General features: G+C 40.1%; 17 protein-coding genes across 24 annotated transcripts in view; 8 read left to right on the top strand and 9 right to left on the bottom strand.

The window, feature by feature from the left end:
* Positions 1 to 9,880, bottom strand: part of LOC115814485 (S-adenosylhomocysteine hydrolase-like protein 1) — a 19,977-nt gene extending 10,097 nt beyond the window's left edge. The window contains exons 1-3 of the mRNA XM_030777344.1: positions 9,467 to 9,880; positions 608 to 719; positions 307 to 450 (exon numbers count right to left, since the gene is read on the bottom strand). Coding sequence (XP_030633204.1) covers positions 307 to 450; positions 608 to 719; positions 9,467 to 9,643 — 433 coding nt within the window. The 5' untranslated portion in view covers positions 9,644 to 9,880. The remainder of the gene's footprint in view (positions 1 to 306; positions 451 to 607; positions 720 to 9,466) is intronic.
* A 3,981-nt stretch (positions 9,881 to 13,861) lies between these two features.
* nfya (nuclear transcription factor Y, alpha) lies at positions 13,862 to 17,412 on the bottom strand. Its single transcript, XM_030777343.1, has 8 exons — positions 17,332 to 17,412; positions 17,044 to 17,124; positions 16,323 to 16,469; positions 16,002 to 16,133; positions 15,593 to 15,698; positions 14,678 to 14,826; positions 14,292 to 14,465; positions 13,862 to 14,068 (listed from the first exon to the last, which is right to left on the bottom strand). The coding sequence occupies exons 1-8, from the start codon at positions 17,410 to 17,412 to the stop codon at positions 13,862 to 13,864; spliced, it is 1,077 nt and encodes a 358-aa protein (XP_030633203.1).
* Positions 17,413 to 19,542: 2,130 nt separating this feature from the next.
* On the bottom strand, positions 19,543 to 37,977 carry sort1a (sortilin 1a). Its single transcript, XM_030777342.1, has 20 exons — positions 37,625 to 37,977; positions 31,414 to 31,473; positions 30,223 to 30,296; positions 29,819 to 29,921; positions 28,830 to 28,991; positions 28,534 to 28,607; positions 27,900 to 27,949; positions 27,670 to 27,797; positions 27,357 to 27,501; positions 26,610 to 26,765; positions 26,173 to 26,279; positions 25,720 to 25,822; positions 25,197 to 25,368; positions 24,383 to 24,573; positions 24,117 to 24,306; positions 23,595 to 23,711; positions 23,243 to 23,351; positions 22,851 to 22,963; positions 22,588 to 22,714; positions 19,543 to 22,457 (listed from the first exon to the last, which is right to left on the bottom strand). Exons 1-20 carry the CDS (start codon positions 37,871 to 37,873, stop codon positions 22,443 to 22,445), a joined length of 2,445 nt encoding a protein of 814 aa, XP_030633202.1. The 5' UTR covers positions 37,874 to 37,977; the 3' UTR covers positions 19,543 to 22,442.
* Positions 37,978 to 39,119: 1,142 nt separating this feature from the next.
* On the bottom strand, positions 39,120 to 43,703 carry psma5 (proteasome 20S subunit alpha 5). Its single transcript, XM_030776959.1, has 10 exons — positions 43,643 to 43,703; positions 42,958 to 43,002; positions 42,538 to 42,604; positions 42,195 to 42,321; positions 41,834 to 41,901; positions 41,395 to 41,502; positions 41,133 to 41,191; positions 40,897 to 40,999; positions 39,761 to 39,847; positions 39,120 to 39,459 (listed from the first exon to the last, which is right to left on the bottom strand). Exons 2-10 carry the CDS (start codon positions 42,984 to 42,986, stop codon positions 39,382 to 39,384), a joined length of 726 nt encoding a protein of 241 aa, XP_030632819.1. The 5' UTR covers positions 42,987 to 43,002; positions 43,643 to 43,703; the 3' UTR covers positions 39,120 to 39,381.
* A 1,823-nt stretch (positions 43,704 to 45,526) lies between these two features.
* Positions 45,527 to 52,557, top strand: sypl2a (synaptophysin-like 2a). The gene is made up of 6 exons (XM_030777704.1): positions 45,527 to 45,654; positions 45,920 to 45,994; positions 49,468 to 49,583; positions 49,737 to 49,932; positions 50,206 to 50,382; positions 50,579 to 52,557. The coding sequence occupies exons 1-6, from the start codon at positions 45,640 to 45,642 to the stop codon at positions 50,693 to 50,695; spliced, it is 696 nt and encodes a 231-aa protein (XP_030633564.1). The 5' UTR covers positions 45,527 to 45,639; the 3' UTR covers positions 50,696 to 52,557.
* A 1,418-nt stretch (positions 52,558 to 53,975) lies between these two features.
* On the top strand, positions 53,976 to 61,074 carry atxn7l2a (ataxin 7-like 2a). Its single transcript, XM_030777887.1, has 10 exons — positions 53,976 to 54,105; positions 55,390 to 55,458; positions 56,105 to 56,426; positions 56,596 to 56,840; positions 57,008 to 57,090; positions 58,232 to 58,443; positions 58,578 to 58,755; positions 58,986 to 59,107; positions 59,911 to 60,754; positions 60,984 to 61,074. The coding sequence occupies exons 1-10, from the start codon at positions 53,976 to 53,978 to the stop codon at positions 60,999 to 61,001; spliced, it is 2,223 nt and encodes a 740-aa protein (XP_030633747.1). The 3' UTR covers positions 61,002 to 61,074.
* A 929-nt stretch (positions 61,075 to 62,003) lies between these two features.
* cyb561d1 (cytochrome b561 family, member D1) lies at positions 62,004 to 64,005 on the top strand. Its single transcript, XM_030778687.1, has 3 exons — positions 62,004 to 62,239; positions 62,559 to 62,596; positions 63,502 to 64,005. The coding sequence occupies exons 1-3, from the start codon at positions 62,080 to 62,082 to the stop codon at positions 64,003 to 64,005; spliced, it is 702 nt and encodes a 233-aa protein (XP_030634547.1). The 5' UTR covers positions 62,004 to 62,079.
* A 1,711-nt stretch (positions 64,006 to 65,716) lies between these two features.
* On the bottom strand, positions 65,717 to 73,184 carry zbtb40 (zinc finger and BTB domain containing 40). The gene is made up of 18 exons (XM_030777330.1): positions 73,129 to 73,184; positions 72,053 to 72,675; positions 71,685 to 71,800; positions 71,287 to 71,479; positions 70,834 to 70,976; positions 70,484 to 70,655; positions 70,099 to 70,235; positions 69,773 to 69,971; positions 69,541 to 69,659; positions 69,030 to 69,201; positions 68,396 to 68,743; positions 68,045 to 68,251; positions 67,650 to 67,814; positions 67,323 to 67,537; positions 67,037 to 67,196; positions 66,841 to 66,894; positions 66,462 to 66,682; positions 65,717 to 66,179 (listed from the first exon to the last, which is right to left on the bottom strand). The coding sequence occupies exons 2-18, from the start codon at positions 72,666 to 72,668 to the stop codon at positions 65,979 to 65,981; spliced, it is 3,438 nt and encodes a 1,145-aa protein (XP_030633190.1). The 5' UTR covers positions 72,669 to 72,675; positions 73,129 to 73,184; the 3' UTR covers positions 65,717 to 65,978.
* An 878-nt stretch (positions 73,185 to 74,062) lies between these two features.
* On the bottom strand, positions 74,063 to 86,724 carry usp48 (ubiquitin specific peptidase 48). 2 transcript variants are annotated; one of them, XM_030776516.1, is made up of 28 exons: positions 86,632 to 86,724; positions 86,189 to 86,323; positions 85,681 to 85,801; positions 85,268 to 85,409; positions 84,895 to 85,022; positions 84,677 to 84,801; positions 84,041 to 84,149; positions 83,790 to 83,923; positions 83,361 to 83,443; positions 82,981 to 83,160; positions 82,537 to 82,671; positions 82,069 to 82,218; positions 81,586 to 81,786; positions 80,983 to 81,097; positions 80,737 to 80,879; positions 80,450 to 80,527; positions 80,215 to 80,339; positions 79,744 to 79,866; positions 79,546 to 79,607; positions 79,317 to 79,427; positions 77,453 to 77,577; positions 76,450 to 76,556; positions 76,233 to 76,337; positions 75,880 to 76,062; positions 75,609 to 75,734; positions 75,425 to 75,473; positions 74,841 to 74,867; positions 74,063 to 74,711 (listed from the first exon to the last, which is right to left on the bottom strand). In XM_030776516.1, exons 2-28 carry the CDS (start codon positions 86,320 to 86,322, stop codon positions 74,689 to 74,691), a joined length of 3,144 nt encoding a protein of 1,047 aa, XP_030632376.1. In that variant the 5' UTR covers position 86,323; positions 86,632 to 86,724; the 3' UTR covers positions 74,063 to 74,688. The 2 variants fall into 2 exon arrangements, with proteins under 2 accessions (XP_030632376.1, XP_030632377.1); XM_030776517.1 differs by lacking the exons at positions 74,063 to 74,711; positions 74,841 to 74,867; positions 75,425 to 75,473; ... (2 more) ...; positions 76,233 to 76,337; positions 76,450 to 76,556 and having other exon boundaries at positions 77,459 to 77,572.
* A 2,220-nt stretch (positions 86,725 to 88,944) lies between these two features.
* Positions 88,945 to 93,389, top strand: ldlrad2 (low density lipoprotein receptor class A domain containing 2). Its single transcript, XM_030778335.1, has 5 exons — positions 88,945 to 89,041; positions 90,951 to 91,451; positions 91,591 to 91,737; positions 92,049 to 92,183; positions 93,121 to 93,389. Exons 1-5 carry the CDS (start codon positions 88,945 to 88,947, stop codon positions 93,387 to 93,389), a joined length of 1,149 nt encoding a protein of 382 aa, XP_030634195.1.
* A 7,634-nt stretch (positions 93,390 to 101,023) lies between these two features.
* dnajc16l (DnaJ (Hsp40) homolog, subfamily C, member 16 like) lies at positions 101,024 to 105,892 on the top strand. The gene is made up of 14 exons (XM_030777022.1): positions 101,024 to 101,203; positions 101,476 to 101,542; positions 101,676 to 101,997; positions 102,161 to 102,345; positions 102,756 to 102,860; positions 102,975 to 103,133; positions 103,243 to 103,373; positions 103,476 to 103,653; positions 103,785 to 103,967; positions 104,269 to 104,345; positions 104,552 to 104,632; positions 104,731 to 104,820; positions 104,917 to 105,087; positions 105,198 to 105,892. Exons 1-14 carry the CDS (start codon positions 101,037 to 101,039, stop codon positions 105,628 to 105,630), a joined length of 2,349 nt encoding a protein of 782 aa, XP_030632882.1. The 5' UTR covers positions 101,024 to 101,036; the 3' UTR covers positions 105,631 to 105,892.
* Positions 105,893 to 106,409: 517 nt separating this feature from the next.
* cdab (cytidine deaminase b) lies at positions 106,410 to 109,311 on the bottom strand. Its single transcript, XM_030776256.1, has 4 exons — positions 109,062 to 109,311; positions 107,533 to 107,644; positions 107,268 to 107,325; positions 106,410 to 107,173 (listed from the first exon to the last, which is right to left on the bottom strand). Exons 1-4 carry the CDS (start codon positions 109,255 to 109,257, stop codon positions 106,994 to 106,996), a joined length of 546 nt encoding a protein of 181 aa, XP_030632116.1. The 5' UTR covers positions 109,258 to 109,311; the 3' UTR covers positions 106,410 to 106,993.
* Positions 109,312 to 110,405: 1,094 nt separating this feature from the next.
* LOC115815379 (trypsin-3) lies at positions 110,406 to 112,470 on the bottom strand. The gene is made up of 4 exons (XM_030778334.1): positions 112,274 to 112,470; positions 111,743 to 111,884; positions 111,109 to 111,366; positions 110,406 to 110,570 (listed from the first exon to the last, which is right to left on the bottom strand). Exons 1-4 carry the CDS (start codon positions 112,468 to 112,470, stop codon positions 110,412 to 110,414), a joined length of 756 nt encoding a protein of 251 aa, XP_030634194.1. The 3' UTR covers positions 110,406 to 110,411.
* Positions 112,471 to 115,742: 3,272 nt separating this feature from the next.
* Positions 115,743 to 118,778, top strand: LOC115813673 (trypsin). The gene is made up of 5 exons (XM_030776210.1): positions 115,743 to 115,797; positions 116,658 to 116,817; positions 117,419 to 117,560; positions 117,966 to 118,232; positions 118,608 to 118,778. Exons 1-5 carry the CDS (start codon positions 115,743 to 115,745, stop codon positions 118,776 to 118,778), a joined length of 795 nt encoding a protein of 264 aa, XP_030632070.1.
* A 2,900-nt stretch (positions 118,779 to 121,678) lies between these two features.
* Positions 121,679 to 122,493, top strand: camk2n1a (calcium/calmodulin dependent protein kinase II inhibitor 1a). Its single transcript, XM_030776212.1, has 2 exons — positions 121,679 to 121,844; positions 122,420 to 122,493. The coding sequence occupies exons 1-2, from the start codon at positions 121,679 to 121,681 to the stop codon at positions 122,491 to 122,493; spliced, it is 240 nt and encodes a 79-aa protein (XP_030632072.1).
* Positions 122,494 to 128,031: 5,538 nt separating this feature from the next.
* ddx19b (DEAD-box helicase 19b) lies at positions 128,032 to 135,607 on the top strand. Of its 7 annotated transcripts, none has more exons than XM_030776200.1 (12): positions 128,032 to 128,226; positions 129,109 to 129,163; positions 129,321 to 129,374; positions 129,674 to 129,809; positions 129,983 to 130,075; positions 130,403 to 130,505; positions 130,713 to 130,827; positions 131,056 to 131,233; positions 131,909 to 132,146; positions 132,881 to 133,043; positions 133,233 to 133,424; positions 133,619 to 135,607. In XM_030776200.1, exons 1-12 carry the CDS (start codon positions 128,170 to 128,172, stop codon positions 133,678 to 133,680), a joined length of 1,446 nt encoding a protein of 481 aa, XP_030632060.1. In that variant the 5' UTR covers positions 128,032 to 128,169; the 3' UTR covers positions 133,681 to 135,607. The 7 variants fall into 7 exon arrangements, with proteins under 7 accessions (XP_030632060.1, XP_030632058.1, XP_030632061.1 ...); XM_030776198.1 differs by having other exon boundaries at positions 129,315 to 129,374; XM_030776201.1 differs by having other exon boundaries at positions 129,109 to 129,171; positions 129,332 to 129,374.
* An 886-nt stretch (positions 135,608 to 136,493) lies between these two features.
* The window catches only part of pusl1 (pseudouridine synthase like 1), an 11,415-nt gene continuing 10,408 nt past the window's right edge, over positions 136,494 to 137,500 (bottom strand). Inside the window, exons 6-8 of the mRNA XM_030778333.1 lie at positions 137,022 to 137,076; positions 136,632 to 136,818; positions 136,494 to 136,519 (exon numbers count right to left, since the gene is read on the bottom strand). Coding sequence (XP_030634193.1) covers positions 136,494 to 136,519; positions 136,632 to 136,818; positions 137,022 to 137,076 — 268 coding nt within the window. The remainder of the gene's footprint in view (positions 136,520 to 136,631; positions 136,819 to 137,021; positions 137,077 to 137,500) is intronic.

Here is a 137,500-nt window from a genome sequence, read left to right as displayed (position 1 = left end):
TTACAAATATGAGGCTCACCCAATGTACACCTCACAGCTATGTTAACCCTTCTCTGGGCAATATAAAAAGCTAGCCAAGGTTATAGAGAAAGACCTCACCTAGTTTCCAAGGTCTGTTGCATATGACAACATATTCACTAAGCAAAATTAATAGCTTACCAAGCTTTGCTTGAATGTACTGTGACCTTGAATGCAGAGTTTCATGTGAAATGATAAAACCAAAAATGAATGAATGAATGGAAGAGAGAACTCAGCACTCTGACCCTGAGAGAGACAGGAGAACAACGTCAGAGGCAGGGCACACACCTTGTTCAGCTATCTCGATCTCACGGCGGCCAAACTCAGCCTGTTTGATGTTCTTCACACAGAAATCACTGTTACCCTTGGAGTTGGCCTGTGTCTTGTCACGAGGAGAAGTCTCATCATCAGAGCTGTCTGTGTAGGACGCAGCTGCGTAAGGGGGAGAGAGGGTGAAAGGTACGTGACAGAGTTTTCAGAACCTCCCACAGTTATGTACCAAAGTACATTATTGTGAGTAAAGTGTATTTTTAAATTATGTTTTGTGTGTGTGTGTGTGTGTGTGTGTGTGTATGTGTGTACTACATACCTGAGCTGTAGCTGTCAGTGGAGGACTGGGAGATGGATCTGGACAGGGAGCGACGGCCAGTCTTGGTGGGGAACCTGCTGAACTCCTGTTTGTCCTCCACAAACTGGATTTGCTATTGGGGGGATCCAGAAAATAAATATGTAAACTAAACTGATAAAAAATACCACACAGAGAGCATGCGTTTAACATGAGGTTTTCTTTAACAAGAGTAGAGCCCTCTCCTCAAATTGTAACAATGCCACGAACACCAAGCACTTATGCCAGGAATGAAGAAGATCTAGAATACAAACCACTGCATGTTTTTCTCTCGGTAAGTGTTTTAGCACTTAAACAGTGAGTACCGCCCTGAGAGAATTTGGCTGGTGATAATGCATCCTGAGGGATGCCTTTGTGTCCTTGTTTGTTTACGTGTGTGTAAGAGTAAGGAAGGATCACGTGTTGAGGGGTATAAATATAGCAACTGACATGATAATCTGTATCCCAAAGAGCGGGAGCCTCTTTTTTGTAAAGTCTCTCAAATAGATGGCATTACCCAACAGACATCTGTTCATTGAAGACTGGCCTCACAGTAAGGTCAAAGGCCCCTGTAGTGGTGTCTCACTGGACAGAGAGCACGCAGCGCTAGACTAAGGGAAGGCTACTCTGCCCAAAAATAGAAACTAGGCTCTCTTAACACAGCAGAAACGATCACTTTTTTAGAGTCTATTTCCAGCGCTCATACCAAAAGCAAAAATGTCAAAACTATTTCCTCTTCAAAGATCGCTCTCTCCAGTCCCAGGCTCACACGACTCATAACCATGAGCTAATGGCAAGCATTTTTTTGCATGACAATTACAGTCTTGTGTTAGGATTTTTATTTGGCCACTCGCTTGATAATAATCACGTAAGAAATAAAAAGGCTTTTACATGCAATATTCATAGTGCCTTAAAAGCCTGGGGGAAGCACACACTACTGCGGAACACTGGTAATGTAGCAGAGAAGCAACAGAACAGTTCTCTGCAGCTTGTCTCTGAATAACATGAGCCACGGTGCTTTAATCTGTAAATCACAGATACAGACAGCTTGCGTGCATAAAATTATTCAAAGCCCCAATCTAAAGGCCGATGCAAAGTTCAATAACCATTAATATAACATGTGACTTTCCCAATACAATAACATGTTCGTATATTACGTCACTAATTGGGCGGAGGTAACAAGTAATGTGTAATGTATTACTGTTTTCCAGTAGCGTACCCGACATTTGACTTTGGACATTCATCAACAGAATAAATCACTTCAGCCTCTCTGACAAGAACAGGATTTGGGAAGGCTCAATCAGACAAATGATGGTGCTAGAAACACACTTTTAACCGGCAGGAGGAATTGAAGGATGCAATTTAATATCTTAGTGAGAGATATGTTTAATATCTTAGTGAGAGATTTGCACCTAGATTATGACATTACTTTAAAAACCATACACATGCTAACCTCAGACATTTAGGTCACCGAACAGAACATGCCAGTGACTTTAGTCTAAATAATTTTACGCATCAAATTTCCAATACTGTTAGGAACAAATATTAAATGGTGTTTTTTTTTTTCTTTGCCCAGCCGATTCATTTAAAGAAAACAGCCCCCAAAAGAAAAGCCATCCTAATTCTGGAGTTCAATGAACTCAGACAGGAGCTATGATGCATTAACTTCTAGACTAATCTATTCTGATCTGTTTCTGTTGTACACAAATTCTTTAGCAGTTACATGGTCAGGGTTTGGAACCTTGAAAATACCAACCAATTTGAAATAAGCTGATTAAATTTCCAGGAGTATTACACAATTTCAGCTGCAAGATTCTCCTGAACACTTGATCGGTGTCGGCACCTGTTTGTGGGTCCTGGTGCGCTGGGCTCACAAAAGTCTGTGGCCAAGATGGACAGTGTAGGGGGAAAAGTTGGATAAAAAGACTAATCCAGAGAGTATGTCAAGAATCCACTGAGAACAGAGTAAGTATCAAGAATATTCCAAGGGGCACCACGGCTAATCAAACATGCTAGCATGTCTGTAGGTCTTTGGATGAACTTAAGATACAGTAGAAACTCAGACACAGGCGGAAGGATCAATTACAACCATCCCCGATCAATATCAATTTAGCAGTTCTCAATGTTTCAAAAGACTGCTCTGACAAGTAGATACAGATTTGGTTATGAAAGGATTCCTGAACCCTTATTGATTTGCATATGATGTCTCATGACACATCGTTCTGTTGAGCACTTTACTTGTAATTACACATTATCAATGATGCAGCAAATCCATACTGATGTTTCCTGATGCACAGTTCCTGAGTGACACCTTGTGCTAAGGCCATCGGAGAAAAGTGTGATTAAAAGCACTGAGCGACTCCAGTGGAGCTGGCCCTGGAGTTCAAAGGCCAGGTGATTTAATCAGAGTACAGTCTGTCAGCTTCAAATGACATGATAGGTTTTAGCATCCAGATGGTTCATAAAGCCATTTTAAACTTACTAAATACATGCACCCAAGCACACACAAAACAGACATCTACACTGAAGACAAACACAGGTATCCTCCATTTAGATGAAAAGATCATTTAGTTGAAAGGTACCTGCTGTGAATGCATTACCTATGCTTTTGTATTAACTACTGTTTAGCCCTCAGAGGCAATATAGGTACCATGCTGGTACAGGGTAGACACCGCCTCTATTTCTCCTGTGTCTTGCTCCAGCGACCATGACTGTTCCTTATGTAGTTGTATAGAATCTGTTTTTTGTTTTGTTTTGTTTTTTTCTTTTTTTTTTAACTGAAGAATGGCCTGGTACTACTACAACGAGTCAGAAACCTGAAGGTATATAGACACAAGTAAGGTAAATGCAAATGCGTGAGCGGTATGAGTACTCAGACATCCGACATACTCTGAGCGAAAGACCATAACCTTTTTCTCCTTGAGAAAAAGTATTAGCATAATACCGAAAGGAGTTTTTTTCCACCTAAATCAGAGCTTAGCTTCAATCCAACAAGGCAAAGCTCTTAATGCACAGTTACTTTTCTTACTTTGCCTCTCCTCCCTGTGACACTTGCTCTCTCTCTCTCTCTCTTTCTCTCTCTCTTTCTTCAGCAATGAGTTGGCTGTTGGTTTGCTCATTCGCTTCTCCTTCATGCTGTGCATAAGAATGAGCTCTCCCATGACAGCCCATAACAACCACACTTTAGACACCCATTCCCCAAGTCTTGTTTCCCCTACTAACTGCCAAAAATTCCCTGCCTGTTTACTCCCGTGGTAACCACTGGATAACATATGACACTACGGACAGCAATCACACAGTTGTTGAGTCTACGCTGCCTCCTTTCCAAAACTCTGTCTAGCTTGATATTTTTGGTTGAAAATTTACAAAGCTTAAGAGTAAAGTAGTCACTTCCCTCAGTAACATGTCACATACATAGGAGTTATATACGATGAGCCTCACCTGTCATGAAAGGGCTAAAGATGGTTTTAAAAAATACTGCCATTCAACATTAACCTTTCAAGGAATCACAGTACAAAGACTCTTATCAGCTGTCAAGTTAAAGCACCTGAATGCTTTAATGGCGAGAGCTCCAGCAGCCAGCACCTCAGAGACAGGAGACTGAAGAGCTTTGTCCAAAAGGGCATCTCACCAGGGAATAGCCCCCAAAGGCACAATCCATTCACTCACCCTGCCGTGTCTCTGCGCCATGGCTCCCTGTTGCAGGTCTGTACCTCAACAGCACTGCCTCTCCTTCTCCTGAGTGTTTTTACATCCAGTGTGCGTTATCATGGCAATCTCCACGCCCGGGGGGTGAGAGAGGGCTGTGCCATAGCCGCCACCACCAACCACCTGACCAACCCCCCCCACCTTTTTTTTCGTCTATGTTTTCCTCCTCTCTTTCACTCTCTCTTTTCTCTATCACTGTCTGTCTGTCTGTGTGCGCGTGTGTGTGTGTGTGTGTGTGTGTGCTTCTAGTCCTACTTAATCTGGCTGTAGTTGCATGTTGGTGGTCAGCCTGAGGTCGACGTGCTAATAAAAAAGGATTCAACGGGAATTAAAGCCTGTTTTCATAAGCCTAAAAGCGCTGCAGCACTTCTGCTGAAAGCTCGTGGCTCAGGTTGTGTCTAAAAATATAAACGACTATAAACCATCCGACAGAAACACAAACACGCGGACGCACCCTTTATCTTTACCCCCCACCAACCCGTCAGGGTGCAGAAGTCACGATAAATGAAAAGAGGCTACGATGGAGTGTAAACTGTGCGTGGTCATTAGCCACTTAATCCCACGCAACTTAAACTAATCGCACCTGATTGCCCAGCCAAAACACCATCAGTAAATCACTGGACTATGTTAGGCCAATGGTGCAGATTATAGAACAGGCGAACCCAGTGACCTCATTATATTTCTCTGACACTGCACACTCTGGGAGCCACTGGGTTTCAGCCTCATAAATATGCCATCAGTTGTAAAGCAGTAGAGTCACACAAAAATACATTACACTGGATTAAAGCAAAAACATATAGCTTTCACAGTTACTTATGCCAATTAGTAAGATGTGATTTTATGCACAACAGATACTCTGATCCTCAGAAACACGTAATGCCAAACATTTAATGATCTGAGATTTACAAATACTCTATTTTAAATAAGCCCATGGACTCTACTAATAATTTACAGTGTAACAACAAGGGAGATGTTGTTGTCACTACTGTAGTCGTGGCTGAATGTCAAATCCAGACTGCATAACCAGCGTTAGTAAGGGGCGTTTCCAAGGTTGTCCCTCATGATGGGGGCTGTTCCAACATGACTGACAGGTGTCAGCTTCCACAGAGCCAAGAGGTCATCGGCATGTCTCTGAATGTTTCCATGACGCTGGGGTAATCCTTAAATCAGACAATCCGTCTCCAAAGTGTTGTGGGAAACATGCTGATCCCTCTGTCACACACTAGCCAGGTGCACAGCACTGGGACAAACCCACACAAATAAACACACTTTACCTCTCCATTCTTATGTAACGCCAAGAAGGATCCTGCTCATGCCAAATGAAAGACAGATTATTCAGAATTCCATTCAGAATTATAATCTCTCATTTTGAGGGAACATATGGGAAGGACCAAGGAATCTGGACTGATATAATGCTTTGATTCCAAAGCAACTTTTCACAATAAACGTGCATCATGAAAATCTTTGGTTCTTAGGCCTTCCACGTATTTTGCAAATCCAAGGACTGAGATTAATTTCAGGGATTAATTTCATCCAAAGAACACGCAACTATATCAAGGAAATAGAAACTCCCAGTGCTTCTGTAACTGTACTGGACGAGAAAGATAAAACTCTTTTAGTCAGATATGTGAACGCACAGCCTCGAGCGCCTTCTAGCATTTCTAGCCTTCAGTATTTCAGTTGCTTTTAATCTCACTTCTTCGACAAAACATTAATTATATCAGAATAACATGTCCTTGTAACAGATAACAGCCTAATTCAAGCATAAAAGTGAATTATTTTCAGACATGCCGCAGTTCAGTGACATTTGAACTAATTGGAATATTAACTCTAATGTATAATCCTAAACAGACATTGCGCAGTATTGTGTAACTGCCTAATGGTCACTTAACAGACTGTGGGTGGACTGGAGAACCAAGTGAACCACCCACACATATCTCAGTGTTTGATTCCCAGCATCCCATAGTATGTGTTTTAACCCTCAGTGAGGCAAACACGCTCGCTTCTCTCCCTCTGTCTCTCTCTCACTCTCTCTCTCTCTCTCTCTCTCTCTCTCTCTCGCTCTCTGTTGACACCAGTGAGTGAGCAGCTAAGAGCTATCTCTCCTCTCTGTTAGATCAATACCACTGTTGCATAATGGTTGTACACTGAGAAACATTACACCTCAGGCTTGCGTAACATGCCAGGCTGTTCCGGCTGCTTCTGCAGGAGAGGCCTTGAGCCAGCTTTTAATCAGATGATACAGTGTTAGCCTCCAGATTCGAGATAATGTTACTGAGTAGCTAAATCTTTCCAATAACGGAGCTAAACTCACTTTAGATTGTCATAACAGACTCTCAACACAAAGAACCATCACAGTTATTCGTTTTATAATAATGAGAATTAAACAGCCCACAACACTCATTATTTGTTATTCTCAAGCAGGACTCCAACCCCGCCCTGGCTCCGCATCCTTCTCTTTCCCTCATGATCTCAGTCTGGGAAAAAAAAAAAAATAGGTCTAGTGTTTCAGAAAGCTTACCTGTATATCACTGACACCCCACTTTCATTCTCAGGCAGAGAATGAGGGCCAAACAAAACCCCTCTCAGACAGGCCTAAATTACATCCCTGCACTTTATTGCAAGGCTTTTGAAACCTCAATTAATGAAAGCAGCGGAATGAAAGAGGGGGCTCCCAGAGTGAGCCTGTCCCGTCTCAGTGAAACTAGAGAAACAAGTATCAGCTCTAAAAGTTCACGAAGGGGAAGCGACTGATCTCAGTCCCTGAATTCTCTGGGCTCCAAATATGATTTTCCCAGCAGTCCCAGACAAGTTCTATGTGTATAAGCACAGAGCAGGAGACCAAAAAATCAAAGTCCCTCTTCCTAGTACCGCCTCAGTCAAAAGTTTTCAAAGTAAGAGATCTGATGTAATCATTTAAGTCATTTTTTCCTCATAAAGTAAACCATAAAGAACATGCACACTGCCCACTTACTCTGCTCTACGAGGCTACCAAGAAAAGAGGAATGTTTGGACTTGTACAACGAAAGCGTCCCTGGTCAAAACAAAGAGCTATAAAACATTAAATAGTTCCACTATCCTCACACCATCATTTGCATGTTTGGCCAGATAACGAAATGCAGCAGTGTCACAATGCTTTAATACAGAGAGTTGATTGAGATTGTGAGCAGAGCTTCCTGAGACTTGCATGCCTCTTTAAAATCATTCTTTCACTTCCTCCTTCCTTCTCTTCGCGATGGAAACAATAACCAGGAAGGCTATGCGTTTTATATCTTACACAAGAAAAAAGAATGTCACGGTTGAACAGATGACAGGCTTCAGGCTTCGCTCACCTGTTGGTTTACATTGTTGCAGAGATCCTTCAGCTCCTCTGACACGAATGTACAGGTATCAGACATTAACTGGAAAAGTTACTTGGAAGCTCAAAGTGGCGTTATCTGTGCCTCTAAACGAGGGAGTAAATGAATTATTGAATCACACTCAGTGTTGAAGTATTGATGAACAACATGGGACCTGACTTAGGCTAGCTCATATGTACTTTGTAACTGTATCTACAACAGCGTGCATTAAACCATCGGTATAGAGTAGGCCAAGGTTTTCACCAAACACTGCAGCACACAGACAGGCCTAATGCAAGCTATGAAGCCCTGCATTACGCATAGTAGTCCATTTCTGCGAATTCCTCTACTGCACCGCTAAGCCCAAAACAAACAAACCAACCAACCAAAAACAGCCTGTTAAAAAGAACTGTTCAGGGCAAGGTGGCTGAAGCCACTTAAAACTGCAGAACATATTCATTTCTGTGTTCAGTGTAAAACAGTGTTTAGTTTAAGTATTCTTGCGATTCTGTCAAACACCATGTGTGACAACAACAAAACAACATCTGTAGTGGTAGAGAGTAAATACATTAGGGAGTCCAGAAGGGCTTCAGTTCCATGTTAACTGGGATGAACCAGTCATTTGTATTTTCTATCAGTTATATAATCCTCCTGCAGATTCTGCAGTCCTTCTGAGAAGGTAAGTGAAATCTTGTTCTACAACAACTGCTCTCCTACAGAGAACAGCATCTAAATTTCAGTCTTATAAAAAAAAAAGCAATTAATAGTGCTCTAACTTCCACCAGCAACAGTTTAGAACCCTCAAAACAGAGGACTAAGTAAATATATTTTATGTTCTCACAGGGTATGAAAATGGCTGACTATTATCACAATTCAGGTTGCCTTAGAAATCTGTAGCACCAATCTGGAAAGACTGCCTTGGTTACCACTCCTGCAGTACCGGCCTGATCTGATCCATTCTCTTTAAGAGGAAATGTTTTTCATCAGCCATAGGACACAGTTCAGTCACATAAACTGATAGAGTGACAACTACATGACTGAAAGTACTATCTCGAAGCACACATGGACAAAGACAGAGAGAAAGAGAGGACAGGGCATGTGAGAAGGGACAGAGACTTCAAGAGTTGAAATGAGATATCCTATCTCCATGGAGCACAGGGCAAGAATTACATGAAAAAAAAAATGTCATAGCGTAATACAAGGCTTAAGGATACATGTCGGACTGAGAATTGGAAAATTAAGACTGTGTGACATTACACAATTATAAAACTGAACTACAGTTGTATCTAACGCACAGTTGTAACATTCCATGCAACCATACCATATCTAAGCCCATACGTGCATAACTAACTTTGTCTAATGTACAGTTCCAATGCGAATACCGATAAAACACACCCTGATGCAGCATAGAACCGTTACCGGCGCCTGATGATTTACTTACCAAGGTACCAGCCTGTTTAGGTCTTCTGACATGTTAAACATTGTGCAAAAATAAGGTTGTTGACATATTCAAATCGGGATAACAAACGTGAATAAAGTCACACTGCTTTCTAAGCAGAGCAAGTAACTTACTTGGGAAAAACTATTTGGTAAACAAGTGCTAACTTAATTTGTTCCTTTATAGACCTGAAATATACTGAAATAATGCGATACCCAACAATGCTGACAAAATTTTTAAATGCCTGTCAGCTGGAGCATCAAGTATAAATGTGGCAGTTCCGTGTGTGACATAGTAATTAATTGCGTTAGTAGAGCGTTTGTGGTTCGTTATTAGTTAACGGCTGCGCTGTGATCTTACCTTTTTGACAGGTTTATGTGCTGTGACAGCGCTGAAGGCAGATGACAAATCCCCCATGTTTGCTTCGGTATTCTTGCTAACTGTCATCGCTGAGTATTTTTCCGCCACATTTTCACTCTCCTTCACCTCTTTACTAGCCTGCTTCACTTCTAACTTTCCGTCCCCCGTGTCCGACATTGTAATCAATGTACTAGGTTACTTGGTTTGCTAGCTCGACGGTCGACTTCGATACTATCACTTCCTCCTATGAACTAGGCTGGATGTCGCCAGATGTTTCCCTGATCGCTCCAACAACCTCACAACAGTCGAAATAAATGTTGCTAACAGCTGAAATAAAAATGGAAGTGTTTCTCTCCACAACTGGCAATTAATACAATTAATTTTGCAGCAGATGCTGTAGAGTCGAGCACCCCTTCGCTATCAAACCATTTCTCTGTGCGTCGCTTCTGTCGTGAGGCTGCAGCAAGCGGTTTGTTTGTAAAGCTGTCACCTGAAAATGTGGGCGGGGAGAGAGTATGTAAGTTCCTCCCCTTTTCGTTTCTCGACATTTTGAAATGTCAGTAAATGTAAGTAACATTGACAGGAAATGTGTACTGAAATTCACCGGCAAGACATGTTTAACAATCTGATTAAACCTCTCTCGTACTTGTAAGTAGAAAGGAAACGCATGACGTGTTTTAGGTCAATGCACAATACTCAATAATAAATTAGCGTGCTGGCGGCCTCTACGGGATGTCATCAGAAGTCAGTGGTTACAGAAAATCAAACCTGGGCTCGACTAACTGTCCCCATGTGCTGGTGTCTGTTTCGTGTTATGACGAAGTGTCAAATATTTTAATGTCACCTTAATACTGTAAAAGTAAATCCCAATGATAGTGAATTTAATTAGGAGTACTCAAGAAACATGCATTTTAGGTAAATAGCCTGATTTCACAGAATGCTTCCTAAAATTGCTGTCTGAAGGTAAAACAGTTCACCTACGTCATGAAGCCCAATCAGTAGATCTTTTGTGTTGTGCCTATATTGGGCCATTTTCAATACCACTGTGGGTGCAAATGTAAAACCTTAAACTACCTTAGCATTTGGATTAACAGTTGTCATATCATTCTAGGTTCTAACGAACTGGCATATTAACATACCGAAAATTAAATACTGGTGTGAGAAAAACGAGACATCTTGTTGTGATACAGTTTATTAATGAATACAGTCCATTCAGTGTTTCAAGTACAAAACAGACAATGATGCCATTCTATCCTAATCAAGTCTTAAAAACTGAAATGGAAATTGTTAAATCTGCAGACCTTACCCAAATGAGTCATAACGACAAAGTGTAAAAATGGAAATTAATATTATTATAATTCTGGAAAATAAGAGCCCTTTAATTGTTGCATAAAAGTACAACAGTTCAAATAACTTCTTAAATTATTTTGAATAAGAGCCTGCAGATAGATAAGTATGACCACGAAAAAAAAAAATCAAATTGGCATGCATATATTACAGAGAACATGTCCCTTCCTAGAGCCTAACAATTCTCCTTTTTTAAGCACTTGATAAAACTTGTTAACTTTCCAAACCTGTTTAAAAAATTAAACAAAATGTGTTCATGTTATATTACAATGTCATTGAGGATTCTGATGATTTTGATTGACTCAATGGAAAGTCAAAGAAGTGCTAACAAACTTATACTAATAAGTAAACATGAAAAGATATGTAACATTAAACAAACACACACCACAAAAATGTAGCAGTGGCAGCTTTGTTCACCACATTGTTGTTTAAGATGAGGTTCAACAATCCCATGATGCCCTCCTATGTTTCCATGGTTTCCTAGAAGGTGTTTGAGGACATCTGCTGTGTAATTGGTGCCAGTCAGTCTAGAGGAGTGTTTGGCAGAACAAGAGGCTAATATTCTGAGAGCACTGGTGTGTACTTTCACCAGTCTGTTAAAAAAAAAAGTCATATTCTCTAAAAAGCACTGTTTCGAAAGGCAGGATGGCCCCCTTCTCATACACACAAAATATTTAAATTTGTACACACTTTCTCTCTCTTATACACTCACATTCATACACGTACATACAAATAGACAGAATTATGAAACACGGATCATTTGACCAACCGCATCCTCTGTGCCTTGGGACTGCTCAGGCTGTACCTGTGGGAAGTGAGGGGGAGGAGAAGTAAGAGTGTTGCCATAACCTGAGCTAAGGAAAGGTGAACTTCATAAATACATTTAATCTAAGTTTTACTGCTACGTATTAAATCTCAACATGACCGGTCTAAAGCATTGTTTTGTATTTTCCAACTCATTATTGTCTGGCAATGACACGCGAGTTAACCAACCTACTGGTGACCTTTAGTCAGTTTGGTGATTAGCCAACTGATCATCAAACTTTCAGAGAGCTGAATCATTTAACATAGAAAAAGTGGTCAAATTGTCTAAAATTATTGTGTTGTTTTTGGTTTTTTCACATTGCTTGGTGTTAAAGTGTACTTCAATGTACGCTTTTTCATTACAGCTGAGTCTCTAAAGAAGAGAGATACTTTGTCCCTTCAGTTGGCAAACATGACACTGGACTGATTCCCATACCAGGGAGCTGGTTTCTGTTTTTAGTTCTGTATACTCAGCGTGGAAACTGATTTACACTCCAACCAAAAAGATCCCATATTTGGTTTCTTTCAAATGTGTGCCATTTCATCTTGCACAGTGTGAACAGTGTACTTTAGTATGATATCCTAAATGTACTGCTTTCCTGTTTATGAAATCATGAAATCACTTCAATATCAGGAACCTGAAATTTCACTTTTATATTGTGTCTGCTGTTGAAACTACGGCTAAAACTGATATCCACAAACAGTGTGAACTGAACAAAGAGACATTTGACATCTTTGTTTTTGTTCTTAGCTCAGCACTGACACCCGATGGACATGACTTAAGGCAGAGAGTTAGGACAAATATAAGATATATGGATCCACGATTCTGTCAGAAATACCGCAGTAAGACATCATATAAAGATAAAAATAAAAATCACAGTCTTTATTCATGTAAAAAAAAATCAGTCATGTGTGGAGACTTTTACATGCAACAAATATGACAAACTTCTGTGGTGAGACACACACGGCAGAACAGCAGACATGAAAAAAATCATATAATGGCAGAAAAAAAATGATAAAGCAACACAGAGCAGAAAATGACGTATTATGAGAAACAGTTAAACATCCTACAATGAAAGTATGTTGAACTAAGGTTAATTAGTTAATAGTTGGCACACTAGTAATGTAGGGGAAAAAACACCCATTTTTTTTTAGCTCTGTATTAACCCCGTAGCTAGCTGTTAAAGGGGTACTCCACATCAACAAATATTTGATTATTTCTTCAAATGTTAGGAAACAGTTCATGGTGTTATGTCAAAATGTATTTGTCATAAAAATATACATAAAATATTAAAATGATCTTACATCACACCTTGTGGTGGTTCAACTTTAATTCTGAGATCTGTATTTTTTTCAAGTTGAATAAGTATGTCACCTGAGTGATTATTCAACCATTCAAAGCTCAACTATATGTTTGTTTTGTAATTAAACATGGCTGTAAGGCATAATAACCAATTTGGAAAGTGGAGTACACCTTTCAGTGATTATAGAACTTTACAGCAAAGCATTAAACCAGCATAACGTATATCCCAGCACAGCACAGCACAGCAGAGAACAAAAGAGATAAACACAGACGAGAGGATAAAGCCTTTAGGTAAGCATAACACAAAGCACAATACATATGACTTTTCTACAAAGAAAGATGGATTTTTCTTTTAAAAAAAAAAAATTAATAAAAAAATATATATATTAACGGCTGCATCACTTTTTTTTTTTTTCAACAAAGACGTTTGTGAAATGACTTGAAGTGCGTCCAGTGTAACAGAAAAATCCATCAAGACTGACACCCAATGGCCAGACTAAATCAACTAACTGCATATCACACTTATGCTCAAGTGTAATTAAAAATTATATTAAAAAAAATATTCAGACTGTCACCATAAAAAGTGCTTTGTCTGTGTAGAAACGATAATCTGATGTGATATGAAAGAGTAAGGAGTTATAGTCTTTCATATGACATTTCTTCATACTTTGGTTATTAGATGTATTATAGCCCTATGAGCAAAACTATTTATTACCAGTCCCCTCAAAAAAAAAACAGCACAAACCTTTTAAACAAAGTGACAATGAAAATCAAAGCAACGGTTATGTGAGGTAGCAGCAACGTAAGCCCACAGAAATGATAAGATCTCAGCAGAATTGAACACAAGCAAAGCATCAAGCACAGTGTTTCAGTCTCTTGGCCAGTTGCAGAGGATGGAAGGGGGATTTTTGTAGCTACTGGATATAAAGGATGTTGCTAGGTTAGCCAAGGGGCGGAGCAGAGGTGGACGGCCAATTAGAGCTGAGCTCCAGCCCCCTAAACATGTCATCCTGTTTAGGCAGACCCTGCCCCCTGCTCACCTGCATGGGTTGTGCCCCCTCCTCCTTTTCCTTCGGTGAGAAGAAGCGCCCGCCATCGCCCCGCTTCCTCGCCATGGCATGACGGTGGCGAGACTCGTGAAGGTATTTCTGGAATGAACCAACAAAAGAAGCCTGGGGTTGATAATATTTAGGGAGGCTTTAGCACAACTTCACGACCATATTTAGGGAGGCTTTTGTAAAGATTTCACAATGGTAGTAGTTCGGAAATGGAAAAAAAAAAATATCCCAGTATAAAAATATGCTTGACGTTGCTTCTGTTCAGTAGTCGAATAGAAACTCCAGCCCAATTCAAACCCTCATTCACACTCACCCTCCTTTCCTTAGGGATCTTGCCCTCAGCCTCTAGTTTGGCACGTGCTTGCCTCCTTTTGAGAATACGATGGTACTGTTTGGCATTGACGTAAAGAGGCTCTTCCTCCAGCATTTCTGCCCCGGGAAGGGGAATCCGCTGCATTGTGGGAACAGAACCGCTGCCTGGAACCATCTGATCCACGCGGAGAGTGAGAAAGAAACGGGAACATTAAGGTCGTTTACCGCTGCTCAGTCAATACAGCCAGACGTGATTCCTGACTAAGGATTTCATTTAAACCTGAAGCCAAATCTGCTTGTTTCTCGACAGTTCTGGCCGAGAGAACAATGTTGGCACTGATCGGTGGCTCTATGCTATGATTAAGGTAACTAATAATGAAGACTTACCATGACCATGCCTCCTGCATTCACAATGTTGCCAGTCACAGGCAGTGTGACAGTCACTGTTCCTTGTCCACTGTTGGTTGTGTTTGTGTTGGATCCAGCCTGTACAATCTGGGCTCCTGCCAGACTGGCAGCAGGTATGGTGATCATTCCTGATCAGAGAATGAAAATATAATCATAACAATCATTACCTTTCATCATCTCTAATAAGGATCTATTTTCAATGGCGCACAGAAAACATGCATAATAAGATCAGCATACACTTTTTTTCTTGACAATGCACTTATGTCTACTGTCAGTTCAAATTAATCATTGCTTTCTTTCTCATTTTCTGTGCCTGAGCATAAAATTTCTAACTTGCCATACACTTGCAACAAACTGAATGAAGTGAAGTGTGTATAAAGAAGAGAGACAGGGGCAGTATGGATGAATGAAGTGAAGTGTGTATAAAGAGGAGAGACAGGGGCAGTATGGATGAATAAGGGAAGTGTGTATAAAGAGGAGAGACAGGGGCAGTATGGATGAATGAAGTGAAGTGTGTATAAAGAAGAGAGACAGGGGCAGTATGGATGGATCTGGGAAGTGTGTATAAAGAAGAGAGACAGGGGCAGTATGGATGGATAAGGGAAGTGTGTATAAAGAAGAGAGACAGGGGCAGTATGGATGGATAAGGGAAGTGTGTATAAAGAAGAGAGACAGGGGCAGTATGGATGGATAAGGGAAGTGTGTATAAAGAGGAGAGACAGGGGCAGTATGGATGAATAAGGGAAGTGTGTATAAAGAAGAGAGACAGGGGCAGTATGGATGGATAAGGGAAGTGTGTATAAAGAAGAGAGACAGGGGCAGTATGGATGGATAAGGGAAGTGTGTATAAAGAAGAGAGACAGGGGCAGTATGGATGGATAAGGGAAGTGTTACCCTGCTGTAGAATAGTGCCATCAGCATTAACTGGCTGGTAAACGATGGTCTGTCCCTCAGCAGTTTGAGCCACCTGCTGTCCCTGTACTGTGATCTGCTGCTGGCCCTGAAAGACAATCACACACACACATGCACGCATGCACACGCATATACACACACACACACACACACACACACACACACATGCAAACACACTTATTAGGAGCCAGCATCTTCATTTATCAAACAGTAAAAGGACAAAAGTAAAACAAAATCACCAGGTTGAGCACAGACCGATGAAATTATTAAAAAAAACCAAACTGAAATCACATGAGCTTGTATGTAGCCTCATGTTCTCTGGATGTTCACGAACACTCACAAGGAAACTGAAAGTGAATGGATTTGACTGTGACGGATGTGTGTGTCTGACCTGGTTCTGTCCTGCAGTAACTGCAGTCTGGGGCTGCTGGATGATAATTTGCTGGGTCTGCCCCTGCTGACCCTGAACCTGTAGAGTCTGTCCACTAGGGAGCTGGATCTGACCTGGCTGCACCAACTGGATCTGAGCAATAACCAAAAGTCAACTGAGTCACATGGCATACATACCACACATATTCCTCCTTTAAAATAAATCATTTCTCTAGTTGTTTTATTTTATGCCATTTAAAAACAACATCACTACCTGCAAGTACTTAACAGCTGCTGTTCAGGATGACAAAAATAAAGAATATGTAACTACAGTTTCACAGACCTGCTGAAGTCCCTGTGTACCAGACACTGGGACCTGCATGATAGTCTGGCCCTGGCCCGCTGGCATTGCCTGGACCATTATGGGTTGGCCAGAGGATGTGATGAGTTGGCCCCCGCTAACCTGCACCATCAACGGCTGGCCTTGGACCTGTAAAAGAGAGAGAAGGGTCATCTTTAAGGCACACAAAGTCTTTATCAAAGCCTTCCAGAGATTCAAACCTTTAATGCTAGGCACCATCATCTTCACCACGGAGCCTGAGCGAACAAGCGTCACTGCACAGCATTAGAAAATGGAGTACAGCACCACACAACATACACACAGACATTGAATTATGAAGTCCAGTCTGGGGGAAAAGTCATGCTCTCTGAAACATGCACTGATGACCAATTCCTTGCCTCATCTACTCTGGACAGGTCTGTGGATGGATCTCAGTGATACATCAATGAAAGTACGCACTGGAGAGTGAGGAATTGCATGTGTCGGTATAAGACATCCATCAAACTCGCGTCGTTCCGAATCACACACACACACACACACAAGGTGGGTGACATATCAAATGGCATGCAAACAATGTGGCAGCCAGAAAGACATCCATTCATAATGCAAATAAACATACACTAGACCCAAGTTAAGTAAGGACACTGGTTGTCATTCAAAACACTACGAGGGCACTGAGTATGAGAAACAGTTGGCATGCAAAACGGCTCAGAGGTCCCACCACTACCTGGAGTGTCTGCACCTGCTGACCTGCAGCCTGGACAACCTGGGGCTCAGTCTGCAGCTGGACTGCAGTCACAGCGCCCTGAGCCAGACACAAGGGACTGTTACCACCTCATGGAGTAACCGTCACTCAGACATCATCTCACGCTACGGCCACATACACGCTCACACACTGGCACACATAAATAGCTTAGCACTGATAAAAGATAGGGGTACCTAACCTAGTCCTCAATGACACCCAACCAACCCGCAAAACTGCTCAGTTTCAACTTCGACAAATTAACTTTACCTGCTGTTGAATCTGTCCACTAGCTGCCTGTACCACTATCTGTTCCCCACTCGTCGTTGTGGTGGTGGTATACTGCTCCATGGTTAGAGTGCGAAGAGCGTCTGTTCAATAAACTGTAGCACCTGAGAACAGTTCAGTAACAGATATTACTACAGAAATCTACAAGACAGAATAAAATACAGCTTATTTCTACTGATGTTTTTACATCTAAAGAAAAATAACCAGTGAGAACATCCCATCTGAAAAGTTGCTGAGAATATCATGTAGAAACGAATTTCTTCAAAAACGAACATGATATACTGATTACGTTACAGCCTTCAAATTCCGTTATTAGTCTATAAACTAAATTGATTCCCCTGTGTTACAGGGAATTACGGGGTAGACAGATAGATAGACAGATAGATAGATAGATAGATAGATAGATGTGAATAAACATGCCATTGTCCCCAGTTGTATTTATTTGTATGTGCATCGTGACAGAGAGCCTCATGTCTATCTTTTACCTGTTATGTAATTATATATACGTTAAGCAGGTTTTGTTTTAGGGACATTTACAAACATGTTAGCTTTACCGCCAAAAGAAAAGCTTTAGTTGATGAATGAGTAATCATCCTGGTCAAACATAGAACGGACACTGCATATACAGTCCTTTAAAAAAAAAACTAAACTGATAAATTACACACAATCTTGTAATATTTATCAACTTTGTCACAAACTTAGCGTTGTGTTGAGTTTGCAAGACTTAGAAAGAACGTGAAACACTGAAAGTCGAATAATTAATACATATTCGGGATTATTAATTAATGCAATATCAGATTCACTCAAGGGTTTCTCGGGGAAGCACGAGAAACAAAATAATGTAGCACGGTAACTGCCGTATAGCTATTTGCGGGATTACTTTGGGCTGAGAATTTTTTTAGCGTTTCTCAGGTAGCTCACTCTCCTTTCTAATCGCGTCAACCACTTCCTTTGTCCCGGTGTATTTGGTACTCTAGCTGGGTTACCCACTTTAGCGACAACATATGCTAGCTTAAAAGCTAGCCAGGGCGATAATTTAGTTTAGATTCACCTCATTTGTACAGTAGCCGCCAAAATCCGTATGCTTAGTTATAACCAACCAACAAATTAAGCAAACAGACAATGGATCCCTACAAGCTAACATGACACAAAACGGTTGATTTCTAGTGGTTATGCCTTAATGCTAGAAGCTAGCCGATTAAGTAGGCCTCTTGAACGCCGTGATAACAATGAACGACATTATTTCACGTGCAATATATTTTTTAGATGATGGTTGTGGAGTTGTGTTATTTGATATTCAAGCCATCACTGCCTGTGCAGTCTTCCACAATGACTGAAATAGGTTAATTCCTGTTTATGTTCTGGTTTTAGTCATTTGGTTGGTCAGTGAGACACCAATCCCCAGCTACCGAATCCCGTCCCCTTCGAGCCGCGCTCACTCACCGTTCCTTAGGCCGCCCGTTACCCCTCTGATTGGCTCCAATACCGACACTCAAACCCAATCACAAAGCTCTCGGAGTACGGACAAAATGGCGAATGTAAAAACAACCACCAACAAATAAGAGCACGCTATTTTGCCCCTCCCGTTTGATCTGGCCAGAAAACGCATGCGCTTTTCATAGCAGTTCAGGCACGTCTCCAGGGAGAAACACTACGTAGCACCCCCTTCTTTTGAACAGTATTTACCCAAAGAATTAACAGCACGCAGACAAGTAACCAAAGGAGTTGAAAAGTATAATATATTTTGTATGTATGAACATGTTGATAAGTGCTTAGTCTTAAATATGAAGCTTTTGACTTTGCTAAGCAAATGCTTTACTTATAACTTTTAATGGTATAACAATTACCCAGTGTTATCCATATAAAACACGAATCTCATTTGCTTAAATGTAACCAATAAATGCACTAAATGCAAGAGATTTACCTACTAGGTTCACAAAAAGATACCTTGGCTTTTGTAGTGTATGTATGTGTTACTGCTTAATAACTGCATAATTACTCTTTTTGCAGAGCCATCTCTTCTTGATATGAATGTGCATTTGCTTTTATTGCTTGAATGGCACGGATTCCATCTCATTTTTTTAGGGTGCTCCATGCATGCTCCAGCATATATTGGGTTTAATCTGCATTGTGTAATTTGATACATTTGAAATATAAATAAATTAAAAAAAAAAATCAAGAGTTCTATTTTTCACTTTTATTTATAGATGAGAATGGTGGAGTACCAATAAGTCATTTGCAAACAAAATTGTTTCAAAAGACAAAAATAGTCCAAAATAAAGTTTGAAATCAATCTTATTTACAGCCTTTCAAACAGCATGAGAAATTACCACACTGTGTCAAGTCCTTCACTGCAAAGTAATAAATGACCAATTCTACTATTTACAATAGCTAAGATTTGCCCCCTCTGTTTGACTTTGAAATTTTACTATGAAGCAGGATTTCTCATGTAGTAAGATTAGCTGACATTATGCCAACGGGTGTTGAGATAGGAGCATTCCTATTGGACAGCATTGCCCAGCTAACTGAGAAATACAATTCATACTATAGCACCCTCCCAGGTGCATTTCATGGTGAAAAAAGGAAGACATTCTCAAACTCATTCATTCTCCATATCACTGACTTAGTTATTAATTGTATTATGTTGGATCAATAAACTTGCATATATCTCAGCATCTGTCTACATGTATTGTTGTCCATGTCTTTCATCTGAACATCGTCTACACTTTCTAAACAGAAAAGCTTTTCACAACACTGAAAATGATTACATGTCTTTATTTAAGACGCTTTGCAAACTCTCACAACAGAAGTTGAAACATCTTTTTCATCATATGCTGGAATGTCTGACCCCTGAGTAATGTATTTTTGTAGGTGTACATAACATGAACTGTATTCACATCTTCATCAGTCTCTTAATTTTGAATTAGCTTATCTTTGATGGCAACTTTTCAGTAATCAAGCACTATTAACCCAAGAAGATTCCATGAGTGACAATGTTCAATCTCCAGGTAAAGACTAAAACTACACTGTCTTGTTAAATAAGCCACATCTGCAGTTGTACTTGGTTTGAGTAGAAGCAACATTGGTACTATTGGTACATTGGTACTATGTTGCATGTCATATAAGGTTTTCGAGTTGAAGAGCTATTAATATACATTTTGTAATGGAAGCAATTCAGTGCTAAATCTTAAGAACATAATGACACAGACATGTGCTTCAACATCTGTTTCCAAAGAGTACAACAAATTGGATAGTCACTGTTGCTTGTGAACCAGGAACTGTTTTTATAAACTACTTCTGTTACATAGACTGCAGGCTATTGCACTGAGCTGTGGCTATTATCATTGTAAATACTGCAATGCATAGTAACATTAAGAAAAATGTAGATTTCCATCCAATCATGTATTTTCTTTGATCCAGGATACATTCAAAGTAATGCAAACTACTTCTACTAAAAACAACACTTTGTTTCACTGTCGAAGAAAATTAACCCCAAAAGTAATCTGCCAGCTTAATGAAAAAGAGAACCAAAATTCTTTTCATCCTTTCAAAAAATGAATGCTTGTAGTATGTCTACAGTGCCTGAGTGAGCTTTATGGTAACATTTGAGGGGAAATAAATAAATATGTAATTGCTGAAAAATTGAACTGGACCTTCGCTTAGAACTGTTTCCAAAGTAAATTAAATTCAAGAACTCAAACATAGCAACATGAAGGTGGTCTCAAATTTTCATTATTTACATCTCATGTTAAGATCATGTGACTTCAAAAAGTTTCTTCGACCAAGCCACATTCAAATTTACTATGGCGGAAAAAGTTGTTTGGTAAATGAATGATTAAAAGCTGATTTTGAGAAGTCATTCCAGTCCAGTCCAGTCTAGTCGATAAGCAACCATCCAGATCAGCCCACATATGTGCCATAAGTAGCCTAAATAGTACCTCTGGTATTGAACAAAACAAGCTTATATCACTGTATTAGTATATTATCAGATCTATTAGATTGTCTGGTCTTTCAACACAAAAGGATATGGAGCTATTAGCTATCTGCCAGATAAACAGGATACTCAGGAACAACCAACCTGAGGAGTTACGTCTTGGTCTAAAGAACCTAGACTTGTACGTAATATCTAATATTACGATATTACCGTGGTAGGTAAAGGGTTCAGTATTATTAGATTATTGACCATTCAAAGAAAAATGTCCTATCATCACTCAATTATATGAAACTGCAAGTCAACTCACTTAGAACTGTATTACAAATGGACTGCTTTGATTTCAGTAACCCTTAATCTGGAATTGCTCTGAGTGGACAATCCTCTTAATCAAAAATGCAAAGTGTCACGAAAAACAGAAAAAAGTGCTTTGGTGAAGCCAGATGTACACCCCAAGTTATAACTGTTTAAAATCTGATAGTAATGGCTAAATTTAAGAGCATTTTCATCTAGTGTTATGTACATTGAAATTAAGACAATTGCTAGTTTGTTTGCCACCTAAAAAGCCAACATAACTTTCATTAAGGGTCAGTTTTGGTGCTGTCAATTTGACCTTCCTCTCATCAGGAGAGTGGTGCCTTTTACACTGTGGTATGACACTATAGTTGTGTAGACTATATACTGATGTGCTAAGCCCTTCTGGTGATATCACTCTGTTTACACTACTTGAGCTGTGTTAACATGATAAAGCCACCAATCAGAATGTGCATTAAATCACCAGCTGTGTAACAAATGAAATAATACTAACGGAAAATTAGAAAAAATAACCCTATCATAATTACAAACAGCCAAAGACAGAAAAGAGGTGTTCCAACACGTTAGGTTTAGATTAGATGCGAAAACGCCGTCATTCCTTAATGCTCCCGTCCTGTTGAAAACCGGTCATGTCATTCGTGTCCCAGAGATTCGGTGAAGTTATGTAGGCATGAGAATCCGTCCGTGAGCTGTCAGGGCTGAGGTGGCTGGGGAGGGGAAGACCTGCAGGTGGTAGCAGTAGCACTGCGGTGAGGGTGAACAAGCATACACAGCGCCGAAGAAGCCACGTCTGCATGGGGGAGGCGTCCTACAGTGAAACCTCTGGTCTCCCATGACTCCTTCTCTCTCACTCCAGGAGGTCCTGCATTTACAAGCCAAAATACAAAAGAAAGAGGGTAAGGAAAAATTTCGCAAAAGTACTGGAACTGCCGACGAACTCCAGAGAGCATGAAAAGCTTGTGCTATGTTTTTATTTATTTATTTCATTTTACCTCATCTGAATCATCGTGGTATTGTATCTTGCTACATTCGGTGGCATGTTGGTCCAGCTCGTCCACTCCCTCTATACCGTTAGCCTCTGCATGCTGCTGCAGCACAGAGTATCTGTGTACCAAGAATCTGCCACAGGGAGCCAGAGAATCAACTTACGCAGCAAACGCAAATCCTGTGTCAGTACTAAACGCTTATTCAAATACATCATGAAGACACTTGTAATTAATTGTTATGAATCTCAGTTAAAGAGGGATGTGCTCACCTCCCTCCACACACATATTTCTTGATGAGTAGAACCCCTGTGACAGCACTGACCAGGAGCACAGTGATAACCACAGCTATTATCGATGCTGAACTCATAGAATTGGCTTCTGTCTGTGAAATGAATGGTGGGAGACAGAAAAGAGAAAGAAGAGTGGGAGAGTGACTACAAAAAACACACACACACACACAGTGAGAAACAACAGATAAGACAGTGCTAAGAATAAACACACAGAGAATTTTTGGGAGAGCTTTACAGCAGAATTATGACACTTGGATGTGTCAACAGTTGTTTCATACCGATACACTAAATCTTGGTGAAATACAGAACAGACAGCAATAATAGCCGACACTGAGAAGCGGAAAAAGAGTTAATGTTTTGCTTGTACTTACGAGCAGTTCAGGTCTCATCAAGTTACTAACGCAGTTCCTGCTCAGGTCTATCTCCTTCCTCTCTGGCATAGTTCCTCCCTCACAACGGTCACCTGGAATCTTCCGGTAACTAAGATCAAACACAGAAAGGCCCACAGCATAACAAACGGCAGTGGGTGTCACTGACACACGACACACACTGATACACCTCCTATATTAAGTCGTACATGCTAGTAGTGAGAGCAGCAGGCCTATAAACTAATAATTACGTGTGAGAATCGATGACCTGAAACGCGAGAAAACTTCTTTAAGCAAAAAAAACTTTCACGGAATAGAAGCATTATGGTGAAGGAAAAAAGGAGTGTCGCTTTACCCGCTTGTTTGAAGCTGTTCTTTCCGCCCATGCAAACAAAACTCAAGAACATGACCCTTCAGGTCTGGCTCCTCCACACACTCTGAGCTGTTCTCTGCACGGTAATATCCAAAGTCACTGTGTGTGAAACCAGAGGTTGGGTTATACCTTGGGTTATACCGCGTTTAGAGGCTAACTGACCTGTAAGTTGTTCAGCACTTACATAAAAAGAAAATATGCACAAATTATTACTGACTTTTCTCAATGGAAGGTTTTATGCTCAGGGGAGACAGTGTTAGTTCTTTTTACTGAACATGAATGCACTTCTTGTAAATTAGTCTGGATAAAAGCAGTAAATAAATTCACAAAATTGTAAACTATAACCGAGGCATGATTAAGAGTATAGGTCAGAGTTGCATTCCAACTTTTCTGGGTTAATGGGTAAAGTGCAACAATGAACAATTCCAGCTGTGTTTCTAATTAACGAAATATAAGTAACCTGTACAGAAAGTTAGTCAGAATAGATTGGGGAGGTGTTCACACCATTGAAAGTCGTCAAGAGTACACGGACAGGGTGTTGGCTGCTTGGTGACAATGTAATCCCGACCGTTCCAACACACAGAGTCCTTGCGCAGTCTCAAGAACTTCTCCTTGTACCCCAGGATGCACCCGTCAGTGGGTTTGCTGATGTCATCGGAGTGAGCCAGCCACTGAACATAGTCACTCTCTTCACCTGTGGACACATTTGATATTGAGCAGCGATATAAAACAAACATTACAACACTGTGGTATATACGCCATTCACTCACAGTCTCTGGAGAGCAGCTGGCGGAAGTCAATGGTAACAGAGACCCAATACTGGCCGAGCATGGATTCGGTGTAGCCCCACAGACTGACATTCATAGAGCGGGCTCCTGGTTCAGACGCCAGGCCAGTGAAGTACAGTGGCTCTTTGGTGAAGTTAAAAACGTGCCAACACTGCCCTTCATCTGTCGAGAACCTGTTCATGTTGAAACATCAAACACAAATATTACTGCAGTTTTAACACCAACTAAGGACTACATCTGAAAATACACACAGATTATGGAAATGTCAATGAGGTCAGTAAGTACACTTCAAACTGCAACAACCAAATCCAGAAAAAGCATTAATCTGATGATTGGATTTATTGATTATGTCAATAATCATGATCTATACCTGAGATAGCTCATCCAGGAGAACAAAGTGCTCCTTTAAAGTAATTCAACCACCAAAAACCTTTTAGAGAAGATGGATTGTGCTTTCACATTCACATAACAACTGCCAAGCTATGTGTTTATCACTTTTAAAAATCAATGTTTTGCACTTACTTATTACATCCTCCATTACACTGTAACATACTTCAAACTAAAACAGCACATCCAGGAGACACTGCTCCTCCTCCCCTCACATTAATTCCAATAATGAAGATATAACTAAAAAAATATATAAACATAAACAAATATGATAGATAGATAGATAGATAGATAGATAGATAGATAGATAGATAGATAGATAGATAGATAGATAGATAGATAGATAGATAGATAGATAGATGAACAGACAGACAGACAGACAGATAGATAGTGAATACTAATATCTCACTTGATCTGAGAGATGGGCTGGGTGGGGTTATGCTCTACAGCAACTAGCAGGCCTCCTGAGTCCAGGATAGCGTAATGATGGGGTCCCTTCAGTGCCCGTGACCACGAGTAGCCCCCATCGTCCGACACGTAGACGTCCGGTGACATGACCGACACGGCATCCCCCACGCTGCCTGCCGACGGAACGCAAGGACAGAGCGGAGGATGACACGGAAGCGGGCAGACATGGACCCACTACACAGAAACTGACAACTGACACTTTCATTCAGAGTTCTGTGTGGCCCTGGGTTCGTTACACGCTTGCATCGCTTTAAAACCACACAAATCCATTAACATTTTCAAAAGAGGATTTGGAGAGCCTAAATTGAGTTTCGTGATCTGAAAGAATCAAATTTGCTAAGCTGTCGGTGCCACTGAAGAACAAATGGCAGATTAAAACACAAAGGATATGAGAGTGCAAAAAATCTCAAATCTTTTAGGAGAGTGTTCAGCAAACCCTACTTTAAACCAGATTAGATTCTCACCATGTGCCAGGATGAGTCCAACAGCATTGGGCTCAGAGAGAGGCAGCATGGGAACATTGAGTTTCATAGAGGTACTGTAGGAGGCATGAATGTGCAGATTACACTGTGGAAACACATAAACAACTCTTCTCAGTATGCAAAAAGGCAAGAGAAAAAAACACCCACAAAGAAACTGTCTGATAACATCACATTGAAGGCCGTCGGTCTTACACAAGGATACTTTGTATTAAAATCAAGGCCTTAAAAGCAGTCAAAATAATTGTTCTATAAAAAACCTTGACAATATTTATTTTTCTATTGCTATAGCAGACACGGTGTGAGCGCCAAATGCCAATTAAAAGAAAAAGTCGAGTGCATATGCCATAACAAACTGCACTGAAGGATCTGACTCGCAGATAAACAAACCCAGAGACAATCAATATTTAAACGTTTTTGGACGCTGGGGCCTCTTACCGAGTTGGGGTTTGCTGCTGTGGAGTCACACGCCCCATTCCACGGTTTCTGCAGGGCCCTCCATTTCCCACCCTGGTCAAAGGTCACCACTGTTTGCACAGAACCATCTACACAAGCAGATATTTGACATGAAAATTAGACACGGTGTCACGGAAATGCTTTTGCTTACCTAGGGTTCTAGACACAAACAGACCTAATCCAGAACTACATGAGTCTGAGTCTGAACGAGACATTACCTCACCAGTGCATTTCCTTTTACCTCTGAATTACCAGAGCGTGCCAACATCCGTAGGTTTACAGTACTGAGTGGGTTCGGAATGCGATTTGCTCTGTCTATGTCTCCCCGTGTGACTATGACAACGGGAGTCGATGCTGTTACTCTTATTGCTGCCGTTATTGTCGTCTTATTGTTACTCGCTGACCTCATGCGGACTTACCCTCAGAAATAACGCTGGTCATGTAGACACCTCTGAGTGATGTCACATTGGTGAAATCCGTCTCGCCTCCAGTCGTGGTGTAAAGGTGCCGTTCCAACGATTTCGAGAAAACTATGCCTCGATCGTCCGAAACGTAGATCGTGCCAATGCCAGAATCTGCAAAGTACAGAACGAGACATGAGGCATGAGAAGAGCAGTGCAGAGGTCATCAGTTCCATGCAAGCCTACCCTGCAATTTCTCTCAAATCTGTGGTGCTCCTCAAATAACTATGGAGGCTTACGAACAAACAGCTAAGCATATTTCAGACATTCAAGGACAAGCTGCCCAGACCACTGAGCACTTTTTTGTCACTGATGCATATCGTGCATTTTCCTTACAATTTGTTTATGTATATGAATGGTAAAATATTTCATTTCTTCTTGAATTAAGTATGTGAGCGGTATACAGGAGCTATGGCAGCCAGTTTAGAGAGAATACTTGAGGTATGATGAGGTCAAACTCGGTCGATGCCTTTCAGTGACACCCAAGAAAGAACGATTACCGAACTGAAAACATTGCAAGGACGAAATGACCATTGACTCATGATAGCTGCACAATATGATAAATGTAGCTAGAGAACTACATCACAGCTCCAGAACCATGACGACGCGAGACTGCTGCTGTCCAAATACACAGTTTCTATCCCAAGCCATGGCTATGTTATCACGCAGATTTAAAAAGTAAAAAGAACCAGAGAAAGGACTGACCTCCGGGTTCGTCTACGTGCATGAACACCATGTCATCATTGGCTGCTAAAATAGAGTAGAACTGCTCGTGTCCAACTTTGGGGAGCTGAGCCATGTTCCAGACTTCACCCTGATCCACTGACACATGAATCATCCTCATTGAGCCCTGGAAAAAATTCAGACCAATTATATGTAAGACACAAACACATCTGCTCAAAATAAAGACGCGGATCATCCGTTTTTCTGAGACGTTTACTAACTTTTATATAATTACACCCTCAGACACACAGAGACACCCCTGGACACACACAGACATAGTGTATACTATTCCCACCTTGCCTGTCATGACTGAGGCAAAAACAAAGCGTCCACTGAGTCCAAACGAATAGATTCGGGTTCCAATAGTCTTAAATGTTTTGCCATAGTCCGAAGTCTTCTTTAAGTCCAGCGCTCCCCGGTTACCTGCAAGAGAAAAAAAGTATTTAAAATATTTCAACATTTCATTTTTTTAGCAACATTTCAAGGGCTTGACAATTTTAGAAACACTGTTGACATGTCACTCACTGCAGGATCCATTGGAGTTTGTGGTGAAGAAAAGCGTGTTATCAATGCCCCTGCATTGAGACAGAAAGACACAAGAGATTTTAAAATTATGGTGCCATAAATGAAATCTTAGATTTAATTTGAAGCTGAAACACAACATATTCCCATTCGATTTTACCAGACTTATCTGACTTCATACCAAGATACTGTTTTCTGTCGGTTAATAAAACGAAATGTAGCCACATAATGTCTTACAAGTCATTTAAAATAGTTAAATCAAAACTAAACCTCAGTTTAGCAGAACATATCTTTGGCCTGAACTGAACTTTTATTTCTGGATTCAAACTGGACTCCGGTATATTTACAGTGACGGCAAGCCAGCTGAAATAACAACGGTAAAAATGTTGAAACTTAAGAACATGCAGTCTTTCAAGGCCCTGCACTCATCTGACAGACAGAATGTGATAGAAAGACTTCAGACTCACCAATTCTCAACCTCCTCACCCACCCACTTCCACTTAAACACACCTGTTACATTTACATCACCCTCCAACCATTTATTCTTAAAATAAATTGACAGCTTGCCCTAAGCCAAATATCTGAGCCGATACTAGCTCTCAGCTAACCAGCCTGTAAAGATGAAAATGCCCCATACCATCTCACCAGGCAAACATTCTCGTGAATCTTCTTCCAACCGGCCCCAAAGTCCTCTGATAGCCACAAGTCATACTACGATAGAGAGAAGAGAAGTCATACTACGAAAGAGACACAAGATTTCATACTACGAAAAAAGATACAAGATGTCATACTACGACAGAGGTAAAAGAAGTTCAGCACTCCGAAACCATCGCTCTGCATGTTACAGTGTGTCGTTTAAAACCAGTATTGAAAAGCAAAGTTCACATACAGGTTCCAATCCCATGATATTGTGGGTGGAAACCACTGGCTCACCGTGACACTGATAACCATGAGGATGTTGCTGTCTCTGGGATTGTATGTGATCTGCATGTACGGGTGAAAAGGCAGGTCAGTTACGGTAAAGCTTTTCCCAAAATCCTGTGAGCGAAATATTCGGGACCCCCTCCCGTCGGACAAATCTCCCGTGAGGATGACCTGCGAGGCAGATGTAGTGTAAATGTCACACTCAGCACGTGCTCACAATACAATGAACACTATAAGCGTCAGTACTTCTGCCAGGACGGCGGATTTTGGCCGCCCTACTGGCCATCCTGTGTATTTCATGCCTTGTGCTTTTGTTTGTGTTTTGGTTTTGCCATGTGCTTCTGTTTGTCCCTGTGTACTCCTGTCCCCGCCCCCCACCTGATCCCTATTATTACCTGGTTTGTTTCCTCTGATAGTCTGTCTCTGCTGTTAACTGTTCTGTGCATTTATGTCCTGTGTTTGTAGCTGTTCTTTCTCAGATTGCGACTGTTCTTTCTGCCTGTCTGTGTGAGTGTTGCCCTCTGTGATTTGAAAGTTTGACCGTGTTTACCTCGACCTGTTTTTTTGCCTAATGTTTTGGATTTGGCTGCCCTGTGGACCACTGGCTTTGATCTTGTTTGTACCTTGTTTTTGACCTATCTTTTGCCTAACGATATGGATTGGTTTGCTCTCTGGATTTCTGGATTAGACTTTGGACTGGACACTGTTTTTGAGATTGCCTTCTGATTTTTTGAATAAATCTAATTTTACGCAGTAGGTCTGCGATTGGGTCTTGGTCTGTCAAATCTTCACAATAAGAGTCTAATGCAATTCACAACTCATGACTGTCTCATGACCACTTCATATTACTAAGACTGACTAATTAACATTTAATTTATTTAGTATATTACAAGAAATATTTGAACTGTATTTGAATGTATTATGAATCCATCTGCTGAACAATCAAAATTAGCCTGAGAAAGTCAGTACAACAAACTTGTATTTTATTTCACACCCACCTTTCCAGAATTCTCTGGGCCAATAGCAATGCCAAACTCACTCTGGATGAAGGTGTTGTTGATAAGATCTGTAATGTCCTGAAATGACTTCCCATAGTCTTCACTGACCATAAGGGTGAGAGGGAGAAAAATGAATTAAAATTCAGGAGTAGTACTGCAATAATTGCCATACAAATGTCTTGCGCTTTGTATTCAATACAGCACATTATCTGCTAGAAATTAACTGACCAAAAATGAATGGACGAAACCCACTGATCTGGAACTCCAAAGCATAACAATTCCTTTCAAACAACCATGTAATAACCGCCTATGTATTGATGGAATGAAAGCTATTAAAATACTGTGGAAAGCTACCATCACATTTTTATCCATAAACAGGCATACATTTTCAGAGATGTTCTTACCTTCTGTAGAGTTTGGACTGGCCAAGGCGAATCATAAAGAATGGCACCTGAAAGGTGGTCAGGACAAGCAAGACCTGTGCAGAGCACTGTGTCTTAATAACAAGGCATCTGGTAGAGTGTAAATTTTAACTAGCTCCTCACTCTCTGAACAAATGTTTTCTATCAAGGATAATCACAATTTGTGTTGTGAGGAAAGTTATCCATTTTTACCACAGAAATGACAGTACTTCTTAAATGAGAAAATCATGAAGGCATTCATAATATTTTTAATAACTTGGCAAAGTGCCTAATACAGGCAAATAAATTCTTCAGCAGAAAAAAAGGCTGTTAGGAAATCTGACAAAGATACATCTAATGAAATCCTGTCATACTGGACTTTGGATATAGAGTTATATACTGGAGTTCACTGGATTTAAAAGTGAGTGTGTGTACATGAGAGAAAGAGAGAACGACATGGAGAGAGAGAGAAAGACAGAGAGAGAGAGAGAGATAGAGAGACTATGTCAAAATAAGGGACAGGGTGGGCAATGAGGCATATAAAGAGATTCAGACTGACAGACACTTGCCCATGCAACTCGGTGCAACCAGCCTCTCAGATCTAACACTTCTTTTCAGTCCCTCTACACACAAGCTTACAAAACAAACAAAGGGATGGCAAAAAGAGATTTAAAGCTTCAAACAAATGCAGGCAGCGGTGCTAAAACTTGCTCTCTCTCCGGTTTGTCATTGATACATTATTCTGAAGGGTCACATACCTCAGCTTCGGAGCATGGAGTTAAACACATTGACAGAGAGGCCCTAAGGTCTAATGGAGCCACAGAGGCAGAAAAGCTGTCAGCTCCAGTGGCACTAACCAGGGAAGCTGAGCAAGATATAAAATCATCTCTCTTAGATGGCAACGACTGAAGCCAAAGACAAGCTTTCGAACCTCGACGGCTTCGACAGGATAATAGACGTGTAATGGACAAGTGATTTAAAAAAAAATCCTGCACGGTAGACTCCCATGAGGACTTTGAAATTTGAAGAATTTGAAATTTTTTGTCTATCCCTACACTTGTTGTGTATTTAATAGATAACTGTAAAATAACATTTTTTAACCAGGACGTTTCAGGCAGTCAAACCATTATCACACCACATAACAGAACCCAGAGGGTAAAACACAGCGTTGAAAAGAAGCATAGTGATACTTACCCCTGTGCCATCACCAACCCAGGCCAGAGACACCGAACCACTCAGGTCATTAAAGGCATACTGTAAACAAAGGGTTAAAAAAACAAAAAACCAAAAACAGACTGCTGTTTAACGCCACTCACACGCATGTATTCAATTCAGTGTAGCCTGTATTCATTCCTGATTAAGCACAGAATGAATGTGACTGTTGCCATATTATAACTGAATATTAAACATATCAGTCAACGAATTTCCAAAACCAAATTTGTATGACCAAAGGCACTCATAAAACTAAACAATGTGAACCAAACCTTGAGAGCGCTGTGGTAAACACATGTGGAATGTGGTAAATCTCATTTCTCCTCCTTATCTGACTTAACTACTCTCCAGAGAGGCATCTTCATTCCTGTCTCTGTGTGGAGTGTGTGATGGGGGGTTTGTTTTCAGAATACTTCTGCGGTAAAACTAGAAGCTCTGACATGGTGTGTTATTGGAGCCCCATGGGGGAAAAATACAGGAAAGAATCTCTGTTGGAAAAGGAAAAAAAAAAGAAGAAGAAGAAGACTGGAAACAGTTTCCAGGGGGGGTTCCAGTCCAGAATGTTCCAGTAGCAAAGGTACAACATTCAACACCCAAGCTCAAGGAGAGTGAACGCGATTGTCTGAGAGAAAAAAAAAAAGCTTAACATTTCCGCTAAACAGGCCAAGGATGTCCTTATCTCAACTTGCTGAGTGATAATGAGCAGCTGTTAGCATGGCCATAGAAGATAAACTATATTTTTAGCATATGTCACAGATTGAGGAATGAGAAATTACTTCAGTAAAAAATTACACCTGTTTTAGTTTCCATGGACAAACTGAAACTGTAATAAAAAAAAAAAATAGATATCCATTTCTTCACTAATTGTTTAGAAAAGCTCAAGCAAATGTGCTTTTTAATATGTGTAAGAAAAGTCCTGCTCCATTTCTTCTGTCTAGGGCTTGGTCTCAGGGTAGTGCCACTTGTATCAGTAGGTTACAAATCCTCTCTCAGTGGAGGATTTTTCAGGTTGTCTGGAGCACACTTCCTGTGCTCTCATATGAAGCGTAAATAACTCGGTGCTTGGAAAGAAGTCTAGCCGAGGCTAGTTCTCTGAAAGGGGTGGGGTCTTCCACAGAACTTCTTTCCAAATTCTGGGCCATGCAGCTTTAGATAATAAAAAGCCTATTTCCTGTATACAACAGTGAAAACTATGCATATATAAACATTTAGCATTTTCTGAGGGGGATAAAAAAAAAAAACTATAGATACAGATACTGCCAAACTGGCAGATGGCTATCTGTTTGCCAGTGCTAAGGATCCTGTAGGAGAGTCAAAAGACAGAGAGGTTGAACTGGAAGTGGCAACGGTGTGTGTGTGTGTGTGTGTGTGTGTGTTGGGGGGGGGGGTTATGAGGAGGCATATTTGATGTAGGAGCAGAGAATTTTTTCACTTTCCATCTCCTCCCTTTAACATACTAAATCACTTATGCTTTGTGTGTGTGTGTGCGCGCTCATATTTAAAGCTGAATGCTTGTGATTATCGGAGTGAAGAAATTGGGAAATGCATTATTGGGTGAGAGTTGAAATGTGTGTGTGTGTGTGTGTGTGTGTGTGTATCTCTGTCCCACATTTTTGTTTCTACAACTTATAGAGGAAAAGAAAGGGGCCAAAATCCAGATGGAAAATGCAAAAAAAAAAAAAACCCCACAAAACCAGAGAGTGTCTTCTCTAATACATTTGTGGCTGCCATAGTATATTTGTCCTCCTCCGTATTTCAGCTTACAACAGAGAGACGACAAAAGATACATTCAGTCAGAAAATTAGTTGGGGGGGGGGGGGTGCTGGAACTCTAGAGAGGCTTTGCTCACAGACATAGACACAGACAGACATGTCCTGAGTGCTTCACCTGCCATTTTACTGCACATATGGAGCTGTGTGCCTGAGGGGACATCTGCCTCACTGCTGTCTTTAGATCTAGGCTACGGTACACGGCTGTGATTCTACTACATTTCACGGGGATCAATGATTCACTTATAACCAATGCTGTTTATAATCTGTAAATCACCAATTCAAGTTTTACAATGTTCACATGTTTCTCTTTCCCATATTCTGTACACTACCCCCCAAAAAAGCACTGTTAGGCCCATTAAACAAGGAAACCTCTCTATATCTGAAAAACATGAACATTCAGATCCATGGAAATCTGGACATGCATAATACAAATATGAACTAAAGTTTCCATGTTTCCAGAATGTAACCATTCATCTCATGCCGCCCAGCCAGACAGGGCCCGTTCCGACAAAACAAATGCCTTCCAGGATGTTGCAAGCAACTTGGTCAGAGCACCTGCAATAAATCTTAAGCAAATTTTAGTCTTTCAGAATGTTCCTTGAGCAACTGCCTCTCTCTCTCCCTCTCGCTCATCCTCCCAACCCTGAAACAACAACTAGAAAGAAAGTAAGGATTAACTGACATTTCAGTTCTGGCCAACCACTCGGGTTTGCCAAGCATGGTCATAAAGCAGCCAACCAGCTTTTTATAACACAGCATCATAAGGCGAAAGAGGAGGAGATTTGAACGAACAAGCGCTCTCCTTCAAACGCTCACTAGGAGACTAAAAGAAAAAAAAAAAAAAAGCACCAAGCAAGACTAAAAACACAGGGTCTATAAAAGACTGTCCACAATGCTCAGTGCTAAAGAAAGTCATACAATGGGGGGAGGGGGGGAAGGGGGTGGGAAAGAGCGACTGGGGGCAATTAGAAAAGTCTATTTTGCTTGACAGTCAGCTGAACATCAGACCTCGGGTGTTAGAAACGGGAACTGCTGCGCACTGCTGCACAGGGCGGGCTTGGAGACACACACACAGGCCTTTGAAAGTCCCCTACTAATGGACAATAAGCAAAATATCACATGACTGACAAACTGTTCCAAATCATCTGAATAGACTCACTGCTGCTCATCCCTGAGCCTCATGAAAGAGAAGTGACGAAAAACAGAGGCTAAAGCTGAGACCTAAACATCTCTCCCACACCCTCTCCCCCCCTCTCTCTCTCTGCCTTTCCTCACTTCTTTCCTTAAGTGAACACACAAACACCAGAAGGAATATCACTCCCCTGCTTTTCTTGGGTCTCCATTCCTGGCCACAGACCAGGGCTGTGCTTGTTGGGAAGAACGAAAAAATGTTTTCTCTGTACATTCGAACCCAGGCCAGGGAAAACTTTGAACCTTTGCCTCATGTTTGGGCTGTTAAGGTAGAACTTGGTTAAGCACAGCAGTGATTTCAGAGGGAACAAATCGGAAATAACACACTACTTCATATATTTTCATATACAAGCACACGCAATAAAAAAAAAAAAAAAACTGTTGGATGTGAATTAGGGTGCTCGATTGTCAGTTGTTAAAATGATGTCTTAAGCGTATACCCCAACACAGATCCGGTTGAAACTGACAATCCAAAACTAAGCCAAAGTGTTTGGACAGGTGTGTGACTAGCAAATTAATTAAAAAAGGATTCAGAATAAAAAAAAAAAAAGAGAAAACTCAAAATATAATTTTCACTTTGGAGCAAAGCAGTGAAGTATGTAAAAGACCAGTTGTTTGTCAGATGAAGCTGTGTTTATGTTTTAGTTGGACCCACATAAAGGACTCCTTGCTGGCTAGGTTCAGATTCAAGAACTCAAGTGTCCAATTCAGACATAGAAGAACTTACAAATTTAGATTTTTTTTTCTCTATAAAAACACATACAAACATGTATATATTAAAGACACATCGAGGCCATGTTTAGAAAGTTAGCCCGTTCAGCTCTTTACTCTTTATTCCAAAATCCATTAATTCACAAGTTTGTATGTTTGACTAAGTGTAATCATTTTTTAATAGTAAGTCAGTCGGTGAAAGACTTTATTGTAAGTCAGTAAAGCTGCAAGTTTGACTCACAAATTGTAAATTCCATGTGGTAAAATAAAAGCAGGAGCCATTTTTATATTACCCAACCTACTGCTCTGTTGCACAAGTCTGGAGCCCATAGCTATCCTTTCTCTGCTATTTTTGTATTCATTACCACTTTGCATGGATAACAACACATTCTGCTGCCATAAATTCAGAGAGCCAAAGTAAATCAAACACGACCCAAGACAAGTCTATATTTAACTGTATTAGAAAATGTTGATGGAGAGATTCGGTTATTGCCCACACTATTGATAAATGCTGTGACTTTCAAATAGACTTCTCTCTCAGCAGAACAGTATCACTTGACTATGACAGATAATTGGAACTCTGCACCTTGATGGAGGACTAGTAAGTCCTTTGGGAGACACAACTAAAGAATTTACCAACTTTGAAGAACAGATAATTATCTAGATAATATAGAAGCATCAGGCAAAAGAGATTATCTTGCCTCTGGGCACAGAATCCATACAGGGATAGAACACTCTTTTTCTTATACCCCTGAGTATTTTTCCACCTAAATATTTTACATTCTGTTCCTTCAAAGAATTTGTTGTGTTACTACAGATCCTCTCTCCCAGAGAGAGAGAGAGAGAGAGAGAGAGAGAGAGAGAGGGAGAGAGAGAGAAAGAGAAAGAGAGGGAGAGAGAGAGCAGGGGAGTGTGAGCCAAAGAACTGGCAGAAAAAGAATTTTCACAGTATTCTCAGTTCTAACACACACACACACTATTGCTGTTAAATGAATAGTCATGAATGAATGTGCCTCACTTCTTCGTAATGATGGGGTTGCACTCAATAACGTGTTCAGATGAGCAAGTACACTGCTCTAAACAGGACTGACATCTCAAAGTGTTTCACTGGCATAGGCTCAGTTCATCGTCTACTCCAATAATGCCTGTGTTCTGGAAACCCCTCTGTAAAAAGAGGTCAAGCAGAATGTTGAACTAATATAATTACATTAACGCAAGGCAGGGGGGAGGAGAGCATAAGAGCACAGTTCAGAAGAGATAAACTGATTTCAGTGACTTCTTACAGCATTGCATTCAACTGCGTTGGCTGTGGGTCAAAACTATTGAATGACCTCAGACTACAGCTTGCTAAGCAATGTCACCTGATTCCTGTATCAATGCCTCATACATTATGCACACATAATTGGTAGGCCAAAAATTATTAGCTAGGCCAACCTAAGAACTCCGAGGATGTAGGGAGATAATGCAACTTCTGACCAACACATGTAATAATAAAAGCTAGGTGAATTGTTTGTATGGGTCTAAATGTTCAATACTGATATCTGGATTGTGGCTTCTGTTACGACTTTTTGTCTGCAGTTTTTCGTTGTGCTGAATGGAACATTTGTATGTGATCTGCAGTACATGTTCCTTCCAGCTGAGAGGTACTAAATCTTGGATATGTTTTGATATACTGCCAAGACGGGTTCTTGCGGAAAAGTCGAATATTGTAGGTATTTGCGTTATTTTACAGATATAAAGTGACTTAGTACCTTCCTCTCAGAAGTTTGTAGATGAGTCATTTATTATTTGCCGTTTGTCTGTGGGTCATGTGTCGAAACAACAAGTTACGAAGCAAGAAATCTTGAACACTAGTGCCAACTTTTATTGCCAGTTTGGGGCTTAGTTGAGAAATACTGGATAAAGAGCTGATTGGGTTTAATCCTTTGAGTATATGAACCTGGAGCATTTGTCTTTTCATCTGTTAAATTCATAATGACATGTAATGTCTTCATTTCTCGTGAATATAACTCTGTGAGACAGATGCGATTACAGGTTATTGTGAACAGCAAAGTGGACTTCAAGTTAGCGACTGCAGCCTTTTTTGTGGCATAAATATGACCTACTACGGCGTGGAGTTGAGTTACTCCACCAAATGCAAACACAAAGTTCCAGGAATGAACACCAGCCGATATTTTCGGATGTTTTCCCTCTTTCACCCTATGTCCATCCACCAATCATACGTTCCGTACATGTTGCACGTTTGACCTACTTTTAAAATGAACTCACATAGTAAAAAGTGTAATTTTACTGACAAGACATAAACACTAAATGTGTCCGTCACTGAAAAGCAAAACACTAAAATACCTTACTGGGAAATTAAAAGCGGGAGGACAAATTAAGTAAGAATTAATGCACCACCAGACACTGTTTATTCCCTTAGGTGATGCTAAAATTTTCTGATACTTCTGCCATTCCGTAATCAACACACAGCTGGATCGATCCAAATTTAAAAAGCAAAGCTCAAGTAAAGCACTTACCGTATGAGTGTTATTCTTTAACGTGGATTCATGTCCCTGCAGTGATTTACATCCATCTTGCCCGGACCCCGCACTTCTTTTCACTCTGTCACGTACTAGAGAGTTCGATAAATCCTTCAAAATATTATTTCTATATTTATTGTCCTTCAAAGACGCAGAGTGGACACTCAACGCCAGACTCTCTTTAAACTCTGCAAACAATGCCACCGAAAATATTAAGATCACTGCACAGTTATATATGGTGTTCATACTTGCTCTGTAGTCTAATATTTAAGAGAAAACATATCCTATACATCCGTGCATGGAAGTTCTTGTGTCATCATAACAACGTACTCTATAACGGTGTTGACACAGCGGAGCATGTCTTCGGGTGAAACCCTTGTGTACAACAGAGTGCAAAATGTTGAGTACTGAGGGGGCCGCCCTTCAAAACATGAACTCCTATATGATTGGCCGATGAATGTCGCCCCTTGTTTCAATCCGGGGAAGTGGTATTGGGCACGCTATCTGCTGGTGCCATTTTCATTTGACGCTATACATGCTTTTCAAATGTCAGCGGAGGTGGGCGGGCTTGCTGCTCAGTCAACCACGCCTTCTGATGTCCAGTCTACGAACCAGATTAACTAATAAACATAGCAATGTTGAAAAAGTACATGTGGAAGGTCGTGACTCGGGAGAAGTAAGCGGTCTCATTTCTTTATCTCACCCTCGAAGGTTTTCTTTTTCCTCAAAAAACCTAAGATGCAGAGGCATGTTTTTCCAAATCTTTTTCCTAATTATTAACAAAGGAGTCCAATATGACTGTTGAGAGATTCCTGGGATGTAAACATTTGAAAACTCAAATGAATTCACACGTCAGAAATCAGTATTACAGACTCCATGCACATTTCAGGATCAATTACACCAACACTTAGAACATAAACGGGGTATCTACCATCGAAATCTACTCCAGAAGGAAATATAATCAGGAAAAAATAAAGTGAATGGGGCAGAACAACCAGTCTGTCAGGATGATACAATGATCAGGTCACCATGGTCTTCATACAGGACAAAGTCAAAGGAACGAATCAGTGTTGCTCCACAAATTCTGAACACAATGTCATTGATTCAGAGATCTTAAAATGACCCTCTGTTCTGCCTTGCTCCCTGCTGTGTTATTATATAATTGGAGATTAAATGTACTTAATGACTGTTTGTGCTGCTACTCAACTCAAAAGACAATATGAGTTAGGGTTAGGGTTAGTGAAGTGCACAATTTTCTGTTTTTCCAGATATATGTTTTATGTTTAACTGAAAATCTGGTAAATAAATCTTTGATTAATGACCCATTAACAACCATAAATATCAGCCATCTTATGATCCAATTCTTGCAGAACATATTTTAGAATAGTGTCTGTCAGACAATAATGCAAAGTAGTGGATGGATGCATGATTAGATGGATTCAGTAAAAAGAAGAAAATATTGTGTTCTCTTTTAGAATACAAGTTTATTAACTCAATGATTTGTAACAAAAGTCCCCCCATTAATTTTATTTTCTCTACAAGTACTGATGTTCTGTGGTCCATACAGAACTGTAGAAATATTCTGGATTGACAAAGAAAATATATTTATAAAGAAGAGTTTCTTGTTTGAACCGGCAAAACGTGGATCACAGGAAGAGTGCCATAAGGTTTTTAACTGACGCGAGGATTTGTGCAAAGTTGCACCAGAATCCTTTTATCAAACATCAGATGGGCTAGATGAGCTCAGTGCATCATTAGATGTCTTTGATAACATCCTCAAGTTCTTCTTTAGTGTACATGTGAAAGGTCTTCCCCGGTTCTACTGTGGCAAGCTAAGGGTGGGGAAAAAAAACAAAAAAACAGGTTATACAGTCTGAAACTTCAGAAGACACACTGACAATGTCTTTACTCTTGCCATGAAGAGAGCACATAAGTCATAGATAACTGAAGGAGAAGACCCGTCAAGCTTAAAGAGTAATCTCCGATAGATGTGACGCATTGAACATACTTTCACATTCTAATAATCAACTTTTTTCAACTGTGTCAGCTGTTATTACCCAAAAGCTGAATTCTTTCTCAAAACGGGAGTACACTAAGGTTATAAGAAGGCATAATTAAGACAGAGGAATTTACCTCAATGTTGGTTGCATTCAGCTTCTCCTCCATAACCTGTTTCAGAATGGTGAGGGAGGACTTGATGGCGTCTTTTAACGTCATGGACTAGAGGACAGAGAAAAACAAGAACATGAGGATTTCACGTGATTTATAGCCACCGAGCTGAACTAAAGTGGGGTGTTAAACGCTGCAGTTCTTTGTTTTACAGTTGACTAAAAATGACTACATATTTGTCCTCTGCTGTTTACCAAATCACAACGTCACATGTCTGTTGAGTCTGGTGACCGAAGTTATACTGGGAAAAGGATAATGTAGTAGAGGCAGATGGAGTGTGCTTAAAAAAAAAAAAAAAAAACCTCCTTTACATACTGTAGCCTGATCCAACAGTCAACACTGCTGCCAAGAGATTCACTTGGCAACTAGTCTAACTCTACCCTGCCTGTGCTAAATTCTTCCTCTAAAATAACCCTGTCATAACAGCCTTTAGATAAAATACTTACTGCCAAACACACAAGCAATGTGAGGAAATTCTGCAAGACAAAAACTACCCTCTGAATACTGCTGGGAAAACATACTGATGGTATCGATACGTAAGACTTTGTGAGAAGCTGCATGCTCAAAATAAAAAAAAATAATAATAAAAAAAAAGCTCCCTGCTGTATTTCCCTGTTTAGCACCCTGTCAAAAATGTTGCATGTATACTAGGCTGCATAATCAGAAACACATGTATCCATAATAATAAATTCCTCATATCTTGTCGGCTCTTCCCAGATTATATTGTTTCGACCCAGCCTGCAACAGGAGACTAAAAACAATGCTGAAAAAAAGAAACAGTCGGGAATCCAAAGCTTCATTATAGTCCTACACAAAATCTTTGCATGGAAAGAGACTATCTGAATGCTCCCATTGTGTTAAAGTAAATAAGCTGGCTCAATGGTCCTGAAATAATAGGAGGGAAAAACTATTTTTTCACCGAAATGGCTTATGATATGGGACTTCATATCACAAACGATGACCAATCCTGAAATAAGTACTAAAACATGACTGTTTAAAATGTCATACTTTTGCTGAAGGTGACACACAGAAGTGGTGAGTAAAGAAAGTTAAATGGAGGATGAATGGATAGTTCCAGAATAGAGTGTGAATGGATGTACCTTGTGGTAAACTTCCTGAAGAGAGCTTTGTGCGCCCTCCGACGCTGAGCCAATAGCCCGGGCATCACACTGTACAAAGGTGCCGGATGGATCCATATGGTACCTGCGCAATGTGATTTTGCATCATATTAACTGCACGTCTGTTTGATCGATTCTCCTGAATCTGATATTCAAAGTGAAAGATCAATGCAAAATCCATATGGATAGAGAGAAACAGAGTGACACTGTATACTTACAGTTGTGGTCCTTTCTCATCCACACCTCCAAACAGTAGCGCGACACCAAAGGGACGGCTCTACAGAAAGGGGACGGAACCCAGATGTACTTCATCATTACTTCTTACACATGTACTCAAGGGGACATGTGACCATTAAGGAATTCCAAGTGATGCATTTTTCCACAGATTCTAAATCTGACAGCTTTTCATTCGACTTCGTGTCGATACTTAACCGAATCAATTTTATCAGTGTAGACCTCAAACAGTATCATGAGACCTACCATTGCCCCTGGGTCAGCATCCTCCTCCCCAAACTGCAGGGCCAGGTTAGACACAGCCTGAGTCACACTCTCTACAGTCATAGTCTCATTGTAGGTGAACCAGTGGTTCTGAATTAGAAAAGAGAAGAACACAAAAAAAATATATAAGCAGACTTGCCAACACTGTTTCAATGCACAATATGACTAGACTTTTTATTTCATACACAACTTTGGTTTTCTAACACATGGGAATAAGGTTTATGAAGACGGCTCTTCAAAATGTAGACTGAACTGGCTGTCTCAGTCTGCTTTTGGGAAAAAAAATCTAAGAGTAATTTTGGAATGACGTATGCTTAGGGAAAGGCAAAAAAAAACAAAAAAACACCTGGACTATATTCAGGGCGGCTAATCTAATGCTAGCTAAATTTATGGCATGAAACAAGAAATTGATTTCACCAACCTGTGTTTCCACTCTAGCTTTGTCAATAAGCGTTTTTGCATCAGCTATTAAGCCGCTCATAGCACAGCCTGAAGGTAGGAGGTAAGAAAAAAAAACAGTCAGGGTTCAGGCCAATGCTACTTGGGAAGGACAAGGCAAAGACAGTTGAGGATCACAGCAGGCAACAAGTCGGTCGCTAATACACCTTAGCAAAATTACAATCACAGTAAACAGTTAGCATGTTTCAAATGAAATAGTTAGTGTTTTTTGTTTAAAAATGATGCTGTGTTAAAAGGAGGCTACTGTGAGAAGTATGACTTGGAATTGGTTTATGAGAGACAGTGCAGAGCACAGCATGGTAGTGCCAATGTGAGTGACTTACCAATGTGAGAGTCAATTTCTACAATCTTTTCAATACTGCTTGGCTCCATCAACGGAGATGTTATCCTCTTCTCCACAGCAAGACATACCCCCTCTGATGTCTGGATACCAATAGCCGTTGATCCCAACTTAAGTGAACAGGGGTAACATGTAAGTCACTTTTTAAACGTTTTGCAAATATCAGTGACACTGTAACAAAAATACATCTAGGCAAACATACACAATTGACACTTTACAGTATAATTCAATTTATTCAAATTCAAGACAGTGTTGCAGATACAGTTATTTGTAGTTGGGAAACACATGCTTAAACATCAATGTAAATCCACACTGTTATTGTTTACCTTGATGGCTTCAATCGCATACTCGACTTGAAAAAGCCTTCCTTCTGGTGAGAAAGTGTTCACCCCTCTGATGATGGAGACATTATCATTATCATAACATCCTAACTGGCATCAGAAAGTTCTACTGTGGGGCTAGAAACAATATTCCCCACTGTTTCAGCAAGTGACGTAAACGTGTACTACCAATATGTAAGCTGCAAGCTACACGCATACAATACTGAAAGTGAAAGTAGTCAAAATTGAGGTGCATTTCAACATTTTTCATGGACGCAAAATGCCAATATAATCGCCACATACACCTACAGTTAGCATCACTTTAGTCACTACACAGAATTTTAACATGCCAAAGCTGCATGAATTATCGTCACCTTCATTAAATAATATACCAAAATCAAGCAGCAGTCGAACGTGGCTCCTTACCTGTCATACTCCGATCTTGTCAAGAACATCTTGAATGGATCAAATCTACAAGTAAAGAATTATCAGATATTAAAAAACAACTGCAGCGATTTTGAGATTACCGTTACGGTCCAGAGGTGCCATTGTGTATTTTGCTAGCATTTGCTGCGAAAACTCAGTTTAACGTATGAAGATATTCTGTCGGTAATTGGATGCTTCCCGAAGCTAAAGGCGGGTCAATCCAAAGAAATGAGTGATGTGTTCTTTCAATTGGCTAAATCAAGCATCAATGATACAGCAAGTTTCCAGCTAAGCTAACTGGGCCCTCCATTCATCACAAATGCTAGCATGCCAAGTTTGGGAACTTCAAAGTAAATAGATGTTTTCCGACACGATTTATCCAGCTAGAAAATATTTAAACGATTATATTACCTACATGTCCTTATAGCTTTGTAACTTAGCTGACCATAAATAATAAAAAAATATCATCCGAGCTAACTACCTAGCAATCCTAATAATAAAGTAACTGGTCCCCCACGTTAGCTGTGCGGCTTCCCTGAGGCTGCATGGACTAAGTTAACAAGTCAATAAAAGCAAGAAAACTCAAAGTATCTACTAATGTTCAAGACGACCTACAAATGCAATCATTCTTAGTTTTACTGAGCAAAACTGTGAAAGAAACAAAAGGGAGACTGAAGTGTCTTACCACCCGCAGTAATAGAGTGAGTTAGCTCGTTTCAGTAATTCAGGAAGTGAGCAGAAATTGATGCTCCGTGTAAGAAAAGTGCTCTGTGAGAGCATATTTTAGGTTCCGCTTTGATCTGACGACGTTCGCCTTACTCTTTGCGTGATTACTACTCTACTTCGCTCCAACTTAAATGACAAAAACCAATAATTATATCGCACGATTTTATGATTCACTTAGTACAGCATTGTTAGGGCACGGTGTCTAAGTACGATACATCAATGAAACATTCTTTTAATTAGAACCCAAGATATACAGGACCAAAATTTGTTAAATTTGTTAAATTTGTTAAATTATTATTTCTCTGCTTTGTAAATTCAGATGGCTTTCGTGGATTTTCACAGCAGACCCCTTTGAAAATTACTCACTTTTCAATGATTATGCAAATAATTAATAAATAAATGAATAAATAAATGGTGACCAATGATGTAAAAAATTAAAAATGCATTGACTAATACTTTAATTCATCATAATATGGAAATTATTATATGTTTATAATGATTTGCGGGATATATCAAATAACGCTTCCACATCAACAGATGCAAATGTATTCGGAAGCAGTTATAAAGATTTGCACTCTTTTTCAGCGTGCATAATCGCCGACAGTTTTGAACAAAATGTTTTGATAGTTGTTAGAGCAGATAATGCTGCTGGACTTTTTAAGAACCCGAGGACCATTTAGAAACAAAGCCATACCATCAGTGCTTCACCGTTCCATGTCAAGAATGTGATGCCCGTTCATATTTCTCCTGATTCCAAGCCCACGACTATTATGTGTCATGAAAATCGCGTAGACCTGATATTATCCACAAGCCTTTTGCTTTTTAGTCAATCACAGACAATTCACTTTGTATGTATGTTTTCTGGTTTCCTTTATTTTTGGCAACGAACATGATGGCTTCATGCAAATACATTTTGTTGAAGACCACCTCACGAAAATATTTGCTTGACTGTACATAGGCAAAATTAATATGTGTCTCTAACAGTTAATTATTGACCAGCTGTGGTGAACAGTATCTTCACCTGTTTACTCTTTTCCGCCATTTCCCGACATGAAAACTAAAGCTGAACACCCATAGATCTTTTTACTGTGCTTTATTATCCCTTCAATTACAAACGGTTTTTAACGTGTGTTACTTCTTTTATTTTTTCCGTGTTCGCCCCCCAGTTTTCCATGGGTGACAAACGGTTTTTACGTTTGTGTTACTTCTTTTTTACACCCCAGTGAAACAGGAAGTTAAGGGGATCACAAATCAGGTCTTCAAAAGTTTAGGTGAATGTGAAAAAGTAGAATGTAAATGTAGGACTTTGAATCATACTCAGAAGAATTATGAGGATGCGGGTGATTGTGTCTCATATAATTTTCTGAGAGAAAAAGTTTATTAAAATGTTTTTTAGACATATAGATTAATATCATTTTGCTTAATATAGCATCTTAATACGTATAGTCAAATCATCTACATAGATATATTTCTGTCTATCCAAAAATATCTGCAAATGCATTTTTAATTGACTGAATTACATCTAGAAGAATTATTAGCATATGAGTAGTTGTGGCACATTTTCGGAGAGGGAGAGTAAAGTCTTCCGCAAATTTGCAAAACAGGAGTAGTTTTAGCTTAAATATACCTCGCAATCTATGTAGCTCATTTAATAAGCCTTTCTGTACATCCTCAAACTGGGAATAAGTTTAGAGTCTGTGTCCTATTATTTCATCCTAAAAGGTATTGATAAATTAACCTCACCCAAGCTCTAGTCAGTGTCACTTTAAGACAAAGTTGAAAATCACGTGTGTTGCAGGTCAGAAAGTTTGACAAGTTCACCTACACAAATTTCTTCTGTTTTCAGGCTGCGACCACGCGAATTTAAACTGGGACCTGAAACCCGCCGCAAAGCCCAAACGTGTTCGACCCAGGGAGGAACATCTCTCTTATAAAAACTGACAGAACTTCAACACCATGGACATAGTGCAGGTAATGGTAGCTGAATTCGTTGGCTAGTTTGGCAAGTTAGTTGTTTAGCCACTTCACTTTTGCATCAGTTAGCTACCTGGCTGAGCTAGTGAAAGTTTCCATGATTTTAATAGTTAAATAGCTATTAAAAACGTTTTATGTGAGGTAATAGTGCTTAATTAAACATGTTTTGAGAAATGCAATGTGGCACAACATAGCTGAGCGTCTGTAAGAGCCTATAGAACACTTGAAAGTTGAGCGCCAAACATTTTTTTTCTCATTTCAGAAGCTCATGTCGGGTTTCACTCTCGACCTGGGACCTGTAAAAGAACCTTTGGGATTTATTCGAGTTCTGGAATGGGTAAGTTGTGCGAGTGAGCAGTGTTATTCTAATCTTTTAAATTCTACTACTTAAGTTGTTCAGCTGTCTGATGGCGCCCAATATCTATTTCGTTTTGATGAAAACACGCAGAGATGATAGAACGCAGTAGGCTAGATACTTATTTCAAAGATCCAGTGGTGCAGAGTACTATTTGAAGATCAATTCAGTTGTTCAGTCAAGTTTAACTACGTGAAACAGCTATCATTACATTGCAACGTTACTTGGACAATACGGGCAACACCCTAAAGCTAAGCTATTGTAATTTAACCAGCAAACGTTTATCAGAATTGCTAAACACCAACTACTCTTCTACTGGAAAGTAGTTCATTTACTGTGTAGCATATGAGTGTATGAATTTCTCATGTCTGTTTAAACTGTCTTTGTCAAACATGCAAACATTTTAACTTCATGCAAATATTCACAAAACGTACGCCTTACCATGCATTGAAAAATTCGCTAATGATTAGCCAAGTGACACACATACTCAAGTAAAAATCGTAAAGACGGTAAGGATAGGCTATATGGAAACGGTTTGATTCCAAGTAAAGGGCTGCTGGTGCACACCCAAAAATAAATAAATAAATAAAGTAGTTGGTTTAAACCTGTAAACCCAGAGTCCTTGGCAACGTATTTAAAGACATATTTCAGGTGTTAGTATTATCAAGTCGTGCAATTTTTCATATGAGAAGCCAGCGATCCCAGGATAGATGAACTGTAGATTAATTAATATGCATGGCTACATAAACCTTCTCATATAAACTGTCTCTTGAATGGTTTACTTTAATGTCTATTTGTTGGAGAATCAAAACTAAGATTTGGTAGCGTGACCAACAATATATAATAGAATAGCACTGGAATTTGAACCTTACGCGTCGATTTGGACTTCACTGTGTACGTGAAAATTTAAATAAATTGAAACTGGTTCGGTATGTTGGCCCCCTTAATTCGTTTGATTGGGCGGGGTAGGGGAAGGTGGTGTAAAATATCATTCAACGAGGAAAAGTGGCCAAGAAACATTTTTAGAAATGCTACTGTGTTGTCATAGTAAAGTATGTCAGCTGCTGTAACACAAATAGCATGCGGTAGATGTAGTATAACAGTCACAGTAGAAGTGAGTCATGGGATCTGAGAGAGAGGTTCTGGAACACACAACCTCACTTTCACCTCGACTGTTAAAAAGGAAAGGGCTGACTCCATAATTTCAGCTGGCGTTATTTGCCAAAGGTGTAAATAATGAGTCAGGGCCTTATGCTGTTTCTCAAGGCTTATCTCCCAGGCCTGAGTTTTAAACCAATTCGACCCTTATTGGTCTGGTGCTCCTGTGTCAACCTTGGATCAAAGGGAGTGGCCTGTTACCAGGAAATGTGCAGTGAATCCCTGTGAATGTTGCAGCATGGCCTTATTCAAGCATCAGTCAAGGGTGAAAGCAATTGCTGTGGTTATCATATAACCAGTTAGTGTATATTATGTAAGGCCGCATACCAGAATGTAAGCTTATCAGGACAGAAACTTGAGAAAATATGCGGTTTTCTCTCCCTCATTATGTGTCTCATAAACGTTGATCAAGAATGTTTAATCAGCATGTTTCTGCATGTGGCTGGTTTGGCTTTGTAAATACTGGACTTGTATATATCTGTTTGCATAATATCTATTTGATGTCTGTTTGGTGAATCACAACCAAAACGTGGGCTAGACCTGTACAGTTCATTTAGATAAAAATATTGTACTCTTGCCACTCACTGTGAATGTGTACACTTAGCTGCATTTGGAGAAAGATGGCATATAAGTATCCTCTCTAGCCATTGCCAGACTGCTTTGGCTGATTGGTTCCTTCTTCATACGGTGCACATTGCCTCCTGTGGCTAAGAACTGGGAGCCTTGACAGTCTCCTTTGGCTAAGACTGCAACCATAAGCTCTTTACATCAGACCTGCTGATTTTTCACATTTCTGCTACTCTGCTGTGTTATGTAGGAAGCAGGATTCTGACAGTTTCTAGGTGAAGACTGGAACCTGTAAACTAGGAGACTCATTTCTGGAGATCTTGGCATTTGAGTTGTAGGACTGAATTTTTAGAGGTGTTTTTGTTAATGCTAAACCTTTGAGTGTTGATTTTAGGTTTCTGCTGAGGATCAGCTTTAGAATTAACTATTTGAATGAGACCTGTCTCACTGATTAGCTACTCTTTTATATAGGTATTTCAGTACATTACACATCAAAATATAACAGTTTTGATGTTTAATGAAGTTTGTACTTGTAAACCTACTGACATAAATGTACCTGTTTATGTCAGCAGGTTTACAGTGTGTTTACTTATGACTCATGTAACAAACTGAATGTTTATATACCAACAGGCGCCCCTCTAGTGAGTTTCAGTGTTTTTGCAAAAGCATGTCCATGTACATGTCCATTGCTAAACATCATACATTTCCAATTAAGAGTCTTGTGACTCCTTTTGTGTAAACAATATCCTAGTTTAATGTTCAAGCAGTGCTGCGAGGCATCTCAGGATTTTGTTGTAGAAAAAAAACATAGCCCCACCAGGACTGTAATGAAATCATTACCTGGTGTGTATTCAGAAAATACATGAGGTAGATCCTTACTCAGCCTCAGAGCAGTCAGAATAAAGACACCAGTGACAACACTTAAGTGGGTTGTGACAGAACTGTATGACTGACTTTTCTCAACACGGTTACGGAAAGAATATGTACCATGGATTACCTTAACAGCTTTAATGAAACAAAGGAAGTACAAAGATGTTGTAACGCTCAGTCATTTTCTGAAGGATTACAGCAACAGCTTGGAAATCAGGGCTATTGCTCTAGCTCCTCTAGCTACTGTCCATAGAGCCTATTTCCTGCACGGAAGTAGGTTGTTTGGAAGGGGAAACTGTGGAAAGCAAGCCAGGATGTTTGCATGGGTACAAAAAAAGTAGCCCAGCTTAGCAGGAAAATCATTTACAGTTTACCAGCAGTAAAGGTGAAAGCTGAAGTCTTTATGTCATCAAGTTTAATTCATGCCTTTTTTCTCTCAGTGCTTTTTTTTTTTTTTCTTTTTTCTTTTGTTCCTTCCTCAATCAGCAAGAAGTCCTGATGAACTAGAGTTCCCCCCTAGAACTGCAAAAGCTAACAGCTTCCCATTATTGATATTGGACCTAGGCCTTGTTTGGTTTAGTTCATTTAGTTGAGCTCAACAGGTGGTTTCCTGCAGCAAGTAAACCACCACTTATTCTGCATACCTTTAACATTTCTATAAAGGCTGTTGAATCGCTCAGACCTAGCAAAATCCACATTGACCGCCGAAAAGCTTTGGATATGCAAACTTGAAATGCTGTATCTTGCTGAAGATAAAAATTGGTCAAGCCAAAATAGCTGAGCATAACTTTATAAATAGTTGGACTTTGCAGTATATGACTGAAATTGTGTTGCTCTTGTGTCGTTCTCACATCATGCAGATCTTCACCATCTTCGCCTTCGCCACAACTGGTGGCTACACAGGAGTAAGCGAAATCACGGCAAACTGTAACGGCACCGTGACCAACGTATCAGCTCAGTTTTACTACCCTTTCAGGTAAATGTCTGAACAAAAGATGTGAAACTTTCTTTAATTACATATTTGCATTGATTTTTGCCTATGTTTACTTGACATACTAAAACAAATGTACTCATGTACATACTCAGCATTGAAATTTAGTGTTGCATGAGGTCACCTTGTTCTTTTTAGGCTCCAGAGTCATAAATATAGTATCCCCAACTGCAATGGCACCAACTCCACACTTGTCCTGACGGGAGACTTTTCATCTTCACCTGAGTTCTTTGTCTGCGTTGGCGTTTTTGGCTTCCTCTACTGCACTGCCACCTTAATTCTCTATATAGGCTATCAACATGTGTACCGTGAGACTAGCCGTGGTCCTGTCATTGTAAGTATTCTATATCTCTAGTACTAACGTCAGTATTGAACAGAGTTTAATGATTGGTTGTTTATCAATGTTGCTTACTCGCGCCAACAGAGTCTGTCAAAATTATCTTGAAAACGGCGCAGATTTCTGGTGCATAAGTGAAACCCTTCGACTATAAGCAAACTGATTTGGGTTTTTGATGTTTGTGATTTGTGTCGCATGATGTCATTTCATGATCCTAGAAAGAATCTGAGTTCCTGCCATGTGATTCATCCTTCATGTTCTGTTCTTTAGGATTTTTTTATCACCGCAATCTTTGCATTTCTCTGGCTGGCTGCCTCCTCTGCATGGGCTAAAGGTCTGTCTGACGTGAAAAATGCCACCAATCCCAGCACTTTGATTAATGAATGTAAGAAGGCAGTCTGTAAGATAAAGGAATATCCAGCCATGGGTCGTCTCAATGCCTCAGTAGTAAGCCCCTCTCTACCACATCACTGCAGGGCGATTTCACACATCCATTTAGCATGGTTTTAGATGATTTGTTGTGGTTCCAAAGAAGGATATGTAAACTAATGCAGAATGAGTTTCTACCACATGACTTACACATGTTGAAGTTTATCATTGAACTTCTTCTTCTTGTTTCCTTCCTCTTCAATGAATTTTACAGATTTTTGGATTCCTCAACCTTATCTTGTGGGCAGGTAACTGTTGGTTCATTTATAAGGAGACTCCATTCCATAGGCCAGCCAATCCACCTCCTGCTGGAGGAGCCCCAGGCCCTTAATTGGATCAAGCAAACAGCCTCCTCTTCTTTCAAGTCAATCTAAAAGTAGAGGACAACTAATATTTGATATGTTGATAAATTGTCTGTCATCAGCAAACTGTCTAATTTTATGTAGTGCTGCCGGCTACATATGTGTAGATGTAAGTGAATACTTCTCTGGTGAATGTTTTAATATCTGATTTGATTGTCTGGAGGAAGCTTTAATGAGGTAACCAGACCAAGTCCATGGAAGAGAAACTGATTTTGGATAACGTAATATTGTGAACCTTTTTCAAGTGTTAAAACTCTTTTCGGTGAACTACCACTCTTGAATCATTTTACTTGTAGATATGTTTTCATTCCAATTCGGCTGGTTATTACTTCAAACCTTTGGTTCATTTTCTCAGTTAATGCCAAATTTCACAGATAATGTGGCTCGAAGCCAGTGCATTAGGCAGCATACATTTTTTGTGCATTCATCTTTATGCAACGAAAAAGTATCATTTGTATTTCTGTTGTTTCTATATTTTATAATATTTTCATAAAGCAGAACTCACAAGGCACAAACGTATCATTTTAGTATTTCATGCAAGATGTTTGTTTCTGAGCACTTAACTCACCAGCACTTCAGCAACTTTACAATTGTTCAGGTGTTAATACCTTATTTTTACTTGGAGATAATATGTTTTTGAACTGTTTATTCAAAGTGCCTTAATATGTCACATATATGATGACATAATTAGTCAAAGTAGATCTCCTGTTTTTTTCCTGTTTTCAGTGCCAAGATATTTCAGATCAATCAGGTAGCAATAAACCAATGATTTTTTTTTTTCTAAACTGGCAGCATTGTTTTGTAGGTTTGTCAGCAAATCCAGTGATTAAGCATTTGACTTGTATGTGTTTTCTACCAAACATCTTGTCTGTTACTGAATTGCCTGGAAATACACAAACCATTGATCACTGAGGCCAAGGTTATCATTGTTTTGTTCACAAAAGGTAAAAGATATCGTTATGTATCTTTTTTACTTAAAAGCTATGAAAAAAAAATTAGCACACTTTCAAAAAATTCTTACTTGTCCATCTTTTATGTTTTTCATGTAAAGGGGCATTTCACATGTAGCCCTTTGTCACATTTTTTTTTAAATAGCTACATTTTCTGTGTGCAGAATCATTTCTAGTGCACTAGAGTGAATGATCCATGTTTAATGAATTCTGCTGTATCGCTTGAGTTTTACTGTGTTCGATTTTTAATCATTTTTTGATTTCCGTATTTTATTTTCCATAAAAACAAAAAAATCTTCTTTTATACTTAACAGTTAAGAAGACCCTGCCATGAACAGGAGCATTTCCTTAGCTTTTTGACCAGCTGTGTCATAAAACTTTTCCCAGATTATGTGTGCTAAAATGAGATTTGTCCAGACTGAAGTGAAATTGCTGCAGGGCTTCAGATGGGTGGCAAGGATGCTGATTTACTAGTACTCAAAGGGATAATGAACAGTGTAAGGTACTGTTCAGTGTTATTGTATCTCTCAAGCTTAACTGTTGTGGTTTTCGCTAGGCTGTGGGTATACCCAGATATCTTTCTTGAAATAGATGTGCCTTTTGGATATACCTTGTTGTTTTTGGTTTCTGTACCTATTTTGATGGTCAGAGTGGTGTTAACAAGTTTGTGCATATTCTGTATTGTGAAATATTAAAAGGATTGCTTCATAATTTATGAATTGCACTCCATTTTTGTTCAATTCCAGAAGAATAGTGCTTAAGGTCTAAACATCTGGTGATAATATTGTCAACACGGTATAAGTCAAATATTCATAATAATTGGCTTGTACTGCACAGATATGGAGGAGAAAGTCATGAGAGTTCCAGTTTGTCAAGGTTTAGTTTTAGGTCAGTGATTCTGTTATGCTTGTTCAATGGTTACAGTTTGAGAGAATCAGTTGGATAACTATGGATTCTAGACCCTTTCTATTATTAATACACCAGCACAACTATAAGTGTACCTGGCATTTCCTGTTGTATTCATCTGATAAGACACACACATGAATTTGTTTACTTTTTTCAACTAAGATGGAGTGAGAAATCAGTCTGTTGTTTTTCCCTTAAAATTCAACATGGCATTGTTTTCTAGTTTCAATTTTGAGAACTTAAATGTAACGTGTAACACTCCTTGTTTAAACAGTTTTGTGTATATACTTTTTTCATAGGTGATCTCCCAATAAAGATGTTTGACTGAGATTACAAATCATCAGATAGCTGAGTTTTCTTGATGCTCTGTATTTGGTAAAATGGTATATTGTTAAAACAACAACAACAAAACAGTGACAACTAATTTGGTAAAAAAAAAAAAAATTGGTATATGGTTAAAAAAAACACTCTAGTGACACTTACACCATAAAATGAACCAGTTTCATATATTTTCTTGCTATACTATACTGTAACAACTATGGCTTACTTAACATAATCCTCATCGCCACCCCCCTTTGTCCTGCTTTTGTTGTCATTGTTTTGTCTTTTTGCTAGTGTATTTTCTTTTGCAATATTATTATATTATTATATCTGGTCCTTCTCAAGATTTCTTCTATTTATGTCAGGGGGGTGCTGTCCTGTTTTGTTTGTTGTGGGCATGTAAAGCCCTTTGAGACTTTAAATAGTGATACTGAGCTCTAAATAAACTTGAAACATAATTGAGAACTTCAGTCATTATCAGTTGGTGAGTATGGTAAGTATTGGTATGGTGTAACATACTCACAGTTTCTTGTTCTGGTATAGCTTTCTCTTTCGCTACAAAAAAACTGATTTTGACTTTTAAACCTTTTTTTTATAGATATGGTATGTCCCCTGTTAATTTGTGCTGTTTGAAAAAGAGCAGGATGAGTAATGGTTGACTCACCTAGATGCAACGCCTTAACTGGCTCATCAGGAGAAAACTGCACTTTCATGACGACTTGCATTTCAGGGTATAGAAACAGGTCTTTACTGTCGTGACACTTAGTTTAAAGTCTGTGTGTTTCGTACACTTTATTTAAAATAGTAGGCCTATCTGTTAGAGGTTCTGCAGCCCTCCATCATCTCCACATTTTTTTTTAATTTTACCGTTCGTGCTACTGTGTTATATTGCGTGTTCCGTGCCGAAATACATGTATTAAATTGCCACAAGTGATAAGAAAATTTCCGTAATTATCTTCTTTACAAGAAAAATGCAAACACTGGAGAGAATCATAACCGGGGCGCGCGCCCGAACGTACAGCCCTTAGTAGCGGGAACGCGAGATATGACGTAAGTTGCTTGCCGCGCCGTGATGATGGCGGTGCGTGAACGCGCAGTAAAAGTAATGGCTGCTCTGGAACGGCGGGTGCCTTGTCTCGATGATTTCGTTGGCCAAAGCTGGAGCGTTTGGGCGGAAAGAGCCAATGTGACTTTATCGGAGGGTGAGTGATTACCCGTTTACTAACATTTCTCGATTTGAACACGAACATCGGTCTGGTTGTGGTATATTTTCGTGAAAACCCACGGCATCCTCAACCATGTTACCCAAACAAAGAACCTGCTGGGTCCTAGTGCTGGCTGGGTACCATGATTCTCTCCCAGGTCCTAGTGCATACATCATCTTTGAAGTACGGGTTTTTGAAATATTTTCTAGTCTCTCTTTAGTGTATGTTACAACTTTGCAGATGTTCAGTCTAGCACTCTCCAAATAGCAGATTTCCCACGATAAAACAACACAGCTTAGTTAAACTGATGAAGGAATACTGCGCACAGTCCGAGAACTTCTCACTGGTTAGCAAGCTAACGTTAGCTGCCGAACTAGCTTGCTAGCTAGCATTGCTAGCTAATAATGTGTTAGTGGCGACAGACGCCGGTGATGAAGGAGGAGTTTGATGCTGTTGCCATCATGTAGCTTTCTGATGGCTCGTTAAGAGTGAAACAGATAGCATTTAAAAAATCTTCATGTCTTAATGATATAATTTCCTCTAAGTTACCCAAACACTTGTGTCACCACATTAACAGAATTATTTGGATCTCGACTTTAATGGAGCTTGTCACGACAGTCGGATGTCAGTGTCGTAATATAAGTGTGTTCCGTGTTCGTATTGTCTGGCTCCTCTCCAAAATTAGCAAACGCTGTAAATGCCCGTCGAGTGTAAATCTCTTGGTTGGATGGTTTGTGGAGTCACATTCAAATTATTGTAGTTAACCAAGATTGCTGTAGCGAAGCACCACAGGTACGAGTTAGCCCCACCCTAACAAAGGAAGTGAAAGATCATTTAAAAATTAAGTTTCTTTATCTTGGACATTTAGTCATAACCTCTATTTTGATGGCTTTGTTTTCAACGAGTATTCTTGCAGTTAGAGCAAATGTTCTCCAAAGCTGTTGATTAGACTGGTCCAAAACAATGTCTCCACTATCAGAGTTGTCAAATTTGCCATCATGAGTGCACATTGTGGAGGGTGCTCTGTGCTTGTCATTGAGAATAACTGAAGCGTGTAGCCTACACTGTGAATATTTATAAATTCTCAACAATGTTTTTTTTTTTTTCAATCTGTGGCTCTTCTACCATACAGTATGTAGTAATAGAGGTCCTATGCAATAATGTCATTTTTTATCATTATATATGTGGGCTGGCAAAGTTCAAAATTAGAATGGTGCTAAGAAATGCACTTCTAGGTCAACAATCATAAGCTCAATTTAACATAAATTGTTTGAACTCCAGGATCTGATGCTGATGATTGTGGCAAGAATGGAAAGAAAACGACAGAAACGATGACACTGAGGAAAGAGGGTATGTCATATATTGTATTAATGAGTTATTGGATTAATGGGGCTCCTACATGGTGATCCAACCAGTTGCAACACAATCACTGTTATCATATTGCACTTCACAATGGGGCTTCTAGACAGAGAACAGATGTGTCTTTAATGGAATATAGGCTTATCTGCTGCTGTGTTTACCCTCTGATCAATTCTTGTTCACTTCTTCACTAAATTAATTACCTTTTTTTGCCATATGTACACCTGTATATCAGTTTTGTATGCCACACATACACCTACATATAGGCCTGGCGTGTGATCTTTTTGTAGACAAGGACTGACATTTTCAAGGACGGTAAGGATTTTTTTTTTCCATTTCCACGTTGCGACTGTTTATATAGGCAGAGTATGTCTTTATCTGTACGACCGTGCTCTTGGCAAAGTCTGGGGCTGAATCACAGGGTTTCAGGATGGCAGGGCAGGAGAGTCGCATGGTCTGCATCTATTCCCGTAGCAGCCAGCGAGAAAAGACTTGGGAGTCAGCTGGAATAGCTCACCACAGACAGCCAGTGGTTTTGTATGTGTGTTTGAGTGTCTGTCTGTGTCGGGGTCCCATAGTTCTGTACACATATATATATATATATGTTTTGTTTCTACATTTCTGTATGTCTCTATAGATATGTCCATCTTTGGTCACTATCCTGGGCATGATGAGTTCTACCTGGTGGTGTGTAGCCACTGCAGTCAGGTGGTTAAGCCTCAGGCTTTTGAGAAGCACTGTGAGAGAAGACACGGTCCCCTAGCCAAGCTCTTTGCACATCTCCGCTCAAATCCACCGGCTTCTCAGCAGCGCCCCCGCCCTCCTCACACCGCGTCCTCCCATGGAACAGCTTCATGGACCGGAAGGAACCAAGGTGTTGGGCCTCCTCGGACAGCGCCACAGTCCCCCTCCACACCTCCTCAGTACAGACACTCCAAGGCTCCCAAAGAGGGTGTTCGGTATGTCACGTGCCTTGTTTGCAAGTGTTGGTGAATTCTGATCTGTGTCAGTCTTGGTTAATACTTGCTGTATTGTCGGACTGTATCCACATATAAGGGTGGTCTGTTTGTGCAACGTTTGCCGTAACGTGAAGTGTTTATTTGATTGTTTCCCCGTGACCTCTCACAGCCTCTCGCCTCTTGAAAAGACCTCCAGCTCCGGTCACTCCGAATCATCTGTCTTCAAGCAGCCGCCACCCTTGGAGCCTCCTCGGAGCTCCCCGCCACCGAGCCTCCGAGACCCCCCCTGGCCCCACGGAAGCCCCTCGCCCAGCCGAGCGTCACCTTCTGAGAGGCCTCTGGCCCAAAGGGAGGGGTTGAGTTCTGCGCCTGTTCCCGCTCACCTGCGTGGACCCAGGACCTACAAGATCTCCAGTGAGTTTTCACTGAGATGACTTCATACTGCATAATGTTGACTTATTCTGCATGCTATTCTGCAGACACAGCTCTCGCACATGCTAAATGCATCTGTCTTCTCGGAAACATTATTGTGTATCTTGGTTCACATTCTTTGTCATTCTTGCTGTCATTGTTTCCCTTAGGGAAAGAATTGGATTTGGACAAGCATTGTGGGGTGTTGGATCCAGAGAGAAAGAAAGTTTGTACTCGGCTCTTAACCTGCAATGTAAGTAGGAAATGTACCAACAATTCTGCTCCATTTGAACAACTTCCATTTAAAAGGGCAGATGAAGTAATTAATCAGTGGGAAAAAAAAATTAACAGGAAATTTGAGTCTTATTGCAATGTCTGCTTATGAGGTATTAGGAATCCGACCGATGCACTGATTGTAAGTCGCTTTGGCTAAAAGCGTCTGCCAAATGCTGAATTGTAAATTAAAGAATGAGTAATCAGTGCCTAGGTTTTGAGGGGCTATAATTAATAATAATAATAATAATAATAGTAATAATGATGATGATGATAATGAACATATAGTCTTGCAACAAACATTTAGAATGAGGGCATATGGATGATGTGGTCACACAAAGCTGATGCAATGCAACACATCCATGTAGTTTGCAGTACATCATACACAACTGACAGAACCATATTCACAGCAACCTGCCTGTTGTTCCTGGGTTACTGGTTAACAATTTGTGAGAACAGTAATAAAACATTTCATCTGCAGTGTTTTATATCTGTCCCACACCTTTGTTATCTCTATTCCATATGCACAATAAGCCCTAGTTATTTATCTGTTGCCTTGCTACCTTAGACTTCTGAGATAGAGACAAGACTCTTCACTGCCGAATGACAATCTGGGTTTTAAGGGACCTCTAAAAGCCAGTAAGCTTGAGGGGTTTTTATTGCAGTGGTCTTGGTTGAAGGGATCTTGTAAGTTCACAGTACATACATGCCATGCCAACAGATTTCTGTGTGCTGAGTAGACAGGCAGGAAGTCAGACGGACATGACTTACAGGAAATGGAGAGAGGGAGGGGAATCTGTGCTAAAACTCCTCTTTTGTAATGGTTGCTTGTTTTTCCCGTGGTCCTAAAGCTTTATGTTTCAATAGTACACTTTACAAGTGTAAAACCATGAAATGCACTCGTTTTTTTTTAAGGTCCTTATTTACAGTGTAACATTTTGCCACAACATTCCCATCATTATGGTTTTTTTTTTTTATGTATGATATGAGTGTCGTGGATCACTCCTAAAAACAGCTTTCCATTCCCAATGTGGTTGTAAGATGGATGGCTTTCAGAGTGTCTCGTTTTGGTTTGGAAGTTGTCTCTAATTCATCTTTTTTTTGTTTCGTTTGTCCCCAAGATTCACTCTATTCACCAGCGCCGGAAGGTTCTGGGAAGAAGTAAAAACTTTGACCAGCTGGTGGCAGAGCTTAAGATGAGTTCAAAAAGCCGTGAGCGCGTGGCTCAGGTACCGGAGGGCTCTGCCAGTCAGTCTCCAAGCCCAGAGCCCCCCAGGGACTCCACGGGCTCCCCGCACTGCAGGAGACCTCTAACTAATTCACCTGCCTTCAGGTGAGTCTCTCCATCCACGATTGCCACATGGGGATGATTTTAAGAAAGACAGTAGAATCTGTGCAAGCAGGATATGTTTGAATAGAGCTTTAAATAAGGTTGTCAAATACCGGATCCGTGTTTGTGTGAAGCAGGACCAGAGCGTTGTCTGAGAGCGGTCAAGACGAGGAGAAATCGCTTCAGGACGAGAGCACCGCACGTCCACCCTCCCCTCTCCCACCAGGTCGCATCTCCAGCGAAGAGAGTGAGGGCGAGGGTGTGGATGAAGCCATCGAATGGCATTCGTCGCCATGGCATCCCAAACCACTTGCGGTATGACAGAATGGCATTGTTTTCGGTAGTGCAAAATCTTTGGTTTGTGTTACTTACAGTAATACGCAGGGAGTGGCTCGTTTCAAATACTTTTAATAGTAGTAGATTGATCTAACGGTTGAAAACCATTCATTTGTCGCTGGAGAAATGTCTTGTGTCCAGCTTTGCCTGTCTTTGTGCCATTAGACTGACTTTCATTTGTGCTTCCTGTTGGCCCTGCTCTCTTCCAGCTCTGTTCATTTGGCAGTCATGCGGTGGGCCATGGCATCTTCACTTTCGATCGGCGGCTGCACCATCTGCGGTCAGCCATGAGTGCAATGTTGGAAAACCATCTCAATGCATATCTGTGGAAGTAAGAGCCTCCTTCATCCCTAAGTGGCTAGACACCAACCGTTCATTCATAATTCTTATGTTGCAGCATGTATTCAGTGGTTACAGGCCACAAGAGAGGTTTGGAGCAGTCACTGTTCTGGTTCTTTTATCTCTATAATCTTATTCAGGCCTATTTGATCGGCGGCCCGCAGGCCAAATCAGACCTAAGAGTGACCTTCGGTGGCCCAGAGGCAATCAAAGTCAAGTAGTACAAGAGTTAATTCTGGTTGAATAATTTAATTGGACAAGAGGCTTTCCATGAGAGGTGATATATACAATATAACAGCAGTGGGATGTATTACCATATATATATAACTCCACTTTATAGCATCATAGACATCTTGCTAGCCACACAAAGTCAATATCTGCCTGTCAGCAAGCTAGGAGTTGTAATTAAGCAAAGAAAATGTCTTTGTCAACACTTGAACAAAAAAACAGACGATGAAAACCAAAAATTTGTGACCCATGAATAAGGCCTGGTTTTGAAATCTGGCCCTTTTGACATTGTAATTGAACAGCCCTGATCTAATTTTTCACAGATTTTTGAGTGTTGAATTGTTTCTCATTGTAAGCTACACATGCTCTACGTGTCTTCTTTCCATCCCAAAGATAAATCTAACATTCAGCTCATTTATAGAGCTGTTCTTGAGCCAACCTGTGTCCTTACTGAGTAAAACTTATTCACCTTGATAAAACATTACTAACAAAGAAACGTTCACCGTCAGAAAAAGAAAACATTCTCTCGCTAATCTCTAATAAAATGTCCCTCTCTCTCCACCGCAGGAAAATACCTCAAGCAACAGACCTTCAATCCCAGATTTCCCCACCCAAACCTGCAGCCATCACCATCTCCCCTTCCTCTATCTCCCAGCATTCCAAAATGAGGGCAGGAAGTCAAAATTCGACCTCCCTCAGGACCTCTTACTCTTCCCATAACCCAGGGAAGGAGCTACATGCACATAGTTCCTCTACCAGCAAGGCTTATGGTCAATCAGAGAACTCGGGGGGCAGCCAGTCTGTGGCTCCTCCCAAGCCTGCACGCACCCCAACTCAGTCAGGACCAGGTAGGCCCAGGAACCCTGTAGGGAGACCCAGCAAGCAGCAGCTTCGCGTCAGGGAAGCAGAGCGAGCTGCCGCCAGTGCGGCAGCCGCCGCCGCCGCCGCCCTGCGCAAGCGGAAAGCCTCGTTCAGCGAAGAGGAGGGCGTCAGCCCAGATAGGAACTGCGTGTCCCAGGATCGTGGAAGACCAATCATCTCTGGTAAAACACCGTCGGCCCCTCACGGACAGACAAACGGATCCCTTTCACCCGGGAGCAAGCCGCGCCCCCAGCTGTCCCCTTCAGAGCCCCATACCCCTTCTTCCTGGGCGTTCAAGCGGACCCACCTCCCCTCCCACCATTCTCCCCCTGAACCTGCGCCCCACAGTCGAGGGGGGGACTCAGGACTCCACAGCAGGGCTGCTAGTTATGATCACAGAGGACTGGGTAAGAAACGTAAGAGCAGTGCCTCCCCTCCTTCCAAGCCCCACCGGCTGCCTACCTCTTCCCACACAGGCTTCTATCCCTGGAAAGATAGCAAAGTGGGAGGGCTTTCTGTAGGGGTGGAGAAGAAACTCAGCACACCGAAGGTAAGCGAGCGAAGCATCTCGTAGATCCAAGCATCATTCATGTTGAAATGTATCGTTGTCATTGTTTTAAGTGCATCTGCGTTTTAGAACATCAGTATTTAATTCACGTCCTGTTTATTAATTTGTTATGTTTGATCTTGAAGTGTCGTGACGCTGCTGTGGTGTATATGTTGGTATGACGTGTTGAATGTAACTCATTGTATTTACAAGTTCTCCTTTGTCTTTGCAGCCAAAACTGCACCACTGAGAGTGCCAGCCTTACAAGCCACTAAGAGAGGGAGCCCTACGAAGTGTACTGTCTCAGACTGTGGGCACAGGACTCCAGATGTATGTGTGTGTGTGTGTGTGTGTGTGTGTGTGTGCGCGCGCGTGGGAGAGTGTGTTTGTGTGAGTGAGGATGCTGAATGTCTATACCTGTGTATCTGAATGGTGAGATAAGAATGTCTGTATGTATGCTCAGCAAAAATGTATGACAGTCTGTGTGGGAGAGTGTATGAGAAGATGAGAGGGAGTGAATTTCTTTGTGAATTCAGAAATACCTCAGAATCTACTGGACATGCTGCTACATAAATGTCAATTTATAAAATGGATTAAAATATTCTTTATACTTGAGACTCGGCTCTTTTTTTAACAGTTAATTAAAATGATGCACATTACCTACATTTTTTTTGAGTTTCTAAGGATTATCATATCATCATGTCAGCCTCTGGTTTAAACTAAAACCGTGCTGCCAGTATTGTATACCGGTATCGCCATTAGATGTCTCCCTGCTTGTTGGACAGGCGATGACGTAGTTTTCTTTTTCCAAGGGCTTAAAATGTCTCGTTCATCCATGATGGTCTACCAGGAAATGAGTTTCAAAGAGTGATTGAACAGTAGTATATGAAATTATTTCAGCCTAGCCTAACTTTCACACGCCGAAACGTATACGCTATATGAACTTAGGAGACATAGCGAAGGAGATCAAGAAGTCGAAATTCCTTGATGAGTTCAGGATTTAAAATGGATACATTTTATGAGTTAACACGGTTCCGGATTAGCCGATATCGGTGTAATTCGCATCTCTTGAAAATTTAGATCAACATTTCGAACTTGACTTTATTTTTCTTGCTCTAGTTTGAAAGCCACTGGCAGGCAGTTGCCGTCGAACTCTTGACTACCACGCTATAAATTAATTATCCCGAACAGAATTAAGTTGCTAGAGTTAAGGATCTTCATCTGCGGATCAGAGGAATATAGATAACAAAATGACACCTCGGTATATCTAAAACACTGTTCCACAATGGATCACACACCGGCCCACCTCAGGTAGCTAAGGAATAAAGATGATGCGGTTAGACGTGGAGTACAGCCCAGTCGGCGAGGGACTGGGAATGCGCGAATATTGGCTGTATGTCTGGATGCGAAGGATAGCAGTGATAGCTGCACATGTTGTTGCCGTAGGCATTACAGTTCTAATGTCTATATTGTCCCGACCAGGATCAAGTAAGTCATTTTTGTTTGCCTCTTTAGTAGTTTACTACAGAAAGTTCCAAATAATTCAGTTTGCATTTTTTATGAGACGTTAGAGGGAAATGAGTGTATTCTAAAATCGTGAATGAATACTTATCGGCGCAGTTACGGTGGGTTAAATAACTCGAAATGTTCAAGTTTATCTGAATGTAGTTACCTTGACCTAAGAAGTCAGTTTCTGTGTCATAAGAAAATTCTGGCAAATTTCGATAGTGTTCACAAATGCCTACAAAAACCTGAATTTCAGCTCTTGCACCTCTGGAAATTATTCATGTAATTGTGTTTGTTACAGGTCTCTTCTCATGGCATCCTCTATGCATGTCTGTTGGAGTAAGTTTACGTTTACTCAACACGTCCTTCCTTGATTACCCCTACACAATCTAAACTTTATTTGGTGTAGTATAGAAGACACTTTCGCGAAGTACACTAACGTATTTCTATCTTTTTTTCTGCTGCAGTTTTTTTTTTTACTTTAACAATACAGCCTTTTATCTTTGTTTCATGTAAGAGAATGCTGCTGATCTTCCTCTCATTGCCGCACTACTTTAGAGCTTTAGATAAATTATACATTCACTTCTGAATAATACATTTGTTGGCTATAGGGATGGTTAGTTCAGCAGTTTCCCCTTGTAGGAGGTATTCCATTACTACTAACCCAGAATTCCAAGGATACAGTTCACATAAGACAGTGATGCCCTTTGTGGTGATACTGATCTTGTTATCACAAAGATTGCCAGAGCTTTTAGGACTATGGTAAATCAACCTCATTACTGGAATATACATACATGTCCAATAACATGGTATCATGAAAGCCCACTTATCAGGTTGTCTCATTGCTCTGGCAGTCACCCATTGTGCATGCATTATAGATTATGAAGTAAAGCTATATGTGTATGACAGCCTTAGCTATGCAATGCCTAAAAACAAACAGCTACAAGCTTGTATACAAGCATGTTTGTGTTCTGTTACACTGAGACTTCTTGTTTTCAGGAAGATCAGGTATATTTGTCTCTGTTGTTAAAATGCTCTATCACTTTCTGTTTAAGTTGGAGTAGGTGATTGGTGATATGGGGTGTCTGGTCTGATCAAGGCATCGCACAAGGTTTTAGAGGGTGCCGCTATGTCCTGTAACATTTACAAAACGTGATCCAGTTCAGCTGAAGTTGAATTTTTGAATTTGTGTTACCTCTCCCCTCTCTTTCTTTTTTTCTCCCTGTCTTTTTTTCTTTTCCCAGTTCTGCCTGTGTATGACCGAGGGGATCCTGCTTTTCTCTACCGAATGCTCTCCGTTCTGCTGCAAGGCCCGGAAGAACAAGGTTCGTCTCCACTGGTTCTTCCAGGCCATACTGTTGGTAGCTGGAGGTACAGGCCTGGCCTTCATGGTGGCGAGTAAGAATGTGTCCCAGCTCCCACACCTGACGAGCTGGCACAGCCTTCTGGGTGTGGGTACACTGGTTGCCACAGTGCTACAGGCGATCTGTGGTTTGTGTCTGCTCTTCCATAAGTTTCTGGGCAATTTCTCATTACCTCGCCTCAGGCTTTACCACACCACCTGTGGACTCGTGGCCTACTTGCTCGCTACAGTCACCATCATAGCTGCCATGTTCACGCACTGGTTCCAAACCATTGTACAGGGTGTTGTCTGGTATGCCTTTGTGCTGCTCCCACTTTTCCCCGCCCTAGTGGTGATGAACCAAATTACTAATGCTTACCTGCCCAGGAAAAAGATAACTACCTGAGTGATTTCTAATGAAGACATTTTGTGAAACAATGCAAAAACAGAACTTAGACTTTGGATAGCTTTGGTCAACCATGGAGGAGCATGTGGAACTGGATGTTTCTGTGGGAGACGTCGAGCGGTTTTGAAATGATCTGTAGTGCTTTCTGTACATTCAGTATTTACAGGCGTTACATATTTCTGTACAGAGTTTTAGAGTATGCAGTGCAGTCTGTGCGCTGTGTGTTAAGCGGTATAGGCTTAACTATTCTTTCTTTTTTAGGTACTGTTTTTTTTCTTTTCTTTTTTTTTATTTTCTAGTCATTCTTTTCTTTGTGTTTCGGCCGTTCTGTTACATGTTTATTTTTGGACTTGGGTTGATTTGGAGAAAGGGCTTTGTGACACTGAAGTGTTTTAAAAAGGAAATGAACAGAGTTTGGGTGTTTTCTAAGAGGAATACGTGTCTTGTGGCACGTTTTTTTTAAGATGTCGCTATTTTCTATTGCGAGTTATTCTGGGTGTTCTCCTTATGTGTACTTCTTATGGATAAGTTCATGCAAGTTTAACATTGTACTCTACAAGGGGACACTGTGACTGAGTGGTTCGATATCACAAAAGGACTCGGATATGTGCCTTTGTCCTAACGTACTCATTTCCCTTAGTAGTAGACAAGACATAAAGGAAACCTATTTTTAAAACAATTAATCTAGGGCTTACTGGACAAACCTGATCTCTAAACCAGAAGCAGTTTTTCACTGAATATATAACATATAATGGCGGAGCAAAGTTGTAGACAATGTTAACAGCAACATCCTGTTCAGAGAGAACCAGCACCTACTGTTATTATTGTAGCTTTCCACTCACTTCAGGCTCCTAATTGGCCCTTATTACCTACCCAAGCCATGGTAGTATCCATTTGGTTTAAACTGCCTAGGTCATGTGATGCTTTTCTGTTCTGTATGGTCTGAGAACATAGTTTGTCTATGTCAGTATGCATCATAAAGTCACGGGAAGTAGGGGGGGGGGGGTTGTCTATGTAGCAGTGTGAGGGGTCATTTGTGTCTAGTGAGCAAGAGTGACAGTGTTTCTTTGTACGTCTCAGGGTATTATAATGGGAGAGAATGCCTAGGCCCCGACAGATGATAACTACTGATCAAATGTACTGCACTGATAAAAATATAATATTTATCGCACAGTGTCCAGACAGGTAATAATATTTGGACATTGAGCAGCTTATGAATGTCAACAGTAAGACTCAGGGTTGTGATTTGTGAACTGATGATCTTGGTGGACTTGGTGGTCAATTATGTATTTATGAAATCAATGTGCACTGACAACAATACTGTATGACAGTCTGGTCATTGTGATCTCAATAAAATTTGATTATACCCATGTGGTCTGGAGTCTTTTTCTTCAAAGGGTCCTAATGCTACATTAGATAGATCACTCCTTAAGGTGTGAGGCATTTCATAACACTCAGGAAGATCTCATTGTAGTTCTCACTTTAGTTTACTGTCAGAAAGCTTACTACTGTACCACTAGGGGGTGACACAAGGACACGTGGACAGGCCTCAGGGCTCAGGATTGCTTATCATAAAATGTGAAATTTAGGGGGGGGGGGGGGGGGGAGTAATACATTTTTTGAGACTGAAACAATATACACATTTCTTGAATCAGTTCTTCAGATGCCTTTAGTGACTTCATAGATTACATAAAAAAAAAAAAACACCTGCCAAATTTTTTTTGTTTATTTTTAGACACAAACCAGACATCCAGGTTCTTCGGTGTTGTGTAAAATTCATCCAAATGTCTATTTCAGTGACGCAGGTATGGTCCACCACTTAAAATTACACACTTCTTTAATCTGAGGTAGAGACGGTTCTTAGCTGAAAAACTTCAGTTTATTTTAGCAGACGGCTCTGAGCCTGTCAGCGTCTCTGAAGTAAGTTGCTTTTTGGAACGTAATCGGACGAGTCTCACTGCAGAGTTTTGGGTTCAGCGTCTCTCCTCACAGATGAGAGTAACTGTGCCGTTCAACAGATCTTCCATGTTTACAGCTACAATCCCTGATCCGGAAGATGCGCCTTCTCCGTCACCTAAAGCCACAAACACCCGCTGTGATCCATCCAGCTGGGACTGATCCAGGGCAATGATCTGCTCTGTCCCTTTGCCTAAGGAATCCTCCGTTTGGATCACCTGAAAAGAGGAAAAAAACCACGACAATAAAACTCAACTCTAAAAGTTTACCTTAAAGAAAGACTAAAGAATGTCAAAAAGACATCAGAATCAAAACTGTGTTCTGTCATGGTAAATGCATGAATAAGCGGCTTAATACATGGTCTTAAACAGGAACAGCGTGTAATGCATCCAGAGCTTGGAGTGCGACATATACAAAACGGCCTTCACGTATTCACAGGCCATTCAGACAAAAGCTGGTCTGCGTGTGGGAGATAGGGTTTGTCCTCTCTGGCCTGTTACCATTTGAGAGGTAGAGGCCTGAGATTCCTCATCAAGGGCTGCCAGGTGATTAGAGAGGAAGTGTTCCTGAAGCTCCAGCTGAGTGGGAAAAGTGAGTGAGCAGACAGTGCAGCCAAAGACGGCCGTGTCCTGGCTGAAATGCTCCACGCTCACGTGCTGCTGCAGTTCCTCCTCACTCTGGAGAGAGCTGGAACAGTACAGGCATTTCCACACAGTGACATCTGAGAGAGGGAAAGGCACACACAGGCAGACACCAAAAACTGTAAATATGTTGGAAACATCAAATACACACACAGTAGAGCAAAGTACTGAGCGAACAGTTACGGTATTGAATTCAAACAGGATAAACCAGATTGAGACTTAGATTATATCAGTTTACCTGATGCCCTCTCAGTCCCTTGTGCGTCCAGTTCATCGACATCAGGGTGAATTTCTACAGTGACAGAGAAGGGGGGGGGCATATAGACTTTAAGAAACTACTTAAAAGCTAAGGGCAATAAGAAACGGGAAAAGAAAAGAACGAAATACCTAACAGGTAATAACCGATCTCCCCAAATGCAGTGACCATGTCTTACCAGGGTGTTTGGATTTCCGATGTTTTAGGAGGTTAACTTTACTAGTGAAGGCTTTGGAGCAGGTTTTACACTGGAGCACGGGCCTGAGCGGTCTACTGCCTTGTCCTGTAAAAACCTCAGGGTGCGTGGTACGGTTGTGATACCACAGACCAGACAGTTGCTGTGGTAAAAAAAAAAAACCCCAAAGACACAAACACCAAATGTCAGAATTTTGAGCTTTTCAGTAATCATTAGTTGTTCTCTGAACCTGAAAACTGATCTGTGTAAACCTGAATGACTCTTTCACCTGGTAGGATTTGTGACAGATCTTGCAGCTGTGGGGTTTGCCACCAGCGTGCACTGCTTTGTGCTTCTCCAGCTGAGACTGCGTACTGAGGAGCTTGTTACACTCAGAACACTGATGTAACTCTTTAGGATGCACCTCCTGAATGTGTCTCCGATGTTCCTCCAAGGAGGAGAAACTCATCTGGCACTTCTGACAGTCATGAGGCTCCGCAATGTCTGAGAGAGACGACAAAAGACACTCTTACTGCTCTTATATCGGCAAAATCAGAACCATTAAATTAAAAGTGTTTTTGCGCATGTATAATGGTACGTCTGTATGTTTACTTACTGTGGTATGTCTGAAGGTGGACAGACAGGCCGTTGGCCTGACTAAAACCCTTCCCACACTCCCGACACACGTAAGGCTTGTCCCCAGTGTGTGTGCGGACGTGACGTGTCAGTTCAATGGACTGGGCAAACACGGCCTCACAGTACTGGCAAGCATACATTTTACCTGAGAATCCCACCCAAAAAACAAAAAAAAAATCCCCATAAACATGGTTCAGTAAAATCACCAATTTTTCTCGACTTGACAACCTCATCTCAGTTTACTCAGTGCAATCTAGTTTAAGAGCGCTATGAACCGGAGAAGATCATCTCGTAACTGCAGAGCGTAAATAATAACTGCTGTTTTTGTTTTTTTTTTTATGAAATGAAAAACATAATGTACATAAGGTGGAGCACCTTCTGAGTGTTTCTTTTTGGTGTGGTAGGACAGAGCCGCAGCCACAGAGAAGCTCATGTCGCAGTGTTTGCAGCGGAAGGGTTTCTCTCCCGTATGCAGACGCATGTGGTTCTTTAAGGAGGAGTTGGCTGCAAACGTGGCCCCACACTCTTCACACGCGTATGGCCTCTCTTCAAAATGCTCTGTGCGTTTATGGTACAGCATACCTGAAAGAAAGTCGACGCTATTTGTCAGCACTACAAGCAGTAGGACGAAGCCGCTTTTTTGGATAAGGAACTAAGGGCGCAGTTCCCTCTGCTGTAGGCTGCTATACATTATGACCGGCTAACAATTCTTCGACAAGAACTAACCTGAGGAGTGCGCAAATGTTTTGTCACACAGATCACACGCCACAGGGGCTTGCTTCCTCTTCTTGCGCGCAGGTCCGCTGTGGTCCTGGCTCACGTGTTCCTGCAGCGCCCGCGGCGTGGGAAACTCCTTGGAACACTCCGAACACTTCTGCTTCACCTCCGTGGACAGGCAACAGCGTTTCTTATGCATCAGGAGACGACACTTGAAGTCGAAGCTTTTGTTGCACCACTGGCAGGCGTACGACCTGGGGCCGCCTCTGGTCCCCTTCACCTTTGTGTCGTTCTCCTCCACCGAATCAGCCGCCTCGGGCTCGGAGACGAACTGAGGCTGTCGCTCGAGTTCAGCGTCTGTCACAGAGAAAGTGCATAAAAAGACAGAGTGACGGTTCGCTCACCACTCAACAATGATCCGCTTGATCCTTCAGACATTAAGTGTCAGTAGCAAGCTGGGAACGCATTACACCATACAAAACACACTTTCATATGTAATAACTCAATAAGGCGAAAAGGTTTGTTTTTCCAGAAATAAACATCGAGCAAAAAAAAAAAAAAAAAGAACATGCAGTATGCATAAGCAACTCTGCATAATGTAATCTAACTGTTGGACAGTTCCTGTGACAGGTTTTCCTCTCACCAGCCTGTGTGAGGTCCTCTGTGAAGGGCTGGAGCTGAGGCAGGTACGGCTGGTTCATGGACAGAAGTTGGCAAAGTGGTGTGACGTAATCTGAGTCCCTGCTCAACACACGGTCCATGATATGCGACACTGGCTCCCTCTCGCCCTCAGGCTTCCTGCAGCTCTGCAGAAACTGAAACAACAACGTGTCATCAAAGGTCAGAGCTCACGAGCTCTATCTAAGGTATAAATAGCCAACCTGCAGTTCACTGAAGCTCTTTAATTCAGATACTCTTAAAGAATGACAATGTTATTTGACAGCTGACAACAACAACAACAACAACACCAAAAAACACACAACCTCTGCTTCAAACTAGTCTTCAATCAGTTGTTTGAGCATCATTTAAAAAGATCTAGACAATTTACTTTCATTTCACATAAGAATTTGCTCTGAAACACTTACAGCAATGTATCACAAAAGAAACAGCGGTGACCGTTTTTTGTTTGTTTGTTTTCTATCTCCATTTCTTACCTCTGTAACTTTCTCAGAGTCTTTATCCATGCACTCTACTGCCCTCTCTAGGATGTTTATGTCACTGACAGAGTCCAGGATCAGAGCTTTGTGCTTCAATAGGAGGTCTGCATACGCAGCTAAAAGTAGAAATGAGAAAGATACAAATTAAACAGATATAAATTAAACAGATATAAAACGGACACAAACGGACACATACGGTATCGCTTTATCTCACAAACCATTAGCTTACCAGTCTGGAGGAGTTTTAGAAACCCTGGTTCCTTCTTAATCTCTTGAATTAGCAGCAGCAAATCTTGATCCCGAGTGCTGGCCCTAATGAGCAATCTCCATACGGACAAAATCTGCACAGCACTCTCCTCCAAAGAAGCACATATCAGCCTCTCAATACCCTGAGCACCGTCATCATTCTCCAGCAAGGCCTGCATGTACTGAGAAAGAACAAAAGCAGTATTAACACAGTCTAGCCTCTGCAAACTGTCGCAAACTCTCCTTGATCATAACTTATTTTCAGTTGCTGCAGAGCAATGAAGAAGACACAGTGAACGGGTGAGATACCTCTCTCTCCTTTGTAGGGATGTCAGCGAGGGACTCCAGGCTCTGTCTGAGAGACTGGGCATCTACGTTCACTTCTGAGAATCTCGTACAGTACATTCTCAAAAGGCTCTCTCCACTGTGATCTTCCTTTGCGTCACCTAACAAAGTCACATTCGTTAGAACTGTTCACAAGTGGAGAACAGGCCAGAGGACCGCAAAGCAAATGCATGGTCATGTTTTCCATTCGTGGGCGAATAATAAAAGCGCTTCACCAAGGAAACAAAACAAAACTAAAAAAACAAAAAAAAACCCAAACAAACAAACAAACAAAAAAAAAGAGTGCATCATTTCGAAATGTTTTTTGTGTATGCAGCCAACACATGCAGTCTGAGACACACAGAAATACCTCCAGTATGGTTCAGGCCCTCTAGAAGCGGACTGAGGTCTGGACAGCTCTTCTTCAACTGATGGAGCAACAGTAGTAGTCCAGTTTCACTCAGGCTCCCTTGTCTGACCCTGTCAAACAAACACTCCATGACTGACCTGGGGTCAGTACTCTGGCAGCACTCTAACACCACCTGAAAGAAAAGACAATAACACTGAAAAGCCTGTTCTTAAAATCAAGGCAATCTCAGGATCACCCTTTTTACTTTATGCACGAAATAGTATTTTCATTTTCCTTGTATTACATCAAATTTACAGTGTTTTGCTGTTGCCATTGGAGTCTCTAAAAAATGTGAAAAGCAAATACTGTACCTCCTTTTCTCCTTCATTTTGACAGTTATTGGCCGCCTGGGTCAAGAGTTCTCTGACTTCGTTCACAGTGGCAAGGCAGTCAGTGAGTTTTGATGCTTGGTCCATCAGTCCACTGGAACTGGTAATGTCAGGTACAGATGAATCTGGCACAGAGCGAGAAATCAATACATATAACCCCCATGACTACAAAAACATGAATCCTAACACTGGTAAGGTTATCATACGACTAAAAACCACTTATCCTGACAGCCATTGCCTCCTTTTTTGGCAAATAATGTCCATATGTGAAAGAATATTTTGTCATTTTATTCTAGTGTCATGTGTCAGAGCTTAAGACCAAATATCTCTCCTTAAAAACTACTGTAGCAGGTGACGCTACGTACATTCAGTTTCACTGTATTGTTTCAGAATATTTAGTCAGGTTTAGTTTCCACTGTGTTGAAATCACATTACCTTTATGTTTCACATCTCTGTCTTCTCCCTGAGCTTTCAGCTGTGCAGTCAGAGGAGGATTAAGCTGCTTAAACAGATCCAACAGCAGGAGGAGGGTCTGGGCAGACAGGCCTCTGTCATTCTGCACACAATCCAGCAGTCGCTGGAAGACCACATCTCCTCCTGGATTACCCTTAAAACAGTCTAATAATACCTAAGATACAATGAACAGTAATGAGAAACAAAACTTTTAACCCTGGACTATGGTTTAGTGATATTATATGTTTCAGATATATGGGGGAAATAATAACCATATTATTAACTGTATTCAATAAGTGAATAAGTGAATTTATCAAATTGCGTTATTAAAACAGCATTACATAAAGTAATGCAGATAGTCACAGGCTCCACGGTCTCACCTGTCTCTCCCCCGAAGGAAACTGATCCCATGTCTGTAAGAGCGTCATCCAGGTCTGGCCTTTCTGTAAAGTTTCAGTGATCTCATCCTTTTGTTGAGAGAGGAGCTCCACAACATCTTAAAAAAGTGAAACCAAATAAACTCAGTAACACGACATGACAAGTCCTGCTCAACAAGTTAATACAAATTTTTGTCACAACTAATTTTTAACCTAAAAATATTTCTAAGCTTGCACCTGACATGCATTTGATTATGGACAAAAGGTCTGTTCGCACATTTATTAGGAGAGTATCAAGGAAAGGACGACTTTAAAGGAAACAGCGGTTAGGCAACAGCGCCGTCATACAGTATCAAACATGACTTGAATACCTGCATGTTGTGATGACCCTTCATTGTTTCTCTCAATTTCTTTTTGCCTTGATGGCACATCCTGATTCTCCAGGTTTGTTGCTTTCTCTGCAGCATCATTTTTGACATCCTGGGCCCCTAACTGTGATGTATTTATCTCTTGCTGTCCTTCAAATAACCCTTCACCTTGACAAGTGTCAGCTATGACAGAGTCACCTGTAGTGTCTTGGGGCTCTATGGATTCATGAAGATGAGGAGCATGCTCTGTAGACACTGAGGACTGTTTAAGAAGGCTTGTGAGAATGTTCTTGCAGCCAACTGCCACGTCAAACATCTGCAGACTGTCTGCAGCAGCAATGATACGAGAGAAGTTGTGCTTCCCGGGTGGTAGTCTGCCTGTGTAAACCATGTCCAGTAGGCATGAAAACTCTTGAGAGGAGACCACTGCTTCATCTATTGAAATACTGTCAGAACCCTCCAGAAGAGACCTGAAGAGTAAACTAGAAGCAGCCAGCACCAATTTGTGAGCAGAGTGAGGTGTGTTTCCAACCAAGATAGTACAGTCACAAAACTGACGCTCCTTTCTCAAGGTGCGTAGTTGCTGCATTAGCTGCCGGCTGTAGTTGGGGAGTTCCATCTTATACCTATACATGTATTAGATAACACAACAGTAATTGTCATCAGCAGGGGTCCTGGTAAATGGTAAGGGGGGAAATAAATGCATATTTATTGATGCCTAGATGTGTAACATCAACGTGAGAAGGTTTTGTGGATAAGTATAATCTCACAGAGTGGGCCCGAAAGCAATTTTCTCGTTGACAATAAGTGACCACTTCCAACATTTTCAACAGTCTGCCAAGTTACATCTTTCATGCTAGCCAATAAGCTAGCAAGTTACCACTGAGTTACCGACAGTTTGTAAATAAACTGCGAAAGAATTCTAGTTTTCTAGCCTAACCGGAGCTATAGAGGCAAATTACGTCGTATTAATATATTAATTCAAACAGGTCGGCAGAAGACACAGGATAACATCTGAAACTTGTCCACATGTGTCTAGCTCACGCTCAAGCACATTTGACATATCCACCTCTTTTTACCTTGACTCTTATTCAAATATTCCGGGTCTTTATTTAAACTCCAGCGAAGGACAACATTTTGATGTGCAATAAAGATTCTCGATTTTGAAAATGGCGTCGACTTCACCACGGAATCACTGCGCAAACTCAGAGATCCTAAACCGGATGTGAAAGATATATCATTTGACCACATTTAGCTAGGTTATGTAGTTCGTTCACCAAACAGCGCCGCTAACGGCTCCGGGCTTGCGTCGGGCAGAATGAGTTGCTTACCTCCAAGTTAGTCTATGTTCACATGTGATGTCAAACATGCGAATTACCGAATGTTTAACAAATTCCAGTAACCTTCTCAGTCGTATCGGATCTCTGCGCTTCGTTCCATACCCCGCTGCATATGGAACGAGAGATTGAATTGGTATGCAGCCGAACACTGCACATAGGCACAAATATGTGAACATTGGACTCGCGGATATTGAAAAGAACCCTTGATGTAACATCGATGTGAAGGAATGCATTTTCCTGCTATGACAGAGTGGGCCCAACAAAATGAAAATAAAAGGAAAAGAACAGTGCCCAAGAAAAAGCAACGGCAAACAATTGCATATTTATTACATTTCAGTCGAGTGACTCCGCATTCAGTAAAGTCAGTTAATAAATCTGCATATTAAATCCTAAAATATTCCGTTTCTGCACTGTACCTCTTACATCTAGTGAAAATGAAAACTTGACTGCAGGTCACAGTGAAAGCTGTGCACTGCATTTTATTTTTATGTATTCAATTGATTTATTTGTAATTGTACTATTAGGGAGCACACAGATCAGGGTTTCTGATAATTTAGTACTGGGATTTCTAGTAGTTTCCTTTGGCCCTCAGACTTATACATCTAAAAATGCTTAATTATTGAAAACCAGAACACATAAAAAGAAAAAGGAACTTTATTGCCCATTTGAAAGAACTTACAGAAAAGAAGTCGCTAACACAACTGCTGTTGCCATCAAATTTCAAGTTGCACAGCATATCTAAACTATGCGATTTTTTAATCCTTTTCTCTTTTTTTGAAAACTTCTATACATTTTCCATGTCTCTCAAAATGTCACTTTACTACATGTTTTTTTTGGTGGGGTCCTGTCTTAGACAACCGTACATTTACATTTCCAATATATACGTTGTTTGTGCATTCTTAAATATATCTGAATGATACTGCAGAGTGACCACAAACTTCTGTTGAAAGAAAAATTTCTCTGATAATTTACAGAAATTTATCATCCAACACACTTAATATGATGGGCACCTAAAATTAGACTCTTCTCTCAGGAAAGCTTGGCATCCAAAGAGCAATAGGATTTCCAACTGAAAAATCCTACATTTCAACCCGTATCTTTTCACAGTCAGACAAAAACCACATAAATGTACAGGATGCATAAATGTCTTTAAATATTAAAAGCCAGCACACATGTTCAAAGCAAAGACAGACACTTCTAAAGGAAATGGAACATTATAAAAAAAAAATCTGTAAGTGACCGCTTCAGACGACACACTTTCTCTTTGCTCCGATAAATCAACATCCCTCAGTGCATCTCTCAGTGTCCCAGCAGCCCAGTGCCTGTAAAATAGTATCAATTACAATTATAAATCAGGATTTCCACATGAAGAAGAGGTGCTCTGTCAGGAATATAAAATATATCAGTAAAAGTCATGAATAGAGAACTTGAAGGTCCCATTGCATTCTTACCTTTGAATCCTTCTTCAGGCATGCAAACTATAAAAAAAAAAAAGACATTCACTAAATGAACACAAATGACAATCAAGGCTATACAGAATACAGGAGTGCACTGGACTGACTTACAAATACGAATACCTTTATTGTCATTGTACGTGTACAACGGGGTTCAGTGTGCAGTACCAAGCTACATAGAAGGAATTAAAATGTAAATATAAAATATAAATATAAAGAAGATATAGAAATATAAAAATATGAATGTAAAGTAAAAAAAAAGAGGATGAATGGGCATGTGAAAAGAAGTAAGTCATTGTGAATATTGTGTGCCTGGGTCACGGTCTTAGATGTCTCTGGATGTAAAAGTAAGCAGAGATCCTTGTATGTGTCTGGAGCAGTGATTTTAAAGTGGCAGTGCAGGCAGTGGGCAGTTTTGTGTAAGCAGCAATGCAGTATAAAGTATGCAAATTAGTGCAGACATGTCAGTACAGTGCTATAATCTGAGGTGTCTTGGTGGGTTGGTTCAGCCAGAATTTTAACAAAGTTCAACATCTAATCTATGAGATTAAAATAACAACAACAACAACAACCCAACTTACCCTGATACACATCATCCATTGCTGCATAATCTGCAATAGGCTCATCTGCCTGTGTGAAGATGTTATGAAATAAATTTCAACAGAATATTTAATACACACACACACACACACATATATATATATATATATATATATATTTTTTTTTACTTTAATCCAGTGATATCTGATGGAGTGGAGGTTATACCTTGAGACAGATAATGCTTTCTGGAATAACGCCCAGGCTTCCTAACGTAGCTGAATCATCATTTAGACAACGGCCATCTATAGACAGGTTTTGGTCAAAAGGGGCAACGGAGAACGCATGCATGATCTGTGAAAATAAAATGAGTCATCAGACGACATACCTTCACATGCCAGTGACCGCACACACACCCACGCAGAGAGACACAGGCGCTGCTATGATGTCTAACATTTACTGTCAGTTGTCAATCATAAAACGATCAAACGCCAATCACCTGTATCTTAAGCTCCTTGAGCGTCTGATTGGCAGAGACAATGAGCGCTTTCTCGCCGCGCAGCTTCCTGTGCCGGGTGCTCCTGCGGATGCCTGACTTGGCAGGGGTAGCTGTTGGTGCAGAGGGAAGGGCCAGGCCAACACTGCCTTCATTCAGCTTCTGCCGCTTGGCTCCATCCTCTGTCTGCACAGCAAAATCAAAGAGGAAGGACAGCCAGAGAGCAGTCTGTTACTTATCTGATACTGCATTTAGGAGAACTGAGTGAGGGAAAACCAAACACTTGAGGATATTAAGATTAGTTTAAAAAAAAAAAAAAAAAAAAGGGTTATCATTGTACGCAGCATCCATCCTACCTGGTTGAAATCTGGATCTTTCTCCCCTTCCATTTTCAGTTCTTCTCGTTCATCTTCTGCCTCTGATCCACTGACTCCGAGCTCAGGAGCAGCCTCCCTGATCATCTGCGGTGAAGGTTGCCCAGATTGAGGAGAGACAGTGAGACACACTATTGCATCAGCACGGATAGGTGCTGCCTTTATTCTGGAGCTAAGGACAAAGGAGACAAAGGCTCACCTTCTTGTTGTCGATGACCTTGCGAACATACACAGTGGCCTGTGCGTATTCCCGCATGTCTCTTTGCTGCTGGAATATGAAGCCCTCCCTACATTCTCGACACAGCTCTAAAAACGAAGAAAATCGTAACTGAGCCATTCTCCACTCTCCTGTTCTTCAATGGTCAGATGTACAGTGTTAAATAAGCCTGCTCTCACCCTCTTTAATCAATGTTCTTAGTCTCAGCCAACACAGCGTCACTTTACAGGCTCAGAGCAATATGTAGAAAATTATAGTTAACTGAGTTTGCAAGCACTTTCTCCATAAAGTTCAGCTTCCTCAATAAAACTCCATAATCGCAAATGCAGAGTGCAGAACATCTACATGTAAAGTTCTGGAGTAAATCAGCTGTACTGTTTGAGTGACAACAATAAGTACAGAACATTAAAATCAATTACAACATCATTTTGGCAAGTTTTTAAAATGTCATGAAACTTGAATTAAACTCATGCTTTCACTTGTGTTCAGAAACGGCAAAGTAAAACAAGCCCTGGGACCAATATAAATCTGTCATAGTTAAATGATTTCTACGCCCCAGTGACTCTGGACTGCTAATCTTAACTGGGTGGGTATGTGAAACCCACTGTGAAGTCTCTATAAAAAGCGCTTCTGTAATTTTGTTGGGTGTTGTTCAACACATTCAATGTTACTCAAGCTCTGGAACATTTAGAAGAGAAAGACAAAAAGAAAAAAAAAAAAGCATGATGCAACAAGCAAGAGTGTTAGGACAGGCCCAGTAATTCAAATCTCCCAAATACATTTTCATCTAGTTCAAACCAGAAATTATCCACTGGTTTTAAACTGTACTTCAATTAGCCCCGTGCGATTAACTATGAAAGTCCTCAGTCAGATCGTTTTAACTGTAAACGAACTTAACAAGTGACCCTTGGCACAGGTGAGCTCTGCATTACCACTCGATTTGGCTGTAAGAAAACAAAGACTGTGATGGAGAACAGGTGTTTACCTGGTTGAGTTTGATACTCTACGCTGTCTCGTGATTTGTCATAAATCCTACATATTGAGATTGACTGGTCCACTAGAAACAGTCTGCTAATCACCTCCCATTCACTTGGCCAGAGAAGAGCTATACTGTGCAAAGAAAATATAGACACAGAAAAAGACAGACTCAGACATACAAAAAACTACAAGCGACCTTAGCTCCAATTCAAATGTAAATATTCCCATTTACCAGTGCACTGGAGTGATAATACAATTAACATAGTAAAGCAAATGCACAGTGGATCTAGGCATTGTACTTTGACCTAGAAATGAATACAATGTCTTAAGGGCGTATAACAGAAGTTCTTATCGGACACGGTTACAGACGAGGTCGTCTTTGGGTGTGTAACGGTAAGAGTGAAGCTGCGGTTCTTATCGGACACGGTTACAGATGACGGTGTCTTTGGGTGTGTAACGGTAAGAGTGAAGCTGCGGTTCTTATCAGACACGGTTACAGACGACGTCGTCTTTGGGTGTGTAACGGTAAGAGTGAAGCTGCGGTTCTTATCGGACACGGTTACAGACGACGTCGTCTTTGGGTGTGTAACGGTAAGAGTGAAGCTGCGGTTCTTATCGGACACGGTTACAGACGACGTCGTCTTTGGGTGTGTAACGGTAAGAGTGAAGCTGCGGTTCTTATCGGACACGGTTACAGACGACGTCGTCTTTGGGTGTGTAACGGTAAGAGTGAAGCTGCGGTTCTTATCAGACACGGTTACAGACGATGTCGTCTTTGGGTGTGTAACGGTAAGAGTGAAGCTGCGGTTCTTATCGGACACGGTCACAGACGAGGTCGTCTTTGGGTGTGTAACGGTAAGAGTGAAGCTGCGGTTCTTAACGGACACGGTTACAGACGACGGCGTCTTTGGGTGTGTAACGGTAAGAGTGAAGCTGCGGTTCTTATCGGACACGGTTACAGACGACGTCGTCTTTGGGTGTGTAACGGTAAGAGTGAAGCTGCGGTTCTTATCGGACACGGTCACAGACGACATCGTCTTTGGGTGTGTAACGGTAAGAGTGAAGCTGCGGTTCTTATCGGACACGGTTACAGACGACACCGTCTTTGGGTGTGTAACGGTAAGAGTGAAGCTGCGGTTCTTATCGGACACGGTTACAGACGACGTCGTCTTTGGGTGTGTAACGGTAAGAGTGAAGCTGCGGTTCTTATCGGACACGGTTACAGACGTCGTCGTCTTTGGGTGTGTAACGGTAAGAGTGAAGCTGCGGTTCTTAACGGACACGGTCACAGACGAGGTCGTCTTTGGGTGTGTAACGGTAAGAGTGAAGCTGCGGTTCTTAACGGACACGGTTACAGACGACGGCGCCTTTGGGTGTGTAACGGTAAGAGTGAAGCTGCGGTTCTTATCGGACACGGTCACAGACGACATCGTCTTTGGGTGTGTAACGGTAAGAGTGAAGCTGCAGTTCTTATCGGACACAGTTACAGACGACGCCGTCTTTGGGTGTGTAACGGTAAGAGTGAAGCTGCGGTTCTTATCGGACACGGTTACAGATGACGGTGTCTTTGGGTGTGTAACGGTAAGAGTGAAGCTGCGGTTCTTATCAGACACGGTTACAGACGACGTCGTCTTTGGGTGTGTAACGGTAAGAGTGAAGCTGCGGTTCTTATCGGACACGGTTACAGACGACGTCGTCTTTGGGTGTGTAACGGTAAGGGTGAAGCTGCGGTTCTTAACGGACACGGTTACAGACGACGTCGTCTTTGGGTGTGTAACGGTAAGAGTGAAGCTGCGGTTCTTAACGGACACGGTCACAGACGACGTCGTCTTTGGGTGAAGAGACTGGGAAAGATTGAGAGGGATGCTCACTGCTGGGCGTCACCATTGACCATAGAGTCATAGGTGAACATAAAGCCTCCATGGGGGCAAAGGAGAATGCTGTTCCCCACGCTGGACACAGGGTTCGTCTTAGCAGGTCTCCTGTAAGATCAGAGGTCAACACTACTGTTATTCATCACCGGCATATGAGGCTCTTCTGACATCATCCAATCATTCTTTGAATGGTTTGTTAATAATAAAAATAATCTTTTTCCATCACCTGATAAATTTTCTCCATTCATCCACAAAAAACAGTGGGACAATATACAGAACATCCGTGTCCTAGGAAACAAACATACATAAGGAATATATGTACATGGAATAAAAATGTAGATATCTGGTCATTTATGTGTGTATCTGATCTTTAGTAATCTGACCTTTAACTGAAAGAAGGGGGGGGGGGGGGGGGGGGGTGTACCTGTGGCCATTTTTGGAGGGTAGGCCGGTTCTTCTCCTGGAAAAGGTTGAGTAGGGAGCTCTTCTGCTCAGTGGCCATCATCCTGTTCAGTGCCTCATTCTCTTTGCCTTCCCTGTCCAGTCTCTAATGTGGATTACACATACAACAGCATTCATGGTCTCTCCATCACTGTTTAGTTTACTGAGAGCTCACGACCAAGCTTTAGAGAACTGACAAAATCCCCTGACAACAAACATCTACCAATTTCTAGAGCAATAACGGTTCAAATCAAAGATCATAACGGAACAGCAGGTTCCTGAACATTGCTCTCTGTGACTGAACTCTGTTAAAATGGGGAAAGACACATTGGCACTACTGCTATGGACTAACCGTAACTGTCATATAGAAACATACAGAGAAATGTATGTATATATGAAGATACAGAGTAAAGTTTGCTGAAAGCAACGTTTCTATTGAACTGCTCCTCGTTACCAAGCACTGTTGACATGGCTCCTGTTGCTGGGTGAATTCAGGCGCCTTAGGGAAGTAAACTTTCAGTTTGTTCCACACCTCCACTGAGACCAGCCTCCTTTCACTCTCCAGTATACTCAAACCTCCTAAGAGAGAGAAAGGAAGGTAACCAGTAAGCTGTAGTTGCACTAAAAAAAAATAAATAAAAGTCATTTTTTTTAAATTGTATGGCAGCCAAGACAGAAGGAGAACCCACCGTGATAGCACAGAATGTCTTCATTGAAAGTCTTCATCTCCTCCTCCTCTCCTTCATCCTTCTCCTCTTTTCCATCATCTATTTCACACACACACACACAACTCGTGGTCAACAACCACACATCCAATGCAGTCTAACAACATCAAGCCAAGTTTGCTGAACAAAACCTTCTTTGCAACATAAAACCCCCCCCCAGCTTTCAGTCAACGAAAAACATTTTGCAAACACAGATGAGGTCTTATGAGCGTAACTAATTGTCATAGAGACTCATCGGTACGCCAATCTACCTGTCGACTCCGTGCTGCTGTTTTTTTCTCCGTTGGTTTTGTTGGTGGTGTGTTTCGTCTCCTCCTCATCCTCCTCCAGCTGTTCCAGCGCCAGCTGTCTCCACCTCCTCAGGGAGGCCTTTCCGATCCAGAATCCCTGCTCACTTCAAAAAAAAAAAACACACATCCATCGCAGCGATCAGAAAGGTATACCATGGTCGCACACGTTCCCAAAAAAGACGTCCCTTCACCGATCGCGCGCCGTACCTTTTCGGCGGGAGTTTGGCGAGGTTGGACACTTCTTTGTAGTCTTCATTGAGCTGGTTTTTCAGTCGCAACACCCTGCATCGCTGAGTAACACAATCTCTGCAGAGAGAGGATTCTGAAAACCCCATGGCCAAGAGACACAGATGTCATGTTTTATACTACCACTAATGCTTTATGAAGGTGCACATTTAAAAAAAAAAAAAAAAAAAATTGTCATCTGCAATATATTTTAACGTACAGCGCGGGAAGCACTTCAACAGAATGTGTACACTCCTTCCAGATTCACTTCCAAGTCTTTTTTTACGAAATAACTTAAGGGGAAGGAATGCATGGTGGGTTAGTGATTTAAGTCTGAGGGGACTGTAGTCTTCCTTTCAAGATAAACCATCTGTCATGCTGCACTGCTTCATTTTCCTCTCTGAAACATACATAAAGGAATTCATTCATACAGTCCTATGTTCCAGACAGGTGATCAAAATTAAAACCCAAAACCCCTGTTTTAAGGGTAGAGGTTTTGAAGAAAACAAACCCCTTGTTAGCTTAATACGGCCTCCCTTTTGAACTCATTCACAACAACGAATGGAGGAGCAAGGGAGTCCTTACGGTCTAGTCTGGGGCCTCCTCCGTAACGGCTGAAGAGAAGTTCGGCGGCCTTGTGGGATATCCGTTTAGCTTCGCCGATTTTGTCTGGATGTAGTTTGCCGTGGGAACACAGAAAAGGAGTGTTGTCAATCTCTTTGATGGCGGTGGAGTCGTCCAACCACTTTTTCAGCCAATCCAAAGGCATGAACTCGTAAGGATAGCCTAAAACACACACAAAAAAAAGGAACCCACCTTTATACACAAGTTTAAGCCTTAAAGAACATCTGAATTCTTAAACGGTTCTGCGCCAGTTATACGAAAAATGATTACATGGCATTCGATTCTGACTAGATTTTTAAAAACAGCGACTTGGACAACACGTGAATCGGGAGACTTAACGTTACTGTCACATGACACTACATTTCAACGTGCGTTTAAGGAAACATAGCGCTGTTCAAGAAGCTCATTTTTGTGAAATTGCGGTATGAGATTGTTTTTACCGACCGTCTTCTGCAGGTAACAATTCGTAGAGCTCCTTCACCTCCTCGTGTTTGGCTTTGCCTTTGTCTACACTCTGTTTCCTCATGTCTGCCATCTCTGTACACCATTCTTCAAACTTCTTATTGTCCCTGTCCACCAGTCTCTGCAGAAAAGCTTCAGACAAAAAAAAAAAACAGGCAGAAACTGATAACATCGCAGCCACAGTCAGTTTGACCGCCATTGTAACAACAGCCGTATTGTGTAAAAGAGTTAAAACTGCTTCTAAACGGCGAATTGTTTCTGAAGATGAGAGCATATCGCAAATTTTGTTTTACAGTTTACTCTGTTCAAGTACCATTAGATGCTTTCAATAGCATCAAGAATATTTTTTCACCACAATAGAAAATGAACTAATCTAACATTTCATTCAAAGGTGAAATTGTGAACTTCCAAGTGCTCTAATTAAAGGCAGTACCCCTGAGGCAACCTTACCTGGTATCTCAACATTTGTTTCTGTCTGAGTGCCCTCCTCTACCTGGCGCTTATATACCAGCATATAGGCGTTTCTGGAACAGTGGTAGCCTTTGCTACACTTAGGTTTCCGAGTCTGGGATTTAACAGTTTCAGCTGGCAAAATATAAAAAAGGCAAGCATGTGACACCAGTAAATACTCAAGAAGAATGAAGAATGAAGAATGCGAGAATGTGACGACAGGACTGGATCCTAACGCCAAATGTCAATATCAGTAGAAATAAAAATGATTCTATATCAAATGCATTCATGTGCCAAAATGTGCATATTCAGTTAAAATGTATTTCTTCTACCTCTCTAGCAAAATGCACAAGATACACAAGATTTTAGCAAGACACATAATGAGCTTAATGACAACAGGACTGAATGGTTATGTGACGGGACAGAACGAGAGACATTCTATACCTATGTCTTCCTCAACGCCCAGTTGTAGTTTCTTGCCCTCCATCTTTTCGATCTCCTCGTCATTAAATTTGTACCAGTCACTGGTGCGGGCGTCTCTTACGTGTGCAATATAGTGGCCAGAGTAGGCGCTAATACCCCGGTGTATAAGTACGGCGCTCAGCTCATAAACGCAATTGTCCCCTGGAAACAAACGCTAGCGTTAATTATCAAGGCATGTTACCATATGTCTATGGTAGCATCACTTTCACACTTAAGGTCTGTGTCACTGTGTATGGCCACGTTCTTATAGCAAAATACACATCTTATAGTAAAATACACAGTCTGCATACAAAGTACTGTTGTGTCTGTAAAAAGTACAGATGTAACATGGGAGAAATTACCATTTCCCTCCAAAAATGGACCCATGTCAAGAAGTTCAGGGAAACTAATGAAAGTGTTCAACTTCTTTTTGTGACCAGTTTGTCTGCAAAGAAGAGGAAGCATTAAGAACCACTTAAAATTCATATCAGTAATAATACTACAACTATAAATTTCATGTTACACTAAAACGCTAAGACGCTAAGTATCGTCATATTTCACTGATCATGCCCTGCACTATCACTGTCCCAGCCAAATAATTCATACCAACACACGAAAAGAAAGCTTCAGCAAATTATTCTGCAAATTTCATGAAATGCAAGTGACATAACACATGAAGAAAGTTACTGCAAAAAAATGACATTCTGTCTATTTGCATTTTAGTAAACATGTCTGCTCTGTGACAGACTTCCGAACTACAGTGCATTATTAATGAGAGAAGAGATGTTAACCTGTCAAAGACAAATCGCATAAGCTGAAGGTTGAGTGTTCGTGGGAGGCTGTGTAGTTTGATCCGCCGTGTGGCGCTCTGTTTGCTCTGACAGCTTTCACAAAAGTAGCGATTATCTCCATCTAGTTTCTCCTCCTGGTGAGAGGAAACAAAATACAGAGTACTCACATCATTAGCTTAGAAACAGACTTTTTTTTTTTTTTTTTGTTACTGGTGAATTGTGGCGTTCTTGAAAATGAAGAGACAGGTTACCTTCAAGAACTCTGTGATGCACTCTGTAAGGCTCTTATGTCCTTGAATGTTGAGCTCAAGCTCATAGAATCGCGATGGGTGAGCAGATGAACGACCACATTGGTTACATCTGTCTCATGAAAGAGAGAAAAAAATTCCACTGTATATCAACAGTAAATACAGATTAATTAGGTCAATATTCTAGAAGCCCAGGGGGAAAATTCTTCTGCCCACTTTTCACCTGACAAAGTGAAATCTCTTAAAAATAAATGTCATTTTGGAATTGCTGTTAAACTCACAAATGCCTCTCTCATTAAAATAAGTCGTCAATAAAAAATCCCGCTCTGCTTCTGCCTGGCACCAGTGCTCATATCAAAGCACAAAAAACTCAGACATTTGACTTTATAAAACTCACCAATAAAGACGTGACAAAGACCTTGCCCTAACAAACCTGCACATTCCAAATTCTTTCTTACAAAAGAACAACCAGTTTTTCTGCCCTAGTTACTCAAGATGGTCAACATTATACAATATTTATTTATGTTATAAAAACCCATATTTCTTTTGGAGAGCATATCTGCATTTGACCTTATTTTACTGTTTTCTTCCCCCCCCCCCCCCCCCCCCCCCCCCCTTTTTCTTTTTTGAGGTTCTTACATAGTAACATATGAGAACTGCCCACAGAACTGCTGCTGGATGACATTTTGAAGATTTGGGTTTTTTTGCTTGGAAAGGGTGTCTTCAAGAAGTGAGAGGAAGAGCTTGGAAAACTCCTGAGCATCCTAAAAGCAACGGGAAAAATAAAATGGTTGGTGAGTGGTCTCACTTAAAACCGTTTTAAAATTCTCTTTAGCCATATATGGTCATTCTGATACCTGCTGTTGTCCCGTATCCAGTCCCAGAGCCTTAACGAGGCCCGAGGGGTCGATGTACCTTCGATTGCTGTTCTGCAGCAGCGCAAACAGGTACTGTAGGTGTTCACATATCGTTCTTGGCTCATAGTCTGCAAGTCGGGTTTCAAAGAAGACGTACATTGTTGAGACCCTTACAAAGTGAATGCAATGTTCAAAGTTAAGGTAAGAGTAGCATTTAAATGCATTCAAACCAAATGTGCATAGTAACCATCACATAAACATATTGCATCCAGAGGAACATCCATGTGAAGTTGTACAATGTCTATTTTTTTTTAAAACTGAATTGGCTGTAAAGAGTTAAGCACACACAGAGGTTGGATGGTAGCATTCTGACCTGAGTCCATGTTGTGTCCTTCTGCTCTAGAGTTCTGACACAGGTATAAGGTTCTACGAAGCTCCAGGTTGTGGAACCACACCTGCAGGAAAGTGTTTACATAACATGTGGCACCTAAATTTGTAAGGCCCACAAATGTGTTCTGCAAAAGAGACGCAAACAATTAATTTTCTGTCATGTGCAAACAGATGATTAATACTTTCTTTAAAAAAAAATCTACCAGATTGCACCATGGAAAGTAGCAGTCCTCCACAAGTAAGTTATAAATATAATCTCTCACAACACGATTACATTGACCCCTAAATAAATGTCATCTACCTTTTAAAACAGTAGGAGAAATCATAGGAGAAACCTTCATTTTATGGGGAAGAATCTATGATTTAACAGGTTGATATAATTGTGCATGAGGATACCTTGTCTCGTCGCTCTGAGTTTGGGTCATCAATATTGTGGAAGGTATTCTCATCAATTTCTCCAAGCCATACATGCTCTCCAATACCAACCAGGCAATTGGGGTTCCCTTTACAGTTCCTCCTGTGTAAAATGGGTATAATTTGACTGTGTTTCATTTTCTTTACTTCTGTAGGAAAAACGTATCTTAAACACTCATACAACACTTCAGTTTCGGTAGGCCTTATGACTGTGCAAAAATGTCAGAGTTTAGCTAAAAATAAAAATGTCACATGAGCATGTAAAAAAAAAAAAAAAAAAAAACAGTGTCGTAGACACAAATCTGACAAGAAGAGCATCCGTGGGTTTCTCTGAAACGAAACGCAGCCTGAGAGCTTGACCTAATACAAAACGTAAAAACTGATAAACGAGTAACATCAATACCAGCAGAAGTTTGCAGAGGACAGGATTTTTGAGTAACTTACCCTAAGAGCAGCAAATAAAAAAACAATCTCACCATCAATAATTTACCTGCATGTTCCTCTCTTGCAAGCCGGTACTGCGATTCGGTATGCTAGTTCAATATGTTCTCGTCGGATTTCCTCTGGTTTAACTGTCTCTACCCATCGCCAAGCGGCTTTTTCGAGCTGCAAGCGAGGAGCCATCCTACAAAGAAAAATGAAACCAATTCCGGACTTTTAACTGTGCAGCAAGGTCGAGGATGCATAGGCCTAGCGTCTCAGGTCAATCGTGCCTAGCGTAGCAGGTTAAACTGCAATGGTTGGAAACAAACGCAATTCCTCAAAAAACTAACTACAGTCAACTAGTTTTGTGTTCGCCCTAGTTTGGATAATGAGACATTCCAGACATAGCCAAGGACCTACCCTAGTGTAGAAACATTACTGCGTATTGCATGTAACCTGTGTATTATTGCAACCTAGAGTGTAGCTGAGGTAATTTCAACTGAAACTTACCTCCCAAATAAATAGCACACAGCGTTGATGCTTTACAATGTTAGCTGCTAAATTAGCATAGCCACCTAGGTGGCTGAAGCCATTCGATTGTTTTTGAATGACAAGCTAACTCGCAAATTAGCTAAACTGCTAAGGTACTGCTAACTAACCTACGTAGGATATGATGCTAACTTACGCTAGCTATCTGACAAGGTATATCACTTTAAAAAATGTGCACTCGAACCAAATATGAATATATCACACTCTTCTGATAACACAACCGAATTGATAACGAGATTTTTTTCACATTTTAATCAGGGTGTATTTGGATTTAACGCGCTCGCGTCAGTTTTAAATAAATATTTTCCTCCCTCAGTTTCAAACTTGTTAAAGGCGTATATACTTACGCATGACGTATCGCTGCATCTGACGTACGTCACCGAGCGGTCCATTCTCTGCTCGGTTGCGACACGCATGTGTCTGTGATTGGTTTGTTTACTGCAGTAGACAGCATTTAAAAATGTCTACAAATGTTTTGAGTATTGAATTCCTCTGTGTTTGCTCTGATATTATTTTCATTCGTTTTAACTTGATTAGTAGACCAAAAATTGATAAAAAAAAAAATTGTATCTCAAGTGTAAATGTATTACATTAAATTTGAGAATTACCAGTGCATGAAGTCAAGAAGTCCCATGGATTTCTTAGGTGCAGTTAGGAATATTCTTTGCCTGTTAAAAATTCAAAATGAGGGGTTTTTTTCCTTTTCTCTCCCTTCCTTTTCTTTTAGAATGAAAAGTATCGTTATGTTGCTCTTGTATGTATTCACTGTGTAAGTCACTCTGGAAATAAGCATGTGCCAAATAAAGGTAAATGTAAATATAAATGTAAATGTACCAGCTGTATCAAAATCTTCCCCTCAATACGTGTTTCCATTAATTGTTTCCATACTTTTTTCTGTCATTTGTATGCCTTCCATTGGTAAATCTTGGTTATTCTATGGTAGTGAGAAAGTGAATATGAGATATCTGGCGACGACTTCCCAGCCTCTGAGATTAAAATGTAGGATGCCAGAGGACTGAGTCAAACACATGCTGTAAATTTGACCTTCATGTACTTTGTATCTCTAAGTTCCAAATCATGAAAATTAATATTATTCCCAGAAACCTACCACTAAACCTGAGTCTAAGAACATTATAGTGCTTCAAATTAAGTAAATTTGCCATAGTCCTCTGTCATATCAGCCAGATGGGAGATTCAGTCACAAGATGAATTAAGACTTGAACATTCCAACAAATCAGCTACATATAACTTTTGGCCCAATTTGTGGACTGTTATTCAGACTTCACATAAGAGAACCTTAAAGACCTTGGTCCATTTTACCCTTGTCTGTGCTACCAACTCTTGCAGGTTTTTATTTTGCAACAATGCTTTGAATCTGTAACATCACTGGTAGAAATGGCAAACTTTAATATCTCACCATAGGTCAAAAATAGTCTGAAACATAAAAGTAACTTCCTGCTCTTACCTTCTTTGTCTTTTTAGTGGCTTTTTTTTGTTAACAAAAGATCCCAAGATACACAGTGATAATTAAGGCCTCTGGTCTGTAGAGTTTAACTGAACTATTTTATGGGCTATTTAACTTCACCTTTGAACTTGACTTAAGAGGTCTCACTGACTGGTTTACAAGTCACAAGTAGTTCATAAGGATATAATAGTGCACTGGATATGACATGAATTTCTATGTTAAAAGTTTTATTGTGCATGTTTACAGTTGATTATCAGTTGTTCAAAAGTGATTGTGTGTCAGAACTCAAACCTATTTGATTTTCTTACAGTTCTTCAAAGAGAGTCTCTCTTTTTTGCCAGTCAAGGTCAAACTAAGGAGACAAGTTTAATCAAGACCTGTGTGACAGATGGTGAACACTTTCTGATTCACTTTAAAGGACTGCTTTGGGGGCTGAAAGGGGGTTGTTTTAGGGGGCAAGGCCTCCTTCTTTAGATCCGCTACTCTGGGGCTGTTGTCATGGAAATAGCTTAGACGCAGAGATGTGACAAAGGGGTTTAAAAAGCACAAAAGCCACGATGATGAAGAACGAGTCACCACAAGGCTTTGGAAACAGCTTGGGAAATTACTAGAGCGTAGTGGGGAAAGCCCCCTTTTTCTGCAAGGACCGCTAAAACTCCCAACTGTATATTCAAGAAATGTTTACATTATGTCTTAGGCATGGTTTTATGATTACATCGATACAAATGCGACTAACCTAAAGACTCTCGATTGTGGAGACGTACTATCAAGAGGTCTTCACTGCACACAAGAGTCAGGACACTTCGAAAATGGTCAAACTGAGAAGCAAAACATCTGTCCAGCGCCTGTCGAAATGGTTCGTGCTACTCAACTTAATGACGCTCCAAACGGACGCCATGGAGACAGGTATGGAGATGGACGATCAATTCCTGTGATTTATTTAACTTTTGATTCATCAGTTTGCCACTTGTTGCAATTACTCTCGCGGGGCGGTCTCGCTTGTGTATGTTATATATTACAGGGGCATTATTTTTGTTGCTTGACGTCCTAGTTTGTCTGGAACATGTACCTGTGTGATCACCAAATGGTTTTATCATCAGATGCGCGGTCCACGAGAGACATTGAATTAAATCTCAAAAAGTTGCTGAGACGGTTAAACTGAATTGATAGATGACCTGAGAGTGGTACTTAAATTCATACACTACATTGGAGAGAACAGTTTACACATCCATATATCTCACGAGACCACAGTTTACAGATCCATTCACAGACCTACAGCTTCAATTACCAGTTTTATTTCCGATTGAACCAGAGGAAATTACTGCCTTTGAAACAGTGCTTTCAGTACGATAATATAATATGTTAATCACTAAGTACAGGTTAATCACACGTTTACTTTGAGACTGAATGTCCCAAATTTACAAATTTCATTGGCCAGGCATTACAATAAATTATATATTTACTTATGTGTAACTAGTATTGATTAAAGTGTCAGCTTTCCTGCGTTCAGCAGAAGAAGTCATACATAATGTAGAATTGTATATAACCATATTAATATTAGTTAGTTAGTTAGTCCATTTAATTATAGAGCAGCTATCATAGATTCTATTATAATAGAGCAGGTATCGCAGATCATATTATACATAGGGGAATTGTACCTTAATGTGGGAGAACTGATGTATACATGTTCTAGACTTCTGTTTTAACTCGTAAACCTTTTATTTTCATAATTCTTTGCAGACCTAAGCTATCAGCAGTCACTTGTTTTGATTTGGTAAATTAAAGCGATTTCATTCTTGGTCTACAAATACTTGGTCTACAAATATTTCAAAGATTGATGCATGTAAAAATTGCTATTCCAAATTTATTTGTGACTCATGAATTTCTCATAAACCCAGAACAAACAGCACTTAAATTAAACCCACATCCTTGAATGAAATCTCTTTGGCTGTAATAGCCAATAGTTATACTTTGGGGGAAAGAGAGAAAAAGAAATTCACAGTAAGTCTGTGATTGTTGACTGTAGCTATACAGTTAATAGAGGAATTCATGTTTTCTTTTTATTATTTTCTAATCTACTTTTTTCAAAAGTAAAGACTTTTTAAAAAGCAAGTGAGAGAGAAAAAATCTGTAGATTCATGCTCTCTTAAAGGTTATTCTTTTCAGTGATGAATATGTGCTCAGTCAACATCAAAGCATTGAAGAGCTATCCCTAAATGCCCCTGTAAGAGACATTTTTACTGTACTAATACTGTCGGCGCATTCAGAATTGGCTTCCGTCGTAGTTATGTTTCACTCTGACCCAATTACAGTGAGAACTTAGAATCGCTTCAATGTCTTCATTGTTTAATTTGACCAATAAAAACATTTAGTGGGAGCTCAGTGTTCAGCTGTTGTACAATTTTAAGAAAACTTTGTTGAAGAACGTGGTTACGGAATATTGTGAGGTATTGGTAGTTTCCCACCCATAGAGAGTTTCTTTAGAAATTCTTGGCTGTCACGTCTGAAGGGTCCGCTAGTTGCCTATGGCAACAAAGCTAATAAACCAGGGTGCAGTTGTAAATCTTCCTATTATTTGGTTCCCGGCCTAGATGGGGGATGAGGAGCCAGCTCCGACTTTCTATCACTCTAAATAAACGATTCTATGTCATTTCTACCGTGATTAAAATTTTATAGAATACTTTAAAAGGATTGGATATTATCCCACTAAGGGAGTTGATCGGATTGTTTGGTAAAATAACAGGAATGGGAGGTATTAATCTGTGTACATGTGAAACTTTTCTTTTTCCCATCTCTTCTTCTCTTGCTCCGACAGTGAATGTTGTTGACTTCTGTGGCCAGACCATTCGGGGGGATGGAATGATCGTCAACTCTCACCAGGAGTCCAGGAAGTACTATTTTGTAACTATGGGAACTGACTGTCACCTCACTATGCAAGCTGCCACGCCACGCGACAAGGTGCAGTTCCACTTTCGTTTCTTCCTAGTCTACAGCCTGCTGAGAGTATCACCACTCAGCCCTGCTCCCCTTTTCCCAGAGTCCCCCAGGGGTCCAGCTATGATGGGCCCAGCCCGTCCGGACGTTCGTATGGAGCCCACTCCTGGGGATGGAGCAGCGGACCCTTGTCACGCAGGCTCATACATCCAGTTTTATGATGGGCGAGATAAAACATCACCCCCCATAGGCCCACCACTCTGTGGAAAAAGCCCTCCCCGCCCGGTCCTATCGACTGGGAACTATCTGACCCTTCGTTTGGTGACCAGGGGGACACAACCAAGGGTTGACTTTGTCGGGGACTTCACATCTTTCAGGCTGGGTAATGTTAGTCGCAATACTAATTGTATCTAGAGGCACATCGCGATGCCTTTATGCTATAACTTTTCTGTGAAGGCACAAAATTGATTTTTCCTGCAGCAGCTCTTAACTGAGTTACTTTGCATGTCTTGACAATTCAGGATTTAACCAGTCGGCATGCAGCACAGAGCCGTACTTCAGCTGTCGGAACGGAAAGTGCATTCCCATGAGCCTTGTGTGTGATGATGATAAGAACATTGACAACTGTGGTGATGGAAGTGACCTGGCAGACTACCCAGGGTGCACTGGTTAGTTATTTTCTTCTTCTGCAATCATACAACATTAAAAACAGCAATACCTAACAATACTGACCAAAGGTACATGCAAAATATTATCAATACAATCTGTACAGAATCTGTGCAGAACATATCCGTATAATTTTCAGTTACTCTCCCATTACATTCTCCATAATGAAACCAGTCTTTTTCAACTCAAAATAGACAGGAGGGGGGTTTTTTGTCCTCACTTGGTTGATATTGAAGTCATAACATAGCAGATGCCTTTTTTGATGGATGCTCCCTCTGAATCTTCACTGCCTTTTCTTTGCTCTGTCTTGTAGGTCAGTTGTCTACTGTTCAGACCATCCAGCCCCACATTAGCCCGCCAGTGCCTATTAATCTGCCCACTGCATCAGTGTTTACCCGTAACAGCTGTGGAACACCCAATGCTATCTCAAACCCAGATTCTGTGTCAGGTCAGTCCCTAACCGAGCAAGTGTGTTTACAGTAACAGAGTTGTTTTATGCCTGATCACGGCTACTTATCTGAAATATAAAATTTAAGACTGGCTTTGGTGAACTCTCCAAAGAATAAAAAAAGAATGTGATTAAAATTTTATGGATTGTAAAATTTCTCTTTTTACTGGATAGAGCCCAAAAAGTGGCGGTACATTAAAAGTTTGTGTCATACAGAAATTTTGATAGCGGATTATCCAGGAGGTCACATAAATTTCAAGTGTCAACTTTATTCAGGTCATGATTCAGCAGTGGTAGCGAATGACATTGGTGTAAGTTTTAAAGTTACTTGTTTCTATTATGTGCCACACTTAAGTTGTAATGTGATTATTTCAGCAGTGAGAGGCATAAAAACAAACCGGGGAGCACACAGGGGCAATAAATCAGCTGGAAGTGAGGGCCACTTGAGAATATTACCCTCTAAGTACCCCATAAAATGTGGTTGTTAAACCTAAATTACCTCTTTGTCAGGGACAAATCTACAGGTGCTTAAATAACACTACTATAATTCCTCTCAAAAGTTTGTAATCTGACAGTTTCTACACATTGCCCTTTTGTTTCAAATTAAATTTTTTATTTCACACAAAAGCAATTTACCTCTTAATTCAGCATGCATGATACTCTTAATATTGTGAGATAATTAGTTATAAGATGGCCCTTGAATAAGTGTTGCATAATGTCACACATAAATGATGTAGTGTGTTGTGTATGCTCTGAGAGACATAGGACATACATTTTGGTTTTTGTGTTCTATGTCCCTCAGAACATGTACCACAAAAAGGTGGCCAGGCCTGGTGCTCTCTATGATCCTGTCTTAATTTCATAATCTCTGCTACCCTGCCCTTAATATCGCCCTTGGTCATGCTTTATTGTAATTTCGTGTCTGGCGATCTTTCAGACTCTCCGCCGTCCGTGTCCCTGCTGGCCTTGTACATCATACTGGGCTTAGTGGCCGGAGTTGTGTTACTGTGCTGGTGCTGTTGGTCACCAGGCTGGTTCTTGTGGAGGGTGAGCGTTTGTCGCTTCCTGCCGTGCTGTAACTCCTGCTGCGCCTCCTGTCAGCTCTGTGGACGTAGCTGTACCCAAAACAAAGAGCACCGTCTGGCTAAGGTTACACCCGATGGTGCAACAACACCACCTGCTACCACTACCACTGTGGCAGTGTAGCTGCTCCAGCAACTGGCCAAACAGTGGGCTTTGATCCTTCAGTGAGCTTCAGTAGAACCTCACATATGACAAAGTGTTACAGGCTGATTATTATCATCATTAATGTAAATACAATACAAAAAAGGAAAAGTTTTCTTAAGGCATTTTGAAATTATAGTTTTTCTTTGTTTGTTTGTTTGTTTTTTGACTGCCTGTTTGAAGTGTTTTCATGTTGTCTTTTTAGGACATTAATTCTTTTTCAGGTCATTTTAAAACTTCTGCAATCTTTTTTATACTTTGCAAAAAAGTGACAGATGGAGATTATATCCATTGAATTAACCAGTCACCTTTCAGCTGTTCATTAGTACCATACACATATTGTACATAAAATGTTTTAAGTGACTGTGCTGTTATGTTTTGGCCAAAAATCCCCCCCAGGAGAAATTCCATTTCCACTCTTTCTATCAATTGGTTATGTTAGTTTATCACCTTGTTGGATTATCTAATGTCAAGAAACAGTAAAAGCAATGTTGTTCCAAATGTAATGGATAAGACAAACACAGTTTAAAAACATTCTATCCTTTCTATGTTCATGTTTTAAATTGTTTAATTTGATTACATAATTAATCTCTGTACCAATGTAGTGTATATGTGTGAAGGCCCCTCAGGGGCTGAACATTAGTAAAGGCTACATTTCTACTCTTATTGTTGCTAAGATACCAAACACAATTCACTCTCCATGGCAGATTAAGTCTGATCTGAAGGTCCCTGTAAAGTTCCAGGAATGAGTGTATCTTTGCTCTAATGAACAGTTCCTCGGTCAAAAAGCAGTCATTGAATACAAGCACTGTTTTGTGCCCTCTTTCCAAAGTTAGTATTCCTAACTGTGTCTCTTGAACAGCTGCTAGGGCATATGACTTTGTCTGCAGGAATGAGTTTGAACAGTGAAACCAAACTTACTTAATCATTGTTTATTAAGCCAGGGATTTTTTTTACAAAGTAACACACATTAAACCAAAAGCAGATGAGCTGCCAGTTACATGCAAGATGTCGGACTGCTTTGCTCCACTGGAGTTCATTTTATCCTGGAACATTACTAACAGGGTCAAAGAAGGGTGAATGCAAGTTTGTTGAGGATCACCATTAAAGTCAAAATAGTTTAAGACTGAGAATAACCTATTTTTGTGGGACCAGAACAATTAGTTAAAAATGTGAATTAGCAAAATTAGAAACACAATGAACAAAAAAGTGTTCCAAAATGTGTTTCTAAATAACTGATTGTATTTCATAATTTCAAAACTTTTCTGAAAGGGAAGCTGATTACAATTACAGCTTTCTGGACAGTAACGTCCTGTGAAAAACAAATGTTGGTAATATAGAATTTTTTTAACATTTTACATTTTCATTGTCAGTAACACTAGGATGTTACAGTGCATTTCATGTGTTGATTATCCTATGCTGAATTAAACCATACATTAAACATAAACCTCACAAGCTCTAAAAGTTAAAAAATTATGAACCTACAGCAATAAACCAATATTATTATGAACAGGCGATTGGGCTGCAGAAATTGTTCATAGCTCAAACAGTTGGTTATACAATGTAAAGTATTAGGTCTGAGTGGGAAGCCAAATTCAAACCAATTTGGCGGCAGTGTGGTGCAATGGTTAGCGATGTCACCTCATAAGAAAGAATTTGGGGATTTGGGTTCTCTTTGAGTGAAGTTTGAATGTTTTCCCTGTCTTTGTATGGGTTTCCTCCCACAGCTAAAGATGTGTGTCTTGGGATATTTCAGATGCTCATACCATTGTTTCTGACTGAGGCACTGGCTCAGAACTGGAGCTGGTCTCTGGGTGCTACATGGTGGTTGCCCACTGCTCCTCAATAGTTAGGGTGAGATCAGTGCGGAGGACAAATTTACTTACAGGGACCAATAAAATGTACTTCCTTACTTAAAATAATCTGTAGCTGCTGTGGCAATATATACTTAGTGTGTTGTAAAAATGTGTAGAAAAATCATATCAACATTCAGTCATGTCACATTATGAAAATGATAATGTGCATTTTCCTCCTCTATAGTGGTTATTTAGTTGGACGATGGTGGTTCTTCAGTCATTGGCTGAAAACTTGATATTTTGTGATTTGTTTCATATCACATGCAAAATGCTACACTGCTCCTAACCTTCAAAAGTACAGCATGAAATATTTCACCATGAATCAAAATTACAGTACTTGGTACATGTAATGATAATATTTCTAGGTTTATGGAGTGCTGTCATGAAAATATCACTGCAAGATCTATCTCTGTCTGTCTGAATATATGAAATGGAATTCACCAACACGTGAATATTTGTACATAAACAATAAAAGTATTAGTTGTCAAACAGTTGTTTCAGTGAAGCAAGGGTTTGATTTTGATTCTTAGACTTTCTTTCCTAAAAATCAAGAAACCAAGGGTTTGGCAAGAGCTTCAGTTTCAAACTGTGTCTGTTGCCTCTGTAACTCGTGGCAACCTTTCAGAATAAATCCTCTTTGCACTAAGGGGTCTCGCCCTTTTCTCTCTTTTACAATATCTGATTTTCCCATTACCTCTTTGTAAAAGTCACTTTTGACATTTTATATGTGAAATCATTGTTCGATCATAAGCAAAGGACAATTGTAAATTAATGGTAAAGAATACCATTTAAATATATTATTCTTTTCTGTATCAGCCTGATGCACTGACACTTGTTAAGCTTTTGAATTATGTAGGTGGGAATGGATTTCCTATGTTGACCCCATTAAAATCATGCTTACGTTCTCAGAATAAATGGCTTTGCATTGTTCCTCTGGTATCTCAGCTCCACAAGCTGCTTCACACGTCATCTCTGACACATTTACACAGAGCTGCTAGATTGTCCTTGGTTCAGTGAGGTGTAGTTAACAAGGCAAATGTAAATATACCTCGGACCGAGACGCGCTATACTATTCAATGCTATACAATGTTGGGGCTAAAAATACCATTTTACGCCTTTACTAATACCTAAAAAATTGTTTTCCCACTGGCCTTTGTTGATAATTGGTTTTGAATAGAAACCTTGAACAACATTCACATCCTGTTTGACAATCATGACTTCAGAAGAAACCAATGCAATATCACAGTTTACATCAAAATTCTACCAAAAAAAAGAATCATCCTGGCGGACATGAGAGCTAAGAGGTATCTAAAGACTTCATGTATTTTGATGTCACACCAAGAGCCAAGCCATTCCAAAACTGTGATCAACATTACCTCAACCTTTCCATGATATGATAGCCCTCTCTACTGGCTAATGTTGTTTGGTACACCCTTGTCCTGCAAAAATAGGTCTTTCACCAAAAAAAGTCTTTATATCACTAATCATGACAGAAATGGCTGAGACCATATCCATGGCCCTATTAGATAGTGGAACTGTCGACGCTTAAACTCACACTTTGCAAAATGACAGTTTAGCAAATTTAGCACAGGAAATGACAGACTTTGATAAGCTCAAAATAAAATCACACCAATCTCAAGTTGTTTTGTTATTAATCTCAAGTTATATCTGCCAAAATCTTTTCTTTCTCATCACTTACACATACATTACCATTAATGACAGACAACACATCACATTACTAGGAGTTTAATTCAACAACAAGGCCTACTGAGTCACATAAGGTCTTCCAATCCATAGAAAGTTTATGTAGCATTTACCAGGTTATTCCGTGTTCTGGAAAATGATGGATGGCTTTATATCACTTTCAGACTACTGTGGCACTCACACTCAGATTTGCTTTATTTACCTGTATACAGTGTATGAGCTCAAAAGTTACACAAAGAGACAACATGCTGGTACAACTTCTTCTTCACTCTCCACCTCCTGATCTTCAAATTTATTCCTGTATATTGAATAGTCATTGTTTTGAAATACAATATTTCTTAACAAACAAGTTTCCTTCGAGGTTGCACACGGCCTAAAATCTTGCATTTATCTAAATAACTCAATTACTCGACACACACACACACTATGAGCACACAAGTTTTTTTTTCTTTTTAATCCATGACAAAATAGATAGTTTTATGTTGACATTCACCTGACAAGTAATAAAAACTACTCAGATAATTAGCAGGAAAAAATGCTGTAGCCTCATAAGCAAAATCTGAGAATGGTGTTATTTGTAAAACAGTGAAAAATTATTTGAAGTGAGAATAGTGTAGGATAGTAGAAAAAATGAACTTCATGTTTAGTTTTTTCTAATTTATCATTGCAGAGATTCTTAAAAATAAAGTTGAGAAGGTTTTTCAAAGCATCTGCTATATGTTTTATGTCATAATATTATATGCTATATTATATGGCACTATGTCTGGAATGATTGGAAGCTGTCACACAAATTAGAGAAGATCTTGAAGAAAATATTTATTCAAAACACCACAATCACACTTATACACATGTACATACCATACTCATACTAAATACTAGGCTTACAACTACTACTGCTTCAAACTACAACTACTTTAAATAATACACTGCTAATAAAACACTACAACTACACTACAGTACTACTACCACTATTACTACACTACTACTTCCAACTACTACTTAAACTCTACAACTACACACAACAACAACAACAACAACAACAAAAACAAAAACAACAACAACCACTACTAAGTGCAACTACTACTATTACCACTGTGCTGCTACTACTACTACTAAGAGCTACTGACAATAACATTGATTGATGGATATAATTTAGATTATTCTTTCTAATGATATTCTATTTTCTTTTGTGTTGCAGGTCTGAGAAGAGATCTAAAAATGCTTGAGGGTATGATACTCTTGAAAACAGGGGAACACACACAATGGTGTGTTGCAGGGAACACACATGTACTTTGTCAGCCTCCTCTGCTGTGGACGTCTCTTGGTATTCTGACACACTTTGCACCTCCGCCTCGTTCTACTGCCTTGTCGTTCAGTGGTCATCACTGGCGTGGGGAAGTGACGGGCAGTGAGGCGGAGGGGATTGTCCAACGAAGGCCGTCCCGATGACCGCCGAGGAGTTTGAAATTCTTCCAACAGCTGGTGGATCATGTTCACTTGAAATTGGTAATAGGTGAGCACCTGTCCTGTGAGCCTGCGATGGACTACATAACTATTGAAAGTGGCCACATCCACAAGGTGGAAAAAAAGTTTTTTGTACCACTTTAGGGTTTTCCTGGTGCACTCAACAAAGCTGTTTTGCTTGTCAAAATTGTCAACAGAGCCCATCTTTTGATTATACTCAATTATACAGGCTGGTTTTGACACTCTGTTTCCTGTGGCATGGTCTATTTTGCCCGTCACATGCATTTCTGCCTTGTGGACTGTTGACAGTACATGGACATCCCTTTTGTCGTGCCATTTTGTTACCAGCATGGTGCCATTATTGTAAAAGGCCACCTCACCCCTGCCCATTTTTTTTCCTTCAAATTCTGGCATCCCCTTTCTTGTCGGCCTTACAGTGCCACAGGCCCCAGTTTGGTTGTACAGTAGGCACTGGAAGAGGGCAGGACTTGAATACCAATTGTCCATGAAGACAGTATGCCCTTTGTTTAGATAGGGCTGCAAAAGGGTGAGGACAACCGCTCCAGACATCCCAACACCATCAAAGTCTTGGACATAACCGGTCAGGACATCACACAGCACAAACAGCTTCACCCCAAATCTATGCCGCTTTGAAGGAATATACTGTTTAAAAGACAGTCGTCCTTTCCATTTCAAGATGGATTCGTCGATGCAGAGGTCCTTGTGGGGGTAGAAAACTTGACTGAATGACTTTAAAATTTAATTCAGAATGTTTCGAATTTCGTGAAGGGGGTCTGAGGAGGGGCTGGAGTCGCTGAAGTGGAGTGCGTGGAGGAGGAGGAAGAAACGGTCCTGAGAAAAGACTACAGGGAAGAAAGGGGCGGACAGCATGGGGTCTGCAGTCCAGTAGTCCCTCATATTATTTTTCTTGACAAGACCCATAATCATGACTGTGGCGAGGAAGGTGTAGATCTCAGCCACTGAGGTGTCCACCCATCTCCCAATCTTTCCCGCACCCCCGGACTTCTTTCTCAGGATTCTGGAATATTTGTTTGTGTTATTTGCAATAACATCCGCTGTGGATGTACTGACAAATAATTTAAAACACTCTGCCTCCGTAACTTGATCTGGATGGGTCCTCACCCCAGACTGTGAATCATCAAATGCCACTTGTTTGGGTGTAAACTCTCCTGTCCTCCGATGCCACCTCAAAATTGTCAGGGTCATCCAAGGCGGGAAAATTTTCAGGTGATTCTTCATCAGACGAAGCATCACTCTCCTCAGCACTCAGATCAGTGTCAGAGTCATAATTGTCCTGAAAAATCAGCCTAATCTCCTCATCTGGGAGTTGTATTCTTGTCTTTGATGTTGTTTTTTTAAGTTTATCCATTTTTTTTAACCCTTCAGCGGGGGAGGTTTTTTAACAGTTATACACGTTGCTCCGTAGAGTTTTTTTGTTTGTTTGTTTGTTTGTTTTTGCGCCAGCGTTCCACACTGAGTTTAGAAAATTTGTTTGTTCCGATGGATCCCGGGCAGTAAACAGAAGTACCAGATTGTATTTCCACGCTAAGGTTAGAGTTTTTATTTTCACCTCATCGTAACCCGGAAATAGATGTCTGTGATCCCATTCTCTGTGTCTACCTTTACAGAACGGCAACAAACTGGACACACTTTTTTCAAGCGTTATTATCGGACTGAAAATGTTATAGCATTCAAGCTTTTGGAGTGTGATTACTTTTCGTGATGATAAGAAGCCAACAAAGGTATTGTCAGTTTTATCAAGGCGTTGTATGGGCTGTACTCTTCTACCTCGTCGTCAGTTGTTAGCAGTGTAGCATTGCCTCTGCCAGTCTGATAAGCTAGTGTCATACGGTTAAATAAGAAAAAGTAAAATTTGTTGACTTTCCTATGAGAATTATCCAATAAAGATTTACAGGAAGAAGGCATACAGTAACATTTTGTCGTGTAATTAGTCCCCGAACTGACAGCCTAATACGGGAAGCATACAATGAAAGTGTCTCACCAGCTATATGAGGCATGCATCGTGAAGCCGGAATAGCATGCCAGAGTTTTGTAGGGTCTGTAGTTGTATACAGAATACAAGGTATTCAGACAAGCTTGTAGAAGAGAATTGTACGTGGGAAATTTCGACCACAGCGGCTCTTTACGTGACATTTGAGATGTGTTTGAAGAGCGAGCCTAATTATACATAAAATGGAAAATGAAGTGGAACTCCTATTTTCCTTCGTTTGTTCATTGCGCTACAAGATAGAAACTGTACTCTAGATATATCAGTATCGAACTGTTCAGTCAGCAGTCATCCCTTTCACTTCCCTCGCTTTGCTTTCTCTCAAAAACCTGTCGTTATTTAGCATTCCTGCAATTTCATGCGCCTCGAGATGGACTGTGCACACAAAATCTGATTCCACTTTCATTTCATTTAGAGAACTGGGGAGATTGGTCAAATAGTCCAATTATGCCACCAGAAAATATAATATATGTATATATTCAAATCAGACACAACTGAGCATGAAAAATAGTTTGTAGAAAGAACACCTAATTACAAACTATTATGTCTCTAGCTAGCATATTCGAATGAGAGGAGATGGAACAACTGCAGAGGCTGTTCTTGACTTGTCTTGTTGTCCTACTGCTGTTGGGATTTACTACGGAAACTGCTCCTGAGTTTGATCCATACAAAGTGCTTGGAGTGTCCAGACATGCCAGTCAGGCTGAAATCAAGAAGGTGTATAAGCAGCTGGCCAGGGAATGGTGAGTCATGATAGTCTGGTGAAGTAGCCTCTCTGATTGTTATTCATTGTCAATAATTTGTTCAACCATTATCTGTCTAGCTAGGATGCACTGTTAGACCACTTGCTGGGTTGGTTTTATGTACCTTTAGTTTTGCTTTAGAAATTAAGTTGTATTACAACTTAATACGGGATGATCAAGAAAATTTGGGCATCGCTCACCTGCATGTATTTATGAATAGCAGTATGTCTGAGCACAGGGTAAAAAAACTATTCCCATTTATGTGTTTACAGGCATCCAGACAAGAACAAAAGTCCAGAGGCTGAGGAAACGTTTATCAAGATAACAAAATCATATGAGGTACATTACAGTTAAAATCCAAAGGTGTCCTCCAAGGCCAGTGTACGAATTTTTTAAGTGGTGCTTTTAGGGGGGTTGGGGGGGGGGGTGGTGCGCTGCTGCTAATTTCAGTGTTCTCAACGATCTTCTTTAGATACTGTCCAATGAGGAGAGGAGGGCAAACTATGACCGCTTTGGTCAGATGGAGGAGAATCAGCACTTTGGCCAGGCACACCAGGGTTTCCGTCACTTCCATAACAGCTTCTACTTCGATCAATCCTTCTTTCACTTTTCACATCCAGGCAGAGATTCCTCAGACAATAAGTTCTTGTTGCAGTACACACAGTACATTAATGAGATAGTGCCGGATAGTTTCAAAAGGCCTTACCTGATTAAGGTCATATCTGACTGGTGTTTTGAATGTGTCTACATTGAACCAGTTTGGAAGGAGTCGGTCAAGGAACTGGAAGCACTAGGTGAGCAGAGATTATTTAGAGTAGTTTCAATTATTTTGATTGCACTCTTAGGTTTTCCTCTATGTTTTTGGTGTTGTTTATTCAGTCCAAATATGTCATAGAAGATTACCCGGGCAATTTTATTGGCACATTCAATGTAAATTTAATTTCTGTTGTGCTGCAGGTGTGGGTATTGGCGTGGTGGATATGAACTATGAGAGAAAGTTGGCCAATCATCTTGGGGTCCACCGTGCTCCGTCCATTCTCGTTCTCATCAATGGAAAAATGACCTTCTTCCACTATGCTGTGGTCCGGGAAAACCTGAGACAGTTTGTGGAAAGCCTCCTTCCAACAAGACTAGTGGAGAAGGTAGATACAGTCTACATATTGTGCACTAGCAAAGCCAATAAGCCTGCGTTGTTTGACTCTGCAACACTAAAATGTGAATTTAGTTGAATTCTCAAATCATTTCAGTTTCATCTGAAAAATCTGACAAATTGAAGGTGTTGCGACTTATTCCTCGACGAATATTTGTGGCATACAGAGCTAATGCTTTTTTATATACTATATACATAACAGTATATAGTATATAACAGACTATACATAACAGTCAACAGACACTGAGCTTGTATCCACAAGTCCAGAGTCCAGAGGCACAAGCTCAGAGTCTATAGATAAAACCTCGTAAGTCTATGGAATATGCATCATAACTTTGCATTTGAACAACTCAGCGAGATTTCCAGTCGGTGATTGTATTATACAAAAAAACCTTTTTTTAGGTAACAGATAGTAGCTACCTGCAGTTTTTGAACAGCTGGCATGAAGAGAACAAGCCCAGTGTGTTACTGTTTGACCAAGTGCCTGAGATACCTCTGATGTACAAGGTAAGGGCTCATTGTTCTGTACACCGGTCCAATACTGGTCCAAACAGTCATAGTACAGAAACGGTTTTGTATACATTTGGTTGGTCACAGAATGCAAATGTATTCTGTTTTCAGCTCACCGCGTTTGCCTATAGAGATTATGTAAGGTTTGGATATGTAGATCAGGGCCTGACAGAGACCATCCGGATCTTGCGACAGTTCAACATTAACACCTATGCTCCCACCATGCTCCTGTTTAAAGAAAACACAGAAAAACCTGCTGACATCATACAGGTATGGCCCAGCCCATCCTTGTCTCCCACATCCTTCAGGCTTTCTGTTTGAAAGGTCTCCTGTGTATCTCTTATCTCATAATGAGGAACACGCTGTCTCCATTCCTTAGGCCAAAGGAATGAAAAGGCAGATCATTGATGAGTTCATCTCAAACAATCGGTTCCTCTTGGTCCCAAGGCTGGTTAACCAAAAGCTGTTTGATGAGTTATGTCCTGTGAAACAGTTCCATCGCCGCAGGAAGTATGACTCTTCCCACATCTGAAATTTCAGAGAAAAATCTTGTAAAGATGAGGATCACTGAAAGTTGTGCTAACGTAACTCTTGTTTTGATCTGTCGCTCAGATACTGCATCCTGCTCATCACTGGTGAAGGACAGCCCTTCACGTCAGTGAACGACGCTTTTTTCGACTTTGCCACCGCCAACTCCAAGGATATTCTTAGGTTTGCCTATGTCTACCAGAGAAAGCAACAGCCCCTGTGTGATGCCTTGCTCAAAAATCAAGATGCTACTCCTCCACAGGTGAGAACCACAAAAAACCGCACGGCACATTTAAATGAATTTTTATTCTAGCAAGCGCTCATCGCTTTGGATCTTGTAACCGTATACAGTGGCAGGGATGAAATCGACCTGTGTGTTTGGTGTGTCGGCAGGTGGTGATTTTGGAGAGGCGGAGCTCCAGTGGAAAGGTGATGTACCGCTCTGTGACGGGCGGCTGGAACGGCAGCGACGAGGACAAACGCCGCCTCCATGAGCAGCTGGACTTGCTGCAGAGGGACCCGTCATACCTCACTTTTGACACCATGTTGCCTGAGCTCAACAATGAATTTGCCTCTGTGAGTTAGCGGGCTTAACAGTTCACCCATACATTCAACACCACTTAGATCTGTATGTCATTACAATATGAGTAAATACAGTGTAAATATCAGCTGCCTAGATAAGATATTCCAGCATTGTGTTTACTTTATAATTCACACCAATCTTCATCACACAACCACGTTAAAATTTACAACAAACAGCAAATATTCTAAACGACATCTGAATCAGCATGTCCATACATACCTAGTCAGGTAGTTTCCATATTAACACAATGATATTATGGCTACCCTATGGAAACATTTTTCTCTGTAACTCTAGATATTCCTTCTTCAGTGGATTTACTCAGCTTATGACTACATCTGTCAAATCTACACTGATCTTCTCTACTCTAACTGGTAAGAGTAGACTGGTAACAGGCATGAATGAATTAAAAGAGTTTTAGGTAAAACTACAATTCATTTACATGTTTATCATCTCTCTTTCGAGACATAAAGTGATGCGATTGGGCAAGAAAACCCTGACTGCTCATGATCCTCCTCAAATATTTGTATTAGTGTGTCGTGGCCTATGCCTGCCCTTAGCTCTGCCATTTCTTCCGTAGGCGAGAGATGATGCCAATCCTCTCTCTTATCTTCTCCGCTCTCTTCATCCTTTTTGGCACCGTCATCATCCAAGCTTTCAGGTGAGAGAGGAAGTTTTTGGTCTGTAAAAGCATTTACTACCAGCTCTGGTCTTGTACAGTAAAGACATAGACACTGTTTTCCTCCTGACTCCTTTTAGTGACTCTGGTGAAGAAAAGCCAACCAATCAAAAGCCTAAAGATCGACAAAGAACCACAAATGAGTCACCGAAGACTGGGAGCACATCCAGGTAAGAGGAATAAAGTAAAGACAGTGGAGATGGCAGTAATCCAGAATTTTTCTAATTTCTCACACAATCCTTTTGCTCCTCTTTGGTTCTCATCAGCTGCCCTCCTAAGAAAGACTTTGTGGAAGTAACTGAACTGACAGACATCAACTACATGAGCAACCTCGTCAAGTTAAAGCCAGGACACATCAACGTCGTCCTGGTCCTCACTGATGCCTCTAGGCATGTTCTCCTGAAAAAATTTGCCAAAGAAGTATTTCCTTTTACAAGGTGAGAAAATTACCATACATTTTTTTTTCTTAAATATGAAACCCTTTGTAGTGTCAATACCTGAACCAGAATGATCATGTAATATTGCCGTGTTTCAATTTCATACACAGAACACACACATTGCACTACTCTTTCCTGAATGTGGACAAACATGCTCAGTGGATGGACTCGCTCCTGGAGTCTGTGCCAGAGGTTAAATGCAGCTTTGATGAAGACGACAGTGAAGGTGCTTCTGCCAGTAAACCAGATTACACTGGCCACGTCCTGGCCCTCAACGGACACAAGAAATATTTCTGTCTCTTTAAGCCTGTGTTTACTGGGGAGGAGACGGACTGCGGTAGGTCCTCTGATGAGGATTTGGGTTCTGGTTCAAGCGGAAGAGAAAAACTCAGGTCCAGGTCCTGCCGAAGGGCCACCACCATTCAGCTCCACCACAAGCTGGACCGCCTTAATCTTTGGATGGAGAGGCTGATGGAGGGGACTCTGCTTAGACACTATGTACCCGCGTGGCCAGAGCTAGAGAAGATGAACCCTAAAAAATAAGAGTAACTCAGGACACCGTCCACGTCTTTGTAGCTGTGTGGTACTTCATCTACTTCATTTTTAATGATTGGGATAAAACTTTAACTTTATGTGCTGATCTTGTAATGGGTATCTTTCAGAACCGTTACTCGAAAATGAATTATGTTTGAAACATTGCACTGATTTTTTTTCTTTCCTTCTGTAGAGCGCCTTCTGTGTAGGGCTGCTGATGGGCCTTGACTGCTAAACCTCGTTTTACTTGTAGTTTGTGTGACCTCATTGTAATCCCATAAAAGAATGATTTATCTGTTGGCAAGCAGTTTTAATCTTCAGCTTGAGTGAGCAGTCTACTAAAACTAGAAGCATTATTATCTTTTTTTTTTTGCATGAAAAAAATCTTACAGCAGATACAAAATGCCTTGTTTTGAAGGCTCTGACTACTTCACTCATTTTTGTCCAGTCCAATGCTTGCGTAATGAGTCCTTTTCTTGCTTTATGAACGCTTATGCCTTTATAACATAGATTTTTTTTTTTGGCACATATTTGTGCTCAAACTTATCACTGTAATTCTTGTACTATGTGACACTCAAAGACAGATAACAGTAGATATTAATGCTGATGGCCATGTGCTCATGTCAAATATTTTTACTGTAAATATTCATAAAATTCAGGTTTGATTTGTTGACCTCTAGAGAAACAGTTACTGTTCTTTTATTTCTGGACAGGTGGTACCAAGTATTTATTATTTATGTCAGTCAGACTAGATGTTGCTTCATGATGTTTAACTTATGTTTCCCATGCAACTTCCAAAGTGAATAAAGTTTATTTCAAAGTCACTGTGATATGCGGTTTCACAATAAGCAAATTTCATTTGTATGTGAGAGTCAAGCAATTTTATGATAAGGTGTTTCAGTTACTGGTGCTAAAACATTTGCTCGTGTGATTTCATGCCATTAGACTTGATATTGTTATCATAACTCTTTTTCCACGTAAATATTTCCCCAAAATATTTGACAGGCACAGAAAAACAACACAGCACTTTTTTTTCATATCATTTCTTGTTCATGATTATGACTCTTTATATGTGGATGTACATGCCAGTAAAACCTAATGATTAAATCTATTTAACCTATTGTTAAATCATTAAATCATTAATAAACAGGAAACGACCATTTAGTTTTGAGTAAAGAATGTAGGAAGCGTGGCAATGGTGACAGTGATCAATTCACATGAACTTTACATTTTCCTTTTTTCTACGGGGACTGTCATTTGAAAACATTATATTTACAATTCTAGTGGAACACGGTCACATTTTCCCACAAATAAACAACAAGGGATTGTCTTCAAAGCAGCATTTTGACCTTAGCTCCAAATTAGATGTAGCTCATTTCGTATGTAGTCCGCCGTTGATTTCGAGATGCTTTGAGCCGTTTATTTTCAGATCCTGTGCCCCATGTATTTTCAGATCCTCCGGGCCAAAAGACACAGGGAGTAGTTCTTCCACCGACATCAAAATGTAGGTGCCATCTGGCTTGGACATGTACACTTTCCAATCGACCCCAAACTGTTCAGGTTGGATAAGAGGAACACGGAGTAAATTACCTTCCATGCTAAGACTTCATCGAAAACAATACACACTCTTTACAGACAGAACTTACCTCTCTCATGAACTGCCTGCAACCTCCACAGGGAGAGATGAACTGATCACACAGGTCACTAAAAGAGTTCAAAACAAAAAAATATTCCAATGATAAAGATGTGGTTACATGTTTTCCTCACTACGGAGCACACTACATCTCGAATGTCTTGATGAACTATTTTATGGATACATGACATATACATACAAATGAACAGGAAAAACGAATCTTCACAGTGACCATTAGAGGGCCATGATGTTAAGCGAGAGGAGAGGAGCACAACTACCTTGCGATTGCTATAGCTTTGAAATTCCGGTAACCCTCCGAAATGGCTTTCGACATGGCATTCCTTTCAGCACAGATTCCCAAGGTGTAGGACGCATTCTCCACATTGCAGCCTGTTGAGGAGCAGCAACATCAAAATAGTGTTTAATATCAGTATTGACTGAGGTGATGTTCTTGCCCTCTACATTTCAAGACTTTGTACATCAAGCACCTGATAAATTTTTAAAAATCGTTAATTTACCGTGAATGACCTACAGCCGTTTTTATCTTTACCCTCGTCCGGAAGCCGACAGCTCAGACACATCATAGTTCTGACACGACTGTTTCAGCCTACCAAAGCTTGATAAGTAGCTCATGACTGTCGTGTAGCAGAGATCGTAATGTAGTAGAGAAAAGGCCATCTTAAATGTGTAGTGTTCTGGACTTCCTGGCACAGGATTGGAAACATTTTAGAGTACCGGTGGTGGATGTTCTCTTATAACGAAAGGAATAAAAACACCACCAGCAGTGTAAAATCTCGTGTATGGTGAGTAATCTGGTTGATATCATTACATAATACAGAAAAGGGGACAAAGCAGTGTATTTACTGTTGGTCTGGACAGACAGTACAAACTATAAGCTATTTTAGTAAACAAGAAAAACATGGTGAAATATAGGTCTGTCGCAATTATTATAATAATATAACCAAAGTGATGAATTACAAGAGGAGAACTGTTAAAATTGTCACATATGTCAGCAAGGGTGAATTTGCCCTTTAATACACTGCTGACAGGAGGTGTAAGGACCAAGGGAGTGGAAGAGTTCACGTGCTCATATTTACTGTCTCGTGTGACAGACGCCTCAGTCACGTGGAGTAACAATTTCCATGAGAGCCACAGTTTTTTTATCTCACAGTTCTGTTTCAATCATCAGTTGAGTCCAAGTTTGTAAGAAATGTTCAGTAAGATGGTGGTCCACACGATACACAGTCTTTTTTAATATAGGTAGGTGACGAATTTTGTGTCATTAATATTACATAAAAGTGTGTGTTATATATGAGTATAATTTAAAGAAAATTAACTTTCAGTGTGATTAATCATTAACATGTGGGTTACCAATAACATACACCTCAAACCTAAGTTCAGAGCTCACACAGAACATATTTGTGTTTATGATCTTTGACCTTTGATTATTCAGTGGAATATGTAAAAAAAAGTTATAGGCTACAAAGATTGTAAATTTGTTTTTTTAAGTCATCGGTGAAGAACTGATTAGAAAGCTTTCACTCTGCAATCTTGTCAGGTACCAAAAAAAGACAAATCATCAGTTAGCTCTTTTAAGCAGTGATGAGACTCAGTGAAAAGTCATGATTACATTTTCCTTATTGAATTTGTTCTTTACAATTTACTCCTCTTTGCACTACTCTTTTGAAGCATGTTTTTTTTTTTATTTCTGCAGGAGTGTGGCATGAACAGATGGCTCATCTCTTCTTTATATATGCCGTATAAATAAATATAAACGCAGACCTTGAGAGAAAAGGCAATCACTCACCTGTAAACACTGTCCCATCATCCGCTAACAAGGCAGCCCCTACGCGAAACTTGCTGTACGGACAGTAGGCAAATTTTTTAGCGTCCTGTGACTTTTGGATGAGCTCTGTCACGTCGTTATTCAGCGCAGAGAGGTGGGCTTTGGGTCCCCATTTATGCCCATTTACTAACTCACATTTCACTTTGCTTTCCCCCATTCTGTTCTGAAAAAGAGAATGTGTTGTGTGTCTCTGTAGCAACAGCTATTTTTTGACTCTGTCTTTCATTTGGATCTTTTAAGAGTTTATATACAACCATCCCCCCGTGGTGGGCTGATCCCTGCCCTCCCCTTCACACACACACACACACGCACACTGCATTGACAGGTGGTGCTTTGAAACAAGGTGGTTACATAATTCTGTGACACAGGCCAGACAGTAAGTTCTTTTTCTTGCAATAAAAATGGTTTTCTTTCATGCTGTGTCCTTAAACTCATTATTCAGCGATTTGTCATCAAACATTAAAAATTTTCCAAATTTGGTCCAAAAAAAAAAAAAATGTTTTTGTTTGCTTGCTAGGTTAAAGTAACCGTTATCAGAAACATTAAAATCGATTGATTGTGCAAATGTCCACCTTCATGTTGTGTCTAGGTGTTGCTCAACAAGTGGTGGACTGAGAATCCTGTAAACACTGTTGAATGAAACGCAAAATGCAAGGGTGGAAAATGATCCTTTTATTTTTCTAACCAACCACAGTGAAATAGAGTGCCTGGATGAAGGAAGACTGCAAAGTTCATTTCTTGGTTGAAGGTAACTTTTACAAGCAAACATCAGTGTTTTTCCAACTGGGGTGTAAGCCAGTGCAGGTCCATACACAGGCTGTGTCACGACGTCACTCAGTAGTTAGAGATCAAAGATTTCTTCACTCACACAACATTTACATAAATGATTAAATGACTGCTGACTAAACAACATGCACATATTCGTTTCCACCCATTCCAAAGTAAGCTTTTACTATCAAAAGGACAGCAAAAAGAGTAACATTATATATGCTATGCAAGTGATGGATCCAAAGCAGTGGATTCTTTATAAAATATATATGTTTTAAATAAACGTTCAAGTTCACTTTATTGCATTCAAAAGCTGCTTTGTACGTCTCCCAGAGGACAATATGAATCAAAAACTGCATGAAGGCAAATAAGAATTAGTCCCTGCAATGATTCTCTATTTACCATATACTTGATTGTCAAGATGAAGCATCCATGTATGAAGCACTAATCATCAGTAGTGTGAAACTATTTGTTTAAATAGCAACACCATCAGCTAATACTTGTACTGTGCGCATGACAGGTCAACAACCTCAAGGTGGAGTTTTACTCAGAGCTGTCATTTTGGATGATCCAGTTGATCCAGCGGATGTAGCTGCGGACTTTGGTGTATACGCCAGGAAAGTAGGGATTGGCACAGCTGATACCCCAGGAGACAATGCCCTCAAAGTTATCATTACATATGAGAGGTCCACCTGAATCGCCCTGGTAACAAGAAGTACAATTACATCACATTGTGTTCTAGGCATTTCCTGGGACTTTTTGTCTGTTTAGTCTGGTCTGAAAATTCACAGTTTATTTTGTCCCATTGCAAAATCACTTCTCTTATTCAAATCTGTAAAACACAGTTTTAGTCAGTTGACACCGTAACAGGGTCATGCAAAGTAATGGCCCTTTCAGTCATATGATGCTACTGACATTGTCTACAGCAACTTAGAAAGGCAAGAAAGTCATTTTTTCTCAATTAAGTGTTCTTCTCTCTTTTCTATTAATAAATTTGCCGGTATGATTAGTTCAACAACTTACATTAAGCATTGCCTCTAATGTTACCTTATTCCAATTAAAAAAAATTACAAAAGTCATGGATTTGGAATGAATTGAAAATATATTTATCGAAGTTGGGGTATGGAACAAAGTAAGTCAACAATTTTCCAAGCAGGACGTTCAGTTACTGCATAAATACACACAAAAACATGAAACAGTACCACTTTGCACAGTTTCAGGACTTCTTCCATTAACTCACCTGGCAAGAATCTTTGCCTCCTAGAGGAGATCCTGCACACACCATGTTGTCTGTGATCCTGAAGTAATAGTAGTATTGGCAGTTGGGGATGATCTCAACATCCACAGCACGCAGTACGGGGGACAGGTAGTAGCTGTAAATCTGGGTGACTCCCCATCCACTCACCGTACAGGTGGTCCCACCAGGCAACGGAGGTGTGTCCACATCTGGTAAGTTAGCAGGCTGAACGTGGGCATTCAGCTGAGCAGGACGGTCAAGCTGAGTGGAAAATGGACACATAACAGCTTGTTAAGGAGTTGAAAATACACCTAAAAAAATTTGATTTGAAACAAGGTTTAAATTTCAGGCTATTAACATGAATTTAATTAAGACTGCCTGGGTACTGAAACTACACAAGAATTGGACATCTGTCCTTTTTTTTAATTAAAGAAAATACTTTTAGTATTTTTTTAGCAAATTATTTATGTCAGTGGCTCAAAGAGTTCCTCGGGCGGTGTAGTCAATGTCGTATTATTGAGATATAAGTCCCCGATATTTAATCAGCATGTAATCTAATTAAAATAATAGTGGTTTGAAAGATAGCTAGAATCATAACAACCTTGAGCTGTGTTGAGCTGTAGATTGCTTTACTTACTTTCAGTAGCATAATGTCATTATCAAAGGTCCTGTAGTTGTACATATAATACACCAGCGCTCTGGACACATTGAACACTTGCTCAAATCCCTCTCTTCTGGAGAAGTCATGCTCACTCAGAACTACTTTGATCAAGTAGTTTCTATGAAAAGAAGAGGAAGATTTGCTTATATGCATGTATGTATGCATGCATGCATGTATGTATGTATGTATGTATGTATGTATGTATGTATGTATGTATGTATGTATCTATCTATCTATCTATCTATCTATCTATCTATCTATCTATCTATCTATCTATCTATCTATCTATCTATCTGTCTATCTATCTGTCTATCTATAGCTTTTACAAATGTTACAGTCATTACAATATTGTAAAATAGGACCTAGTAAAAAGGAGAAAAAACAGACAAATGGAAATAACAAATTGGGGAAAAAAAGGAGTAAGATTGAGCTGTCAGGAAAAAGGAGCAAAGTGCTATGCAAAACACACTGAAAACGGTTTTCCTAGATATACAGTTATGTACTCACGGTCTCCAGCAGTGGGCAGCAGAGACAATCCACTGTGGATGTATGAGTGTCCCTCCACAGTAGTGATAGTTGTTATACTGGATGGAGGCTTGGTATTTAATAGAGTAGGGCTCAACTTCCTGACCGCCAATAATTCGCTGCCCTAATGTGCCTGGATGAGGAGAAAGAGTTTTAAAGTACCAGCTTGTGTTTACCATGTCATCATTAAATGATGTCTGATTAAAGACAAAAAGATTGCTAACATAGCCTACTCTTACATGATGCAATATCCTTGTAAAAGTGTACCATTCTGCTGTATATTGTAGTGCATAAATGAAACTGGTATTCACATTCAGAAAATCCATGTACACTTTACATGTCTTTGCATTTGTATGTTAAAGACATGGGAAAACATAGAAAGGTTTCTATGTTAATGTTCACCATTTTAGACTTGAAGATCTCCTGTGATTATTTGTTATTGTACATGCTGGAGTACAATATAACTGTGTAAAAATCAGTATTTGGTCATCTATAAATGAACTTTCAAAACTACTAAAAAAAAATGGGGATGTTACACATGTCATTAGAGCTGTTACAACTATGTAAAATGCTGAAATAAGACCATCTAAAAGTCGGTGGGTCTGAGGGAGAATGTTGTTGTTTACCATGAAAAATGACAAAAATGAGAAGCAGGAGTTGATGGGAGTGTGTCTTCATGTTCATTTAGTCTGGAAAACAACCATGGGTGCTCCCAGTAATAGTATCAAACAACAACAATAGCAATAAAACTATAATAATAATAATAATAATAATAATAATAATAATAATAATAATAATAATAGTAACAACAACAACAACAATAATAATAACAATAATAATAACAATAATAACTGTCTCTGCCACCAATTGTTATTATTATTATTATTATTATTACTACTACTATTATTAGTGCTGAAGAATCATGATAAAAGAACATAGTAGTTGTTGGAGCATAATTCTTAGCATTTATAAAATCAGCAAAAATTGAAATGATCAACAATAAGTTACTTGGTGAAATATAAATCTATAAATGGCTGACACTCTCGGTAAATGCCATGTCACTTTAATAAAAAGTAAAAGAATATAAATACTAAACCATGTGTATAGATAGTGTAACTTCTGAGTCCTCAAGACAAGGAAACCCTGCGTTATTCTTGATTTTAAAAAATGAACATTTTTACTTGACTGTTCGTAACTCGGATGAAATGTCTGCTGCCTCAAACATCGAACATCGTGCAGCCTTAGCAACATTATATAGAGTCACACACTACATTACATTCCAAACATCTTTAAGTGAATATACAGCAAACATGATATTGTAATAAGATTTCAGATGAATGTTACATTAACACACACACATCATTGAAATATACTGGAATATCTGTGGACATGTGAAATCCGTCTGTGAGAAATGAGAACCATTCTGAGTCTCTAAGAGAACTCAGGTACATGCATATATTCTTCTGACACAGTTCCTGAAACCTCGCAACCTGCCTTTTTGGTGCCTGTTACACAGCTCAAAAATAATCCGGAATAATTTTGGTACTCACTGTTGGTAGTGAAAATCCCAGCACAGGCCCACTGATTCCTTCCCTCCACTAATGGCCCTGAGAAACCTCCTTAAGCTTTTATAGTGTAACCACATCTGCACCTTAACTATTGTCTGACATATGTATATTCAAAATGAGCCGAGAGGAAAAAAAAAACTTGGGCTGACCTGATAGCATACAAAAGCGCTGATGCCTCTCTCTTGTTAAAGCTTTCATGTGAAGGCCTCCTTTTGATTTGTGTACAGTACTCAGGGTGTACTCTTTGGGAGAAGAAATCAAATACATCTCCAGACTCATTTGTTTGAAATACTGTATGATAGAGGAGAGTACATTATGTTCCTGTGAAATAAGAGTGAAAGGGCAACGTGATTACAAGAATCAAAGCAACCGTGCATCTCAGCAAAAGCATCCGGCGACCTTTACTAAATTTCTCTTCATTGGCATCTTTGCACACTCGAAATGTTTTTGTTTTTGTTTTTTTTTTTGTTTTTTTGATGAAATAAACTTGAGAGTGCATTTCAAGCATTTTGTAGCTATGTTACAGGAAACATTTTACTCAACTCCCGATAAGATATCTCTTCGAAACTGATCCAAAAATATACAAACAAGCGTATCTTCATGCTTTTATGATTCATGATGTCACTTCTGATTACAGATTCCGAAACAGGATCGTTTGTATCATTAGTAAAGTTAAATTTGCCACTGCGTGGGTATAAACTTAATGAAGTCTAATTCCCTCCCCACCCTTAATTCCCGAACGATGAGCGGCGATACAGTGTCAGTGTCGTTTTTCCCTTCTTCTCTCCACTCTTCCCCAGAGAGTACTTTGCATTGTTCACCATTGTGCTATTCTTTCTCTAAAGATGATAGTTACACCAAAACAGGATGTGCATTTCTGGGGAGGTTTACAACTAATTACTGAAAGATAGAAGCCTTAACTACCCGGAGGCAGATATACATATATTGTTAAAGAAAGTGGCAGCTAAGTTGTGACGTCGTCAACTCACACATCTGGAAGAACTGGAAAAATGCCTGAAGCCCCTTAATGCAATGGATTTTTTTTTTCTGCTTTTAAGTTCTGTTTTACAGTCTATAGGAGATAACACAGTGCCAACAAATTGAAAAAAAAAATGTAATTCACTATGACTACTGCATACTTTTAAAAGTTCTTAAATACATTAGGAAAGGAGGCTTTCAATATAATAGTTACAGTAAAATGACATGTATCACTCAAGGCATCTTCATCAGGACTACTGTGATCCACACATGAAAATATGCAAATAAGAGTGTGAGGAAAGGATGTAAGAGTAGTTTACGATGAAGATCCATTGGCTGGTACTTCGGTAACTGTCAAAACGCCAGAAGGTGTCACTGAGAAGCATTAGCTAGGAAATGAGGTGGCATTGAAGCCCAAGCCAAAGAAACAATGTCTTGCTGAAAGTTTCATTATTTATTAACCCCCAAATTCTGGATGAAACTGGATGAAAATCTGGATGAGCAGATTTGCGTGCATGTTTTTAGCTGAAATAGAAATCTAAAACATTTAAAAAATAATAATGCTTTTGTATGAGAATTATAGCTTCCTGTGATGCATTTACATTTTGTGCCACAGTCTAACACATTTAATTGATACTGAATCGCGACATCCAGATATAAGCTATGGGGGAACAGTGTGGGAGCTATGTGAGGACAGGAGGTCAAAAAGGAGAACAGGATTAAAGGTCCACTTTGTTACCACTCTGAATCATATATTGTTGCTGGTCAAGTTGCCCATGGATACTGAAACTGGAACTTTGGAAACCTGAGGATCTTTGCTGATGCGATTTCCTGCCAGAGATGCGAAGGGATTGAGTAGGAATAGCCAAGCGGCCATCACTCTAACCCAGCCACCGTTCTGCATCATGTGCACTCTTCTCTTTTGGATTTGTCTGCTTTGGGAGCTCCTAAGCATCAGCTGTAAGTAAAGAATTTTATTTTGTCCCAATAAAGTGAAGTAGTTGTTAAAAAAATTATTTGAATTATTGATGTTTGCATTGTGCCCTGACCTGCACTGATGTGATTTAGAACCGTTTCCATTAAAACCCACGACATGATTCATGTTCTGAATGGTCAGACGAGTCACAAAGTGTTTTCTATCTTAGATGTGTTTATGAAAGGACAAAACCTGCTCACTTTACAATGTACATTCTGTTTCCTAATCAACCCACATGTAAACTGATCAGGAAAAGAATAGTTATTTTTAAAAACATTACAGATTACATCGATCTAAAAACAATATGAAAAAAAAAAAAACCCAAGATAAATATTCTCTTTTTGTCGAAGTGAAAAAATGAGGTATAAAAAAAAGGAGAAATCAGTAGTAATAGGCTACACTGGCCTGAGTACAGCCAAGCATTTAGCTGTTACATAACAGTGTCATTGCAGCCCAATATTTGTTTCCAACAACTTAATGTGAGCATGAGCTTAGGTCATATAGCATTACCATTACTGTATCCTGACCTGAGGCATGAATTTGTCTGTGTTTCCTTTATTTTTACCATAACTTCTTATAGATAATTGTGGAATGGAAAAGTACATCCATAAATAGCTGTTCATGAAGGAGACAAAGTTTTTCCTTGTCTGCCTGAAAATGTATTTGGTCAAGGATTATGTCATGCCGTCTTGTGCATCTATGCTTGAGTGAAGTTTGTTGCATCATTTCATCTCTGAGGCACTACACGTGTCTAGATTCATGTAGATTTTTCTTTAAATACATGTTTTTCATCCCAGGTTTTCAAAGAGTAACAATCATAAAGCATTGCTTATTTTCCATCTAGGTCAAGACTTCATTCAGGGACGTATAGTGGGTGGCTATGTACCATCACCAAACTCCGTAAAATACATAGTGTCGTTACAAAACACTAAAGGTCAGCACTTCTGTGGAGGATCACTGGTGCACAAATACTGGGTGTTAACAGCAGCACACTGTAATAACGGGTGAGCCATTCTTCCATGAATATAACTGTCTAATACTCTTTGACCCTTCATGTGTGTCACATTTTTTCACAGATAGCTTTGTCTATAGTTTGCGTGGAAGAATGGTGAACATATGGGCCATGAAGGATTAACAGAACAACCTTCATCTGTCAACGCAGTATATGTGTGACACTGTGAGAGTGAGGAGTTGGCAGGTTGTTGGCATCACCGTCCCTGGTGATGGGGTTGGATAATACCTTGGTCTTTATGTTTTCTGAAGGGGGCCATTGTATCATAAAACCCCGATGTTTTGGCACGGTATCCGACTGTACTCTCAGAAAGGCATAAAAAGTTCAAATGACCTTGATGCATATTCTGCTGAAAATGTGTTGATCTATATTAACAGTACCCTATTTGTGAGACAGCTCAGGTATTTCTAACCCTTAAGAAACGATCTTGCTTTAATTTCCCCCTCAATTATAGACGTTTTTGAAAACTAAACAGATAAGTGAAATTGTGATTCAGTAAACTAGATTCCGTGTTTGTGTTATGTTTGCGTTAGTCTGTGCCGTGTAGACGGCATGATGTTCGTGTTAATCGTGTATGTGTGTTTTCCTCTTAGAGCAGAGCAGATGATGATAGTGGCAGGCGATTACTCACTGAGCTCATTTGAGGGGACTGAGCAGTACTCCAAACCACAGTCCCTGATCCCCCACCCACTGTACAACAAGAGCACTAACAACGCAGACATCATGCTCATCAAGGTATGGCAGTTTAAACCATCTTCTGTTCTCTTGTTTCATGAATAAAGAATGGGAATAAAAGATACTACAGGGCATAAAGCACACTTAGTGTCCCACTTTGGTTTCTGTATCACAAAGATCATTTATTTGCTGCCTTATTGGCTTTGAGCCTGCGATACTCATGGCATGGGTTATTCACTGCATTAGAAACTGCCATATGCAATACATATATTCAGTATGCAGATATTAAAATCTTTCATTGATCACTGAGGAGTCAAGTTGCTGCTCCGACAAAACCATTCCAATCAGTGCTAATTCAGCCGATACATTATGATATTTGAAATCGCTGAAAACCTGCAATGTGATTAAAAATGTCAGATCACCGTGCTTGGTTTGAGTCCTAGTTCAGTTTTGTGCTTTGTCCAGCTCAGGGTTCCCATGGTGTTGAATAAGTATGTGTCCCTCGCTCCACTGCCTCGACAAGACACAGGGGTGATGGCCGGTCGCATGTGCACAGTGTCTGGATGGGGCTACACCAGCCACAGTGGGGGTCAAATGCCCTCCACCCTCCGCACTGTTAAACTGCCAATTGTGTCCACAGCCAAGTGCAACAGCAGTGAGTCCTTCAATGGCAATATCACTGCCAACATGATCTGTGCGGGTTACAATGTCGGCGGCAGAGACGCCTGCCAGGTATTTGCGCCAAGCGTCCCTCTAAGCATCGTCACTTTGTAATCGTTTCCACCTCAGTTAACATTCAAGTACCACAAATGCAAGAACATACAGAATAAGGAAGCAAAGTAAGCACAGGGACACGTGAACCTGACAGTTCCCTTGAAAGAGAATGCTGTCATTAAAAACTAACTCAGCCAACTACAAAAAAAAAACATTAACCCTGATCATCTACAATCCCCTGTGTTCTTACTTTGTAAGTAAACATGTGCCCTTAGCACAATCATAATCATAAATTCATAAACCAGGAGCACAATACATACTTTTTATAGCCAGAGAGACAGTTGTTCAGTTGGCATAGCAACTCTCAGGGTGTGGCCTTTTTCCTTTTTCCAGGGGGACTCCGGTGGCCCATTAGTGTGCGAGGGCCGTGTCTATGGCCTGGTCTCCTGGGGCAATGGCTGTGGAGATGCCAAGTTTCCAGGAGTGTACACAGCCGTCTCAAAGTTCCGCAGGTGGATAGACCGGACCATCTACAGCTCTTACACACGATGCCTCAAGTACTGAATCCAACCTGCTCCGTAGACTCAGCAGAAATGTTTATTATCCTTATAGTCTTTTTTATATGCCTTATAAACGTTTTTCATACCCCTAATTCTCAAATGTAGATTGATATTTGTTACATTAAATGCCATTCTGAACGTGAATGCCATGAATGTCTTACTTGCTAAAAACACAACTCTCCTTTAAGCTAGCACAACAGGACCTTAAGTTTAGCACATATATTTCTGTTCTTAAGATGATTTACAAATGCGTGTTAATTGGTTTCTGCATCATGTTTTATGAGTATCTTGCATTTTTAGCCATCTCAAAGGTATTTGTTAAATACTTAAATCATGTTCTGCTGCGAGGGGCTTGCTGTAGTACAGTCAATAAGGCAATAACTCAATGACAAGATTTTCAGTTACTGCACCAAATCTATCAAAATTAATTCGTCAAATAAGACTATAAAAGAAAATGCTATTGGTTGAGAGCTTGACAGTAGGTTTTACTGCTGAAGGCTCTTTGGATGTATACAAACACATTTGGATTAGGTGTGTCCCAGCAGTACCTTTTGATTGTGTTTGGCGTCAGTTAAAGGGTTCTCTGGTTTCACTGACTGAATTTGATACCACACAAAACACGATAGGAATATGATACACATTGTGTGAACTGCTTACAGTGATTCCAATCAATTTGTGTCACGGAAAGCATAAATCCTGTTTCATAACATGGCAGTTTCAAAAAGTCATAAAGAATTTCATTGGTGTTGCTATGTTATGACAAAATAAAAAAAAAAGGCAAAGGAAGAGAAAAAAAAGAAAAAGACTCTTCTCCAAAACAGGCTTTTTGCCCGCACTTCAAATTGAAACACTCTCTTTTAAACATGAAAGAAAAAATATCTTTTGGATTTAATTACAGATTGATGGAGGTATTGATGGAGGTGTGAATACATTTCTAGGAAACATAACAATCAAAGCAAAGTTATCAGGCTGAGCTCACTGAAAGAACCACAATGAGGTGCTGGCTCCCAGAGAGACAAGCATAACCAACTATGTAGCACTGTCATGAGTAAGGTGTGGTGCTAATGTTATTTATACAAAAGAGCATACTTGAATTGGCAGTATTTGTATGGGTGACAAGATAATTTAATGTTACGTTATTTTAAGTGTTCCATGAAAGTTTCCTTGGTTACCGTAGCTCCTTAGAAAGAAATATAGAACTGGGAAGTGTCACGTTTTTCAGCTGTAAGAGCAGCCACTCTGACACGCCTTGCTTTTCCAAGTAACCAAGGTTATTTGACAAATCTCTTGTGGTCAAACTGAATACACTGCTGTGGTATAGAAATAGTACACCCACAACAGTTCCGCGGAAAACCAAATCAGTCACATAAGCATCTGTAGCTGTTGTGAAAAAATGTTTTACTAGCGCTGACAGAGGTAGGCTGAATCAACCTCCTGAGCAAAAGATTTGGAAAAATCTGCATCCATTTTGACAAAAATGAAATAAAAAAAAAAAGAAAAAAAGAATTTGTCTAGTGATTCTCCCAAAGAATGAGTGAGTGATTTGCACATCCTTGGTAGTAACTTTAAAACATCTCTGGGTGATATTTGGGTGCCAAGCTCATCAGGGAGTCCCTGATAGTTAATATGTGTACAGAAACATTCAAAGGCCTGTAAGACTCATGCTACACAGCGACTGCTAAGAATTCCAACCATTCTTCAGCTCATTCTGTTCACATAATGTGCCTGTATGGTACATGTCCTGAAAACACACATGGAACTTCATACACATGTTGGAAATCATGTTTTTCGCTGATTTTAAAGCATGAGAGGGTATGTTTTTCTCAGTTCTGTGCACAGCCAACATGTGAAGCCAAACCAGGCTAACAGGATGACTAAGTTATTTGAATCTCCTAGAGAATGGTCTAATTGCTGATTATTGCTTAAGTCCTGAATTCAGAATTTGGAATGATTTTGATGACAGGATACAGACTGTTTGTGATTTTCCATGGGTTTCTGTGGCGCAGTCACAGCTAAATACATCCAACCAATAACAACAGAGCAACACATCTTTAGTAACCTTGGCAATATAAATATAAAGGTACATATGGTATGTTACGTGTATTGGTAATTGTTAGTTATTGTTTTCGACAGTCTTTATTATGTGAAAGAATAAATGTGCGAAGTTGTATCAACTTCAAAGTAGTAACATAATATAGGTCCATGTACACATGACATAAATAAGCGACATAACATCACATTTATCAATAACAGTATAGCGGCATATTGAATGCGGTGCGCCCTGTGGTACGAAGAAGACTCTGACGCGGACTTGCTGAAATAGTTATTAGTGCATGGCTTTACAAATCAAACAAAGGACTATTTTTTATTCGAGTTATTTCGTAACAGCATATTAGTGCATTATAAATATTGGATATCGCTACATTCTGACACTGTTTAGATATCCTTGATGTTGCTGCATTAAGGGTGACCCGACAGAGTCTTTCGTTTAGCTGTACCAGGAAGATAAACCCAGTGACGCGCTTTCTCCATTGGGTCTCGTTGGGATCTTTGTTTTGCATCTCCTCTCAATTTGCATTTGTTTCACAGATTTTCCATGCGACGCTCCAGCCGCCAAAACCTGGTTGGGCACACACCTCCGCGATTGTGCGTTTCAGTTTCCAGAGTTCCAGGTTTGGAAACCTCGGGAAATTCGGAGTAGCGTGCTTGTTGAAGGGGGAAATTGAAAATATTTGCCCCTAACAAAATTTTCTGCGTCGACTTGCCGAAACACGTGTCGCAGAGGTAAACAGAAGCCTATTAGCAAGGTTACTCAGCAAGGCAACAAATTTATTTCGCCCGGTAGGTTGTAAGAATTTTGAAAAGGAGAGACTGCCGTTCCCGTCTCTGGTTAGTTAAGACAGCATGTCGGAAGTCTTACCATACAACGAGGAAAACATGACTTATGGCAATGATGGGGATGAGGAACACCTTTCTTTCACCTGTCGCCTCCAAGACACCAACAACTTTTTCGGTGGCAACCAGAATAAGCGACCACCAAAGCTTGGGCAAATTGGAAGAAGCAAAAGAGGTAATTGCTTGTGTGTATGCATGCACTGACAGTATGGTGGAAAAGCGCAAGGGCATTCTCATTCACAATCGTTGTTGCGTTGAATGGAGCTGTTCAACATGAAGCTTTATCGAAAATCGTAAAACACAATATTTGAGGTGAAGCATAGTATAATACAATGTATAGTACATACATAGTCGTTTGAATGTGATTTTATTAAAAGATTCATGCACTGCAATACAAATTACATACGCAGTGCATACATCAGTTGGCATATCCATTGTGGAGACACAACCACTGCCCTTCCTATTTTTCAATCATTTTTTGATGCTTTATGATTTAATATGATGTCTTTGTAATAGAATTCATGCATTTTGGTAGCTGTCCTGTGTTTGTGAACACACTGAAAGCCATAAGATTGCAAATCTCCATCTGTGCGTGCGTGTCTGTGTGTGTGTGTCTGTGTGTGTTTCAGAAAACGTGTGTCTGTGTGTGTGTCAGGAAATCCTAACAGTTAAAATATCCATGTTTCATGTCATATAATCCTGCAGCGTGTCCCACCCTTAACACATTGTTTTTCCACCATCCATTTACAGTTGTCATTGAAGATGACAATGTTGCTGATGGAGCTGAAGAAAAGTCTACAGAAAAATCATCCACATCAGTGTAAATGGATTCCAAGACAATTTTCCCCTTTACCTTAGATTTATGTACCCAAAGACATTGTAAAGAGGCACTTTCTCTCATATGGCAGCAAGCACTGCTCACATCTTTTCAACCCTTCTTAATTCCTCTGTGCAAGTGATCAGTGATGGACAGTACATTGGACACAAACAGCAACCCAAAGGAACAGCCCAGGAGCCCAGGAGTGTGATGATTTCCAAATTAATGTTTGAAATTTGACCTGATGCAATGACAGTGTGCTTGTTCTGACTGCGTTGTGTCACCTGGAAATCATGAAGCAATTTGATTGACTGTGTGACTGGCTGCATCAAATCCAGTATGTTTCCCAAACTGTGTTTTTGGTGCAGAGAGGATTGTAATGGTAGGATAGCAATCGTGGATTCCACGGTGGATGTTAAATGCATTCACTATGTACTTTAAAAAAAAAAGGCTATTTATGAAATATTTGGATACATTTTTGCAGTGTTCAAGGTCTGAGCAAACGTTTTATAAAGAGTGACAGAGGAAATAATTTCCTATTGTTTTATGGTCTTTGATGTTGCTTGACTTTTTAATTCCATTCTTCTTGTTTCTTTTATGGTAATTTTCTACATGCGTACATGTTTATAAGCTAGCAAGGGTCATGTATGAAGTATCGATGATAATAATAATAGAACCTTACAGTTAAGTAAACATTTATATCGTAAAACATTACTGTAGACGTGCCAAATATGGTGACAGAAATCTGTATTTCTGTGCTCTGTTCACTTGCTCAGTTTTATTAATTCTGGTGACCATGTTTACAGGGCTCTTTAATACCAGTGGTGTACCTAGTCATGCATGAGAAACCTCAAGACCTCAAGAACCTTCTTGAAATGGCTGATGTTGTATTTATTTCACAAACATTTCTATAGAGATAATAAAGATTTTAAAAACGGAAATGAGAAGCCAAATGTTTCACAGTCAAATGTTATCTAATAGCTTGTTAGGTCTGCTTAAATCGATGCGCATATGTGTGTACAAATCTAAGGGATGTGACATTTCCAATGCTGCCTCACTGTTTAAATGATTCATGATTTGGGATGAGTCTTTGACAAAGTACAGCACTGAAGCTTAGTCTACTAAGATCACATAAATCCTATGGCATGTCAAAGCAAAAATCATCTGCAAACTGTACCAGTAGTCTGCTGTGAGTTTTCTCCAGCTGTCCATCCCAGTGCAGTCTGAACAGTCATTAAAGGCGCTGTCTGTACGGGCTACCATGGCAACAGATTCACCTTGCATGCAATCTTTGTGAAATCCTTATTGTTTCTACTTCAAGACCACAGGAAACTGCTAGAATTTTTAGAGTAAGTTTAAACAATGGCTTATTAGCACTTTCGAAAGGTATTATAAAGCAATATTGTCATTCTGTTTGATACACTACCCTTTATATTTAGCCTTTTGCATAAAAAAGTGTATGTTTGGTCGCCTTAAACAAATGAATACGAAAACTGTTATACAGCATGTGAAAAACTAGCCACTTTTTAATTTTACTTACAACATTTCCCAGGTCCACAACTATCTTTTTATTTGAATCGCTGACCAGACCATAAAAGATGGTTGTTTTCCATTGTATATTCGACCTGGCTGATCACTATCTCACACTCATAGGGTCCCTGTTAAAAGTGTGTGGTCCTCAATATGCAGATCATTATACACTCAGTTTTATTTATTCTTTTAGAGCAAATGAATCACTTTTGCTTACAGGAAAGGAGAATCTTGGCAACGTATGTAGGCTGGATTCCCTTTAGACTGGAAGCTAAATGCTTACCAGGACCTTCATTAATAGAACTAAGGCTTTTTTTTTTCTCTCTTTTTCACCCAAAGTACTGGGGAAAAAAATCTGCATACCAAGAAGCTCTCCTGGGCAAAGTATGTGTACCTGGTTTTCGATGCCTGTCCTAGAAATTTGCAACTTCCCAGAAAGGCAGAGAAATAGCTATAGCAACAGCCCTTTTTGAAGAATTGGTTCGTGATGAATGAATCTACAACTTAATTCTCTTTTGTGTAGGCAGCGAGGGATGGTCACTGTGGTCAGAGGGATTTACTCTCAGCGACAAAAATGCGAGGGGAGACAGAGGTGGAGGAGAATGAGGATGTTGTAGATGAATAGCGTTCACTATCAGCAGATCCCTGGCGAGCTACGTGGAGGAAATGGTAATTTGGCGTACTGTTTTGCAGAGACATGTAAATAATGTGATTCCCACGGAACATTTGCATGTTTTGGGATGATTTTGTTTTCAGTATGGGTCATCACCACTTTGAGTATGACTCACTGAAAGGGTGATGGGCAAACATGTCAAAGACTGTTGGTGGAAATGTTAGTGGAAACCATGTGGTGGTTATGGAAAGTTTCTTGGATTACACATTTCCACAGAGCCACATTTTTTTCTTTATGACGTGGAATGAATGATTTGATGGTGACAGTGTATTTTTATGGTGGTGATGACTTTCATGACTAATGTAAAATATACGAATATGTAGGTAACATGATGCGTTAGAAGTAGCAGAAAGATTCTGAATTTGAATTCTGAAAAGTCTGATGAACCAGGACAATTTTTGTTTGGTATTTGTATGGTAGACCGCTAGTTGTTTTCAAAGGAGTCTGATTCAGTGTGCAGAAAGGCACACTCAATATGTACACCATGCGCACCAGAGAGACACACTGTTGGCTGACTGGACTGTTTCCATAGTAACCATTACAGGTTCCTGCTCTCTTTGCTGCTGCAAAGTCGTGAGGGGGAAACATACAAGAGAGGTTTTCAGAGAATATTTTGGTGCAGAGACATCAAAAGAAGGCATAAGAAGAACTTTGTTTTGTCAGTACATGCCATTTTGTTAGTATATATGTCATCTAGAAAGATATGTAAAAAAGAAAGAAAAGAACAGCTCATAATGCTGCTATGAGTCAAATATCTCATGTTGAATCAACATTTCCTGAGATTTTTTTTTTTTTTTTTTTGGATGACACTGCTGTTTTTAAACAAAAGACTGAATAGCACAAAACAGATTCACTCCTTTACTGAGGAATAGCAGCAGAATCACACTCTGTATGTGCTTCAAGGGGAAAATGATTTGAAATTAACCTGTACAGTACACTCCTCAGAACCAAGCTTCACAATAAGAGAGGCCACATCACATCTAATGTGTAGATATCATTTTTCAAAATGGAACAGAGTGGTCTCTTTGTCTTCATGCCAGAACGGGAGTCAGTCAAGCTCGGGGCACTGTGGCTTGTAACTGTGTAAGCAAGTCTCCTGAATAAAATATGGTGGCCCAGATGGAAATCCTTCATTGGTTGCTGGATTAGAAGTAGCCCACATTCAGATCAATTGCGGGCACTGCTAGTCTTAGCATGGTCTTTCCTTGAATAAACTAATAAAATGAAAATCCAATAACAAAAGTCAATAGTCATTTTTGACTCTTCAAAATGATATACCCACTAAGTTATGTATTAGGAGGCTATTTTCCATTAAGAAACAGTGGAGGTAAAAAGAAACCCCAATAAAACCTACTTTTTGGTAAATCATATACTTTTTATATTATCACAACACCAGTCAATCCTATATTTGTGAAAGTAAGTTGCTGACTAAAAGGAACATTTTCCTTTTTTGGATTAGAGGACATCAAAGAAGTATTAAGTATCAGCACTATAAAGGAATTGTTGCATTATTTACAAAGCTGTAAGGCATGACACAATGTGTGCTATTGGAGAATGATTGCTCGTCTGGTTGTGATAACACAAAAGGCTGAAGACATAAGCGAATTCATGCTGTGGAAGCATATAAAATAACATTTTATATCCTACAACTTAATTCTTTGTGAAATCCACGCTTACAGATATTGAAAATAGTATCTAAGTTGTGTTTTGAACTAAATGTTGATTTTTCCCATCTATTCCTTCTTTCCACATTTATGATGTACAAAAAATATCATTTAGAAAACATCTTGAATCATGAGAGCATCTTAAAAGTCATTTTAAAATAATTATGGGGCAAGCGAACTTTCTTCATAAACCTTACACTTGTCTTATTTTTTTTTTCTATGGGAAATGACAGTAATAAGCCCCTCCCCTCTAACTGCAGCTTCTCCTCAGCTTTTCAGCAACTTGATAGGAGATATTACTTGTACTATTTTTGAACAGGTGGTCTATTTGATCCATGTTACCTAATCACTGAAAGTGATTGTCCTTTAGAAACTGTGGTGTTTAACTGAAGCTACAATTACAATATTTTTTCCATAATTTTTTTGGACAAAAGTGTCTGCAAAAGGACTAAACGTTAATGTAGTAATATTTGGTTTAACCAGCAGACACTCTTCTGTCTGTGTACTCAGCATACAAAAAGGAAGATGTCTTGTTTCATTGATTTTTAGTGGCCCAAATTTTAAAAGTAATATATTGCCTTTTGACCCAGTGATAGTGAAAGTAAATGTTAAACAGTTTGGGACTACACACTATACATGCTGTTTTGGTGAACTATACATTTAAAGGTTGCTTATCCATGCTCCAGATGCTTTTTCTTAATGTCTAAGTAAACATAAAATTTAAGTTAAACACGTCATCTTTCTATAAATGCTAATATATAATTAAACTTTATTTGCAGTTGCAAGGACGAACGGATATGTCGAGACATCAACAGATCTTAGAGGCCAATATCCTTGGATCAGTCTGAAAACTGAAACTGAAAAGTGGTTTGATGTTTAAGCATGACACCAAACCAAAAAATATCTCAGTACCAAGCGTGAGGTACTTGGAGGAAAGAAAGGTGAAGGTTTTCAAAAAGGGCCATTACTGTCCCCAGACTCAAACATTATCGAAAATCTGTGAGGAGACAAAAGCAGGACCAAGAGAAATATTGGCAAAAGGAAAGTGTTGGGCAGCATCTGCAGGCTGCGGGATGTACTGCCAAAAACAGCACCTTGACCAAAAAAGACTCTTCTGCCTGCTCTGCATAGCGCTTCCTGTAGAGATGCATATGGATAATCAGTCTGGGAGAAGTCACACCAGGCCTGCCGCAGGGCTGTGCAGAAATTGTATTCGGTTTGGAAAAGAACAAGTGCTCTGTATTGGATTTGGCTCAGCTATCATGAAGCAGTGTATTTTCTGTATGGCCAGGGCTGGAGTTAAAACCCTCAATTTGAACTGCTGTTTTAGTAGAAACTCTTTGGCTCTGTGAATTTTTGCTACATTGTACCTATGCTACAATAAATGTGCTTGGATAGATATCCTCCTTATCTAATTTAATTTTATGTAATAATAAATGTTCTGTAAACATAACCTTACAGCATTTTACTTTTGTGTGTATATATATGTGTGAAATGAGATATGCTGGCGGTGACATGATTTAATTTATCATACGTAGTCATTCACTTGATGGTGCGTTTATTCTGTGTGTGTACAATAATTTCTAAGTAGGAACCTTGTGTAAGTGTAAAGTTTTCTTCCACTCGGAAGTGTAATTCCAGCACACTGCCGTGGTACACAGATATCTGCACGCCATTGTAGCTATCGGTAGTGGTTGCTTACTGTTCATTCGAAGAAATCCGCGAAGTTTCCAAATAATTTAAGTTCATTGGACGTCACTTGAAACGGAATTGAACTGTTAATAAAAAGAGGACTAATTTATTATAAAATCTAGGCATGGCAACGGACTCCTGGGCCCTGGCTGTCGATGAACAAGAAGCCGCTGCAGAGTCGGTAAGACAGCAGAACCAACGTGCAACTTAACTAAAATATGTGTCGGAACTGAGGGAGCTTTCTATAGAGGCGCGTGTCATTCACGTAAAAGCTTTATTCGATTTGAGGCTAAAGTTTACAACTTATGTTCGCTCTATAAGCCTTCAGTCTTCTGAGTTACTTATTTTAGCGCAGTTAGCCACCTAGCTAGCTAACTAATTCCCATTAAAATATAGAACTTCTCGACGCAACGCGTTATACGTGATCCCACAGTGTTACTAAACCAAAATTCTTTACCATCACCAGTGATTTTTCTCGACACAGCGGCATCCACGAAGACACTCCATCTTAGTGTTAGGGATTAGTTTCGTTATTAAGTAATTAGCGTAAGTGCTGATACTGGATGGGATAAGGTGACATCATTTCAACTTTATAGCACTATTATGTAAGGCAGTGCGATTTAGATACAGTCTGCTGTGTTGTGAACAAACCGTAGTTGCGTTCTATCAAAAACGTTTCCATCTTCAGCGTATAACCATGCATGGAAGCCAAATAAAGGTCTTGGACATGACGCGGTGTCTGTTTTTATCAACTCAGCAATGCTAAACCGACCGAAACTCTGACGGCTATACTGTTTTCTGCTTAACCTGCTCACTGTTCACTTTCATATGCTCTCTCAGGTTATGTGTAAGAAAGACCCAGTTGGACGAATTAGTACCTGGTCGATATCGTGACGAATTGTACTTATCGATATTTGAAATAATTGGCTCAACAGTTATTATGTATGTTTAATGGGACTCTGCCCAATGTCATTATGGATCCCCATCAAGTGTAGCTACTGTGTAAGATTCACGATGCAGTGATGCTCTTTTGTTGAAATGAAATGATGCTTTTACTTGGCAGATAAGTACCCTCCAACTAAATGAGAAAGAAGACAAGCAAAAACCAGAGGAGAATGGTGAGGAGGCTGTCGTGTTCTCTCCGATTTTTTATTTTTTTTTGCCTTCCTTTACATTTACATTATGCCTGCAGTTCCCTTTGTGTGTTTTCAAAACTGGGCCTTTCCTAGAATACTGTTGAAATAAGTCTGTTCTTTTCACTCTATCCAGGCACAGGCACAGGAAAGGCAGGAGGAGATGCAGACAAGACTGATGACAATGATGACAATGGTGAGAATTTACTAATGAACACGTAAAATGTCCCTGAAACAGTCTGAGCAAAGAATGTCTCTCCAACTGAAAAATGCTTAAATTTCATGAGAAGATGGCTGTTTTAAGTGCTGCCTGGGCATAAGTAAATGCAGCATTTGTTCCATAAATGTATTTATAGGTAATTATTCAGTTACTCAATAATGGCATTCTCTCAGTGTTTCTGAAGCTCTGATATTTCTGAATTATTTTTAATGATATTTTCAATGTGTTGCAAAAATTAAGCTGTTTAATCTCAATAAGTACTGTCTGAATTTCAGAGGACAGAGCGGCACAGTCACTGTTGAATAAGCTGATACGGAGCAATCTAGTAAACACGACCAATCAAGTGGAAGTCCTTCAGAGGGATCCAAATTCTCCGCTTTACTCGGTCAAATCATTTGAGGAGCTAAGATTGTAAGTGCATACTTAACCTAGTGACAGTCATGAAAAGTGCTGTAGTTATAAGTTGTGTGGCTGTAATTTGATTTTTGTTGTAACTTTGACTGAATTGCCTAATCACCTGGTTTCTTTCAGTCAACTTAAAAGCCATACCAATTGACTTACATGTGTTATGCTGCTCTCTATAGAAAACCTCAGCTACTTCAAGGTGTTTACGCCATGGGCTTCAACAGGCCCTCCAAAATTCAGGAAACCGCTTTACCCATGATGCTTGCAGAACCGTAAGTTCATGTCTTTTTTTTTTTTTTTTTCTTTTCTCTTTTCTTTTTTTTGGTCAATGTTGTGGTTGAGTTAGTATTTCATGATTTGTTTCAACTAAACATTAATAATACGTTAACGGTCACATTAGTGAGTCATCTTGCTACTACAACCATTCATGTCACGTTTTTATGTCTTGTTGTGTAACCATAGATCAGACAAGACTGAATTATGGTAATTGGCATATGTGGAAACATGTTTCACCATGTTTTTGTCTGTAGGATAAAGAGAAATGAAAAGCGTTCCTGAAACAGTAAAACAATTTTCACAGTATCTTCCCCTCTCTTTAGTCCACAGAATCTCATTGCTCAGTCCCAGTCAGGTACAGGCAAAACAGCTGCCTTTGTCCTGGCCATGCTCAGCCACGTGGATCCTGCCAATAAATGGCCCCAGGTAAACAGAAACCTCAGTGACTTTTGCTTGATATATTGTCCACACTATTCAAACATCCAGGGGTGTTTGCTTATAATAATAAAAAAACAAAGAACATTACTTCATTCATTACGGCTTTATTAAAAAATATATTCACGCCCCAGGACATGTGGAGAGCTACACCCATAGGTTTTCTTCCTTAACAAGAGCCTGTCTTTTCTGTCCCAGTGTCTGTGTGTGTCACCCACCTACGAGCTTGCCCTACAGACTGGGAAGGTCATCGAACAGATGGGAAAGTTTTACCCAGAGGTCAAGTTAATGTATGCCATCAGAGGAAACAAACGTAAGAGTTTTAAGTTTAATTTACCCGTGTAACCGCTGTGGCTGTTAAAATATGACTGACAGTGTCTTGTTTTTGGATTGACGGATTCCCTTCAGTTCTCACGCAAACTAAACAGGTTCAGTGAGTGTTGGGTTTGCTTTTGATCTGAGTCGAGTAAAACGTTGCTGTCCTCGTTGTGGATCCGAGTTGGTGGTGTTGACGTCGCTCTGCGTTGTCTGTCTTTCCCAGTGGAGCGGGGGATGAAGCTGCAGGAACAGATTGTGATCGGCACGCCGGGCACCGTGCTAGACTGGTGCCAGAAGCTCAGATTCATTGACCCCAAGAAAATCAAGGTGTTTGTCCTGGACGAAGCTGACGTCATGATTGCCACTCAAGGCCACCAAGACCAGAGCATCCGCATTCAGAGGTCTGTGTATGCCCTGAGTTATCTCACCCCTCTGTTACATAAGTCATACGTACGAATGGATCGTCGTGTTTGAGATTTGTTTGATTGATCGATTGATTTGATAGGACAATTGATTGTCTGTTTGTTTTAAACTATTAATAGGCGCATATTGGTTGAAAACTATAAAAATATGACCAGTAAAATAAATGTTTTTATTTAGGGCCCCCCAGAAGTAAATAGCTTTGAGTGAAGAGAGCAGCTTATGAAGTTTTACATCCTCTCACAGAAACTTAGCATCACGAAGACAGTGCTTATGCTTCTGATGCTCGGCGAATCAAATCTGACTGAAAATCATGTTAAACCAAATCTCCCTTTTAAAAAAAAAATGTTAACAACAAGATTTCAGGTCAAATCAGGAAAAAACGTTAAGATATATGATTTTGATCACCTTAAATTCATGTTTGGGACTCCCCATGCTATTAGATTTATTTGTTCTTTGTTTACTGAAAAAAAAAGATTCAGCTCTGTTGTAAATATATCTGGTATGTTTGATGCAAATTTTGGAGGTTTGCTCTTTGGAGAAAAAACTCTAAAATCCCTACATGTGCACACTTAGTTTTACGTATCAAACTCTGTGGGTTTTTGTAGGTTGATCTCGATTAGAGCGTCTGCTAAATAATCAAACGTGAATTACAGGATGTTGCCCAAGACTTGTCAGATGCTGCTCTTCTCCGCCACCTTTGAGGAAAGCGTGTGGAATTTTGCCAAGCGAATTGTTCCCGATCCCAACATCATCAAGCTAAAGCGCGAGGAGGAGACCTTGGACACCATTAAGCAGTATTACGTTAACTGCAACAGCAGGGAGGAGAAATTTCAGGCTCTGTGTAACATCTATGGCGCCATCACCATCGCCCAGGCCATGATCTTCTGTCATGTGAGTAAAGAACCCGCCACAGAGAAATAGCACGACATGCATTCATACCACACCGGTCAAGATGCGAAAAACAAGACGCAGAATGTGGAGGCGCGTTTTTTGTTAAGGGCGGCACAGTGGTTAGCGCTGTCGCCTCACAGCAAGGAGGTCTTGGGTTTCATTCCGGCCGGGCGGCCAGGGTCCTTTCTGTGCGGAGTTTGCATGTTCTCCCCGTGTCAAGCGCATGGGTTTCCGCCCGGGAGCTCCGGTTTCCTCCCACAGTTCAAAGACATGTGAGGACAAAGTCAGGTGAATTGGAGATACTAAATTGCTCCCAGGTGTGAATGTGTGCGTGAATGTGTTTGTCTGTGTGGCTGCCCTGCGATGGACTGGCGACCTGTCCAGGATGTTTCCCCGCTTTTTGCCCAATGAGCGCTCGGATAGGTTCCAGCACCCCGCGACCCTAATCAGGATAAGCGAAAATGAATGAATTTTCATTGACTGTTATTCCAGCCTGCTTGTAACCACACCATAGTTTGTAAACCCACAAGCCCTGCAGCTGAAGAAAGATTACTCAATTACTTTTTGCTGATGTTCCCTCTGTAACATAGACAATATCAAGTATAGACATTTCCTTTTGGTAGTTAACTGGTTAACTGACAGAGATCATTAGCACGTGAAACAGAAAATCTGAAGCATGCCTGTATGCTGATGTATGGGGATGCAGGGACTCACTGTCTGGCTTTTGATTGCAGACCAGGAAAACGGCTGCGTGGTTGGCTGGAGAGCTTTCTAAAGAGGGCCACCAGGTGGCGCTGCTCAGCGGCGAGATGGTGGTGGAGCAGAGAGCCGCCGTGATCGACCGCTTCCGACAGGGCAAGGAAAAGGTTTTGGTCACCACCAACGTCTGTGCCAGAGGTGGGTATCACGGTTTACTGCTGAGTTGTTCACGCTTAAAACATGCTGTCTGCTAGGAGAGGTCAAACATAATCTAATCTTGTATTGGTTAATACATTTTAAGAAAAGTTCTGAAGTATTGATTGGACATTATGAAAAAGATATTCAAACGTTATCGCAGGTCATAACCTCTCGCACTTTTTCCATCAGGAATTGATGTGGAGCAAGTCTCTGTGGTCATCAACTTTGATCTGCCAGTGGACAAAGACGGTAACCCTGACAACGAGACATACTTGCACAGGATTGGACGCACAGGTCGATTTGGCAAGAGAGGATTGGCAATCAACATGGTGGATAGCAAGGCTAGCATGAACATCCTCAACCGCATTCAAGAGCACTTCAGTAAGTCTGAGCCCTGAAGTTTAACTATGTGTGATCATATATCCATATCTCTACAATATATGACATCACTACAAAAGGTTAATAGGAAAAACTCAGTCTAATGGTCTTAGAGAAGGAGATAAATGTAAAACTGGTCAAGATAACCTGAAATTCCCATTCAGTTGATTCTGATGCCATTTTCTCTGCCCTCACAGACAAGAAGATCGAGAAGCTGGACACGGATGACTTGGATGAGATTGAGAAAATTGCCAACTGAGGAGTCGGAGGCCAGTCTGGGGTTTTTTTTTTGGGTCTCAGGTGGATCTTCTCTTCTGTTGGGACTGTACTCTTCTAGTGTTTTATTTCAGAGCCCAGGAGCTGAGCTAAGCCAGGACTTTTACACGTGGACATGTCTTATCTCAGAAGGCGTTTTATAAGTTTCCTCATTTTATCAAGTTTCACTCTTTGTACTTCTTAATAAAATTGGAACGAGTAGTGCTGTCCTGTGTAAAAAGTGCACTGTAACGTCAAAAATATCCAGAATATCACTTCAAACGTGTATGCCTATCACCTGAAAGTTTGCACTTTTCCTATTGTGGCATCTTTGTTAATTCATCTCATTCATTTGGCATCATCACAGTTCAGCGTTGTGAACATTCCTGTAACACATTGAAACCTGAACACTTTTTTTTTTTTTGGAGGTCTTAACAATTACAGTAATGGAAATTTGAGTTACTGTTTTCCTCCTTCAGCCAACTAATCCCAAAACATGAATTAATCAGATGTAGAAATGCCATTAGTGCACTAACAGTGGCATGTAGGACAGGTCATGCATAAGCAAACTCCTTAACCCCAGTGTGCTTGCAGTGTGCTGTAAATCCAAGCTAAGAGTTAGATTTTACAACTTTAGTTGAACTTACATAGAACAGTTGGAACATTTTGAGTTTGCAGCTATAACTATGTCAAGTCTGTATGTAAGTCATATAAATCCCAAATATGTAAGGTGTTGAAATTAGATGTGAAATCAAGTATAGATGTATATGCAGTAGACGTGGGGTGGTAATATTTGGTTTAATGTTGGATTCATTTTCAACATCCTGTGTACCTCAGTAATATTTGGAATAGAAAATCACGACTGTTCTGATGAACTCAGCGACCGGACAGAAGATCTTTGTAATTGGCCTTTTAATGCTTTTGGGATTAGTTGCTTTACGAACCATAAATACGAGCCTAAACAGTAAAAGCGGCTCTCAATGGTTTGTGACATGTAAAAAAAAAATATCCTCATTATTATTCTATTGAAATAAGTGTCCAAGCCAAAGATTTGTGCCTGACTTTTAATTTTCAAGTACACACAAATATTGTTTACATGGGATATGCACAAAGTTGATTATACAAATGAAAAACTGGATTAGGCATCGCCCTAATCCTCAGAATTGACTAAATCAGTACAAAGAGTGAAATAATGCTATTGTATTGTCAGGTCTAGTTAAAATGCAGTGGAGCTTGTGTTGAACTGTAGAGCTGTATTTACTAACAGCATTGCTAGTCAAAGAGAGCCCTGTACAGCCATAGAGAGAATTAATCTGATACCTGTTATTATCATCTCCTCTGTATGCTTCAGGGTCGTCGAGAGAGAGAGAGACAATAAACGATTTTTATATTTCAGTATATTTTAATGTAACCAATTTTCAACTCAGTCATTATTAAAAGAACTTCCCTTCATTGGAAAATGCATCGTGCCCCCCTGGTTTTAAATATTTTGTTTTAATCTCATTTGTGTGAGACAATTATATTGTGTACTTTTGAACATTGTGGTGAAGTTTGGATGGATGGGTGCTTTAACCGACCCTCCCGGTCAATTCAAACGGTTATTGTTTTTCACCTTCAGCACGAGTCACATTGGATCTCTTCACCAAATTTACAATTACACGTTATGAGATTATTTTGAATGTAATTTGCATTACGTCAAAATGTTACCATATAACATTTATTCCTGAAATTTTAATGTTAAACCAAACCAGCTGTAACCCAGCTATCCTGAATGGAGTAGTTTACAGACAGAGAATAAGTATCTGCAGTAGTAGGCTTGGAGATGAAGGGTCTCAGCTATTGCAACAGACATTCCTTTATACACAAACAAGCATTTAATCATAGCACACGCATATTGATTATATTCATATTGGCTCTTCTGATGAGTAATTGACTTAACACTGTTGAGATTTATATATTTTTTATAGGCTGAGTAAGTATTGTTATATGCATATGTTTCTCACACATTATGCATAATAAAAATTGTCTTCTGGGAGATGAGTTTTTTTTTTTTTAAAGTATTTACTTAACTAACCTCAAAAGAGATGAGATGAACTAAATTAGGAATCTTGGTTTCATCTCGTCTGTACTGGTACTAAAATGCACAAAGCTCACTCCAAATTGTTTTCTGATGTCAGATTTGGGAATCTGTGACAAAGCGAAGCACTTCTTTCTACCTGATCACTAGTGTGAAAAATGTCATAGCATATGTAATGAAGACAACACCTTAGATGAATGTTGCCTGACAAAATGTATGTAGTATCTTATATAGTAGACAACACCTACATCTTTACTGGGTCACTGGCCGCATAGCTGTTTGTTTTTATCTTTTTATTCATTTATGGAGCGTCTTCAGCTGGTAAAGCTGCAGCTGAATTCATTCTTATGACCCATGAAAAAGCAGCCATGACCCAGTAACAGAAATGTACACACATTCTGCATTTGCGGTTACTTGGTTATGTCTGAATGGCATGGTGTGGTAAAATAAAAACTATACGTTGCAATGCTTTCTATTGTTTTTCTTCTTCTTCTTTTTTTTTTAACCATGTTTTCTACAAAAAGCTGACATGGTTATGTGCCTATTTACTGAAAAAAAAAAGGTATCATGTTCTGTGTGAGAGAAGCTTTACTTGAAAACATTTAAAACAAAAAAGGAAATAAGGCACATGTTTAAAAAAAAATCTGAAACATTTATTGACAATATTTACATGTTATTTGCTTATGAAACATTCATGGTGTATGTCATAAATAATAGAGGTTAGTTTCTTTCACTCATGGTCAATCTTGAACAAAAGGAACCAAATCTGAAAAAGGGGGAGGGAGAGAGAGAGACACAAATTCTTCAGTTAGTAAATACAAGAATGTATGCTGTACATAATGGCTTTCTGAAATCTCCTAATCCTGTTTTTTTAAGACGTCTGAAGGCAGAATCCTCCTTACCCGACTCTTCGTAGCGGACATCCGTCAAGAACAGGCCGTGTGCAGGAGCGGTCAGATTCTGCGGGTAGGCCAGAGAGTCTCGAGCGTCGAGTAACTCTCCGACATCACGAACCGACAGCTTACCCTGACCGACCGCAACCAATGCCCCGGTCATCCTCCGCACCTTTGACAGAGACAGACAGCGATGGACAACCTCCGTAATAATAATACACCCGCAGTCACTATACGGCCCTGACAGCACAAATGTCGCTGCGTGTTCAATGCAGGGGAGGTGCTCAGTTTCTATGGTAACCACTAGGATGTCTAATGAGCCTATTATCCCACAAAAAGAGAGAGAGAGAGAGAGAGAGAGAAAAATTTACTTACTTGTTTATATAAAAATGACCTACATTTGAAAGTGAGCTCCCAGAACTGGATATCTCTGGAAAGAGCCGAGAAAGATAAAAAAAAAACAAACAATTAAAATCAAAAGAATTTTTGAAGATCAGAGACTGAATTTTTCTTCAGATCCTCCTCATACGCTGAAAATCCAACGCTGGATTTTCTTGACCAGTAGGTTTTCTTCAGCAGAACAGATGATATATATATATATATTGGTTTTAACTAGTCAGTCGCATTGCTGAATGCAATACTCTTTTGTACTATTTGTTCTCTGGATATGCTGTCTCTGCCTAAATCACTAATTAACTTACTATTTACTTAATTAACCTGCATCACTGGTTAATTAAACATGATCTTATCTCAAAGTCTTCCCGTGCGGCAACAATACTTCCATTGACATTCCGTGCCACCTTCTCAACATTAAAATGAAATATGTCAAACTAATATACAGATGCTGATGTTTA

This window comes from Chanos chanos, chromosome 6 (genome assembly GCF_902362185.1).
Source record: "Chanos chanos chromosome 6, fChaCha1.1, whole genome shotgun sequence".
NCBI lineage: Eukaryota > Metazoa > Chordata > Actinopteri > Gonorynchiformes > Chanidae > Chanos > Chanos chanos.
Note: the sequence above shows the minus strand (reverse complement) of the source record. Positions and strands in the feature narration are given on the sequence as shown.

Bases quoted from the DNA above. Each gene is read 5' to 3' on its own strand.
- sypl2a (XM_030777704.1), top strand. The intron at 45,995-49,467 runs GTAAGTTGTGCG...CACATCATGCAG, and splicing joins TTATTCGAGTTCTGGAATGG to ATCTTCACCATCTTCGCCTT. The intron at 49,584-49,736 runs GTAAATGTCTGA...TGTTCTTTTTAG, and splicing joins CAGTTTTACTACCCTTTCAG to GCTCCAGAGTCATAAATATA.
- LOC115813673 (XM_030776210.1), top strand. From the start codon at position 115,743: ATGTGCACTCTTCTCTTTTGGATTTGTCTGCTTTGGGAGCTCCTAAGC. The intron at 115,798-116,657 runs GTAAGTAAAGAA...TTTTCCATCTAG, and splicing joins GGAGCTCCTAAGCATCAGCT to GTCAAGACTTCATTCAGGGA. The intron at 118,233-118,607 runs GTATTTGCGCCA...TCCTTTTTCCAG, and splicing joins GCGGCAGAGACGCCTGCCAG to GGGGACTCCGGTGGCCCATT.
- ldlrad2 (XM_030778335.1), top strand. From the start codon at position 88,945: ATGGTCAAACTGAGAAGCAAAACATCTGTCCAGCGCCTGTCGAAATGG. The intron at 89,042-90,950 runs GTATGGAGATGG...TTGCTCCGACAG, and splicing joins AACGGACGCCATGGAGACAG to TGAATGTTGTTGACTTCTGT. The intron at 91,738-92,048 runs GTTAGTTATTTT...TCTGTCTTGTAG, and splicing joins AGACTACCCAGGGTGCACTG to GTCAGTTGTCTACTGTTCAG.
- psma5 (XM_030776959.1), bottom strand. From the start codon at position 42,986: ATGTTCTTGACAAGATCGGAGTATGACAG. The intron at 42,605-42,957 runs GTAAGGAGCCAC...CTCCATCATCAG, and splicing joins ACAAGATCGGAGTATGACAG to AGGGGTGAACACTTTCTCAC. The intron at 39,848-40,896 runs GTACATCCATTC...TCTGTCCTCTAG, and splicing joins TTCAGGAAGTTTACCACAAG to TCCATGACGTTAAAAGACGC.
- nfya (XM_030777343.1), bottom strand. From the start codon at position 17,412: ATGGAGCAGTATACCACCACCACAACGACGAGTGGGGAACAGATAGTG. The intron at 17,125-17,331 runs GTAAAGTTAATT...TGTCTGGCTCAG, and splicing joins GTGGACAGATTCAACAGCAG to GGCGCTGTGACTGCAGTCCA. The intron at 15,699-16,001 runs GTCAGACACACA...ATTGTCTTTCAG, and splicing joins TTACTGCAGGACAGAACCAG to GGCCAGCAGCAGATCACAGT.
- ddx19b (XM_030776197.1), top strand. From the start codon at position 128,170: ATGGCAACGGACTCCTGGGCCCTGGCTGTCGATGAACAAGAAGCCGCT. The intron at 128,227-129,108 runs GTAAGACAGCAG...TTTACTTGGCAG, and splicing joins AAGAAGCCGCTGCAGAGTCG to ATAAGTACCCTCCAACTAAA. The intron at 129,175-129,274 runs GTCGTGTTCTCT...GGCCTTTCCTAG, and splicing joins AGGAGAATGGTGAGGAGGCT to AATACTGTTGAAATAAGTCT.
- cdab (XM_030776256.1), bottom strand. From the start codon at position 109,257: ATGGGGGAAAGCAAAGTGAAATGTGAGTTAGTAAATGGGCATAAATGG. The intron at 107,645-109,061 runs GTGAGTGATTGC...GCTCCTCAACAG, and splicing joins TGATGGGACAGTGTTTACAG to GCTGCAATGTGGAGAATGCG. The intron at 107,326-107,532 runs GTAGTTGTGCTC...GAACTCTTTTAG, and splicing joins AAAGCTATAGCAATCGCAAG to TGACCTGTGTGATCAGTTCA.
- dnajc16l (XM_030777022.1), top strand. From the start codon at position 101,037: ATGGAACAACTGCAGAGGCTGTTCTTGACTTGTCTTGTTGTCCTACTG. The intron at 101,204-101,475 runs GTGAGTCATGAT...ATGTGTTTACAG, and splicing joins AAGCAGCTGGCCAGGGAATG to GCATCCAGACAAGAACAAAA. The intron at 105,088-105,197 runs GTGAGAAAATTA...TTTCATACACAG, and splicing joins GAAGTATTTCCTTTTACAAG to AACACACACATTGCACTACT.
- atxn7l2a (XM_030777887.1), top strand. From the start codon at position 53,976: ATGATGGCGGTGCGTGAACGCGCAGTAAAAGTAATGGCTGCTCTGGAA. The intron at 57,091-58,231 runs GTAAGTAGGAAA...TTTGTCCCCAAG, and splicing joins CTCGGCTCTTAACCTGCAAT to ATTCACTCTATTCACCAGCG. The intron at 58,756-58,985 runs GTATGACAGAAT...GCTCTCTTCCAG, and splicing joins GGCATCCCAAACCACTTGCG to CTCTGTTCATTTGGCAGTCA.
- camk2n1a (XM_030776212.1), top strand. From the start codon at position 121,679: ATGTCGGAAGTCTTACCATACAACGAGGAAAACATGACTTATGGCAAT. The intron at 121,845-122,419 runs GTAATTGCTTGT...ATCCATTTACAG, and splicing joins AATTGGAAGAAGCAAAAGAG to TTGTCATTGAAGATGACAAT.
- LOC115815379 (XM_030778334.1), bottom strand. From the start codon at position 112,470: ATGGTAAACACAAGCTGGTACTTTAAAACTCTTTCTCCTCATCCAGGC. The intron at 111,885-112,273 runs GTGAGTACATAA...TTCTTTTCATAG, and splicing joins GCTGCCCACTGCTGGAGACC to AAACTACTTGATCAAAGTAG. The intron at 111,367-111,742 runs GTAAGTAAAGCA...TTTTCCACTCAG, and splicing joins ATGACATTATGCTACTGAAA to CTTGACCGTCCTGCTCAGCT.
- zbtb40 (XM_030777330.1), bottom strand. From the start codon at position 72,668: ATGGAACTCCCCAACTACAGCCGGCAGCTAATGCAGCAACTACGCACC. The intron at 66,895-67,036 runs GTAAGACATGGT...CTGTCACTGTAG, and splicing joins TCGGAAATCCAAACACCCTG to AAATTCACCCTGATGTCGAT. The intron at 66,180-66,461 runs GTAACAGGCCAG...TCCTCTTTTCAG, and splicing joins AGGCCTCTACCTCTCAAATG to GTGATCCAAACGGAGGATTC.
- cyb561d1 (XM_030778687.1), top strand. From the start codon at position 62,080: ATGATGCGGTTAGACGTGGAGTACAGCCCAGTCGGCGAGGGACTGGGA. The intron at 62,240-62,558 runs GTAAGTCATTTT...TGTTTGTTACAG, and splicing joins ATTGTCCCGACCAGGATCAA to GTCTCTTCTCATGGCATCCT. The intron at 62,597-63,501 runs GTAAGTTTACGT...TTCTTTTCCCAG, and splicing joins CTCTATGCATGTCTGTTGGA to TTCTGCCTGTGTATGACCGA.
- sort1a (XM_030777342.1), bottom strand. From the start codon at position 37,873: ATGAACACCATATATAACTGTGCAGTGATCTTAATATTTTCGGTGGCA. The intron at 30,297-31,413 runs GTAAGTATCACT...TGCTCTGCACAG, and splicing joins GGGTTGGTGATGGCACAGGG to GTCTTGCTTGTCCTGACCAC. The intron at 27,502-27,669 runs GTGGGAATAGTA...AATTTTTTCCAG, and splicing joins CCTCAGTCATGACAGGCAAG to GGCTCAATGAGGATGATTCA.
- usp48 (XM_030776516.1), bottom strand. From the start codon at position 86,322: ATGGCTCCTCGCTTGCAGCTCGAAAAAGCCGCTTGGCGATGGGTAGAG. The intron at 82,672-82,980 runs GTATAGAATGTC...ATATTTTGCCAG, and splicing joins GGGCGTTGAGGAAGACATAG to CTGAAACTGTTAAATCCCAG. The intron at 80,528-80,736 runs GTAGATTGGCGT...TGTGTGAAATAG, and splicing joins CAGCAGCACGGAGTCGACAG to ATGATGGAAAAGAGGAGAAG.